Source organism: Hydra vulgaris, chromosome 06, assembly GCF_038396675.1.
Source record: "Hydra vulgaris chromosome 06, alternate assembly HydraT2T_AEP".
Taxonomy (NCBI): Eukaryota; Metazoa; Cnidaria; class Hydrozoa; order Anthoathecata; family Hydridae; genus Hydra; species Hydra vulgaris.
Window position 1 is genome coordinate 18,791,050 of NC_088925.1, and position 144,179 is coordinate 18,935,228.

Here is a 144,179-nt window from a genome sequence, read left to right on the forward strand (position 1 = left end):
AAAAAGAAGACAGCAGGGTAAAAGTACCATATTAATTAAAACTCCAGAGAAGATAATAATTAAGAGGAAAAGTTTTGAAGCTGGTAGAAGTAACACAAAAAAACAAAAAAGCAAAATTGACCTCAAAGAAATGAAAGAAACAGAAGACTCTGATACAAATTTTTTAATTCATCTGTAAAAAATGTACTTATCAACCAAGAACAACAAAATTCTTGCAAAGTATGCAAATGCAACTGGAAAAGTTTCATTGGGCCTGCTTGGATTCAGTGTTTTACTTGTCAATGGTGGATATGTGGTAATTGTAATTATAACAGCAAGAAGCGTTATTATGAATGCAAGTTATGTGAAGTTAATATTTTTTACACTTTCTTTGATATTTTAAAATTTTATTGCATGTTCTTTGCAATACAATTGCTCAACAAGCAATAATTGTTTTTTCTACTTTGTTTAAACATAAATGAAATGAATTTTTTTAAATATCTAATAAGTTGCTTTTTATTGAGTTTTTTTTTAAAGTAAATTAAATATATAATGCGGTAGATAATTAATTAAGTCAGCAGAGGGATGCTGCTTTACCTTGTTTTACTAAAAAAAAATTATCAATCTATTTTTTTAAATGAAATTTATTGAGAGTAATTTTAATTTTTTAGATAAAAATATTTTAGGTTTGTCAATATGAGGACATGGGTATGTCACCTTACAATGAAAATTTCTTATGACATTTATTTCTACCATATATATAGCTTTTTCGACTTCCCTAATGGTAGAAACTTCCTATACTGCTCCACTGGCTTGAAACTTATTTGTGTCCTCTCTTCTTTTATTAATTTTTTAGATTTGTCCCATTCAGTAATTTTTTTGTCCCATTCAATGGGTAGTTCTTAATGAATGGGACAAATGCCTTGGTCCAATAAAACTCCTATTTTTACCAATAGACCTTTGCGGAACCGATTTTATGTTTTACTATATGATAATGCAATAGTTAATTATTATCAAACAATTTTTAATGTATAAACTAGACAACTTTATCAACTTATAAAATTTATTTTACGAAAACTGTCCCATTCATTAAGGTTCTCCTCTACGCGGCCGTGAAAACTAACATTAAACGGGATTAGGGTCGTTTCCACACTTACCGTGAGTTTAACGAAAGTTATTGTAATATATTAGATTACTCAAAAAGTAGAAATGCATTAGAAATGAATTTTTGCAGCCGTCAATGTAATAAGATAAGGGTTAGTTTAAAATTATTCTCACTCTGAAATTTAAATCAATAATGTACTTACTTTGATCAATCTTTTAAAGCGCAGTTTTCCATACTTATCGTAAGTGTTTCACACTTATCGTATATATGGTCGACGCTTATCGTATATCTTAAAATCTGCTTTAGTGTCTGGTTTAAAATGCGCTCGCGGTTTCAAATGAAAATTTAATGCATTAGTAACATTTTATAAAACATTTTTAGGTATAAAATTAAAAAATAAGACTATTAAATAAATTTAATGTTTATTATCAAATAAACACAAATTATATAATAATAAAAACATTATTATGAATTAAAATTAAAGATTTTAAAGCGTTTCCATTACTTTAGCATCCTCATCCTTTAAGTTCTTAAACTGGAAAGGATAGAGTTTCATCATAACTATCTAAGTCTTATTTTATAATTATTATCAACATTAAAATGGAACTCGTTTTCTGACTCTTTTGCAACTTTCTTTTTTAGTTTTTTCATTTAATAACTTTTTCTTCATAGCCAATTGTTTCTTTCATAATCTTTCTTCCTCTACTTTTTACTTTTTATCTGCAGCTAATTGTTTCTTTTTTTGTTTTTCATCATTTATTTTTGACTTTTCTTGCACTTTTGTCTTCTGAATAAGCTACCGCGTTTCAGATGTTATAACCGATGGTAAACGTTCTACTTTGTGCATGGACAATTGGACTGGTTGTTTTGACCATATTAAAACACTTTCGATTGGATTTATTATTTCTGCTGCTATTTTTAAACTGAAACAAGCTGGTTTTTGTTCTATCACAGCTGCATTATTGCAATCAGACATTTCCATATCGGTTATACCCTTGCACATTTTTTAAATTACAAGTTGTTGATAGATTTTTATTACCCTGTTGTATTTCATCAGGTAAAATTATGGTCTTATATGTTTCGGATAAGGCTCTTTTCCAAAAATGATACAACTGGAGGTATTCAAGATTTATTTTTATAGTAAAAAAGAAACTAATTGATTATTCATTGGACATACGATATGTATGGAATGACATTTTTTTAGTTTATACTTATCGTACATTCAAAAATACTACATTGATACTATAATGATGAGTTGTTTTAATAATATTATTAATAGTTCATGTTTTATTTACCTGATTAATTCAATTTAGAAATAAAATTTTATGTCATCTTCTTAAATTTCCTTGTTTTATTTGAAACGCTTCTAACAGCTGGTACTTTAAAAAAAGTATTTTCATAGGCTAACGTAATAAACCCACTGAGTTCATTTTAGTAACTAGGTATTGCGGTTTCTATGTATTGTAATAGAAGTGCATGACAATGTTGTTGATACACAAAATATAAAAAGAAAAGTATTTAACAAGGAAGTTCACGCCTCCTTCCTTACCAATGTTGCTTATTGGGCTAGAGCCGTCTTTGAATCTCGGACCTCTAAGCCAGAACTCTAACCACTGCACCACGGCTGCAACATGAATTTGGGTTAGGGCTAGAAAATACTTTTTTATTCACAGAGAAACTTTTCTTTCTTTCACATTGTCAATTACTAAATCTTCAAATTTTATATTTTGTCAGAGATTTCTTTCAATAATTGAACTAAACCTCTTACAAAATATAAATTTTGAAGATGACAATTTTTGTCATTAAACTAAAAGCATTTAAACGATCATTTAAAAATGAGAAACGGAGATTATTTTTAACTCTCGCGATTTCTCTGTACTATAATTAGTTATGGAAAGGGTTAAAAAATCCGATTTGCAAGCAGCAATAAAAAAAAATGATTTTAACTTATTCCTACAAAATGTTTGTAAACATCCTAGTGCTAAATTCTTATTCTGATTTAACATGAACTTGGAAAACTTGACAATTGTATCATAGAACTATGTACCTAAGTCTAGAGGATAAATAGTAAATAAGCAGCAGCAACAATTACAGGAACGTTAATGGCTGAAAAACCCCGACATTCCTAAATGTCGGTAGCCCATTAATTTTTTTTAATTGTAATTGTTTCATTTTGTTTTTGACTTTTTTCATCTTTATCCAGAACATTTAATTTCAGTATCTTAAGTATATAACTGTATCTTGCATATAAAATTTTAATGTAGATGACTCTCGCAGAATATTTCACTCAGACTTTTGATGGTAACTTTCCTGTCTTTTTATCCGCCACTTATAAAACCTTTACAAACTATATGCCATGTCAGTTGTCAATGAAATGTTTTAAACATTTTTTCCCCCTGATTCCCTTAATTTTTTTAAGTTTTTAGCAAGGAACAGATAAAAAAAAAAGGAACCCCATTGCCGTAGTAATTAGTAACAGTATTCAGGGCCGGCGGAAAGGCTATGCAAGTTATGCGGTCGCATAGGGCGCCGGCGTAGCTGGCAAAGCCATCGATTTTTCTTCTTATTTTTTATTAAATCATTAAACTTTTAAATTTCGATTTAAAAAAAAAATAAACGTATATACATTTTTTAGCGTCCATAACGTGTATATGCACTGAGTGGTTTACATATTAGGGGCGCCAAACTTTATATGCCAGACGAATGATTTTTTACATTTTTTCATAGCACTTCAATGAAAAAAAAAATTTGATCGAGGATAGTAGTTAACTATTTGTTTGAAAGAATAAGTTTGAGAGTTAATTGTTCACTTAAATAATGTTAAATGTTTAGTTAATTGAAGGGGCACATGAAGGGGCACCAACATTTTTATTTTAAACTATTGATTTTGTATGTATTTGCTTCTGCATTTCAATGAAAGAATAATTACAGCAAAAAGTATTTTTTAATTATTTGAAAGAATAAGATTTTGAGTCATAATGGTGGAAAAAAAAGAAAGCTTTGGTTTTTTTTTTTTATAGAAAACGTTAATTAGATATGAAGAGAGAGGATATAAAAAACAAACCAATACATTGATTAAATTTTTTCTATAGACTGGAAAAACAAGATTCAAACGATAATCAGCATAAATTGCAGATAAGATACGATATAAGAGTGAATTTATTACGATTAACTTTATTAATAGATACAAAATAATAATAAGTTAAAACGATAAAAGGTTACTTTTTGTTTAAGCCTTAATAACCATTGTTTTCTATTTTTATAATATTCTTTTCTTGATGTTTGGTGTTGGGTGTACTTTTAACCATAATTAAAATCATATAAAACAAAAACTAAAATAACTTGTACTCTAAGTGCAAAATATGTCATAAAAAATTTACAGTCTTCTTGGTGAAGCAGTTAGACTATATCTTTTTCTGTACATAAGCGTTTTAATTTACAACCAGGTACCAGTAAAAGTACATCATTTCATTTTTATTTAAGGTTTAGCATTTTCTTGAAAAAATAAAACGTATTAAAATATAGTACAAAATCTTCTTTTAAAACAAAACTTAAGTTTTAACGCCTTTCTTTGTATTGTGCAACTTCTTGGTACTCAAGAATGAGCTTTTCTTGGAACAAGTGTAACAGTTTTCAAAAAAAAAAAAGAAAACTTTTTAAAACTTTTTGAGCACATTTCAAAATTTGACACAGTTCTTTCTGAACATCTTTGTCAGGTAACTGCATAAAAAAATCATTTACATTCTTTAAGCAGAATAATTCAAAATGAGTTTGTTGGTCTTCATTCCTGTAAAGTTATTGAGTTCTTGTGTGAACTGCAGAATATTTTGTGTTATTCTATAAATCTTGACCCGTTTGGAGAGCAGGATAAACGTCATTAATCCTTTGCAATACCACATTGATGATGTTTATGACGCCGTTTAATTAAACAACTTTAAGATTGATGCTTTTGGAAAATTTACCGCTATGGGAATGGCCAAGAAAACTAGAAATTTCAAATTCCTTCGCTCTATTGTCCTAGCAAAACAATTAAGATGAAAACCGTTAATCTGTAGATTGCTTTGAAACTAATTGAAATTGTCAAGACTTTTTTGGAGAACATGAGATTGAAAAATGGGCTGTACAGTGTTAATATAGATGCCTTGGAACTGGTAGAAAAACTAGACATCAATCCAGGGCCATCCCGAAAAGATCTTAAGATACATTTGCCGACTGCCAACTATAGATCCAATTTTACCAACTACAGTGTATATACCGACTAATAAATTTCGGAAGAGGGGTAGTCACCCTCCTACTCCTTCCTTTGGGATGCCTCTGCATCGATCTCTAATGAAGTTGTAGTCAAGTCAAGAAAGATCAAAAAGCAATTCTACTATGAAGATGAATCTTCGAAGAAAACAATGTTTTTAAATTTCTTTATTGTAGTTTTAGATTCTGCAATTAGTAAAAGATTTGAAAAAAAGGAAAATCGCAGGAAAAATTTTGAATTCCTCTATAACATGAAACATAAAAAATGTGAAACAGATGCATTCAAAGAAAAGTGAATACTTGCACTTCATTTTGACAGTTGATGGCAAGAGTGAGGTCAACAAGAATGAACTGTTAGGTGTAACTATAATCTGAGCTCTAATGTTGCCAAACGATATATAGAACAATAGCTTACCCAAAACAACATTGTCATTGTCAAAATTTATAAAACTGTTTAATTGACATCATTCCTAATGTGTGCGTAGTATTGAAAGTTTTGCTTTTGCTTCGGGTATCAGTGGCCAGCGGAGAAAGGAGTATTTCTAAATTAACAATTTTTAAGAAACAATTATGTTAATATCACATATTCTATTTCTATTTAAAAACATATAAAAATATAAAGTCTCAAAATAAATATATTTTTTAATATTTTTTACAGATACACTTTTTTGTAATAGGGGGGAGCAAAACCGTGATCTTGCTTATACCAAAAAAAATCCTTGAGCCGGCCCTGGCAGTATCTTAAATTAGTTTTTGCAACTTGGATTTTTCAAACTTTTTGTCTACAACATTTTGATCAGGAATTTCTTATATAGAAATCTAAGAGCTTTGCGCTTCTTTCAAATCTCTCCACAATGCTGACCAGATATATATATATATATATATATATATATATATATATATATATATATATATATATATATATATATATATATATATATATATATATACATATATATATATATATGTATATATATATATATATATATATATATATATATATATATATATATATATATATATATATATATACATATATATAAAAAAAAAAAACGCAGTTAGCGATATATAGTAGTTATATCGATAGCTACAAAGCTGCGATATTAAGATTGCAACATGTAGTAAAAGGGAATTTTTTAAATTTAATTACTTTTGTAAATATATTAGATCCAAAACTAAAAATCGACGTTATGCTTAAAAATCCGCTACAAAGGTATTTGCTAACTAATCACTGGCTCATTTCTCACTGGGATCTTTCTGTTAATAATATATTATTTATAATCAAAATGGTTTCAAATTTAATAATATTAACTTAACACGTAGTATAAACACGCTGTTTGAAAAGTCTAAATATACAGAAGTTGTTTTTATTGATTTATCAAAAACTTTTGATACCTCCGACCATCAAGTTCATATAAAAAAACTCAAATTATATGGAATAAAAGGAGTTTTTTTCACAATTTGTAAAAAGTTGTTTAAATATTTGTGCTTAATATATACACGTTCACGCTAAATCGGCAAAAACTCTATTAAACATTACTAGTGACTTGCCACAAGGTCCTATATTCGGACCTCTTTTTTTTCTTATATATATCAAAGATCTCTATAAAATTCTTCCTGAAAACAATAATGATTGCCAACGAAACAAATTAATTTTATCGCATAACAATATTACTTCATAATTTGAAATTTTGAACTTAGAACTTAAACAAATCTGCGACTGGTATAAAGTAAATAAACTTTCAGTAAATATTGAAATGAAAAATAACTGTGCTCAATTTCACTCACTTTCAAAAAAAAATTAATATCATAGAAAATATCTTTTATATTCACCGATATTATTGAAGTAAAAAGAGTAAAAAGTGCTTCCTACGTAACCTCCTGGATCTAGGCAGAAAGAGAAGCTTTTACTTTTTCTCTTCAATTTGAAGTCAAGCCTCATTTTACTTCATGGTTCTTGTGCAGTTGCAATATAAACTCATCCTCTTGTGCAGTTGCTATATTTAATCGTAATTATTTTCTTTCATCTTTTTCAAAGAACAATTCTCTTTTGATCAAACGCCTATTTATTTATGCAAGAAATCAATGCAAAAAGGTGCTGTCTGATGCTAAGTTCCATTATATCTGTTCACTAAATCTCGTATCTTATCTTAGAAATTAGACTTTAGACTTTTGGAAACTCTTCAACTCTCTTATTCATCTCTAATTCATGGGACTAATCTTAACACCTCTCTCAAGAATAAACTATTTGCAAAGAGCTTTTCTTCTAATTCAACTCTTAAATTTTATGGCTATTTTCTACCTTCCATTCCAATTAAACAGGTTTTTTAAATTTTGAACATTCAAAGAACTTTAGCTTCCGCTTGTAAAGTCATACCTCAATTAAACTCTTCTACGGCTTGTGGTCCAGACAACGTTTCTGTCATAATCTTACAAAAGTATTTTTCAGAGCTCTCTTTAATTTTTTATAAAATGTTTAATAAATGCTTGACTGAATCTTGTTTTCTTACCTGCTCGAAAATGGTATCTGTGGTTTCCATTTTTAAAAATTCTGGAGATCATTTTGATCCCTTTAAATATCGTTCTATCAGTCTTTTATTAGCATCCTACGTTGAGTCTCATACCTTACTGTGAGAGAACCAATACGGTTTTCGAGTCTCTTTTACTACGACTGACTTGCTAACTGCTGTGACTAAAAGATTTTATAATGCATCAGATGGGGGCTTTAAGACTAGGGCTTTTGCTTTTGACCGCCTTATTAGAGTTATCCTCGAAGGCCAACATTTATCTTTATTTCCAGTAACTTCTAGGGTTCGTCAAGGTTCTCTCCTTGGTCCTATTTTATTTCTAGTCTTTATTATCAACATTCCAGACAACTTGAACTCTTCACTAACTCTATTTGCTAATGACTCAACTTTATACTCTTATCTTAACAAAATGTTTTCTCTTTTCGATCACTTAAAACCGACAGCTTATAAATTTCAAAACCGACAAAAATCAGTTATTTACTCCAAACAACTATCGAAATACTGTCGACATTCTTATATATGGTTACCCTCACACTTTGTCCTTTTCTTCACGTCATCAAGACATGAAAAAGCTTGGCATCTGCTAAGGTTGCTTCTCTTTTATTGTTCTCGCCATTATCTTACTCCTAACTCCATTCTTTAACTCTAAAAATCTCTTATTTGCCCCTGTATGGAATAATGTTGTCATATTTGGGCTGGTTTATCTAATGATGCTCTTTCTCTTATAGATATGATCCAAAAACGTATAGTAAACGTATAGTAAACGTAGTTGGATGGGAGAAAAGCTTAAGTAGTTGAATAGGAGAAAGTTGCAGCTTTTTCTCTATTCATTAAATACTATCATGGTTGCTGCTCAAAGGAACTATAATTACTAGTTCCATCAACCAAATTTCATCCTCGTTTGAATCGACATTTAGCGAAATCTTATCTTTTTACTGTATTTGTCTTTGCATGCTTTAAAAACTTTTATTTGTCAAGTGCTAAACACTTTAACCCTTTAGAACTCTTTCCCATCTAAATGATGTTGTGACTCATCCTACCTACAACTTTTCAAGTCTTCTATCAACCGCTTCCTTAATCTTTAACCTTTATCTTTACTTTTTACCTTAAATTTTGCTAAAAAACTTGCGTTTAGGCTTTTTGGATTTACTTCTAATGATGAGGAACTACTACTAGCCGAAGCACCAAGTATAACATCAGAAAGTTCACCTGTTTCTTTTAAGGTTGAATCAAACGCACTTCTCAATAAAGATAACATCACACACTTGCCTAAATCTACTGGTCAATTCAAATCGCTAAAGCAAGAAAGTTTTTGTTGTACCGATAAAGGCAAAAGAACAGAAAATCTTGAAAAAATTTACAATGCGATACTCTCTACAAAGCCCACCTCAACAGAGGCCGAACGCGTTTTTTCGAGTTGGACTAGTTTCTGCACAAAAATTAGATCACGATTATCTGATGAATCGTCAAAATCTTTAGTTTTCTTAAAACTTTTTTAAGGGAAAGAAAAATTTTTTTAAAGGAAAAGAAGTCATTGTAAGTTTTATTTCGAAATATAAACATAATGTTAGGACACTTTGTTTAAATAACTTTTTTAATAAACAATGCAAGATAAACTTACATAAGTTTTATTACATAACAAAAAAAACCGAAAACCACGATTAACCGCGGTTTTTTTTTAATTAAAACCGAAACCACGGTTTTTATAAATGCGGTTTTTTGGGAACTCTATGTATACCTGAAAACTGGTACGAGGCTATTAGCCGAGGTGTTCCTGAATTTCAGAAAGAGTTTTTTTACATTTCTGATGCAATTATTGTTAAAATGTACCATATCAAACTGTTTAATTGTTCTAGTCTCACAAACATATATATATATATATATATATATATATATATATATATATATATATATATATATATATATATATATATATATATATATATATATATATATATATATATATATATATATATATATATATATATATATATATATATATATATAGGGGCCCCGGTGTAGAAGGGGCCCCATATTAAAAACTAAAAAATAAAATTTTAAATAAATACTCATTTCTTGAGTGAATAAATACAAATTCAGAAAATATTTTTTTAAATAAAAAATTAATATTAAAAAAAAATTTTTTTTAATATTAATTTTTTATTTAAAAAAATATTTTTTGAATTTGTATTTATTCACTCAAGAAATGAGTATTTATTTAAAATTTTATTTTGAAACGAACGAGTGTAAAGTTTAATTTTAAAAACAAATACTACTAAAAATTTTAATTGTTAGAACACACTAATATAAAACTTGCATTTTCAAATCATTATGCGAAACGGGTCGAATTTCTCACCCTTTGAGCACGGCAATAATGCATTGTTTCTAAGAAAAAAGAAAATCAAACGTTTCAAACAGCCTATAGTAGTTAAGAAAAATCGTCGTAACTAACGAAAGCGTGCGTAACTATGCGCACTATTCAAAGTTAACTTTAGTATTAATATTAAGATAAATCGAGTCGTTTCGTTTGTTTACTTTGTTTACTTAACCAATAAGTTATAATTTAAATTTTAATTATAAAAAGAAAAACAGGTAAGGAAAACTATTGTTAATTGAAATTAAAAACAAAGTTTAATTATTTACTTAATTGGATTTTAGGACCATGAAACGACTATGTTTAAGCGGAGTTGAAAAGAAAAAATTACATGAAAAGACGATGAAGGAAGTTGCAAAAGGACAAATGTGATTGCTAGGATTTATTGACAAACCATCGACATCAACTTCAACATCTTCAACGTTACCAGAATTAAATTGTGGTGGTAATGATACTGATATGCAGGAGGCGACAAATGTAAATGCAATGCTAATGAACGACGGGAATTTTAATACATTGGAGGAAGAGTCTATTCTATTGAATCTAATTGTAATTTTAACTACGACACTTATAGTAATGATCCTGCCAACTGGAAATCCTCTGAGGAACTAATATCTTACTTCATCGAAAAAGAATTTATTCTACAAAATGTGGAATTTGACAATGCAGAATTTATAAATTCTACTGTGCAGGTAATCGGAAATAAACAGCGTGTTCTTTCAAAATCAATTTTTAAACGTAAAATGATAAATGGCGAAGAAGCAGATCGTACTTGGTTAATTTTTTCTCCAAAGACCAAAATGTTGTATTGTGGCGTTTGTAAATGATTTTCTCCTACATCAATTGAAATGGTAATAACGGGATTTAGTGATTGAAAAAATGCGGCATCACGATTGTTATCACATGAAAATAGTCATTTACATTTTTGTTCCTTTCAGAGTTGATGTACTCGATCAAAAAAAGCAAGGTTTAAATTTTTGTAAATTATATAAATCTCAATGTGATTATTGGAAAAAAGTTTTGCAAAGAATTATAGATGTTATTTGATTTTTGTGCGAACGAGGTCTAGCTCTAAGAGGAGAAAATGAAATTATCGGTTCTGTTATTAATGACAATTATTTAGGTTCGTTGGAGTTGTTGGCAAAGTATAATGCTTTCCTTTCAAGTCATATAGAAAGATGCTTTTCTTGCAAGTCATATAGAAAAATTTGGAAATTCTGGTGGGGGAAATGTATCGTACTTGTCATCAACAATTTGTGATGAATTTATTCAATTGGTTGGCAAACATATTACCGAAATGATTTTAAAAGAGGTCAAAAAATCAAAATATTTCGGTATAATAGTAGATTCTACTCCCGACGTTCAACATGTAGATCAACTTACCTTTATAATACGCCATGTTAATCCAGCCACCTTTGAAATATTTGAACGTTTTCTAAAATTTATACCAATTAAAAGTCACAAAGGTAGTAGCTTAGCTGAAACTGTGTTTCAGCCGAATATGTTCTGTGCAGTGCACATTCCTTAAATCTTGTTCTGAAACACGCTGGTCAGCTAGACATGATGCTATAAAAGCCTTAAAACAACACTTTATACAAATTCTGAAAAGCTTACAGAATATTGTAGAAGACAGTGAACAAAACACTTATACTATTAATGAGTCAAAAAATATTACGTGCAAATTACTGGAACTTGAAACATGCATTCTGTGCTTATTTTGGAATGATATATTGAAACGAATAAATAGGGTGAATGTAATATTTCAAAAAGAAAGAGTCACATTGATTGTAGTTGTTGATCATATGAAAAGTTTGACAGAATACTTGAAAACAATTCAAGAAAATTTTACGTATTATGAAGGTGAAGCTCGCCAAATGTTAGCAAAAATTAAAGAACAATTAAATCTTGATGAATTTGAAATCAATCACAAAAGAGAACAACGGCGACTTATAAAGCGAAAGCTACTTCTGGAGGAAAGAAATACAGAATGTTCACTAACTCCACAGCAAAAATTTAACACTCAGGTGTATTTAGTAATTGTTGACAGTTTAATTGTTGAAATGGAAATACGTTCATCATGTTATCAAAATGTTCAACTAAATTTTTCAGTTTTGTTCGATTTAAACAATAAACATTTACTGGATATAAGAAATCGAGCAAGACACCTTCAACAAAAATATTCTAATGATCGAGAAATTGAGTTCGAAAATGAACTTCACTTCCATGACCACGTAAACATTCAGATTGGTCAAAACAAACCATGTGCAGAAGTAAACATTTTTGAAATTTTTAAAGATATTCTAAAAAATGTTATCAAAACGTGGCAATTGCTTTTAGGATATATTTAACAATAGCATGTGGTGTCTGCGAAGGTGAAAGATCATTTTTGAAATTGGCGCTTATTAAAAATCAAAAACGTTCTGTTATGTGCCAAGATCGATTAAATGCATTTAGCATTATATACTTTAAACATGTTTTGTAAAAGAATTAAATTATGCAGAATTGATTTCTAGATTTGCTGTGGCAAAAGCAAGATAAGTAGATATATAAAAAAACCCAAATACTTATATATAGTTTACGAATAATTTATTTTTCTGTGTGTAATTGTAAGCCTACTCTGTACCTCTGTTTGAAAATAAAGTACAAATTTACTAATTTTGTTTTCTATTTTTAAAATTTTCAAATGAGTAGTGAAAGTGGGTAGAACAAAAATAATTCTATGTATTGTTTATAAGGGGGGCCCCCAAACATCAAGTGTCCAGAGGCCCCAGACGCCTTTAATCCGGCACTGTATATATATATATATATATATATATATATATATATATATATATATATATATATATATATATATATATATATATATATATATATACACACACAAATAATGAAGTAAAATGTAGAACAAATAAAAACATAAGTATTGTTAAATGATAATATAATATAGCAAAGTAATACGAATAATGTCATGTATAAACATCATAAACATAATAGTGTCATTATAATGTTATAACTGACATAAAAAGGTTATGTATATTTCTACAATAACACCCTAGTGCGTTATTGTAAAACAAATAACATCTAGCTAAATAAAAATAATCAAAATAACGGGGTGCCAATAACTTCATTACTTAGATCAACCTTTGTTTTGGTATCATTTTAATAAAAAAGTTCTTGCTAAATTTTCTCGTACTCTACGCGTTGAGTTAGTAAAGTCTTGCAAAAAATCTTTATTTGAGTCTTACAAATAAAATGAAATAAACGCATTTTAGCACGGATGAAGCGCTAGTAAATTTTAAGAACCCCACAGCCCTGGTTTTACCAAGGTAAAAAATTTGTAACATTGACCCCCGGTTTATTCACTTTAATTCTTACATAATTATATTTTTATCACTATTTAATCAATTACTCTTTAAAATTTTTTAAATAACGTGTTGAAAAAAAAAATCTGGTAAATATATCATTGTTACTTATGTTATATTTTTTAAGTAAAATGAATGAATAATTTTTAAAATCCTTAGATTTCATATTTACAAAGCGAAACTTTTTTTTTAATTATAATTATTTTAGATAAATTAATAATGTCTAAAAAGATAAAAAAGAGATTGCTAGAATCTGAATTTAACGAAAACTGTTTATTATTAAAGTTGCTATCAGATCATATGATATTATTTGTTTTTCAACATTTGGATTCATTTTCTTTGTCTAATGCAGCTCGTGTATGTCGTCGTTGGTACCATTTAACCCAAGACAAGACACTTACAAAACATTTTGATTCACGTATGAAACCACTTGGTTTAAAACAACTATGGAATGTACTTCGTAAAAAACTCACTATATCAACTTCATCTGTTCATTTATGTGGTGCTAAGTCACCAAATAAAATCGAAATGTTATCACTTGCATTTTTAAAGGATCTTCAAAAACAATGTCCTTATATAACTGCACTTAGTTTAGAACTGTTTGATTTTCACTCTATAAATATAGAGGCACTTCCAATAAATTTACATAGTTTGTCCTTAAAAGGATCAATTTTGTCATTAGGTTGGTTTGATCCATTAAAATCTGGTCGCTGTTTTACAAAATTAAAGTATTTAAATTTAACTGATTGCACAAAGTTGTGCAATAATGATTTAGAGGCTATTTCTTATATTAGTTCACTTGAGAAATTGTATTTACAAAATTGCTATAGAATATCAGCACGTGGTATTCCATCAATCACTATAAGCATGAAGTTTTTAACTACTATTGATTTATCTAAAGTTCCTGCAGTTAATAATGTTGTCATGCATTATTTGTCTCAGTTACAACAACTTCTTGAGCTTTGTTTAAGGTTTTGTCATTTAATTACTGATGATGGTATCAGGAAGTTATTTCATGGAAGTGTTGGAGAAACATTAAGAATGTTAGATATATTTAAATGTCATGAGCTCACCAATAATACTCTTGATGTTATTATAAAACAATCAAAATCATTAAGACTTCTTGACATTGGAGGAAATAATAAGTATACAGATAGTAAAGTTAGAGAGGTTTGTGGATTACTTTGTTTTTGTGATGTTAAATGGCAAGCGAATGACACTGTTTCAGAATGTTTTTTAAACAACTATGATTATAATCAATGTCTTGATGTTAAACGCCAAAGCAACCTATAAAGTTTGTGCTGTCCTTTTGAAGTTGAAAATTTAATTTTAAATTAACATTCTTATGCATTTACATATAATGATCAATAAAATTTTAATAATTTTTATATTTATAAATGCTAACAAAATAATACTTAATTGGAAATTTTAAAAATCTTTTGTTTTAAATTTGTATTTATTACTAATTGAATAAATAGTTGTAATCTGAATCTTAAATAGTTTAAATAAATATTTATTTATAGAAAAGTTATATATATATATATATATATATATATATATATATATATATATATATATATATATATATATATATATATATATATATATATATATATATATATATATAATATATATATATATATATATATATATATATATATATATATATATATATATATGTATATATATATATATATATATATATATATATATATATATATATATATATATATATATATAAAAACAGTCCTCTGACTTAAGGTCAGCATGCAGCAATGCCAATCCAAAAGTTTCAGAGGAGTTTTTGCAGACCTCGATTACATATTGTTTTAGTGAAACCTTTGTATTTAAAATTTTGTGTCGACTAACAATAGTTCAAGATGAGCAATAAATTACTGACCTTATTTTTCTAATTCTGAGGTCTGTATATACGCATAAACATACATGCAAACATGCATATACATACAAACAAACATGCATATACATACAACAATACATACATACAAACATGCATATTTATGTTTAGATAGGCACTGTGACATCATACTGAAATAGCCTACTGCTCTAGGGGTTAGTACATATATTAGCTATTTCATAGCTGCTATATTGATTGAATGTTTGACATGGGCCAGTAATCTTTTCTTTTATTATTTATAGTTTTTTTCTTCTTTTTCTAAAAAAGCTTTAAAGACTAGCAAAACTTCTAAGCACATACGCTAATTTAAACTTGAGTATATATATATATATATATATATATATATATATATATATATATATATATATATATATATATATATATATGTATATATATATATATATGTATATATATATATATATATATATATATATACATATATATATATATATATATATATATATATATATATATATATATATATATATATATACATATATATATATATATATATATATATATATATATATATATATATATATATATATGTATATATATATATATATATATATATATATATATATATTTCCTTGGTGGGAAGTGAGACCTTTAGCTCTTGCTCTTGATCACACACCTTTAAAATGATTAAAAGAGCGATTTACGGCTCTTGCAAAAGTTAAATTTTTCTCTCAAAAGTATAATTATTGATGTCATTTTTATATGTGCCTAATAAACTGCAATGCTTTTTAAAAGGCATGGTTGTTGCAAAGAAAAAAAAAAAATTTAAAGAGTGCCATGCAAATGTTTTTGATTAAATTGGACTAACTGATAAATATAAAGCTATTACACTCTAAATTGTATTGATGAAATATAAAATTATTCAACTGATAAAAAATAAAATTACTACACTTTAAAATTTTGCATAACAATTTTTATTTCATACAATGATTTATGTATTTTGTACTACTTTAATATATTATTCAATTATATTGTGAAATTTTCAATTTTTGTAATAATTCTTATAATGCCTGGATTCTATTACAATAAGAAAGAATAAAACATTTTTTATAAGCAGTAAAAACTTTTGTAGCTCTTTGTCAAATTTTTTATCAAAAAAATAATATTAATAAATGAATGGATAGCTAGTGCAAAAACCCAAAGACAATGCTCTTCTAAAGAATTTTTTGACGGCACAATAAATGATTCTTGTTATGAATATATTGTTGTAACATTAACGTTACAAACATATGCTTGTAATGGTAATGTTACAAGAATGTTTGTTCTCCGTTCTCATACCGAGGGCTGTATATGTTTATATATGTATATATATATGTATATATATATATATATATATATATATATATATATATATATATATATATATATATATATATATATATATATATATATCAACCCTCAGAATTATGGTCAGCATTTGGCAAAGTTGACCTAAATGCCGACCTAAAAGTGTTTGAGCTTGAACAAAAAAATGGCAGACCTTGTTTTTATGTTTTATAATAACCCCTTTGTATCAAATTGTCTGTCAAAAACTGAGGTTCTAATTATGTTTAGTCTTTTAATTAGAATTTTAATTAAATATTTTTTATTTTAAATATATGTTTTATTTTAAATGTATGTTATATTTTAAATATATGTTTTATTTTTAGCTTTTTTTTGATTATATTTTATTAGGCACTTTTTAAGCAATTTTATTAATTTTCAATGATAAGTAGTTTAAATCAATAGAACCTTAACCGGAGCTTTTATTTGTATTTTTTTTATTTATTTACTAACTTGTTGAAATAAGTTGTATTGTGAAAATTTTGATTTTGGATTTAAAAGAATTTTTTTATTTTTTAATAAAAATTTATTTATTACTAGATAAAAAAGTTTACTTAAAAAAAAAAAGCTGCATTATACAATATTTATTTAATTTAATGATAAAAATGTATATTTGCTTTAATAGCATAATTAAACAAAAACTAGAAAATTAAATTGTTAAGAATGTATTAACAAAATTTGTTTGATCATCTTGAAATAATTAAATGCGATTGCATGCCAAATTTCCTTACAATAATTGCGGTGATTGTTATGATTATTCAATTTCCAAAATTATTAATAATAATTCAACTTAATACTTTAGGAGTTGTAAAAAGAAAAAATATATACTTATAAATTTTCCTTTAATAACAATACAATTAATTTTCATGTTTTTTCATGTTTAACTTTTTTTAGTCTGATGAGTTCCCATGGCAAAAATCGAGTGGTACTTCTTGTTGACATGGATTGCTTCTATGTTCAAGTAGTACAAAGGAAAAATCCTGAACTTATTGGAAAACCTTGTGCTGTTGTGCAATATAATGCATGGAAAGGTGGAGGGTAAAATAATAAATAATTATTTGAAATTTGTTGTCTTTGAAATCTGTTGTCTTGTGTAACTGTAATACTTCCTTTAAAAAAAATATTGTACAGGTAGAATTAATCTAATGTTAATAATACAATCTTTAAATAAGATAATTATCATATGAAGAACTGACAAATGATGATGGTAAAATGATGGAAAATAGTATAATAGTAATATAAGAAGTTGTTAAAAAAAAAAAAAAATATTATTTTAATGGTTGGATTTGTTTATAAAATCAAAATCATAAAAATGAATCATCATCTTTATTAGATCATCAAAGTTAAATCTTTTTCGTAACCTTCAGCAAACCTTGTAAAATGACCTTATATAGTTTTGACCCCCCCTAGCTTTACTTTTCTGATATCTGATACTAGTTATACATTATTTTGATAACTACTTGAGTATATATTCAAAGTGTTAGATCATTATAATTTTCAACCCAGAATTTCAATCCTTCTAAACAAATTCCCCTACCACACTTTCATGGTTTAGAAGCATGTTAGTGTAAAGGTAACAATGATCCACATATAATACTAATTCCACCCTCTAGTAATCTTTTTTGATTTTTGATAAAAAGATATAAAGAAGCAAGCATGATTATTTGAATTATGTCACCAAATGATTATTTGAATAATGTCACTTATCACACCAAAAAGAACAATCTTTATAATGTTGCAAAAAAAATTGTGCTTATTTATCTGATTATATTAAAGAAAAACAGCATTTAGCAGAACCAAATTAATAGGTTATAATAATTACCCTGAAAATTTTATAAAAAAGTATTACTTATTATGTAATTGCAAGGAGTAGGACAATAAAAAAAACCTTTTTTGTTGTCCTGCTCAAAAAAGAGATTTTTCTTTTGGTCATTAAATTTTATAGCTATATACAGTGGGTTGCATAAATATAGAGTCACTACTTTGTTTGTGTGAAATTTTTGTTTTTTTTTCACAATTATCTTTGAAACCAGTTAATTAATACGACTAAAAGCTATTAAATGTCTCAATTAATTGGTTCTCTATCGAATGATATATAAATGGAACTCGTTAGGTTAACCAGTCTTGAGTAATAATTAATTTAATTAGAACATACCTGTATTTCTAATGTAGCAAAAATATAGAGTCAATATTTAACGACTTAAGTTGAAATATCTTAATGAAATGTTATCCAAGCGATCTAAAATTTGGTGGTTGATTTCTTTTGAACTATATAAACATTCTTGCGAAAATAAAATTATCATTTTTATATCTTGAGTTATTCGCATTGGTAATTATTTGGTAAAGTATAAAGACAAAAATGGGCAGAAAAGCTGTTTCAGACAAGGTACGATGGCAAATTGTAGGTCTGCTAAAAAATAAAACAAAAAGCCAACGAGATATAGCTCAAATGTGCAATGTTTTGCTTAAATGTGTACAAACAACGTTGAAAAACCACTAGCTACATAATGATGTCAAAGATTTACCAAGGCTTAGTAGGCCTTTAAAGCTAACTTCAAGAGACCAAAGTTATCTCTATTAAAAGGTTAGATAAGACCCTAAAATTTCTTACCGCGAACTTGCTAAAGGGTTCACAAATACGCCTGGTAATGTTAGTGTTAGTAGATGGACTGTACAAAGATGCCTAAATAAGGAAGGCTTAGACTGCTATGTCGCTGCTCGAAAACCACTTTTGGGTGTCTCATATCACCTAAAAAGATTAAAGTGGTATAGAGAAAGACTTCACTGGTCTGTAGAAGACTGGGCCTAAGTCATTTTTAGCCACGAATCCAATTTTGAGGTGATAAATCGCAAGTCAAGATTAATCATCAAGAGGCTGGCTGGTGAAAAATTCAAAGAGCAATTTTGTGTACCAAGGCTGAGGAGGATTAGTTGGAATATAGGGATGCTTCTCCAATAAAGGAACAGGATCATACAACATTTATAACGGCAGAATTAACCAGTGCAACTACAAAGAGTCCCTCAAAAGTAAACTTTTGCCAACAGCAAGAGTGAGTTGATTAGAAAAACATTACGATCATGCCTCGTAATGTTTTTCTAATCAAGCCTTTTCTAATCTTAAATTTTTTTTTTTGAAAAACTTTTTTTCTTATTTTGTTTATAAAACCACTCTTAATAAAATTTAAAACAATTTAAATTATTAACTTTTTTGTTTGCTTTAAATGAAAAAAAACATAAAAATAATCATATTAAAAATCAACTGATTCTATATTTATGCAACCCACTGTATATCTAAACTGCAACTTCAACTAGCCTATCCACTAATATGAGAACAAAATAAGTGTTCTCCAGCATCCATTTAGTAGTAGTAATAATACTAGCAGTAAGCAACCCTTAATATGAGTTTGTAATAATTAAATAACAATTTTACTTGATATATTATCTGAAAAATATAAAATACAAATTTATCTATATATAGGGCTGCCATTGTCCCGGTTTTTCTGCTGAAGAATGCTATGAAAATTTTAATTAATTTAACGTTGTGCTCTCCTCCGTAAAAATCAGGAAATGGCAGCCTTATCTATATAATATAATCTTTTTGGTTTTGCTCGCTTTTATTGGTCTTGGCATTTAGTAAAGACCACCTAACCTATAATATTATGTTCTTTTTAATAACAACAAGCACCAGAGAAGGAAAGCCAAGTACAACTTACCAATACCAAAAAAAAAAAAAGATCATCTTAAACTACAAAAGCATTATTTTACAGATTTATTATTGTATTTTAGAATAAGTTTATTATTAAAGGGGAGCATTAATTTCTTTATTTAATATTGTGAATTAGTGACTCGTGAAACATTTCTTAAACATGGTCATAATTAATTATGGTACCAAAAAATACCTAAGAGCTTAGTAATAACAGAGTGTTCCTATAGTGATCTCCTTTATTAATAAACTTTGGTTAAACAGTGAGGAGACAGACTGTGTTTTAAAGGCACTGTGTTAAAAAAAAGTTACAATAAGTTTTTATATTCATAACTTAAGTTGTTGTTTTTAATGACATCGGCAAGTTATTGTAATAATCTTTAACTTATCAGTCGCGATATCGAAGAATATCTAAAAGTAATGATAAACAAAAAGTTGAGTATAATAAAAAGTAGATATAGATAAGGTTGAATTTCAGTTAAAATATAAATATTAGCACTTATCTGATGGGTCCAAGAAATTATATTTGATAACTTTAAAAAAAAAAAAAGAAGATACATAGCTTAACAAATTCTAGTAATTATATTTTGATACTGATTATAGTAAGATTTATATTTAGTCTTAGTTCTAAAGTGTCTTTAGTAAAAAATAATTAACAGAAATTAAGACCACCTGGCACTATATTGGGTTTTTACCACACACCACTATATTGGGTTGCAGACAAAAAGTAATAAAAAGATTTGGTTTACCAGATCTTTTTTATTACTTTAACTTTTTAATTTTTAATTATAAGCATAGCATTTTCATAGTTTTTTTAAGACTTACTATGTGAATAGAGAACTATAATGCACCCTGGTCTATCATTATGGTTGTTACCAAGGTTGCTTACATCTTCATGTAAGGCATCAAGTTTGCTTTGGTTATTTCTATGAAAGACACTGCTCTTCAATTTTAACATATGCATCAGCATCATATTGCTGAAATAGTTTCTTGCCATGATTTAACATGATTTCTAACCAATGTTTTATGTTCAGGGTTGTGAACCAATTATGTCATTTCTTGGAAAAAAAGTGAATAAGCCATAGAATCTAAGTAAGCTGACATACTCAATATAACTTCTAAATGACCTTTAGGGTAAATAACTTCCCTGGAAGCAAGTAAAACACCATCTTCTCCAATGAGTACAACTGCAACCTCACTAACTATAGTTTGCAAAAAAAACATTAAATTATGTTCGCATTAAATTATGTAAGCAAAGTTGATTGCGATGTTATTGCTTTATAAAGTTTACTGCTGCAAGTGCGTCAAAGATAATCAGTCAATAATGTTGAGGAAATATCTTGATCTGGTCTAAGATTATCTACACAATGAAAAACTTGACCACATGTTTTAAAACATGGCAGCCTATGATTCATAGATTAAACCACATTATCAGTAAATAAAGCAAAATAAAGACAGGCATATTAAATTCTAATATATTTAAAAAAATTGATATTGGAATTATGATATATGTAACTTCCTGTAGGTCTTGTAAAGATTGCGGAAATAGTGAAAATGGAAACTACCTTTCTAATATAGCAACATAAAAAATGTGCTAGTGGAAATGAAAACTACCTTTCTAATATAGCAACATAAAAAATGTGCTTCATCAAGATATTTTTTTGCACATCAATGCTGACAGATCTGGTTCATTTCTCCATTAGGTCTATCTCTTTCATTTATGTAATAATTGCTTTCAACTCATCTAACCATGATGTTCTAATTTAGGTATAAATTAATTTCTTCTTACTGAAGAGCATTTCTTACATTTTGATGAAAATTAATTTCAGCTTGCCTAATCATTTAACTAAATTATCAATTACTTTTAAGTTGATAGTGTTTCTTCTAATAATTTAATTAAGCCTAATATCATCCATTTCAATTTTACTATTATCAATAAACATATTAACAGCGGTGTTACTACTGTAGTAACCAATAAAAACAAAAGAATTTCAAAAGAGTTATGTTCTTTTCTATAAAATTATTTACTACTATTTTAAGTGAACATAAGAGTAAAATAAACAACTTTGATGTATCGCTATTATTTAAAAATTGAAAAATTAAAAAAAAAAAAGAAAAGAAATTAAAAATATCAAAATATTAATAATCTAAAGTTGTAAACATATCTACAAGAGATAATAATGTTCAAGTAAAAATCAACAAAAACCTACAATTCTAATAACAAAGATATTACCTAATAATATAAACAAAAACATGTTGAATCTTACTTGGTTTCTTATCTATAAAACAAATTTATTTAACTATTTAAAAGAAAAAAAAACCAAAAAATCAAAATGCCTTATGTAATGTAAAGCAATATATTAAAAAAAAAATCAAATGCAATTACTTTACAATATATGATATACAATTTAACTCATAAGTTTAACCACTGGTTTACCATTGAGGTCGAAAATTAATAAACAAAAATTAAAATAATTTATTATTATTATTTAAAATAACAATTTTAAAAATAAAAACCTATAACAATTTAATTTAGGATTTATCCATATTTTTTCGACAATGTTAGTCAGTATATTATTATTTAAAAGTAATTAAAAAAAAACCCATTTAAGAACAAATTTAAAAATCTAAATATATAATTAGATACCTTAAAAAGAAGCATAACACAACATTCTTTTGACAACTTCCAGCAGAGTTTATTTTACTTTTTTCTATACCTTATTTTTTTATCTAAGAGAAAATATACATGTAGATAAAGAGAAATTAAAAATTTACTGAAATATACGCAAATTTATATAAATACACTTACATGTCCACAAATAACAGTCTTATTTTATTTAAAGAAAAGTACTACTACTATTAAATTAGCGTAGTAGTAATATTTAGATAACAAGCACCATGTTTACCGAAGTATACTAAATTTCATTCTGTAGCATCTAATAAAATAATAGGACTGTTTAAATTTAAAGATACTTACTGCAAAATTTGTTGCGTTGGGGTGTAAGGAAGTATATTTACTTTATTACAATAATTTGTTACTTTTTAAAGTGCTTTTTTTAAATCTATCATCCACTAATATTTGTGGTCTTTGAAGTAACTTTTATTCTGTTGAGTCTTATTTCTTGCAAGTTCACCAGACCTACTTGCTCTTTGTAAGACTAATTTGAGTTCAGCTGTCTTATCTTGTGATCTTAGTGTTGATGGTTATCTTCCTTTAATTCGTAAAAACTCCAATAGTCACATGCTTGGCCTGGGCATTTGCATTCGTAAAAATTCACCCATTTGTCGGGAAACTAAGTTTGAATCCACAGACTATTCTTTTATGTGCTTTCGTTTAGCACCACTTCACTCTATTTTCTTTCTCTTTGTTCTATATCACTCTCCTTCATCTCAAGGCTGCACTCTTTTTGATGTTATTTCTGAACCTATTGACCAAGCCCTCTCTTTTTATCCATCAGCCAATATTGTTGTTGTCGGTGACTTTAATGCTCATCACACTGAATGGCTTGGCTCTAGTGTCAGTGACTCTGCAGGCATTAAAGCCCACAACTTTTGCCTTTCTCAATCTCTAACTCAAATAGTCAACTTTCCAACTCACTTTCCAGACAACTCGAATCATTTACCTTCTCTACTCGACTTATGTCTTGTTTCTGATCCTAGTCAGTGCTCAGTTTCTCCACATTCACCCTTAGGTGCTTTTGATCACAGTTTGATCTCTCTAAAACTAATATCTCATTCTTCTTCATCATCTGAATCCCCCTATCATTATACCTCTTAAAACTACCTTAAAGCTGACTGTTACTCTTTCTGTAATTCTCTTCGTTATGACCCTTGAGTAGAAATTATTGGTCTTCCTGTTGACAAATGTGCTTCTTACATATTTTTGTGGATTCAGGTTGGCATGGAATCTTATAATTCCTCTTGACAATTCCAGGTCAAGCCTCACTCTTCTCCATGGTTTTCTTTACATTGTACTGCTACAATTTCCAATCTAAATCGTTCTTTCCATATCTATCAGCAAAAGAATTCTCTAGAAAACAGACGTCTGTTTATTATTGCTAGAAACCATTGTAAAAAGGTTTTGTCTAACTCCAAAGCCCACTATTCTCAGGTAATGAAATCTCGTATTTCATTACAAAAATAAAATCTCGTGACTTCTGGAAAATCTTAAACAGTATCAATAATAAGGGGAAATCTGTAGTTCCACCTCTCTTGTATGGTTCAGACTTTGTCACCTCACCTAAAGGCAAAGCTGAATTGTTTGCTAAGAATTTTTTATCAATATCATCTCTTGATTCCACTAGTTTCATTCTACCTGAAATAGTCGTCAAACAGGTTGATCCATTGCTTGACATCTGTATCACTCCAGCTTCTGTATCTAAAGTGATTTTCTGCTTAGACTCTTCTGCAGCTTATGATCTGCACAACATACCTGTTATAGTCTTGCAGAAGGGTTCTCTAGAGCTGTCGTCTATACTTTCAAAACTATTCAACAAGTGCTTATCAGAGTCTTTTTTTTCTAGCCTGCTGGAAAGCGGCTATCCCTATTTTCAAAAACTCTAGAGAGCAATCTGACTCGTCTAACTACCGTCCCATTAGTCTACTTCCTCTCATAAACAAGTTTTTGAATCTTTAATTAACAAACAATTAGTCTCTCATCTTGAATCTAATAACTTACTTTCTGATCATCAATATGGATTTCGATCTTCTGGTTCTAGAGCTGATTTGCTAACAGTAATAACCGATAGGTTTTATCATGCATTAGATTAAGGAGAAGAGGTAAAGGCTATCGCTCTTGACATTTCTAAAGCTTTCAAATAAAGTTTGGCATGCTGGTCTTCTCCATAAGCTTTCTTCTAATGGAGTATCTGGTAACTTTTTTAAAATTATTGTATTCTTTCTTTCCAATTGTGGTATAAAAGTTGTCCTTGATGGACAGCATTCCTCTTCATATCCTGTAATTTCAGGGGTTCCTCAAGGTTTAATTGTTGTCCCTAAACTCTTTTTAATTTACATTAACAATTTCCCACATATTCTCACACCCAAAGTAGCATTGTTCGCTGATGATACTACCATTTATTCTCGTCTTGATAAGAAGCCAACACTCTCTGATTGCTTGTAGGGGGCATTTGAGCTTGTAAAGGATCTCACTTATATTACAGCATAAGGCTCTCAGTGGCTGATAAACTTTAATTCAGATAAAATCAATTTTTTTCAGCTAATCGTTATCGCAATAATCTACATCTTTCTATATTTATGAACGGTAAGGTACCCGATGAGTCATCCACCCTTCATCTTCTAGGATTAACTTTTACCTCTTATCTTTCTTGGAAACCATATATTTTATAGCAGATGCAACTTCAGCAGATTAACATCTGCTAAGGTTGCATCTCTTTATCATGCTAGCCACTTTCTTACTCTGGATTCTATTCTTTATCTCTATATATCTCAAATCAGTCCTTGTATAGAATACTGTTGCCATATCTGGGACAGATCTTCTAATGATGCCCTTTCTCTTTTAGACAAGGTGTAAAAACGCATTGTATTTTTGTTTAAAACAAATGTTTTGAAGCAAATTTTTATGACAAAACACGGGTTTCTTGCTCCAAACACAGTAAGAAAATATTTTTTTCCCAAAAATTATTCTTTTTTTTTTTCATAAATACAGCTTTTCTTTAATATACATTTTCACAAAATTTTTTATTATACAATAATCTGCAAATATTAAGATTAATGCTGAAACTTATCTGTTGTAATAAACATATTTACATAGATGTACTGAATATATGTAAAGTTTTATTATAAGATGATTTAAAATCATCTCTTGTATGTTAATGATTGATGTATTCATTTTGTAACACACTAAAGTTCTTAGCTAATTAAAAAGTACTTTCAACAGACTGAAATTTTTTTACTTTTACTTAAGTATTTTGGTCGGTACTTTTTGTTTTTATTTTATTACTTTGACAGCTATTACTTTTACTTTTTACTTTTATTTTTTAAATATTTTTATAATGTTACGACCCCCTGAAAGTTTTATCAATAAGTAGTAAAAGTTTTTGTAACATGTCAAATGTCATTTTTTTAATAAAGTGATTATCATGTTATGGTCAACCTACAAATACTACAATCAAACAATTTAAGCAATTAAATGGCCATGTTCCCAAATGTTCTCAAATGTTGAACTGGCAAATCTACTGACAGATTTGAGAACTATTTAAATGATTGTTTTATGAACTTAAAACAGTTAAGTTTTAAGTTCATGAAACCATTCTTCTAGCTTTTTATTTTGCTGGAAAATGAAAATGAAAAAAATTTATTGTCTAATGAAAATTGTTTCCACAAAAATAATCATGTGACCTTTCATTTTTACAACAAAGTGTCTTAAGTTTAAAACCACTAAAAATTTTTTTTTTTTTCATAAAAACATTTTTTTTTTTGTTTATGCACAAATTTATTTGGCTTAAAGAAAAAATAACTTATATTAACCTTCTCAAAAATATTTATTTTTTGTGCTTTCATCTCTGGGGCTACTGTGCATACATGTTATGGTTGTAAAAGTACTGCTGTATTTTTTTTCTTGATTTACACATATAGTTTTGAAGATCAGAAATCTGAATATTTATAATTTATTTTCCATAAAAACAAAAGGAAATAAAAAAATAGAGGTTGTATTTTACCCATAGTTAATCTGTAGTCTTCCATTAGTATAAGGGTGTAGTCATTGTGCTTGATTTATAAGGGGAAAGTAACAAGTTCGATTCCCATCACATCTTTTTTTTTTTAACATCATTGCTTCCAACAAGGCTGCAAGCAACTACTATTAGAGTTAGAAGATCTTTTTACTCTTTCCCAGAATAAAGCAGAGTTATTTACAAAGAAATCTTACTCTAATTTGACTCTTGAATCTAATGGCTATACTCTTCCTGCTAGTTAAACAGATTAACCCATTGTTAAACCTCCAAATCCCTCTAGCTTCAAATGCTAAAGTTAATTCTCAATTAAACACTACAGTTTTTCTTAAAAAAGTGTTCTCCAGAATTTTCTTTATTTTTTGCCCATCTTCATGTTTTCCTTTTGTGTCCAGTTAACTGTTTCCTTGTATTTTAACTTATTCTCTATTTTAAAGTAACTCATAACTTTATTGTGGTTGATTGCAATCTTGTTGAAAGTAAATTAGAGTTTAAAAATATTTAAATATGTCCAGGTATTGAATAAATAGTAAATATAAATGTAAAATTGTAGTATATAAAGTATTATAAATTTTTTTCTAACCCCGGTTATATACCTGCTAAATCTTGTAAGTTTGCCAGGGCCGGGTTTGCAAAAAGTCTCATTTTTAGCCGGGGCTAGGGCCCCACTTCCTATATCATTATTGATGTTCAGGCAAGCTATTATCACTTGTTCCATCAACCAAAAAAATCTTATGTGACTTGTAATTCAGCAAAATTGCATTCTTTTACCGTGATTGTTACTTCACGCTAAAAGAAACTTTTATTTATTTAGTTATTTCCCTCAATTATCTCAAATAGCTTTTGAATTTTCGCCTGCCTTTATGTTTTCCTAACTTGCACAATTTGTAGTTTTTTAAGTCTTCTGTCAATCGCTTTCTTGCCCTTTAGCTCTCTTATTTGCTATCTATTAACTGCAAACTTAAATTATTGTTACTTGCAAGTTTTTTGGAATTTGACAACGAGTTTTATGTTGTTGGTTTTTCAGGCTTTTAAAAAATGTTTTACTTGTGATTAAAAATTAGGTTATAATACATATCTGTAATATATTAAATACTTTTTTTAATATTAAAATAATTTTTTTCCATATTTTTATTAGTCTTGTAATTATGAATCAGTTATTTTTTTAAAAATTGTGCCAAAATTAAAAAAGATCACAACAAGACAACTTTAGTTTTTATTCAAATCCACATTAATTATACTCATGTAACACACTATAATTATACTCATGTAATCAATTATAATTATACAATTATATATATATTTATACAACTCATGTAATTCACATAATTATTCTCATGTATGATTGTGTCAAAATTTTTTGACATTAGTAATTACAATTTTTTTTTATAAAAAAACAAAGGATTAGCTTTAGCTTCAAGGTTTCTTAACATTGAAGTTGAAGCTGGTTGTTGTAATGAATAATGTATTAATCATTTCAATTTCATTTCAAGCGGTAGACACTGTAAATAGCTTCTGTAAAAAGACACTGTAAATAGCTTCTGTAAAAAGACACTGTAAATAGCTTCTGTATAAAGACACTGTAAATAGCTTCTGGTTTTTTTTAGGTTTATTACTTAATGATAAAAATCTGTTGTTATGTTTCCGGAAATTATTATGGATAAGATTTCAATGTTTTCTAAAATAGTGATTTCCAAATGTAATTTTTTATTCAAATCTATTTGATTATTCAATATTATTTGATTTTGACACTTAAATTGTTTTAACAAAACATTTTTAAAAAACTTATTATAATAAAAGAAAATACTACCAAAATTACCAGGTTTCCTATTATGATTTATTACATTTTATATACATTATATGCAAAATACAATCATCATAATGATTTAATTTCAATTTTTTAATGAAAGATAAATATATTTTGATTTTTCATTTTTGAAACTATACAAGTTGAGATTTCAGTGTATAACAATAGTAAAGCAGACTTAATGAATTTTAATGATCTGAACTATATGTTCTTTGAAATTTAAAGGCTTAACCATTAATTGATGTTAGTTTAGGATAATAGCTGTTGGTTATGAAGCCAGAAAGTTTGGTGTCACTCGACAAATGAGGGGTGATGAAGCAAAAGAAAAATGCCCAGATATTCATTTAGTTCCTGTTCCTGAAAACCGTGGAAAAGCAGATTTAACACAATTTCGTGAAGCTGGCGCAGAAGTTATTGAAATCCTTTCAGGTTTCGCTGACTGTCTGGAAAGGGCAAGTGTAGATGAAGCATATATGGATTTAACTGAGTTAATAAACAGGTTTAAACTTTTATTTGCTATTAATTTTTTCATATCTTTTTCTATTTCAGCCATCAAGACAAATTATTTATTGCAAATTTTTAACATTTTTTAAATTATTATTGTTAATACTACATGATTTTAGAAAATGTTTATTAAGAATTAAAATACAATTTATAACAAAGTAAATATAATTTTCAATAAAATGTTGAAGGGCATAGAATGCACAATAAAACATAATTAATTAAAAATAAAAAATAAAATAAAAACTTAAAAATTATATCATAAAAAATTATATCATCTTGCTTAAAGCATATATACTTTAAAAGGAATTAAAGCTATACTTTAAAAGACCTGAAAAGACATACAGCAGACCATGTTTTAAATAAAAATGGCTTAGCGCATTAGGTCATCATGATTTTGACATCATCAAAAAATCTTTACAACATGTTTACAAGAAATTTAAATAACATTTTTAATCAGAGTTATTTCGAAGTTATAAGTAAGTTTTCACTTTTTCGATATCGCACAATCTGTTAATTATATAAAGCTGATGTAACTGTTATACAATATTATTTTTCTAAACTATTATTTTTCGTAAAATAAAACTTATAAATATAAAGGAAGACATTGCAATAGCTATATTGCTTTAAGCGTAAATACTTGTAATAGTTAATTAAATAAGCTTTAACTAATTATTACAAGTATTTACGCTTTAAAAAAAACTTCTATAGAAAACTCTTTTATTAATTTTTCAATACAATATATTGAAGTATTCTTTCAATTCAATATATTGAAGTATATTTATTCATGAAAACCAGGATTTAGATTCCCTTAAAATATTATTTTGAAAAATTAATAATAGATTAATTCACAGAAGAAGTTTTTTTTAGTTATAAAAAAGTTAGCTCTTTATAAGGTTTCATTTAAAGTTTGTAAAAGTTAATGCTTTTTCATTTTTTTTGATAAAATCAATCATTAAAACAAAACAAAAAAAACTTATTACAATACAAAAAAAAAAAGACTTTTTGCAAAACGAATTATTAAATATTGTATTGTTATCAAGCAAGAGTATGTATGTAAAATTTGAAAAAAATCTATCATCATGATGTGACTCAAAAATTGATTGCAAGATTTGATATTAACAGACCAACAGACAGAGACAAGAGGTTAATAAAAGCAAATGTAAGTAAAATTGTATTTCCGCTTATGTGACATAGTGCAACAGTTGACAGTTGCTCAAGCTTAGCAAATAGAATAGATCTTGTTGCGGTAGTGATGTAGTGGTAAAGTGCTCGCTTCATAAGCGAGAGGTTCCGAGTTCGATCCCCTCCACGTCCCTGGTAGTACCGCACTCAACTTGTTTCTCTGCACAGCGGCCTTGTTTGTCAAGGTTCTTATTTCAGAGTTATAGAGTTGAGAGAGGGTTATAACCACTACTAAGTAGCCACCTCATCTGTAGTGGCTCTCTTGGCCTTTAGGAGGTGAATAACAAAATAAAAAAAAAAAAAAAAAGATCTTACTATATTTACAATGTCTTATTGAATCTTGTCTAGAAGGGAAATAGCAGAATTAGCCCGAACATGACAACAGTATTCTATAAAGGGGCAAATAAGAGATTTGTAGAGCAAATGTTACGAGATTTTGGTGCGTAACAAAAGTGCTTAATGCATTTTAAAGTAACTCAACTTAGCTTACATATTTAAATTGTTAAAAGTTAAATTGCGCCACTAGAGTAATTTTAAGTGCCGCATTGTTATTTTCAAACCACGTTAAAAATCATTAAAACCTTTTCTTTCAATTATTTAACTTTTACAGTTTTACTAAAGCAAAAGTTACAAATAAAATCTTAACTCATATTTGAAATTATTATTTTTCTTAAAACATTTTAAAAATCTATTATTTGCTTTATTACAATTTAGTTTTGGTTATTTTATGTTCTTATTGCTCCTTTGGTATTGGCCAAGATGTTATCTTGATAAAGTGCAGATTTATTACATAAGATTTTTACAACATACATAATACCATTCTCTTCAGCTGTTTCTGTAAAAAAATTCTGAGAGATTCCATTTTTTAAAAGTTTTCAAAGTGACTCTGTTTTTATTCAAAATGTTATCCATTTGAAAAGTAATGATAGTTTGATAAATTTAAAAAAAGTATAGAAAGATTGAATATTTGGTTTGTTGAAAGCCATAGTAAACATAAAACTCTTTATAAAGAAAATGTCATTAGCAAATAACAAATAACTATCATAAGCTAGAAGTTTATTCTGCTTTATTACGTTTGCGTTATCTTTTTTTTTCTTTAATTTGTTTCTAGTCTAGAAACAAATTTAAGGCGTATTAAATGATAGCCAACCTTGCTAAGTGAAATAATTATTTTACTTTAAATTATAATTATTGTAGCCCTTTTATTTTTTTTCCAAATGAGGCCTGTATAAAATTTTTTTATGCGATAGTTATTAACTAAGTAACATTTTAGTTGTGAGCAATGTAACAGTTCCTGTTGCCAAAAAAAGATCCATAAAATCATTGTGATTACAGGGAAAACATTTTTAGAAACAAGAAAAAATTAATTATGCTAAATAGTATTGTTTTTTTCTTAAGTATCTGTTACAAATATTATATTTTTGTTTAAATTTTTATAAATATCATTGAGGAGGTAATTTGAGTTTAAATACTTGAGTAACCAAATCTGATGAATCATTTGCAATCTGACCCGGATATAAATTTTCAGCAATATACGCCATTTTGGATTGAAATTAAAAGTAATAAAAAGATCTGTTTTTATTTTGTTTCTTTCTAATAGTTGTTACAAGTTTCATTTATTTATAAATACAATTTCATACTACTTTACAGTTTTAAACAGTGCTTAAGCAAAGCAAAAAAACTATCAACAATTTTTTTTAAAGAACTTGACTTTGGTAAAATAATTCTCTACTACTCCTAAACTTGTTCAACATTTCTAATCAACATTCTTTCTATGATCAATCTAAAAAATAATTAATAATGGAAAAACTTCAAAAAAGCAACACTTTGACACTAAAAAGTCATTTGTTTCATAATTTGTAAAGTCAAATGTTGACTCTTCTCGTTTCTTAAGGAGAATAGGGTTGGGGGAAGGGCAACAACCCCCTTCTCACACTACCCATGAATTCAGCCCTGGGTCTTGCCAATCCATGATAAGGCAATACTTTTATCAAAAAAGTACTTATGATTAACTAACTTAGGTACTTTTTTTTAAGTATTTTTTTAATTAAATATGATGAAAAGTTTAAACTTAAAACGCTTTTTTTCTTGAATTTATTATTATTAATTTAAAAAAAATTACTAAACAAACTTTTTTTTCAAACTAAAAATCAATTAGTTCACAATTGCGGTAAAATGCTTTTATTTACGACCAAATATCTTCTAAATAAAATGTCACATAAATGACATCAAAAGATAATTTAATTATTTCAAAAGATATCAGTTTTCGCATAACGTAAAACTGCTGAACGTGTAAGCAAATTGCTTTTTTGCATGTAAAATGCGAGCAGAGTAACGTTTCTTAACAAGGCCTGGCAGGGTTGCAAAAAAACCGGTTTTTTTGAAAAAAACCAAAAACCTTAGGTTTTTTTAAAAAAAACCAAAAAAAGCCATGGTTTTTTTGGTTTGAATTAGGTTTTTATTAAAAAATCCCATTAAAAAATTTAGTTATCCTTTTCAATTAAAAAAAAGTATAACGCATTTTATTTGAGTAAACTATATTCTTTATCAATATTACTGTTATATTTCATCAAAATTATTCAATACATCATTATTTAATGTTCTATATATAAATACAAGCTTTGCTGCTTTTTCTACCCCCAATTGGTTTCTTAACTTAGAATAAACAAGGCCAAAAGTTGAAAAAATTCTTTTGATTCCAGCACTAGATGCTGGTGCATTTAATAAACCTTCAATATCCACTATGTTACAATCCACAATTTTTAGAGATTTCCACCATTCTATTGGTGATACATTTTTTTAAACAGATTCACTATACAAATGGCTTTTATTGAATGGAGCAGATTTGGCTTTTAATTTAAATATTATTGGTAACAAATTCTTGAACTCTTTATCTGCGAAATTAACGACAGCTTCATTTTCATTTTCAGAAAGATTAGATCCAAAATATCTAGGATCTAGTGTGTTTGCCAGTAAATGAGCATCACTGACAGTCTGAAGGTATCTAGATTCAATTTTTTTTTTTTTTTCGTTTGATAAAAATGATAAACTGTTCATCAAATCTTTAAAAATTTCAACAGTGTCACTTATTTTTGTTTGATCACTTTGCAACTTATCTAGAGCTACTGCAATTGGTTTTAATATTTTTAATATATCCTCTGTGTTTCGCTTTATCTGTATATCACTTACTTTTTTACCAATCATGGGATCCAAGTCTTTATTTTTTTCAAACATTGTGAAAATGATGCTCCAGTTGTTGACATATTTTTCAAGTGAATCACATACAGAATTCCAGCGAGTTTCAGTAGGAAGTGGCAATTTTGTTCCTCCGCTTAATTTATAAATTGCTCCAGCTTGATGATTATTTCTTATATATTTTATTATATTTGTAAAATGCTTGCTTAAATTTTCAATGTTAAGATCATTTGCTAAAAGATTCAGTATATGAGCAGCACACCCATAAGTTATGATAATATCTTTTTCAGATGACAGTTCTTGTCTCATTGATTTCATATTAGCTGCATTGTCAGTCACAAAGCTTTTTACTGTGCATCCAAGTTTACGTCTTACAGAATCTATTGCTTCTCTTGCTAATTGTGTAAGATATTCACCAGTATGTGAATGACCAGAAGTGTTGATTGTTTCTACTAATATGTTAATTTGATCTGTAATTACAGACATACAAACTATAGGTTCATTATGTACATTACTCCAGCCATCTAAAGACATGGCTACAATTTTCCCATTCAATACATTACATTTTTCAATTTCTTCTGTGTAAACCCTATCTAATATTTCTCTCCCAATTTGAGTTCTATTAGGTAGAGTGTATCCTGGATGAAACACATTGATAATTTTTCTAAATTCTTTGTGTTCAACTGTTCTGAAGCGTTTGTACTGTATCTACCAAGTTGCAGATCAAATAAATCTTTCTCTTTGAAGCTTGTTCATGTAAAAAACTTATCAATTTTCAAATATTTATCAGCTGATGTTGAATTGGGGTGAAACCTTTTCATTTGTTGTTGTGATGTTGATGGTGAGTTACCTTTAAAATGAAATTGCAGTTTATTGAATTATTCTAAATATATATGTTTGCAATTTAGGGAAAGTTTAAATTTTAAAATGTTAATGCATTCATTTAATTACCTTCAAGAAGTTGTTGATCTTCAATTGAATCCATAATTTCATGGGGTTGTGATTGGTTGCACTTTTTTATATGTTCATGCATCCTTTGAATTTGACCTTCCATTTCTTTTCTACACGCATTACAAACTGCTCTACACCCCTTTCTTTCTGGAACAGTCACTCGTGTATATTTTAACCAAATCATATCACATTTGTGCCCAGAAATGACTTTACCAGCGGAAACCTTATGGATTTGGATGTCTAATAATAGGTTAACCTGTTTTATTAGATTTGAAAATAGTTCTGCCTTATCTTATGTAGAAGTAATAAGATCAGACCCATGTATTAGAGGTGGAATGTTAGCCTTAGTTCTACTCATTAATTTAAAGTCATAACAAAAAAATTCTTTATGTGGTCTTGACAATGCCCACCAAAAGCACTAACATGGACACTATGTGCAACATGGCGCTTTTAATACTCTGTTATTTTTTAACTGTTAATGGAATTACTCTCTCTGAAAGATATCAAAGAGTTTTGAAGCCTTGCTACCCGCTGAAAACCATTTTAAGCAGAAGCTCAGAATCATTAAACTGAGTATTGCACTCTCATCAGGAGATAACATGAAAAGTTGCATAGCCACTAACAAGGAGGCACAAGCAAAAACCTATGAAAAGAGTCAAGAAGATTTAGTGTTCTCCATACTAGGCAGGAGGCAATGTAGTATAGATTTACATTTACACCAGCCTAATAGATAAAGAAGGGGTGCAAGGCTGCTTACCCTTAAAGTCTTTGCTTAGAAAGCCTTTTACAAAACAGTAGCTGTCCAACCAACAGCAGTTAACATCTGCCCAAAATGAGTATTTTTTTTGAGACTTAACTAAGAGCCCTTAGGCATAGGTATATTAAGTAAAAGTTAACTTATCTTGTCTTTGTCTAAAAATCAAATTCTAAAAGAATCCTACAAGACAGCAGGACCTTGTGCTAGTTGTACTGGATTACATGTTGCTAGTAGCAGAGTGATCATGATAATCTTGAATCTAACTCCTTGCAACTTTTCAGAAAAACACACAACTGATTGTGTATTGGCTTCATTTCCCTGGTATTAATTTAAAGCCATGTAAACTCTTGTCTTAAATGTCTTCATAGGCTTTTTTTAAATTTGTAATGTTTGTTATTGAAACTTGATATGATTATTTTATTTGAAAGTTGCATAGCACAAAATAAGCTAAGAACGAAGCTTTAAACATGTTTAACTCATTTAAAAATAGTTTCAATATGTTTTTTAGACATCTTAAATATGTCTTGTGTTTATTGGGTACTTGCAAATTTATTCAGGGATAGACAAAATGAGTGGACATATTGACTAATTTACTTTATATAATTGTTTAGAGAATTTTGTAATTATGACATTGAAGAAGTAGCCTTGAACACATTTCAAAATACAAATATAGTTGGTATAGACAATATGGCAACAGGCCTCACTAATACTCAAGATATTTTAAAGTGTGATCTTTATAAGCAGTGGCATAAAGTATTGCAGTGTAGCGAAGAAAACCTGAAGTTAGCAATTGGTGCAATTATTGCCGACAAAATGAGAAAAGAAGTTAAAGAAAAACTTGGGTTTACTTGTTCTGCAGGTATAGGACACAATAAGGTAATGCTTATTTTATATTTTAATATTATTATATATCAAATAGTAATATTGTTTAGTTATTATTTTTTTGAATGTGTGTTTTCAAAATCGCAGTTAATACTGTTACACTAAATTTTGATTAGTTGCTAAACTATGAAAACCTAATATTGAAAATTTTAAATGAATTTAACTCATTTGTTAATAATTTATATTTATCTATTATATTTAGTTGTTATTTACTACATACAGTTGTTATTTATTACATTTAATTAATATTGCATTGTTATTTATTATATTTAATTGTGATTTATTGTTGTTAATTGTTTAGTTTTTATTATTTGAGTTTTTTATTGAATTTTAATACAAGTTTTTTAAAAATATCCGTAAGTTGGTACTTGATACAGACATTACAAGCATTACATATGTAGATAATGATTAAAATCTTTCTTTAAATATTTTTCATTTTTTTAACAGATCTATATATTATACAGTTTACAGAAGTATAAAAATGTGTGTGAAAGTTGAAGTAAAAAATTTTGGTAAAAAAAAAAAAAAAAATCTAAAAACCACTTTGTATTATTTATAGCATCAGATTTTGCAAAAAGTGTTCAGAGCATTTATCAGCAGCAAATCTTTTCATTAATAGTGTATATACTATATAGTTAAGCATATGATTGACCATACCCTGCACTGCTTGATTCTAGGGGTTTTAGGTTGAATTTCAAAAGACATGAGGCTTTTCTTCAGATTCTATTAATATGTATATGTACGAGTTGGAATGTGTTGAAAATAAAATCAAAAGCATTCCTTCTTAGCCCAAAATTGATATTTTCTGAAATCCAGAAATTAGCGTTTAAAAAACAATATTAATTTTATTATTTAAGCTTACTTTTATTACAAAAATCATAGAAAGCCGCATGACGTTTCATTTTTTTTGTTTTCAAAATGTGGTTGAAACCTGTAATAGTTTCACTAATAAAGCTCTGAAAGCGGTTGATGACTTGTTTAGAAATATTGTAAAAAGTTTTACAACTTTTTTTATTTTATTTTAACTACTTTTTATAACATTTTTAATTAATAAACATTTATTTTAAATAACAATAAGGGTAGATAAATATCAAATAGCATATCTTTTACGTAAAAAAAATCAAAATGAGTCCAGAAATTCAGTTTTTTTTTGTTACTGTAACAAAGCAGACAACCACTCTCTTTGCAGTATGCCATCATTGGTGACACCAGTTCGAGACTATGTACACGAAGGATTCAGTTTTGATATAAATGCAATTCCCACTGGACTTTGTTGCCGTTGAAAAAATGTTCTCTATGCCAAAAAGGTTATTATATTTTATAAATATTTTATTATATTTATTAAATTTTTTCTAGATAGAATGATAGAAGAGGTTTGGAAAAGTGGAAGAGAGTTACTTATAAAGGTAGGAAGGATTGCTCCAACTGAGGATCAATGCTTATGTCCAATATGTTGAATAGTATCAGACAAGCGCAGCCCCAAGATTTTTAACTTAATAGATTGTATCATTGAGTCAAATGAAAATCTCTGCATTGAAAGATTAAACTCATTATGCACAGATTGTTTACAACTAGTTGGAAAGGGCATTAGGCACCCATGCACAAGAACATCAAAATGCTAAGAATCTTATTCTTTCCAAGGATAAAAATTTGTCAGAGCAAATAACTTCAACTGTTTTGAAGTTTCTAGTTAAGAATGAAAATTCCTTACAATTATCCACTGGTAGATTTTTATTTACTTTCCTATTTATTTATAATGACTTTCTGCAATATTTTATTCTAATTTTAGGAGGATCACTCCTACCTGTAGTACTAAAACCAAAGCTCCAAAAAAATAAAGTAGTCTCTACTGATACAATATTTGATATCAAGAAAAATCATGATCGGCCTAAAAATATTGTTTGTGATATTCTTAGAGATTTACGATAAGATCTTGGTCCTTTAGGTGTCTAAATATTTTATAGCATAATTTAAACGGCAGTACATTAATTTTATTTTTCAAAAAATCTATAATCTTTAATATATATCACATTGTTTACAGTATGGTATTTAACAATTAGGCGTTGAAAAGAATTCAATTGCTATGGTTATGAAGCGGTCCCATGCTCTAGATAAGTTTTACAGTTACAAAAAAATTGTTTTTTTATATGGTAAGGAAGAAGAACTTAAAAACTCAGTGTTGAAAGATGTTGTATACATTGAAGATCTCACCAGACTTGTTCAAAAAATCTGCTCTCTACGTGGATTAGATCCTATAAAAGCCATTGTTAGAGTTGGAATTGACGGAGGACAGGGTTCACTGAAGGTTCAGTAACTTAATCTACTTTATATTACTCAAATAAAAGAAATAAAATTATAATTACTATTCTTCTAATTTTCAGATTATAATGAATATTTTCGATGAAACAAAGTTAGAGGAGCAAAAAAGAAACGAGAAAGGCTCAGGAGTGAACAAGGTGATAATTCTGGCTTTGGCATGTAACGTCTAGGAGAATAACCATAATCTTGGAATGCTTACTAAATTAATTAATTTAAATCAGCTCAAATTTTTTGTGGCTTCTGATCTAAAGCTCATAAACGTACTTCTTGGCATATCAGTAAGAGATTTTGCTTAATTTTATTAATTTTTACAAGTAGCTGTTAAAACATTAAATCTCAGAATAATAAAATAATTTATTATAGAGTTATAGTGGTTGTTGGTTATAGTGGTTATGGTTGTTGTTACTGTACTGGTACAATAAGCTCATCAGGTGACTTAAGAACTTTTGCCTCCTTAAGTTCAGATTAGTATCTGTACCAAGATGCAGGATATCCTTATAAGACTATGCAATTATTCAATAGTGTTATTAGTCCATGTTTGCTTGAGGAAGATCCTAGAAAATTAATTCTTGATACCATCCCTTCTCCGGAACTTCACATGTATGAGCATGTTGTGACAAAAGTTGTTGAAATTCTTTTAGTTAATGAGGGCCTGAAATCCTTTTTGGACAATAATACTGTAATGTGGCATGGTTATAATGGTGGCGGATTGGATGGACCCAACTGTGGTAAAGTTCTCAAATTATTAGATGAAATGATGCTGGTAACACCAATTCAGTTATACCCCTGCGTTGAAACCCGGCAGAAGTTTAGAAAAGGTCACATTTGCAAAAAGTTGTTTTGGCATGATGTTAAAACCTTCATACAGTAAAGATATCTTGCAGTTAATTAAATCTACTAAATATTTAGAATACTATTGTAAAGATGTGTTCGACAAAAAATTGTCACTTGGTAGGAAGTTCCATATTATTAAATACCACCTTGTAGATTTTCTCAATAGGAGTCAGAAAGCTCTTGGACTTTTTTCAGAGCAATCATCTGAAGATTTACATAAAAATTTAACAAAAATATTGAGGCGTTATGCTGTCGCAGAGACTAACAAAAACCATGAATTCAAGCTTAAAAAAGTTGCTTCCACCAACAGCTCTATGAGAATTTAAATTAATTAAATTCAAATTTTTTAACGCATTTATATAATATATATGATCTTATTGCTTAATTTTATTTTGCTTTGAAACCTGTAATTTTTTTACGGACCCAAAAATACTAATTCTAGTTGCACGTAAGTTGTTAAGTCATCAAATCATTAAAGGTATTATTATATATTAAATTAACCACATTTTGAAGACAAAGATAATGGATGGTCATGAGGGTTTCTATGATTTTTTTTAATGAGAGATTTTGAGGCACTATTTTCTGGATTTTAGAAAATATCAATTTTGGACTAAGGTCCAAAATTGATATTTTCTAAAATCCAGGCTTTTTATTCTATTTTTAACACATTTCCGCTCGTTCATATACATACTAATAGAACCTGAAGAAAAACCTCATGTCTTTTTCAACCTAAAACCCTTATAATTAAGCATTGCCTGCTTGACAACAATCAACAAGAATTTGTTCCTTAAAGATTTTACATGACAAATCTGATTGAGGGCTTTGATATTATTTCTGGTGTGCATCAATCTTGTCTAAAATTTGTCATGATGCTTTCAATGATATCAGATACTCACTTTTTATTAAAAAAATATTTTATTAAAATATTTATCAGCTTATTTGTGATACATTCTGCAGCCACTAGATGTTGGTTTTTATTAAAGGCGTGATCATTAACCCAACTAGAACATAACTTGATTTATGAAAATTAATTTGCATAACAATCACAATTTTATGGCATATATATATATATATATATATATATATATATATATATATATATATATATATATATATATATATTGCATTTTATGGCATATATATATATATATATATATATATATATATATATATATATATATATATATATATATATATATTACATATATATATATATATATATGAAATATATTTGGTTTAAATATTGAAAAAAGTTACTGTGATCCTTGCCTGTTAATTTGCTTACCAGACATTTGTCACACATGGTGCAACCACTAGATGTTGGTGTTTAATGTCAAAAGAGTTTAGTAAATTACTACAACAGTTTTATGCAGAGACAATTTTTAGCAATTTATCTGAAAAAAAAAAAACAAAGTTAATTTTTCAGAATTTATCAAAAGAATGTCAACTGCGAGCAAAATTTTTCAGCTCTGATGAAGCTTTTACACGCACACAAATAGTAACTTGGTTGGCTAGTTTATTTTTACCCAAAAAACTAGCCAACCAAGTTTTATTTGCTAACATATTTAAACAATGCTTGCTTTAATTTACTAATATATTTGAAGCAACCTTAAAGGTAAAATAAACTACTGATATTATACGAAAGTAAATTATTTAAAGGATTACAATGATAATTTATGCAATATTTATTTTGAAAAATTAAATAATCAAAGATTCAGAAATATATATAAACGAAGTTTAATAATTAATACAATAAAAGATAATCCTTGAAGCAAGCTAATATATTTGAAGCAAATCTCAACCTAAATATTCTGCATCTTTAGTGCCAGAATCTATGCTTGTACCACCAGCACCAGTAAGTACATTATTTCGGCCAGTGCCTTCTGAATCTACACTAACAATATCTAGTATCAGAATGTGTAGTATACTGATAGTTTTGTCAACTTGTCTGCAACCACCCTTCAATCAAAAAGAAGAATAAAAACAATTTTATTAGTCCAATCACTTGCAAGACAGAAAAAAAAAAGTGTCAAATAAAGTTTCAAATACCCAAAAAGGTGAAAAATGCTGACAGCAAAAAAGCAGCAAAGGAAGCTAGAAAATAATGTAAGTTTACTTTGATGATGAGCAGCAAATAAATCAAGTAACACCAGCAACTTCAACAGCAATAACAGCGTAAAGTCAAATGTAAAAAAAGTTATAAAGTTTTGGCTGAAGCTTTAACAACTCAAAATAACGAATGATATTGTTGTGAAAATTAAAAATGTAAGGTTTGTTTTAGATGTTAAACATGCATACCAAAGTGAAAAGTGTGTTAATCTATATATCAAGTTTTACTCTATATACAGAATCATGAAAAAATTAATTTGATATCTATTTTAGTTAGAGTATTGTTCAAGATAAAATCAAGTTTAATTCTTATAGTTTCAATTTTGTTTAAAGTTTAGTGAATAGCTGTATTATTTGTTTAAACTGGTCTGCATTTTATTGGAATCATGGACTAGTGTTATTTATTATTAAATATTGAAAACATAAGTTGTAATTTTTTTTAAATTTCAGATGCTTGCAAAAATTGTTGCTGGATTTCATAAGCCTGATCAGCAGACTCTAGTTCTTCCTGATAATGTTGCTGAAATGTTCCAATCTACTAAAATGAGAAAAATGTATGTTAAAACATTTCTATAAATTTATAAAAATAATAAGTGCCTAATTTAAAAAGAATTGTTTCACTGCAATCTCCATTAATAAATTTGTAACTATTTTATATACTAATGTTTTATTGTTGTAGCATGCTAGTAAATTTGTCTTACTCTAAGACAAAGTTAAATATTAGGGTAAGTAAGTTAATTTGTCTCCATTTTTATTAAATCTTGTCACCATTAATAATGTCTTTTTGTAGCAATTCTATTTCCATGATGAAAGAAATTGTTGAAATTAATGAAAGTTAATTACAGTGAATAAAATGGTATTGATATCTTAAAGTATCTTACATTTGCACACCATTTATCTTGTTTTATCTGCACAAATATTATACAACTTTAGTATTAAAGGGAAATAACAGTAAATAAACAAAACACACTTAATATAATGCTGCAGTAAATTCTTTAGTGAAACCATTTCTATAAAGCCTTATTTTCAAAACTGACGATAACTTACTATTAAATTATTTTAAAATAATATTATAAAATTTTAAACTTAAAAAAAATCAGGGAATATGTTAAATTTTTTAAAAGTCATGGAGTAGTCAGTGAATTCAACTATGTTATTGATGTATCTATTTTACTTAAATAAAAAATATGTATAAAACGTTATTTAGTTATAATCAGGTGTAGTACAATGGGGTTTATTCAATTTGATTTTGCATCACTACTCGAATTTTGTACTCAGTCTTATTCTTATAAATAAATTATCACCAAAAAATGTATTTAAAAAGTATATTAAAAAAAAAGTTCAAATAATAAAAAAATGTTTTTTAAGTGTAAATTATCACAAGCATAGTTTTAGCAGTTACACTCTCATAGTTAAAATTATTCTATTATTAGCCAGGACTTTTATTAGCCAGGACTTTTACTACCCAGGGCTACAGAGGCAAAAGGATCTAGAAGCCTCCTCTTCTAGTTGTTTCTTTACTATTGGTTATCATTAAGCAATAACCACTGCAAAAAAAATCATTTAACATATTTCCTTTTAACTTTAATCAAAGGCTACATGAGCTATTTGTTATAAGAAACTGTTATGCTTGTTAGAAAGTTGTTCCTTATTTTCAGAGAAATGGAAAACTGATTATAAGGAAAATTATTTAAGTATTACCTTATTAAGCATTTGAAAAAATAAAAAAGATTTAAAATTAATAATTAATAACTAGTTAAACTAATCATTATTAACTTACAAAGTTATACATAAGGTTATGATATGAACTTATAAAGTTATACATAAGGTTATAATATAAACTTATAAAGTTATATGTACATAAGGTTATGATATGAGTTTGTGAGTTTCCAAGATAATAAGAAATTTATCTTGTTTATATGTCTTATTACAGTTAAATAAAAGTGCTTTAAATTTTTTATTTAAGTAAACTCTTAGTTCAAATTTAAGAACTATATATCTCTATTATAGAAAGCCAAAAAATAGTAAATCAATATTTGTCAATTTGATTCTCTTTAAAAAGTGTTTTAAATTATTTCTAAATATAAAAGGTAAAAACTATTAGTTAAAAGAACTCAATTTATTGTAATAATGAGTATTCTAATAACTTCATTGTATTTGTCGTGATTTCAACACCATCATCATAAACAGCAGTTAGCAGCAGAATCAGTTTTCTCTCACTTAGTTCAGTTATACTGATTTGAAACTTAAAAGTTTTATAAATGAGTAGCATTAAGTTTCACAACTAACTGTAAAGTTACACTTTATGAAGTTCAGTATACTTTCTAGCATTAGTCAGAATTACCACTAGATACATAAACCATTCAATGGCAACTCCTGCTTCACTAATCAACTTAAATTATAGATATGGTTAGTTGTATGTCATTCATTAATTCTTTACTCAGCAGCTTAGCGAAGTAATCCTGCATCTTTTGTTTCTGACAGACTTCAATGTTACACTGACCATTTTTATACTATTTTAGAAAAGTTTTTTATTATTTAGTTCAAAACAATATATTATTAATGAATAATAACAAAGAAGTTATGTAGTTATGTTATGTACTGCCCATATTCCAAGTTCCTACTTTTTATTTTAGCCACCTAATGATTCTCATTTTGCCATATCACATGGCAACACAAAATATTCAAAATTGAATTTATATTTTGATCAAACTTTCTCATTGCTATAAAAACACAATACTTACATAAAACAAATTTGAAAAAAAAAGATACTTAGTAACCATTTTATGGCTTCATAAGGTATTACTAAAACATCACCCAGCCAACTTTGATACAGGACCGATTGAGTTGTTAACAGGGACCTTTATGAGATTCTCCGGGATCCTGCCTAATTTTGACAGTGATTTCCATCTGTGGCTCATATAGGTTAGCCACTGGGTATTCTGTATGGATCCCAATAAAATACCATACTATAAAACTGTAAAGATCCCATATAAATTTGCAACTAAAATCTATGAGAAATCATCCTGAAACCTGCTGGATTTTTGCTGTGGTTATCATGTGGAACCATAATGTTTAACCCATATGTAGGGTTGCCAGATGTCCGATTTTTACGAAGGAGAACACAAAAAAAATTTATTTTTACAAGTTTGGTGCTGTATTCTCCTTCATAAAAATAGGACATCTGGCAACCCTACCCATATAAAAACCAATGCAAATATTGCAAAACTACTTTTGTATTTTAACATATAAAAGAGAAATTATATAATTTTATTTGCTTATTTCAAATAAATTAACCAATAAAATTTCATTTTTATTGGAAAACTTATTAAAGAACTTTTAATTATTTATTGTCTGTATTCATGGTTGTCTCGCAAATTAAAAGTATTTAAATTGTTGATAAAACAACTTCATTAAGCACCTCTCGATTGTTATAGTATTTCGTTTCAATATGAGCTGTAAAAAACTGTTAGTGTTGAATTTTAAAGGCATCATATTGTTTTTATTTTAATATATTATAAAATTTTAATTAGTCAACACTCATCAGATAAAAAAATGCATTTTCTCACAATATTCTAATTGTGTGTAATAATTGGAAGGAATATCCAATTATTACACACCAACCACAAACTTATCATTATTATTATAATTATATTTACTAATGTTTCATTATATCTATTAAAACTGCAGACATTATGTCAGCATTGCTTTATTGTTGAAGTTTTGAAATTCATCAGTATCCAAATGACAGTCAGTGTACAACTATTGCAAATTATCACACATATTCAAAAAATATGCTACAAAATAATATCAAAAACAAAAAATATCATAATTATGATACATATCATATAAGAATATTGTTTTGACCTACTAACTTCGAGCTTAACTTAAGATAATTATTAAATCTTTTGGACTAGAGAATTTGTTATTTAATAATTTTGTTATTTGAATATTACATATTATTAAATTTATTGATTATTTTAAATAATTTTTTGCAACTGGATGTCTCAAGGCTTTTATTAGTACTGGTAGGTTGGTTGTGATGTTTTTGCATTTTTATAATATCTTGTGTAATTAGAGATAACGAGAAATTCCTGAAACATATTTGCGTCTTTTCTTCTTTTTATTTTCTCTCGTACTCTTTCTTCTTTTTTAACAGATTTTTTGTCTGCAACACTGCAAATCATTTTTGTCTAACACTGCAAATCATTTTTGTCTAACAATGCAAATCATTTTTGTCTAACACTGCAAATCATTTTTGTCTAACAGTGCAAATCATTTTTGTCTAACACTGCAAAAAAAGCGGAGAAACATCTTTAATTAATTTTCTGGTTGAACCTTTAACTTTAAGAAACTGTCGAACCATTGACAGTAGGCTGTTTCATCTTGTATTGCAGTCAAGATTAAGTGAAACCTCATTTTTGTGCTGTTTTTTGATTTCTACTTGGAGGATGTCATTTTTGACTAGAGATTTTCAAAATAACTTTATGATTTTTCTGACTTTAGTGATGAAAGATTGCAAGTACTTTCACTTTTGGAATAGGATTTTTTCAAACATGGAGTCACCAAAAAAACTGACCTTATGTCAGATTCGCCACTGCTGACTTCATCTTCATCGCTTGTTACTTACAATTTACTGTTATTTACTTTTCAAAAAGGCTTCTTGTACAGAACTTTTTGAACTGCAAGGTACATTCCATAGATGTAATGTGTTGTAATCAGTTGGAACCAGTTTTCCAAACTTAGACATCATGGAAGCTCCATCTGTAGCTGAACAGACAACGCTGTTGCCAATGTTCAACCCACATTCAAACACTTTTGTAACAACTGCTGCAGCTTTTTCAGCCAGCAGAGATCCAGAAATTTGAATCAAGCCCAGATTTCAGTATGTGTGTTTTTTATAAACATTCATGTACCTTTAATTTTTCAAAGAATCCATCCAGTGCGATTAAAAAGTGTTAACGAATGCTCACTAATAAGTTTAAGTGTTTTTACGGTCATTTCTCATACTAGCTGCAAACTTTTAATTGACTGAATTGAAATTTGTGGCCAATGCCATGCACATGTGAGTCCCTTTATATAAGCTAGGTGGACAAAAATATTTTGTTCTGCAATTTGATTCCAAAGAATGTAATTAATAATATTTTGATTAGTTATGCATTTTTTTATTATTTTTATGTTTTACATGTAAGTATTTTTTTATAAATTTAAGAATTTTTAAATTTTAGTAATGAAAACAGTTAATTAGGTAATAAATACTTTATTTCAACACATAAACTATGTTATAAAATTTTGCCAAAAATAAAAATATATATATATATATATATATATATATACTATAATTCAGCTAATAACATAACATAAAATAAAACTTTTCTAAACAACTATCGTGGGATGAATCATTGTTATTTGTACTATCTGAAAAATCGGACCCTAAATAATCTTCATCGCCACACATAATTGTATTTCCAACCAGCTGTGGTGGTTATACAGGTGTGATAATTAATTTCAAAACTTCTAACGGTAATTTAATCGTTTTCTTACTTGACAATTCTCCGTATTTTAATTTATGACAGGATCTGATTTTACCAAAAGCATATTGTGCAAATCTATATTTGTAGAAATATTTGAGTTTTTTCTTGTATGGTGCTCGCAGAATCAACAAAAATCTTTAATGGGGGCTTCTTGAGACTCTTCCAATAGCTGTCCAATTAGAAGAAGACGTGTTTTTATAACTTCTGTGCTATGTACAAGTATTTTGTGCACAGTAACAAGCATATAGTACAACAGGTATAGGTTAAGATAAAGAGTTTTGGTATTAGTACAAAGTTTTTCAAATTCATAATAATTACTATCATAGCCTGAGGAAAGTGTTCTTAATAAAATACTTAATCTTTTAATGAGATTGACGTCTAAACCGGAAATCTCATCACTTAACTCTGGCTTCATTAAAAACCTGCAAGCTATGTTCCCATCATTTGCATTCCTAAAGTTAGGTTTTGGTTTGTCTACAATAAGACCCATTTAGTTTTTAAATTTTTGTTTGATATATTTTAAATGTTTTTGGACACTAGATTTATTTCATCGCTTCTAGCTTGCCACTTTTTTATATCCAAATGTGTAACATGCACTCAAAAAAGCAAATCCACGCCCGCAAAATGGACAGACCAAAACCATAATCTTCTTTTTTAACAAGTCAAACAAGCAAACAAAAGCAAACAAACAAAAAAAAATGTTTAACAGCAATTTGAGATTTGCTGAATCTTACAGATGTTGGAATAAGTTAAGATGCTTCTTTTAAAACTTGGTTAGTTTCTGTTGTAGTAAATTTTTTTTTTTTTTTTGAAAAAATAAACTTAATTAGTCAGCAAAAAAGTGTGAATGAAGGTCACGAATTTTGCCAAATAATATATTTCGCCGTCACTTAGTCTCAATGGAACAAATGAAAATACAAACAGAAACTCATCAGTAGCATCAGAGTTTGTAAATCTCTGTTTATTAGTGCTGTGACCAGAGCTCCCATCACATCCCTATTTGCTAATTAATGTGAATGGTGTAGTAAAAGTATAATTTTTAAGAACTTCACACTGGGCTTTAATTAGGCGTTCAGTAGTTTTATTAAGTATAGCTAGTAGGTTAATTTTGGCACGTGTTTCTAATGGATAACTTAACTTTTTTGACTTGTATAGATTATAATAAGATGTAAATACTATATGCCCTGCCTTTAAAAACCACTGTTTATAAAAATGACATGTACATTTAGAGTCAATTTAATAAGCTAATGTCTTGTCACGATTCAACTGCCTGCCCCCACAGCTAAAGCCTTTTGATTTTATTTTTTCTGATGATTTTAAACTTTTTCTGATTAAAGTAGCTTGGTTTCTGTGCCATGAATACAACATGCTACTTCAGCAGCAGTGGTCAACTCAGTTGCACTTTGCAATTTTACTAAGTCTTCAACCTTCCGTTTTTAGGTTTTAAAGGACAAGTCATCAAAGTTTTTTTTGGGCTATCCTTGAAATCCTCTGGATGATGAAAAGGGACATCGCTGATATACACTAATTTCAAATTCTACATCTGCTCCCTCTAACCAATATTTATTTTTGTTTAAAAAATGATCCACCATCATATGTGCTACAGGCTATTTTGTTGCGAATTTTGATGCCAAACATGAAATTTTTAACTGCAAAGATCTCTCTGAATTTTCAGTTACATTAGTTACATCAGTAACACAAAATCTTTGTAAAATAAAATCCAATAAACAAGAATTTCTTTCTTCTTGATTATGTTTCTGCCATACTTCAAAAACTCCATTTTTTAAAAAGAGTGCACCTGATCTGAAAATAATAAAGTTTCTAAAAAATTTGGATTGATGTGGTGAAAAATTTTACATAGTTATACACCTTAGGACTTTAGCTACACACTGTTAAAAATTAGCTTGGATACATGTGGATACAAAAAGTTGTACAAGTTAAAAAATAAAAAATAAAAAGATTTTACAATTTTAATGCAGTTTTTCAAACCACATTCTAATACAAATTGATTCTCTTTTGAATAGAATATTTAATGTAATTAAATAGTACTTAACCACTAAGTAAAATCCATCACTGCAATGAAATAATTTCTTTCTTAAAATTTTGTTAAATGGTTTCACAAACGCTTTAAATTTGTGACTAAATTTTTTAAAATATGAAATTACATTTTAACATCTTTTTAATTGCTTATTACTATTACTAATTGCTCTGGAATGTTTTTTATAATTAAGACTGCAAATTATTACCAATAGGGAACTGTGAAAGTATTATAAATTAGTCGATTTCTTGAACTGACTTTTGTCCACCTAGCTTGTATAAAACAAAACACTTTGTGATGGATAAGAAAAGGTCGATACTGATGTTGATACAGATGGATTAATTAATTATTAAAATTTTTGAAAATATAAAACCATACAATTTTAAATTGTGTTAGTTTTTCCATAGAATCGGAATTTTACTGGTAAACAAATACTTAAACCCAAATTAGAGCTAAACCTTTATTTTAAAAGATATTAGTAAAAACTCAGTTAAAATAATATGCATTTTTTAGTTTTTTTAACTATGAAAAGAAAACTTTCAAAAAATAAATACAATCTTAGAGTAACACTTTTTATTTCAATTTAAAAAAAAAATGGTATTAATATAAGCAGTTTACTTCAAACTTCAAACTCTTTATAAAAAACAAATAAATAAAAACTTTATAACATGAAATATATACATTTTCTCGAAATAAAATAAGAGACTTCAAAATCAATTACCAAGAAAATAATAACTTGAGGATTCTAAAAAAAGCACCAAAAGCAACAGTAACAATGTTTAGTATTTAAAATTGTGTATACAAATATTGTTATGTAAAAAGATAAGCATTTCTCCTGTTTCCAGAGTTAACCTATTTGGTTATTAGGAATAAATTTTCCTTAACAACTGAACAATCATTCACTTTCAACAGAACATGGAGGGCATGACAAAATAAAACAGCATGATATAAAATAATTCTAAAAATAACGCGGTAATAAAAGTATAAGTACATTCATCTGTTAAGTTAAAGCTTACGAGCATTATCTTTAGAATAAACAAATTTGCCAGTAATCAAAATCAATATAAGCAATTACTTGGGAAAAATTGTAAGTTATTTATAAAGTTTACTTGATTTAATTATTATCATTATGTAGGATAAAAATATTAAAATGCCGTCAGTTGGAAAATCTGCAAATTAGTATAAAATAGCCAATGCCGATACAGATTCTGATTGTGCAAAAAATGTTCAATTAAGCTGATCAATTTTCACGAAAAATACTATAGTTCCGACCAAGAAAGAGCTTATATTTAAGAAAAATTGCTAATAAACGATCATATAGAACAAATCATATTGTTAAACTATAATGTTCATTTCACCTAAAAAACGTATTTATTTAAAATCTTATCAACATTTGGACAAGCGATTGTGATTTTAAGAAGATTTTTTTTTTTTAATAATTTATCATTTTAATTTTTTTTGTCTTTTCATATTTCACAGACCTGATCATTAAATGGAAATATGTCAGTCAACAAAAAATCATGACACTATGATATTTTAAAATTGCCTTAACTACACTGAGCAATGAGACTAGATTGTTACAAACTTGTTAACATCTTAAAATACCTATTTATTAGGTTATGTGAATGTAATTCACATTTTTATATTTTTAAAACAAAAAATATTTATATTTATTCATATATAATACAAGAAAACTTAGAGGTTAGCAAATTTTGGATTCAGTTGTGAATGGCATGAACTTAGTTGCAATTAATATTTTGTCTAATTTTATAAAGGATCTTTGACAAAAGTGGTTTATATGCAAAAAGTCTAAAATTCAACTTGAAGAGAATAACAATATCTTCAAAATGAACCTATATCAGCTTGTAATTGGTAATAAGAATATCACACAAATTGCTTCAATTGATAAAGATAACTCTGCTCTTGTCCAACTGCAGTACCTGGCAGACCCCAGATAAATTTTGATGCTTCAAGTAGTAGAACAAAGAAAAGAAGATTGGTGCCATTAGTTACACCTTTTTCAACTTCAGATCTATTGTTTGCATTTTAGTTTGTGCTAAGATGGTAAAGAAAAAGTTGCTAAAGCTGTTTTACAATTATCAGAATATGAGTTTTGGTTTGAAAAATAATTTTAAACCAAAATTTTTATAATATTATATACACAAAAAGGTATAAGCTTTAGGTACTTTTTTATTTCGATTATGTAGTAGTTTCATGAAATATAAAACTGCATAAAAACACCTATAATTAGTAACTGGGTATGTGTTTAATTATTATTATTGTATTAAATTGTTTAATCATTGTATTAAATGCATAAGATAATTTTTAATCAGATTGCCACATTAATATAATTCTAGTCTATAACTTTGATGTTTAAAGAAACTTAATCTAGTAACTAAATGAACCATTGCCAGGCGTTTCAGGTATCAATCAAATAAAAAATCCATTGTACCACTACATTTGTAATATAAAAGTACTCAATGTGGTTATGGAAGTATATGGGAGTAATCTGATAAAATTATTACTTTTGTCCAGTTTATATTTATCATGTTTAATAAAATATATGATTGCTAAGCAATTTAAGTATCCATAGCAACCCAAAATTAAGAATAATGTTACCATTGAAACCACAATCCTCAGATTAGTAAACTGTGCAAAAATTCTAAGAAATTTCATCAGTAATTTTTGCTACAGTTATTGTTTAGAAATGCAATGTAAAATATGCTAACAACGCAACTTGATTTTTAACAATATAAAAGTTCTTTAAATTCACGTAAATAAAATTCTATAGTTATATAAAAAATATAAGTAAGCAACGTTGATAAAGTTTACACTTTAATTATAGTTTTAAAATAAAATGCATGACAAACAAAAATGACAATTTTTTTTATGTGTTTATTTGCTTTTATTTAATAATGTTGGACTTTATTAATATTTAAATTTATAACTTATGGAATTTTTATTTGGGCGCATTAGTTTGGGCGCCCATACCAGTCAAATAGTAAGGAAATACGTCTGGATATGGCGCTGTATATATATATATATATATATATATATATATATATATATATATATATATGTATGTATATATATGTATACATATATATATGTATATATATATACAGCTTTGGCCAAAAGTTTGGAACACCCTTGCATTTTATATAACTATATTGCAACATATATTTTATATAACTACCATAACAATACAAAATTAATCTACAGTCAGTAGGTCATTAAAAATTCACAGTTAGTATTTTGTATACTGTCCTTGACTCTTCAGAACAGCTTCTATGCGCCTGGGCATCGAGGTCACCAAATTCTCACAATACTGCTGACTCACTTCTGTCACCCATACACGCTTTATAACCTCTATTAGATCCTTTTCTGACGGCGGTGCTTTCTCAGAAATCTTTAGTTTAATTAAGGTCCACACATTTTCAATGGGATTGAGGTCTGGGCTTGATCCAGGCCATGGACCTAAGACCTCAATCCCAGAATCCCGAAGCCAACTACTCACTGCCCTTGTTTGATGGCAGAGAGCACCATCATGCTGAAATGTGGTGCAATTGAGTATCTCCATATGATAAGAAATTTCTCTTGTAGGATACTAAGGTAGACCTGACCATTGATCGTTGTATTTCGTGGCATGAACCAGATACCTCCCCTGCCTGCAGCGCTAAAGCTTGCCCAAACCATGACCATAGGTGACTTTTTTACTGTTGGTGTTACATATCTGGCATTGAAACGTTGATTTGATGGTCTCCTAACACGACATGACTTTGATTGAAACTGAGTGAAGGTAGCTTTGTCCGAAAACATCACGTTCCTCCAGTTTTCTGTCACCCAGTACCAGCACGTTTCGCGACGGACAACTCCTTTCCACGTGCCATTAGAAGATTGTGGGTCGGAATATCTGCAAACACACCCAGAACAAAATCGTGAATTGCTAATATTTACTAATATTTAATTAACTACTAAGTAAAATAAGGTAAATTGAACATAAAAATCAACCTTTACTCCTTCTAAAATATAATTTATAATTTCTATCTGTTTGAAATGATTCCAAAATATGGATGTAAAATAAAGTTGTATTTAGAGTCCAAAAATAGAAATTTCTAACCTGTAAAGCGTGTTAGCAGACGTCTATACATGCACCTGAATCAATCTAAGAACGTAAACAAGTCAGACACTGCATAAGAAATTGAAAGCTTTACACATGATTGGTTGTGTGTCTCTCATAATGAACAACGGCTGATACTGAAATCAATGGTACATTGATTGTATAAGCTATAAATATCTTTGTATTCAAGTGTATAATAGGAAACAACGCTCATTCTGTAGCTTGTCTTCTATATTTCAACAACTGACACTAATTAGTGCAAATTAGTCATAGCGGCATAGTCTATTACCGCCTAAAATGGCTAAAACGCCCAAAATGCAAGGGTGTTCCAACCTTTTGGCCAAAGCTGTATATATATATATATATATATATATATATATATACATATATATATATATATATATATACATATATATATATATATATATATACATATATATATATATATATATATATATATATATATACATATATATATATATATATATATATATATATATATATATATATATATATATATATATATATATATATATAAATATATATGCAATATATGATTTTTAAAACATTATAAATGGTAGTATATACTCTATTAATCTTTATTAAAGATATACTTACTTATACATTTTATTTTAATGTTATAGTTTTATGCTGATAAATAAAAAATCTTAACATAAAATGTATAAAATCTATTAAACACAGAAAAAAGAGTTCATTTTTTATAGTATGCTGTTGAATAGCTGGTTCTTGTTTTTGTTTGGTAACAAAAACAATTACCCATAGCCTCTATTTCTTAATTGCTTCAAAGGTTCCTAATGCTACTGACTGAAGTTTTTCTAATGCTAAAAGATATATCTGTTACTGGTGATAGCAAAATAACAGTTGTGGACTTTTCAACCTCCATCCTTCCCTCTACCCCATCACTACCTTCACCGAAAAAAAATCTGTACTTCACAGTTTTTTTGCATTTTACATATATTTAAAACAGTTCAAATAGTAAAGCAGAGCATAGACATTTCTAGAGATTTCTTAGTTTTCATCCAGTTTACATGATTACATTATTAAGTAGAATTAAGTTAAAATTAAGTTATTTAAAATTGGTTAATTTATTTTGATATCCTGTGGCATTTAACCAACAAAATGATCAATCATAGTTTCCATGCTTATTTCTTTTAGAAAAACAGTTTTAATTTGAAGAAAGACTAAAGCATATATGCAATTCTGTGCACTATTAAATCAGTTAAAGTTCTTCACTCTTTTTAAAGTTGAAAGAGATTTTTTTTCCAGTATAATTTTAAACAGCAGCAGAGAGAAATATCCCTAGAGTTACATTGATATTAAAGAATATGCTTTCAACAGCTTTTAATTCAGGAATATTGATTTCAATAGCTTCAAACACTTTGTTCACTTTGACCATCTAGTTTGTGGGGTTGAGACTTTTTGGAGCCTTGACACTTCTAATTTTGATTTCAAGACTTACCAGCAATCTGTTAAGGCAGTTATATAGCTGTTTAAGATAAGCTGTTTAACTCAATGAAAAATGCAAATGTCACTGTAACTGTAGGAGAGGAATTCACCAATGCAAAGAAAAGTTATTTTAAACTTGTCAAGTGCTTTTTTTAAAGTACTTTCAAAGGATATCAAATAAAGATATAAAGCAATATTTAACTACCAATTATTTGTAAAAGTTATTTGCCTAGTACTGGCTGAACTCTTCTCAAATGCTAGCTGATAGGTAGGAGGTATTACCTTTACCATAATTTATGCCAGTGCTTATATGTTTAGCTAAAAACGGTCGTATTCAGCTGGTGACTCTAAAAAGCCAGGAAAATTTTAATTTTAACATGAACCGAGTTTCTGAGTGTAAAAAATAAAACTCATTAGGTTTTTGTTCTTAGGCCTACATAAATATATATATTAATAGATCAATAGGCCAAAAAAATAAATAATATTAAAATAATTAGATATTAAAATAAATATAATTAAACTTTGCCTGGAAGAAAGGAATTTGATAACAGATATCATCAAATGATAAAACACACTTCTCCAATAATTCTTTTGTTCTGAAGCTGAATAATGAAACTGAAATCAATCCCTGAGCTGCATTAACGAAGTTAAAAATGGCATTGTTATGTTCAGCAGATTGCTCATGCTCACTGGTCACATCAGTTCAACTTTTCAGTTGCAAAATTCATTTTTGCTTGCTAGAGGAGTTTTAATTTTCCTAAAAGAAGCAAGGTAAGTAGTAAATACTACTACTCTTTGCAAATTATACCTGCAATCGCGTCCTTTCTTTTCTCAATTTACAAGTTTTGGAATAAATAGCTTTTGAGGCGCTTTGCAAAGTTTTAGCATAGTCACAGGTTGATGGTGCTGGAACTTTGCAAATAACACTAATAGAGCCTAAAGTTGCTGTATATTTATTAGGTTCTATATCACTTATCAACTTATCCAAAGGATAGCTGCTTCATGATCAGAAATTTATCACCTCTTATAAGAGTTCATCAGATTTTTTGCAAAAAATGTTGTCAACATTGGTAAGGACGCAACAACATTTTGGTTTGCAATTTGTTTTAAATTTGCCTCTTTTCTTCTTTTACCTCTAGACTTTCTCTTGCCTTGCTCTTCATGTTTAATGTCACAGTGAAAGAGCTCGTTTTTTTTTGTATTACGCAGTCTGGTTTTTATCTTTGCTTTTTAAAGGATAAATCATTTTTAACTTATGGTTATTGTAATGCTGATATAAACCTTTTATAATGGCAATTTTTGAAGAGGCAATGTAACAAGTCTTAAAATCAAAACTAGAAATAGGTTTAAAGGTTCCAAAAAGTCTCAGTCCTTCAAACTAGATAGTCAAAGTGTGTAAACAATACAGTAGAGGAATTTTGTTGAATTTTTGATCATTATTCAATGCATTTAGAAGGTACTGATTTCATAGCAAATCTCATATGCAGGCACAATATTAACAGTATCTTTAATAAACCTTCTAAAATGATAAGTTGGGTGAAGAAATTGTGAGCATAGTTCCACCAACTGAATATTATTAAAAGACAAATATGTGTTTGTACTATTATTGTTAAGAAGTTAATTTTTGGTTTGTCTTTTGTTTAATTTAGTCTCTAAATGACTTTGAGAAAAAAACCTGACACATGCCAAAACATAATATAGATTTGTTTAGTCTATGCCACACTTGAAACCATACGTAGTTAATACATTTAAAATAAAGATCTTAAGCTTCACATAATAAAGTTCTATCTTAGAAAAGCATTGACACACAAAAACTCCACTAGGTGCTGCGTCAAAACAGTAATCTGAAAGTGCATAAAAATTTAGTTAAGAATTTGAAATGGATTTTTTTTCTAACAAAATACTAATTTTGAATACTTTTAACGATATTGTAAGAATAGTTTATAGTTTCTAAGGTATATTTGTATTGAATGAATGCATTATTTTATCCTGTAACATACTACACTAGTGGCCATAGGAATGGACACCCCTTCAAAATATATGAAAACTTCATTTTGGTGTGTTTTTTAAAAGAAAATAGCCATATTTATGCAGTTTTCTATATTGATTATTATTTTTTAATGTGTTAAGATTAAAAAAAACTAAATTTTTGATTAAAACTCACAATTTTAATATAAAAATATAACAATTTAATGACTAAGTGGCAAATTATGATAAATTTACGTTTTACAGCTTACAATACATGTTATTAAAAAAATGGCTTATAAAAAAAAAAACTTAATATTTTGTTAGATATCCATTATTTTTTATTACTGCAGCAATACTACAAGGCATTGAGTCCACTAAATTGCCCAAATCTTCAGTGCTAATCACGTGAAACCAGGACTTGATTATGGCCTCTATTAATTGTCACTTTTTCGCAGGTTTTTCTCTCCTTACAAGTTTTTTCAGTCGAGACCACAGGTTTTCTATCGGATTCAGGTCCAGACTGTTTCCAGGCCACTTCAAAAACGTTTATCTTTTTGGCTTTAAACCATTTATTTTTGTCGTGATAAGAAACCAACACCCTCTGATTGCTTGGAGGGGGCATTTGAGCTTGAAAAGGATCTCTCTTCTGCTACAGCATGGGGCTCACAGTGGCTGGTGAACTTTAATTCAGATAAAACTCAATTTTTTTCAGCCAATCGTTATCGCAATAATTTAGATCTTCCTATATTTATGAATGGTGATGTACTCGATGAGTCACCTACTCTTCATCTTCTAGGATTAACTCTTACTTCCAATCTTTCTTGGAAACCATATATCAAATCAGTTGCAAAATTAGCATCTGCTAAGGTTGCATCTCTTTATCGAACTCGTCACTTTCTTACTTCGAATTCTATTCTCTATCTCTATAAATCTTAAATACTGTATGGAATACTGTTGCCATATCTGGGGCGAATCTTCTAATGATGCCCTTTCTCTTTTAGACAAGGTGCAAAAACGCATTGTAAACATAGTTGGACATGCAATTGCAGCCAACCTCCAACCATTATCACATCGTCGTAATGTTGCTTCTCTTTCTCTTTTCTACAAATACTATAATGGGCACTGCTCTAAAGAGCTAGTGTCTCTTGTGCCATCTACTAAAATTCATTCTTGTTTTACTCGTCATTCAATAAAGTGTCATCCTTTTTCTGTGACTGTTCCTAAGTGCTCCAAAAACTCTTATTAGTCTAGTTTTTTTCCTCGAACATCAGTTCTTTGGAATTCGCTTCCTTCATTTTGCTTTCCTGATTCATATAATTTGCAATCTTTTTAGTCGTCCGTCAATCGTTATCTTGGTCTACAATCTTCATATTTTCTCTTTCAGCAACTTCCAACTTTAATTAATGGCTGCTTGCAGCCTTGTTGGAAGCAAAGATGTTAAAAAAACAAACAAAAAAAACAAAAAACAATTTTTGACAGATTTTGCGGTGTGGCATGTAACACTGTCTTGCTGGAACACACAGGTTTCTGTTTTGCCCTCAAACAAATCATCAATCGATGGGAGTAATTTGGCTTCTAATATGTTTTCTTGGCATTTTTTGGCATTTAAAATACCATCCACAATGTGGACACGACCCACAGCATCTCTGGTCATGCATCCCCATACCATTACACTTATAGGATGCTTCATCGTAACCAATGTGCACTCTGGTAAAAGATCTTCACCGGGCCTTCTTCTCACATAATTGATTCCATCACTTCCAAAAATGGAAATCTTGCTTTCATCACTCCAAATAACTCTTACCCAGTCTACCTTTGTCCACTCCTTGTGTTTTTTAGCCCAAATCAAACGATTCTTTCGTGTTTTTTTTGTTTAAATATGGTTTTTTTCTGGGACTTCTTGCTTTTAAACCATTTTCAAAAAGCCTTTGGCGAATTGTTCTTAAACTAACCGAAACTCCAGTGGCCTCATTTTTAATTTCAGCTGAAGCTGCTCTTCGGTTCTCAAGTGCAAACCTCATTATCATCCTGTCATAGTTGGCAGTTGTCTTCTTAATTTTTCCATTTTTTGGCATAATTTTGAAGGTATTGGTTGCCTTAAACCTTTCGCACACCTTCCTCACTGCAGATTTTGTTGCTCCATTTCCCAACTTTTTGGCGATTTCCATGTACGAATAACCTTCTCCACGTAATGTAACAGCTTTGCATCGCTTTGTAGGTGACCAATATCCTTTTGCCATTGTAAATAAAAGTATAATTTTAAAAAACACACTAAATCTTCAAGAGCACTGTGGACTTTAAACCAACAATTGTCGAAACTCAACTAAATGACTACAAAACAATGATCTTGTATTTATAGCTTAAAAGATTTATGGATAAAAATATTAATTAATAACATAATTAATCATCACAATAAGTAGACTAATTTTTACAAAAGTACAAAAATAATGAGACATTTATCTTTTACTAGAGAAAACCATTAGCAGAGCAATGACACATTTTTGACATCAATTAACAATAATAATCCATAATTATGTTTAAAATTGATATAAGCGATTAAAATTTGCGATTTCCTTTAAGCCAAATAATAGATGACATGGTTTAAATATAAAAATAAATGATTAAATATACCAAATGCATGATATGTCAACTTTTCTTAGAAAAATGGTAAAAATTACAGGGGTGTCCATTCCTATGGCCACTAGTGTATTATATTTAAAATTTTATATGTTGTATTTCATTTTTCTGAGTTTATTTGCCTTGATTTATAAATAGGGTTTTTTCATTGTAAATATTAATTTTGTAAATATTAATGTTAAAAGATAATATTATTCAAAACTGGTGATTGGAACATAGAAACATGTCCTCAAAAGTAGCAAACTAGTTTAGAGAAAGTAGTTGTATATCATATTATCAATTGAAAAGATATTTCCAGTATTTTACTGGTTTAGCAAAATTAGTTTGTTTTTTGGTGCTCATAATTTTTCTGTCTTTTAGTGCTCCCATGATATAATCATACACTATTTAGAGCTATCTAATTTTTTGTACATCAATCAAAGAAACTATACAAAGTGCTTTTTAGAAAGCTTTTTATTTTTATAACATGTTGATTTGGCTTTGGCTTGATTTTTATAAATTCTTTTTATTTATTTATTTGCAGACGCAGCCTTGGTGGTAAGCTCGGAAAGCAGCTTGCAGAAACATTCAATGTTGAATATATGTCAGATTTGTTAAAAATATCTTCACACGATCTTGAGAAAGTTATTGGAAAGAAATCAGGGTGTGTTTACTTTTGAATTTTTGATTAAAAAGCATATAAATATATATAACTACATATATACATATATATATATATATATGTATATATGTATATATATATATATATATATATATATATTTATATATATATATATATATATATATATATATATATATATATATATATATATATATATCTATATCTTATACTGCTGATTTAGGTGAGCAGTGTGACGTCATACTGAAATAGCCTGCTACCGGGGGCTTCAGCACATACATCGACTGACAAATAGCCTGACTTGCAGTGGAGTGCTGCTACATTGACTAAGGGTTTGGGACGGAGTAGCAATCTTTTCATTCATTATTCTTTGTTTTCTTCTTTTTCTAAAAAAGCCGTATCGATTTAGATAAGCAAAAAAAGTGAGCTAGTGCGCACATAAATATGCTATAGTAGATAGGCAACAATCCAAGGTGGCTCCCTAGTCCCCATCCACATGTCCTAACTCAGCATAATGTAATTTATAAAAGTAAAATTGTGTTTGTAGTTTTTTATTTGTAGTTTTACATTTGTTTCTTGTTGAAAATCAATAATATTTGAACAAGTTAACAAATTAAAGTTAAAAATAAATGACTTAATATGCTGAATAGTTTTTGCTAGTTGTTCATGAAAGTATTACAACTTAAAAGTAACAAGTTTAAAATATTGTTATTTAGAAGTTCTTCTTTTTCGGTTTTGCGTTTGCAAAACAATTGACAAGATCTGTATAATCTAGTTTTGCTGCCTCTTTATGTTCAATAGCTAGTACTGCAAGATTCCATAACCTGCTTTGGCCAATAGAATTTCTTTTGTAATCCTTTATAATTTTCAATTTGCTAAAAAACCGTTCAATTGTGGCTACTTTAACTGGAAGTGTAAAGAACAACATGAAAGCAGTAAAGATTTCAGAAAATTCACTTTCTAAGCAGTTGTATTTTGTGAGATGCAATTCTGAAAAAGTTTTAATAGACATTTTTTTATTTAAATCTTTTTTTATTTGAGAAATTGGGTGTAAAAACTGAGCTTGAAACTCAGAGGATATCATGTCTGGGTATTTGTTTTCGAGTTTGGTGTAAAACTTTAAAAGCTCTACTTCTGGTAAACTAGCAATGTTTTTGGGTTCAAGAAATCCAAAACAGTTTGTAATTGTTTGGATTCCTATAAAACACTGCTTAATCTGAGCATTTATTTTGTCCAAAACAAAATAAAATACTTTAACTTTGAATAATTGTTCCTTGTCATCAACGCAATAACCTGAGGCCAACACATCAAAATGTTTTTTTTGTGTGGTTATCTTTTTGCCTGAAAATTAGTGTCAATTCCCCGCTTTTTGGCTTGTTCTTCAGCTTCAAATATCAGTTGTTCATACAATTGTCTAAAGTCTTGAATATTTTCACTGACATAGTTTAATACAAGAACAGCTTCATCTAAGTCAATGTCTTTCTTCTGAAGTGTTTTGGATGCATAAATAGTTTCGCACATCACCTTATAAAAATATACTGATAAAAGCAAACTAAATGTTGTCCTCTTTTTTTGTATTTGGATAGCCTCATCTCTCTTATCCTTTTTGTTAGATTTCAGATTAATTTCAGTCAAAGCTTTCAATATATCAATATAGCAAACTTTAACAGCTATTAAAGACTGTTATCTATCGGACCAGCGAGTCAGGTTCAGCTTTTTTAAGGTAATCTCTGACTCGCCAGTGAATAAAAATAGAAGATCCCACATTGGTAGTTCATTATTGTTCCGAATAATGTGGACATGTCGTATAGTAATACTTAACTGATCCACTTTAGTAATGTCTTGTGTTGTGTCCAGCATCAGAGTATAAAATGGTGTTGCATTTATCTTAGATGTCAATTCCTTTAACAGTTTTTCTTCCAAACATTCTATTAGTTCATTCTGAGTTGTTGAACTTAAATATCTAATTGAACCGGATGGCATGTCTAGTATCTGTTTCATAACATCATCATAATTGGTAAGTAATTGAACTTGTGATTTTTTCCAATCTCTTATACCTGAACGCCATTGGCTATTGATATTTGAGAACAGCCAGTCAGGTTCACAATATGCAGCATCCAAATAAGTGGAATAGCAAAGCCACATGCGTGGTATTAGACCATATTTTGCCATAGAATAATAATAAGTTTCACTAAAACATCTATTTTGTTGGGCAGGATCTTTAGGAAATGGTCCTTTTGGTCTACTGGGTGAACAATTTATTATTGATTTCTTTTTTTCATCAGAAATATTTTGATTTCGATATTGCCCAAGATCAGTTGCAATAATTACATTATCTCTTTCTGTTTGAATAATATTGACACTTTGCACTTCTGTTAATACTTTCCTATTTGTCTCTTGACTCTCTTCTAAAGCATATGCTAATTCCATTTCATCTCATGTCCCCGCTCGACCATTCCATTACTGTTATCTGCCGTTGACATAGTTGCAACACTGTCTTCTTTTTCTGTGCAAAAGAAATCAAGTATCTTATCCTGCTACTAGTAACATGTAACCCAGTACAATCTGCTTCATGTCCTGCTGCCTTGTAGGATATGCCTTTTTAGGCAAAGGCTAGGAGATACCAACTCCAACTTAAAACACCCCCTACCTTGGGGCTCTTGGTTGAGTAACAGCTAGAGATGGTGTCTCGATAAAAATACTGATCTTGGGTAGATGTTAAATGCATCTGGCTACTGTCTTGTAGAAGTCCTCCTCGGCAAAGACTTAAGGGGTAAACAGATTCTATCTGTTGACCAGCCTCAAACCCCTTCTTCATCTATTAGGTTTGTGCAGATGTATTTTTAATACATTGTTTCCAGTTTAGGATGTTGAATGCTAGATCTTCTCGGCTCAATGCATGAGTTTTGCTTGTTTCTCTTTTTTTATGACTAGGCAACTCATTCTGTTATCTCCTAATGAGGGTACAGTTCTTAAACTCAGTTTTATGGTTCTGAGGCTGGCCAGTAGTCAGGTTTCCCGAACTCTGTGTTAGCTCCCAGACAAGCTGATTCCATCAACAGCTGAAAAATATCAAAGTATTGATAGTGCTTTGTTTCACATGGGTGGTGTCCCTGTTTGTACTTTTGGTGTGCATTGCCAAGGCCACATTTGGAACCCTTTGTTACGCCTTAGGGTTTATTAATAGTAATGAGGCAATTGCTTGGGCTATTAAACAATTTACTAAATACTATCTATGCTTTGGATCAAGTTCTTTAACAAATTTAAAAATGAATGAAGTACCAAAAACTATAAAACACAATAAACTATCGTCATCACCGAGTTCTCTAAACCTATTATTCACTAAAAATTTGTGGTCTTTGAAGTAACTTTTCTTCTGTTGAGTCTTATTTCTTGCAAGTTCACCAGACCTACTTGCTCTTTGTGAGACTAATTTGAGTTCAGCTGTCTTATCTTGTGATCTTAGTGTTGATGGTTATCTTCCTTTAATTCGTAAAGATTCCAATAGTCACATGCTTGGCCTGGGCATTTGCATTCATAAGAATTCACCCATTTGTCGGGAAACTAAGTTTGAATCCACAGACTATTCTTTTATGTGCTTTCGTTTAGCACCACTTCACTCTATTGTCTTTCTCTTTGTTCTATATTGCTCTCCTTCATCTCAAGGCTGCACTCTTTTTGATGTTATTTCTGATCATATTAACCAAGCCCTCTCTCTTTATCTATCAGACAATATTGTTGTTGTCGGTGACTTTAATGCTCATCACAATGAATGGCTTGGCTCTAGTGTCACTGACTCTGCAAACATTAAAGCTCACGACTTTTGTCTTTCTCAATCCCTAACTCAAATAGTCAACTTTCCAACTCACTTTCCAGACAACTCGAATCATTTACCTTCTCTACTCGACTTATGTCTTGTTTCTGATCCTAGTCAGTGCTCAGTTTCTCCACATTCACCCTTAGGTGCTTTTGATCACAGTTTGATCTCTCTAAAACTAATATCTCATTCTTCTTCATTATCTGAATCCCCCTATCATCGTACCTCTTAAAGGTATCATCGTACTACCTTAAAGCTGAATGGGATTCTTTTCATGATTTTCTTCAAAACGAAAGACTTCTACCCTTGGATAGAAATCTTTCGTCTTCCTGTTGACAAATGCGATAGTGGTGTAGTGGTAAAGCGCTCGCTTCATAAGCAAGAGGTTCCAAGTTCGATCCCCACCACGTCCCTGGTAGTACCGCGCTCAACTTGTTTCTCCGGGCAGCGGCCTCGTTCGTCAAGGTTTGTGTTTCGGAGTTATAGAGTTGAGAGAGGGTTATAACCACTATTAAGTAGCCTCCTTGTCTGTAGTGGCTTTATCGGCCTTGGGGAGGTGAATAACAAAAAAAAAAAAAAAAAAAAAAAATGTGCTTCTTGCATAACTTCGTGGATTCAGGCTGGCATGGAATCTTTTAATTCCTCTTGACAATTCCAGGTCAAGCCTCACTCTTCTCCATGGTTTTCCTCACATTGTACTGCTGCAATTTCCGATCTAAACTGTTACTTCCATATCTATCAGCAAAACAATTTTCTAGAAAACAGACATCTGTTTATTATTGCTAAAAACCATTGCAAAAAGGTTTTGTCTAACGCCAAAGCCCACTATTCTCAGGTCATGAAATCTCATATTTAATCACAAAAATTAGGCTCTCGTATTTAATCACAAAAATTAGGCTCTCGTATTTCATCACAAAAATTAGGCTCTCGTGACTTCTGGAGAATCTTTAACAGTATCAATAGTAAGGGCAAATCTGTAATTCCACCTCTCTTGTATGGTTCAGACTTTGTCACCTCACCTAAAGACAAAGCTGAATTGCTTGTTAAGAACTTTTCATCAATATCATCTCTTGATTCCAATAGTCGTCAAACAGGTTGATCCATTGCTTGACATCTGTATCACTGCAGCTTCTTTATCTAAAGTGATTTTCTGTTTAGACTCTTCTACAGCTTATGGTCTGCACAACATTCCTGTTATAGTCTTGCAGAAGTGTTCTCTGGTGCTGTTGTCTATACTTTAAAAACTATTCAACAAGTGCTTATCAGAGTCTTTTTTTTCTCGCCTGCTGGAAAGCAGTATCTGTTATCCCTATTTTTAAAAACTCTAGAGAGGAATCTGACTCGTCTAACTACCGTCCCATTAGTCTTCTTCCTCTCATAAGCAAGGTTTTTGAATCTTTAATTAACAATCAATTAGTCTTTCATCTTGAATCTAATAACTTACTTTCTGATCATCAATATGGATTTCGATCTTCTGGTTCTAGCGCTGATTTGCTAACAGTAATAACTGATAGGTTTTATTACGCATCAGACAGATGTGGAGAGTTTAAGGTTATCACTCTTGACATTTCAAAAGCTTTTGAAAAAGTTAGTCTGGCATGCTGGTCTTCTCCATAGGCTTTTTTCTTAAGGTGTATCTGGTAACATCTTTAAGATTATTGTATCCTTCCTTTCCGATCGTAATATAAAAGATGTCCTCGATGGACAGCACTCTTCTTCTAATTCTGTAACTTCAAGGGTTCCTCAAGGTTCAATCGTTGGCCCTAAACTCTTTAATTTACACTAAAGATCTTCCAGATATTCTCACATCTAAGGTAGCATTGCTCGGTGATGATACTACCATTTATTCTTGTCTTAATAAGAAGCCAACACTCTCCGATTGCTTGGAGAGGACATTTGAGCTTGAAAAGGATCTCACTTCTGCTACAGCTTGGGGTTCACAATGGCTGGGGAACTTTATTTCCATAGTTTAGATCTCCCTATATTTATGAACGGTAATGTACTCGATGAGTCATCTACCCTTCATCTTCTAGGATTAACTCTTACTTTCAATCTATTTTTGAAACCATTTATCAAATCCGTTGCAAAATTAGCATCTGCTAAGGTTGCATCTCTTTATCGTGCTCGACACTCTCTTACTCCCAATTCTATTCTCTATTTCTATAAATCTCAAATCTGGTCTTGTATGGAATACTGTTGCCTTATCTGGGGCAGATCTTCTAATGATTCCCTTTCTCTTTTAGACAAGGTGCAAAAATGCATTGTAAACATAGTTGAACCTGCTCTTGCAGCCAACCTCCAACCATTATCACGTCGTCATAATGTTGCTTCTCTTTTTCTTTCCTACAAATACTATAATGGGCACTGCTCTAAAGAGCTAGCATCTCTTGTGCCATCTACTAAAATTCATTATCGTGTTACTCATCATTCAATTAGGTCTCATGCTTTTTCTATGACTGTTTCCTAAGTGCTCCAAAAACTCTTATTCCTCTAGTTTTTTTCCTTGAACATCAGTTCTTTGGAATTCGCTTCCTTCATCTTGCTTTCCTGATTCATCTAATTTGCAATCTTTTAAGTCGTCTGTCAATCGTTATCTTGCTCTACAATCTTCATCTTTTGTCTTCCAGTATCTTCCAACTCTAATAAGTGGTTGCTTGCAGCCTTGTTGGAAGCAATGATGTTAAAAAAAAAAAAAAAAAGTTTTGGTAATTTTTTTAATTCTTCTTTTTGTTTTTTAATTTTTCTTTTATATGCTCCACTCATCATTTTTTAATTTTTTTAAACCATCCATATTATATAGAGGTTAGATACAATTACTTTTTTATAATTTAAAAAATCTGTCTACAAATAATCAAACAGGATACGCAAAAACTATAAAAATTTAAGTGCAAAAATTTTGATTAAAATTTATTAACAAGACACAGTGGCAATGGTTATGGATGTCAATAATTTGTAATCTAATTTTTGCAAGATTGTTACTACTACTAAGACAGTGGCTACAGTTACGGACATTGATCACTTAAATCCAATTTTGACATAATTTTCGAAAAAAATTAAAGTAACTTAGAGAAAAAGGCCCCTGGCAAATCTCCCTTGTCTGTGTGGGCCCCTAGGTATTGCCTACTCTTGCTATATTTTAGCTACATTATTGATATATACATATATTTATAAAATCTTATCAAAATTTAAACATATATTATAAAAACTTATCAAAAGATTTCATGGATATAAGAGCTGTTGCATTAATATCAAAATGATAAGTCATTTGTATATATAAAATGAGTGTAAGTAATTTACTAATAAACATTTGTGCAAATTTGCAGTTTCTACAAATTTGTGTAGTTATTAATAAAGAATTTATATAATTTTTTTATTATAATTTAAAATATTCTTAATAACATTAGAGCTCATGTTGAGTTGTTGGAAAAAAACTGTCAACATATGATGAAAATAAAAAAAATTTTAACACGCGAAGCTATACATGCTAAAGTGACATAACTAAATTAGCATTGAGCGCAGAATTAGATACTTTTTATTGACCAATTATTAAATTTATTATATATTGGTAAAAAGCTTTTGTTGACACTTATCAATTGCCAAAAAATGAAAAAATGGGACAGAGAGCATTTAAATTTGCCTATTTTGACGTTGTTACCAGAAAAAACAAAAGTTTTGTTTGTTGCAAAAATAATGAGAAGTGTTTGATGTAACACATACACAGGTGTATTTAAAAATATGTTAGTTTTGTTGGCATGGAGATGCATATTAGGCTCAGGCAATGATTGTTATAAAATATCTGAAAAAAAGATTGTTTAAGAATGGATGTTGTGACAATTCAGAAAATGTCATTATTCTTTATTCTAGGGTAATCAAAACTTTTTAGCATGATAGTACTCTATATATCATACTACACATTTACATAACATACAGCACAATTGCTGGCTATTTTACTAAAAGCAATATTTGGCTTCTGTCTTATGCAGGGTGATCAACCCAATCGAAGATTTATGAAATGGGATGGATCAACTAGTTAGTAAGCTAATTACTAGTCATAAAGTGCTTAAAAAGATATCTTTGTTAAATAAGTATGAAGGTGGTAACAACCATGTATATTAAAAATGAGTGTCATATCCCATATTAGTACATTTTAATTTGATAAAATTTGAAGCTGCGTTTATTTATATTTGTCCATTTAGTTTCATAAAAAGTTGTTGTTTTTTTGTCAAAATTGTAATTAATTTTATTTAATAGTTCACTAAAAGAAAAAGAAAAAAATTGTAATCTAATTTTTTTTTTTAAGTGACCTTGTTTATGGACTTTGTCGTGGTATTGACTATGAACCTGTCAGGCCGAGACAGTTGCCAAAATCAGTTGGTTGCAGTAAGAATTTTAATGGCAAATTGACTTTATCAACAACAGCTGATGTAAGATTTTTAGTTTTGCAAAATATATGATTTTTTTATTTTCAATTCCTTATATTTTCCTGTTTTTCCTTATAAATTCATTTTTTATTTTATTTCTTAATCATATTTACTTTATAATAATCTTGTTATTGAAATTATTGTTTTGTTAATAAAAGGGGTTCTTTTCTATTTTATCATTTTAAATGTAAAATAAATGTTTCAATGTATTTCAGAATAATTTCATCAGTGGAGTTTTCTATGCAACTAATAATTTAAATTTATGTATATATGTATATATATATATATACATATATATATATATATACATATATATATATATACATATATATATATATATATATATATACATATATATATATATATACATATATATATACATATATATATATATACATATATATATACATATATATATACATATATATATACATATATATATACATATATATATACATATATATATACATATATATATACATATATATATATATATATATATATATATATATATATATATATATATATATATATATATATATATATATATATATATATATATATATATAACGTCTGTTCACAAAAAATCCGGACTGATTTCAAATGTACACAAATTGTTCTAAATTTCGAATATTCGATTCGAAAATTTTAAATTTAATCGGTCAACAACAACAGTTTCATTTTGTGGCAAAATAGAGTTTAAATAATTAATTCAAATAAACATGGAGCATCTAAAAGAGAACGATGTTAGAAATGTGATTGGAAATTTTTATAAACAAAACATAAACAGTGGAAAGAAATTTACAGTGGATCATTTTAAGAAAATGGGAATCGCTAAATCTACAATTTATGACATAATTAAAAGGTCTGAAAATAATTTTCCAATGAATAGAAAAATCGGTTGCGGCAGAAAACCTTTTAAAATTACACCAGAAAAGAGAGAGTCCATGATTGCAAGAGCAGAAGAGAGAATCGGGATTTCGCAAAGAAAATTGGCACTAAAATATAAGATAAGAGTTTCATACGTAAATAGATTATTAAGTATGCATGGGCTAAAGTATACCAAAAGAAAAAATGCACCAAAAACAACAGAAAAGCAAGAAATTAAACAAAAGAAAAACTTATTAAAACTTTCAAAAACTTTTTTCAAGCCATCAAATGAGTTTGAAATCATCATGGACAATGAATCTTATTTCTGTGTAAATGGTGCAAATTGTTCACAAAACTCTGGCTACTATACAAAGGATAGTTCTCAAACTGATCCTAACATTAAATTCAACTTCAAAAAAAAGTTTGACGAGAAAGTTCTCGTTTGGATTGCAATCAGTTGTTTTGGTCATTCATCGCCTTATTTTGCTGTAAAAAACTGTGCACTGGATGCAAAAACTTATTCTAAAGAATGTATTACAAAAAGACTTCTTCCATTTATAAATTCCAAGCATCAAAACATGAAAATTTTATTTTGGCCTGACGGAGCGAGATGTCATTATGCAAAACACACATTAGAAACTTACAACACTTTAGGTATTAACTTTGTCGACGCTAAAGATAACCCCCCAAATGTACCGCAGTTAAGGCCAATTGAAAATTTTTGGGCACATTTAAAAGCAAAAGTTTATGGAAATGGATTTACTGCGAAAAATCTTGACCACCTTAAGAATAGAATTCGATTAAAGATGAAAGAGTTTGATCCAGACTACTTTTTCAACCTAATGGATTCAGTCAAAACTAAAGTTCGAAAAGCCGCTGATTTAGGACCACTTTCGGTTATAAAATAGTTAACAATGTCCAGTCACTCATTTTAGTTAAAATTTTTGTCAAAAATCGATTAATTTTGTATTCAATTAAGAACAATTTTTCATTCCGGATTTTTTGTGAACAGACGTTGGTAACCATGGCAACTAATAAATTTATTTTGGATTATTTAAAATCTTGTTATATATTTGTTTCTCAGGATATACTTGGTTTTTTGTTAAAAAGATTTTTTTAATAAATAATTTTTTGAGGGGTCTTATACCTTATGGCGGTATATATATATACAGAAACATACACATTATTATAATAAAGTTTTCTCTTCTTTTTTTTCTGAAAAATTAAACCGCACATTTTAAGAGTTAAAGCGCAAAAAATATTTAGAAATTACGTCCTTAGGTATGAATTGTTCCTGTGTATATATATATATATATATATATATATATATATATATATATATATATATATATATATATATATATATATATATATATATATATATATATTAAGGACTACTATACGGAAGCACGGGCAAAGTCGATTTCCTGACTCCGCTAGCGAAGGCCATTCAATATTTCTCACTAAACTCTTATTTAACTAAATTTGGCCAAAATAACGTTTTATAAAATCAAATTACTGAAATATTATTAAAATAATTTTGCGTTATTGTTAATAAAAAATTAATAATAAATTAAAAACTTTTTAAAAAAGCATAAAAGATCAATATAAAAAAATTCCTCTATGAAAAAACGTAAACATTATATCCTCTAGAGACTTTTTAACAAAGTGAAAACTTTAAAAAAAACAACATGAATTTAATATAATAAACTTCTTAAAAAAAGAAACAACAAAATATTATATATATATCATAATGACATTATTCAGCTAGGCGTGCCTTCTTAATTGATGTCTGATAAAGACATGCATTTTTTGTTTGGTCTTTATCCAAATTCTGCATTCCATGCAGGAGAACATTTGCCAAACGCCTAAAAAGACTTTTTGAAGATAAACCTAAATCTTAGTATGTGTCCATTACAGAAAGAATGTTTAAAAGCATGTTGTAGAAAAAGAAAGTCTTTTTCTACAACATGCTCTGTGTTTTTTTTCTTTTACAAAGCATAAACCATATTTAACTAGCTGATAGGTTCACTCATGTGGGACTGTCAAATATCCCCTTGAAACTTCCTCAATAAAGTCTTTAGTTTCATTTGTTAGTTTAGGTTCATCATCTGGATAAACTAGTTCACTTTCACATTTTTTCTCAAGCCACCCTGCCACATAGGCAGCAGAGTTCTCTTCAGTTTCAGAAAAACTCACATCATAAATGCATGTTTCAATTGAGGTTGCATCTTCAATACTAATTGGACCCTCGCATATGTGACCTTTTCTATTGGGTTGCCCTACTTCCACTGATTCTAAAAATGATGCAGCAAATCAAGTTAAACGCTTTTTAAAAGCAGAGAAAACATCACCAGCTGCCATAAGAGCATTTGCCCCTGTTGATTGTCTATAAACAGAAAATTCTCCTTCTATTCTGTCACTTTGTAGCTCACGAAGCAAAACATAATCAAAACCAAGTGTAAACAAATACTTGCAGATAGCTATCAACCCTTCAGTGGTTTGCACAAGGGCTTTTTGGTATCATGGGTAACACTGAACTCGTTTAGGTCCATGTCCTGATTTCATACATTTAAATATGTCTAAAAACAATTGAAGATTATTTGAATCTTTATTTTGCACAGATCGGTGGGACCTCAACAACAATGAACTGATACAATGATGTTAGTTTGTGAATAGGAGTAACAGAAATCATTAAACTAGGTCCGCCATGTAAGCATTTCATCATAACACATAGCATAGAGGTCGCTTTGGATTCTGGATCATTTTTTGCCATCCCTTTTAAAACTCCACATGAATAAGCAACTGTTGGTCTAATCTTTACCTCGTCAACTATCAAAATAACATTTTTCTGGTAATTATTCTTTACTTTTTCAAATGTTTTTTGTAAAACCTGATCAATGTTAGTGACAGAAATTATAGACTGCAGCTTTCTTTTACTTGGAAGGACTAAAAAATCACGAAGTTGAACGGTAGTTGCAGTTATAAAAAGACTCGATTGCAAAGCAATAATCAGCTATAGAGAAACTTTTGTTACGCAAGAGTCTAAGTTGTCTTGTAATGAAATTCAATTTCTTTTGCTTAATATCATCATCTAATTCAAATTCATTTTCTGAAAGAGTATTTGACACCTTTTCAATAACATCATTACCATAGAGTTTATAATTATGAACTAAATTAATTGCTTCGAAAAATTGTGAGTAGAAGATTAAGCCATTGTTTGGATTCAATATATTACCTAATGAAACACTAATTCCATGTTTAAAGCAGAAAAAGTGAATACAAGGTAAATATACCAATAAGAGTGTTAGGCATGGAACGTCTGCTATGGTTTGGGGATGTTTCTCAGCACTAGGAACTGGTTCTATTCATAAAATTAATAGGATTAGGGACCGTTTTGTTTACAAAGATATAATGGAAGATGTAATGTTACCACATGCTGAATAGGAAATGCCCCTAAAATGGATTTTTTTTAACAGGACAATGATCCAAACATACGTCAAAAATTGTAAAACAATGGTTCAGGGACAAGAGCATCACCATAATGGAGTGGCCTGCACAAAGCCCTGACTTAAATCCCATAGAAAATTTCTAGGAAATATTTGACAATAAGATTGAGCGTGCAAATGTGAAGACCAGTGAAGAATTATTTGAACAAATTGAGAAGGCCTGGCAAGAGATTGATATGAGAATTGTTGACTCATTAATTGAGTTTATGCCTCAAAGAATGAAAGCAGTAATTAAAAGTAAAGGTAGTCATACCAAATATTAAATTAATTTTTGAAGTTTTTTGGAAAATAAAAACTTAATTTTTGAAATTTTTTGAATTTTCAATCGATTTTTTGAATGTCCACCTTGTTTTGTCCAAAGAAAAATGTAGTTTGTTAGGGAAAATGTTTTATAAAACTTTTTTGTGAATTTTAATTTTGTGGATGGTTCAAAAGTTTTAAAATTTGTTAACAACATAATAAACTACATAAAAAATAATATGTTCAATTGTTTTACTAGTTTTTTTTAGTTTTTGATCAGCTTTTGTTCTAAATTTGAGTTTGTCCACCATGTTTTGTCCGATACTATATATATATATATATATATATATATATATATATATATATATATATATATATATATATATATATATATATATATATATATATATATATATATATATATATATATATATATATATATATTTATATTCTTATAGTATATATATTCTTATAGTATATATATATATTCTTATAGTATATATATTCTTATAATACAAATATTCTTAAAGTATATATATTCTTATAGTATGTATATTCTTATATATATATATATATATTCTTATAGTACAAATATTCTTATAGTATATATATTCTTATAGTAAAGGATTTAAATATACCGTTTGTTGGACAAAATGGCTTTAATGACTCTTTTTCTTTAAAAATGACAAAATCAAATACACTTTATGTAATAACCATTAAATTTAATTGATTTAATTCTGTTTTTGAGATCTTCAAATATATATGTGTGCCTAAGAAATTTATAATTTTTTTAAATTTTTATTAACTATAAAAATATTTTATTTTTATCAACTATAAAAGTTGCATTTATAGAAATTTTTCTGACATTTTTTTTTTTCAATAAGCTTTTTATAATAGATTTATCATTTTTGAAATTTTCATACAGTTTCTTTTTATTTGAGAGTTCATTATATTTTTTTCATAATTTACACTACCACATATCTATCAAATTCAATGTCATTTTTAGGATCTTCTGGAAAATCATTAGTTCTTAGAAAAGTTTTCAGACATTTTGATGTCTCTCAAAACTAAATTGCAACTTGAATTTATCTGTTTTTGTTGCGTTTTTTTCTGTTTTTTTTAATCGTTTTTGGTTTTCTGACTTACTTAACTTTCTGCTTATTAGTTTTGCATTTATTTTGATGGACGCATAAAGATTTTCTCACCGGAGTATCTGTTTTTCTTTTTCCATATTTAGAAATCAGTTATATAATAGCAGGAGTAATGTTTGATGAAATATTATATAACTCATTTGTGATTTGCAAATTCAATTTTGCTGCAACTGTTTTGGTCATTAGTTTCTTGGTCCACTGAAACACTTGACAATTTGTAAATGCTCAACTGCCTCATTGAAGCTTGTCCATCAGTAAAGATTGATTGGGTTTTCTTCAAGTTTTGCCAATAGGTGACTTTTCAGGAAGTACAGCTACCGGTAAAACTAACAAGTTTAATATGTTTTTTACTATTTATTTTTAAAGAACATTTAGCTCTTTTTTTGTAAAAGTTTTTTCAGATTATAATAACATAATTTACACGCAGATACACACATACATATGTGTGTTTGTGTTAATGAGCATCAAGTTATTTTACCAAACCTCTTACTTTTGACATTCAATTTTGCCATAGACATAATTGAATTCTTGTACTGCACAAGAGAATTTACAAAATTAACTTAAGTATTATTATGTCAGGATGATTTGAGCGAATAATATTTTGTACGTGCATTTTGCATTGACCTGGCAAACATTGTACATGCATCTTGCATCGAGCTAGAAAATACACTATTACATTGACCTGGCAAACATTTAGTCTTAAGTGTACAATGTGTATTATTATTTAATGAATCTGCAAAATTATATCAATTTAGGTTTCATTTATATAGCACAACAAACTCATTATCAATTGGAAGATTACATTACACATTGAAACATGTATATTCCAGAAGAATTGCACGAAAATAGAGTATAATTAGTTTTTTTCCAATAAAGTATATAAATAAACCTTGTTAAATTTTGGTAATAATGTTTTTATGGCCAAACTAGCACCAAACAACTGATAGTATTAACACCATACTAACACCACACAATAGATACTAATAACAAACAATGTATATTTTTAACACCAAATAAAGAAAACGCCAAAGAACAGGTATTTTAACACTAAACTAACACCAAGCAACAGAAGTATTACTAACACCAAATTATGACCGAAGAACCGAAATATGATTAAGTGTGTTAAAACTTTAAAAAAATCAGAAATAAAAATTAAAAAGTTTACAATAGTATACTGATAAACAAAAGTTATAAGACAAAAATATATATATGTAAATTACAAACAAAAATATATATTGTAACTGATTGCTAAAAAATGTAGATCTTATTGTAAAATTATAGTAAAATACAATATCTAAATCTGTTTTGTATACACACACACACCTAGGTTTATAAATGGTTGCGATCTTTATCTGAAGAAGTATATGAAAGACTGGAAAAAGAAAAAGTTTTGGTAACTCATTTTAAAAAAAATTTTTTTTTTCCATTTAGAAAAATGAAATGCTTTTTAGTCAAATTTTTGTTGTCAAAACATGGTTGAAGTTTATGTAACTTTTTAGAATCAGCGCTTTGCATCTTTAATAACTGTGGGTTGCGTGAACATTTTCAAAATTAGCCAATCACGACGCTGTTCTCAAGTTAAAAATACAATAAATGATATTACAGATGAGTCATTTCGTGCTCTTTCCGAATTTAATCAAAGTACTAATGAAACTGACTGGTATACGTAATATTTATATACTGTAACATATGATGCCAAAATTTTTAGACAATATTCTTTTTAGTATACTTTACTGTACCTGACGTTGCTAGTTCGCATTTTGCAAATGATTTCATTAACCTCCTGGATTCGCAAAACATCAATTATGTTTTGTATTTGCTCCAAATTGCTTATTTATTCAAACCAAACTGACAAACAAAACATTTGTCTGAAATTTTAGGCATATTTTATTTGTTATTTTTTGTTATGTTTTTTGTTGCTTTTTTCCTTACATATACTATTGTTTTATTATTTAAAGGTATCCTCCTATAATTAATTTGCATTTGACTGCTACAAAATTTCAGACGATGGTGTCTGCAAATAAATCCATTGATACTTACATGACGCATGCTTTTACTGGGGCTGTTGATGACCTTATTAAAATAAACTTGCCTACAGTTAAACCGAAAAATAAATTAAAAAGCAATATATCGAACTTTTTTTCTGTTGCCGATAGAAGTGAGTCCAATAAACCATCAAGCGATGAAAAGCAATTTCTAATAAATAATATGAAAACCCCCTCTGTGAAGTTAAAAGATACAAAGCAATCCGAATATTGGAATAAATTTTTAACATCAAGGAAATCAAATGAAATGATATTAGATAAATGTTCTGAGGAACATATTTACAGTTTAAATAATGGTAAACAAAATGGTTTAACGGAATTAAATCATGATTCAACAAACACAATACACGGTTTAACTGAACAAAAACGTGGTTTATCAGAACCAAAGCTTAAATCAGCAGAAGCGATCCTCAGTTCAGAAAAATCAAAACATGGTTCAACGCAGTTAAAATATGAGTTGAAACATTCTGCAAAAAAAAGTTTTTTTGAAAGTGCACCAAATTCTTTCAATTTAAAAAATAATTTAAACGATTCTTTTAATGCCTCTGATTTAGTAAACGTTGATTCCATTACTCCAGCTAAAATTGTTAACGGGAGAAGTACCGCAAATAGCTTTACGGATCATTTATTTCGAGAACAAAAATCTGATTTTTCTAACGATGTAAAAAGCAATCTTTTGCACTCCGATTCTATAACTAAATCGTTGTCGTTTTTTTCTAAATTTTGTCAATCTGCCACTGATGTTCAATCTGAAGCAACACATGGTCAAAAAGAAATTTCCTCTCAAAAAAACGATTTATCTAAAAATAATATTTATTCCGATTCTGAAACATATAAAAATGAAAGAAAGAAAACGTTTGACACAAGTTTTCAGGCTAATAAATCTCTCCAAGTTGCGAAGGCTGAATCTGGAATAACCGAAGAAAACAATAGTGTATCCGTTGATGATATTATGGTTTGCGAAAAATGTGAAAAACAGGTTATTGCATGGAATCTTCCTGAACATATGGATTTTCATTATGCTAAAGAAATTCAAGATTCTTTTAGAAATAATTTTTTAAATTTGTACAAGCGCAAGGAATTTAACGAACCTCCTAAAAAAAAGTTGAAACAAGATATTCAAAACTTTTTTTCGTGTAAGAAGTAACTATTGAAGAAAGAGTTGGTTCCGTTAAGTTCGTTATTTACTATTCCCAATATAAAATTTCTCTAAATCAAATAAATAGTTATGTATTTTTTATTTATAAATTTTATGAATTTAAAGATTATCTGTGTGCTTTTAACTCTGTTTTGGGCCTAAAGTAGATCCAACTGGCGGTATAAACTATATATATATATATATATATATATGTATATATGTATATATGTATATATGTATATATATATATATATATATTTATTTATTTATATATATATATATATATATATATATATATATATATATATATATATATATATATAAATATATATATATTTCGACATTTTGACCATAAATAGTATTTTTTCAAGTAAATAATAACATTAAAAATAAACAAAGATTAAAAATTTACTGATCTTTTTGAATAATTTATAATCAGATAAGTAATTGAGGATCTTAAACTTAAGGCCAAAAATTGAGGCTTTTGCCTTGGTCTTGGCTTTGAAAATTTTGGCCATGGTTTTGATTGTTTTGGCCTTGGCCTTATAAAATAATACATATTTTCTTATTGATTTCGTTAAATTCTGCGCAAAACCGTGTTCTTTTTTTACAAATTGTAGTTTTATTGTCACAGCACTTTCTACTTACAGTTTTGTTAATAGTTGGCCTAAACTTAAGGCGAAAATTGAAGTCTTTGGTCATGAAAATGTTTGCGTAGGCCTTGGCCTTGAAACTCTTAATCTTGAAGTGTTGGCATAGGCCTTGATCTTAAAACTCTTGGCCTTGTAACTTTTTGCCTTGGTCTTAGCTTTTACCTTATAAAGTGTGGCCTTGGCCTCGGTCCTAGCTTGCTATTTTTCGCCTTGTTAACAAGTCTGCAAATATCGAAAAAAAAAATTCTTTAAGCTATCAATATACAGTATTGGACAAAACATTTGCAACCAACATCGAACAATGCTAAAAAGTGTTCCTAATTTTACATGTCTTAAAAACGAAACGAATTATACTACCACAGCAAACAGTTCAGGAGTCTGGAGTCATAGCATACCATGACATGAGCAATCAGCTGACAGGTGAAACCACACAGGTAGAATTTCGTTGACAAGTGCCATTTTGCAAGGACAAAACAAGTGCAACGTTTTTGGTTTGTTTCATTTTCTTAAGTCTGGTCCTTGTCAACGTCACGGAAGTTTTTTAATAATTAAAGGAAGTATCCAAAAGCATGCAGAAGCTTCCAAAAGTTTCCAGAAGAAGCATCTGGAAGCATCCAGAAGTATCCAGAAACATTCAGAAGCTTCCAGAAGCATCTAGAATCTTCCAGAACAGGTTCACATAGGTTCATTGTACTATATAAGAGACATGTAATTCAGTCAGTATATGGAAGTCAATCAGTCAGTATTATCAAGACAGTTTATCGAAGTGAGTTTTATCAAAGTGTTTTATCGAAGAACATCAATACAAGAAGTGAAATATATCAATACAGTCCACATCCAACCAAGACGTTGTGTTCCACAGAGCATTATTGTATCATCACAAGGTAAATGTAACACGGTAAGCCTTGAGAAGCGTGATTATTTATTTTTATTATTTTTATGACCTCAAGTGCAAAAATGGCTCCCGACAATCTTGGATTGGAACTAAGAAAGAAAATTATTGGCGATTACGTAAGTGGAATGTCACAAAAAAAGTATTTGTGATAAATATCGCGTGAAAAAAAGGACCGTATCAAGACTATGTTCCAAATATCGTTCTACGGGGAAGTTGGTAGCAGATAACAAAGGTGGAAGACCGCGTTCCACCACTTCTAGAGAGGATTCTATGATCGTCAGATCCGTCAAGAAGGATCCCTGGATATCATCAGTCGAGATACAAAAGCAATTAGAGCTGCCTGTATCGGACCGAACAAATAGACAACGTGCTGTTGAAGCCGGATTGTTTTCTCAACGCCCTGCAAAGAAACCACTGATTTCACTGAAAAAACCAGAAGACTCCTGTTTGCTACATCTCATATTGACTGGAATGTGCAAAAATGGCGAACTGTCCTGTTCAGTGATGAATCAAAGTTCAACATCATTAGGAGCGATGACATTTGCCGTGTACGTCGACTGGCCGGAAAACGCCTCTATTAACGTTACTGCCATAAGACCGTGAAGCATGGTGGAGGTAATGTAATGGTCTGGGAGTGTTTTTCTGCTAACGGTCTGGGTCCAATACATCGAAACGATGGAATAATGGACCGTTTTATGTATAAAAATATCCTGAAAATGTTATGTTACCTCATGCTGAATGGAATATGCCAATAAAATGGGTTTTTCAGCAAGACAACGATCCGAAACACACTGCAAAAGTAGTCAAGCAGTGATTTCAAGACAACTACCTATCGGTGATGGATTGGCCGCCTCAGTCTCCGGATCTCAACCCTATCGAGAACCTGTGGGAGATTTTCAAACGCAGAATTAATCGTGAAGGTGTTGGTAATAAGGATCAACTGTTTGAACAAATCCAAAAGGCCTGGACAGCGATTCCACAAAGTTTCATCGATCACCTGATTGAATCTATGCCTCGAAAATGCAAGGCTGTGATCGACAACAAAGGATTTGCCACGAAATATTAATAGCGAAATACAGCTTGGTCAACATTTTGTCGAGTTGCACTTGTTTTGTCCAGAAGGAAATCAACTTTTTTTAATACTTTTGATTATTTTATTAATTTTCGTGTTTAAATAATGAACTTTGTGATGAATAAAACTTAAAGAACTTTGTCTCTAAACAGTTACATAGTTATTTCTCTAAATTGAAAATATGCAGCACTTTTACATAAAGAAACTAAATTAGCATTATTTGGTTGCACTCGTTTTGTCCGATACTGTATATTACGGGTATGACTAAAAAAAAAATTTAGGTCTTAACATAAAATATTACCACTTTTTCCAAATCGAGTCCAAAAAAATCTTCCCTATCGATGCAAATGAAAGTTTTCTCCGAGCAATTCAAAATTACAAATTCCAAAGTTTTGCATTTATGGAGGAGGCAGGGTCCCTTACAAACATTTAAAAAATACACTGAGAGTTATTTTTGTTATTGTTGCTTGGTTAATATAATTTTAGATAACGTTTTGTTTTTTAATAAAAATGATTGGATTGACCAATTATAAAGCATGTGATCGTTAAATACGAAACGATGAATTTGGTTTTAAAACTTGTCACGAGGGAAAAGTGATCTAAAACGGGCCCCTAAGGTGAGATGGTCCCCTATCAAACCTCTTGTTCGGGCAATAATTATTACAAATTTAACTTAATATTAGGCAGCTGACTTGAATATTTAAAAAAATCATCCGAAAAATAGTTTCTTCTATAGTTATTTTTTCAGCAAAAAGAATATTTGAAAGTACTACTTTTAAAATTTTATTGAGCTTAATATCTTTTAGTTTGACTATAATTGAAGTAAATGTCAATTTTTCTTTACTCAGAGTTTCAATTTTTAATGTGAATAATAGACCGAAGATTATATATAATCTATAAATCAGTTATAGTCAATTTTTGATTAATAGTTAGGTTCTATTAAGAAATTAAATTAGGGGTTCATTTTTGGCTACTTCCACGATAAAATAGGCTTCAAGCATTTTTATTTTTCAACAGTTGTTCCTTAACGTAAGGCATAGTTACACCTTTAATTTTCTGATGTTAAATTGTAGAATATAGATTAAATTTCCTGAAAAAAACTTTGTTAGTAATTTTCTTTAGCTGATTAAGTAGGGTCATTTCGGATAAAGCGAGCCAATAAAACTAAAATCAGTGTGTATTAATAACTATGTGAGATATCTTAATACTTCTTGTACTAGAAAACTCTATAACAGATACCTAAACTATGATATAATGTAAAGTGAGCCACACTAATATAAAGTGAGCCAAGTAAACTATATATGATACATAGGAAAGGCTCGCTTTATATTAACAAATTTATAAAGTGAGCCACCATTATTGGTAAAGCGAGCCAATAGCTTATATGATTATTCTAAAGTGAGCCATTTAGCTTTTATTTCAGACAAAAATTTACAAAATTGGAAGTATTATTACAAATAATATTTACTATATTGATATTAACTTTATTACCTACGATATAGTAAACTGATATTAAAAGTTTGCAAACATTAACCTCAAATGCATACAATGCAAAAAATTTAAAGAACAAAAGCAATATAAAAATGTCAGCGACTAGTCTAATAAAAATAATACTGCTAAAGCTGCAGATAAATGAGTAGTATGGCTTGGTAATGCAAATACATGAATATTGTTTGCTTTCATTAGGTTTAAAAATTCAAGGTTAAACACATGTGAATAGTGATTGTCCATAATTAAAAGATGAGGTCGACCGTTTAATAGTCCTAATCGTTGTAAATTGTTGACAAATAACTGTCCAAATTCCACAAACAAGTCTTTATTTATCCAGCCACTATCACTTGCTTTTACAATAGCACCAAAAGGAGCACCATCTTTCCAGCCTTTGCCAACAGTTTTTCCTTTATGAATGATCATAGGTGGTATAATATCGCCAAATGCATTTAATGCTGCTAAGACAGTAGATGTCTCCCCTCTTTCTAATGCAGTAAGATTATAAGCAGGTTCACCAACAATTGCCACAGCTTCTTCTGCCTTTGAATATTCATCACACCTGTCTCGTCCACATTCCAAATGTGCCTAGGACTGTCTTTTATATCCAGTCTTTGCACTAAGTCTTCATACAAATCAAACCATTTCATAACCTGAGTTTTGTTCATACCCATTGCTCTTGCTGCAGAACGATTCTCTGCCTTTTTTGTGCTTATATCAGGAAATCTGTTCAAAAATCCCTGAAACCAGTAATAACCGGCAATTTTTTTTGATTCTGAAAATCCTTTTATTCCTTTAGCATCAGAATAAGCATATGCAATTTCTCGAATATCTTTGCGCGACAAAGGAAACCCTGCTCGTGCCATTTTTCTTACAGTCTCTGCTAATTCTTCTTCACTTTGTTGTGAAAGATTTGTGGGTCTCCCAGAAGCACTTTCCACTTTGCTCACTTTTCCTGACAATCTCCTCCTCAAAGTTTCATATGGCACATTCCACGCTCTCGCTATCAGCCGTATTGACAACCGTTCAGTTTAAGGTTTTTCTTCTTGTTTTCTGTATTCTTCCATAGCACCAGCCATATTTCCTTTTTGCCATAAATTTAGTTTTGTGCCTGCATGACTTTGAGGCCTCGGCAGTTTTTTTGGACTTCGATGTTGTCCTCGAATTGCCGGTACCTGCTCGGACAATTTTTGTTTTCCTTGAGATTTTTGGCTTCTTCGGGCCGTGATCGGTTGATAACGTACCATTCTGTAAAAATATCATAAAATATTCCAATAAATTAACAATTCATGTGGGTCAAAAAGAAAAAAAATTTATAATATTTTTTACATTTATTTATTATTGCAATTTTTGGAAAAGTGAGCCAATGGCTTGGTTTACCTGAATGCCCTCGGCTCGGTTTATCTAACAGTTATGCAAAACCGAGCCAGGTTGAAAATTCAATTAAAAAACTTTATCATTGCTCAAATACATATCAACACTGTATTTTTTGAAATAGTTTCTCATATTACTAATATTACAATCATATTTACTATAAATAGTGTCAAATATGAAATACTCACTTTTCTTAATTGAAGCTAAACAAAATATAAGGTCTTAAAGCGAAAAAACGTTTTGTTACTACTCGAATGATTATAATTATACCACCGCGAAAATAATTGTTTAGCAACTGTTTTTAAAATATTCAATAGACTTTAAAATGAATAACTAATATTAAGTAAATTGTTATAAATCGAAAGCATAATTTGATTTCGTAAAATTGCAATATTTAGGCGACCGGCTCGCTTTATCCGATGGCTCGCTTTATCCGAAATGACCCTAATGATATGATTTATATGGTCATAAAGCAATACAATAGCTCCCTATTTATCGAACGAGCCGAAGGATCTGGAAGAAATAGTGGATTTAAGGATAAGAAAGCAGCAATTAGTAATCGACGATCACTCACGCAAAATCCCAGCTTATCGAACAGAGAACGAACTAAAAGTTATAAAGTTTCAGAGTTTTTTGTTAGGAAAGTTAAGAAATTTAACAATTTCAAGTCTTATCGAGCTATTAAATATCCAAACCGATTAGAGAAGCAATCACTGACTGCTAAAACTCGAGCTCGTAAACTTTATGGCAAAGTGCTTACAAAATTTAATGGCTGCATAATTATGGATGCCAAAACGTACATCAAATGTGACTTTAAACAGCTCCGAGGTCCAAAATTTTACTCTTCAATTGTTCGTGGACGTGTCAGCAACAAGTTCAAGTATAAATCATTAAGTTAATGGTAATGCTAAGAAACTTTTCTTGTTGCAAGCAATATGCAGCTGCGGTTTGAAATCTCGAGCTTTCGTCACATCGTCAAATTTAAACTCGGATGTTTATATCAAGGAATGCTTACAAGCTAAGCTTGCTATTTTATTGATTTTAAAGTTAAAATTTTAAACAAATCAAAGAAAAACTAGCATTTGGGGCCAAAAATTTTTAGATTTTAATTTTTTTTAATTTTTTTTAACTGTCAATGAATTTTTAGAATTTAGTTTTTCTATCATATAACTAATTAGATTTGCTGTTGGAGATAATATAAGTGCTAATTTATGTAATAGATTTACAGATAAATATTTATCAGCAAGGCACATAGCCATAAATCTTTCATTTAAATACCAAGTGTGTATTTTGTGTTTTTAAAATGACTTTAACACAGCTTCGGGTGGTTAATGTATAAATTTGGAATAATGTATCATTTCATTAACAGCTTTCCTTTAACAAGGTATAAATAATGTGCTATTGCGTAGATTGGAGCTTTAATAAACCACTAAATATAAAATAGTGATGCAAATGAGGGTATTTCATAAATTGGTTTATTTCTATGATATTATATTAAGATACTTGATTGTTTCTGCCTTCGAATTTGCCTAACCATCAATGTTTCCCGAACTTTAATTTATAAGAAAAGCAAGTTTCACTCAGTGCAGTGGAACTTATTCTGATTCAGTAGAAGCGAAATAATCTCAAATATATCTTACATATGATATATATATAAATCTTATATATATGATAAATAGCAGAGGACCAAGTATTGAGCCTTGGAGACACCATAACTCATAATTTCTAACTGTGTACTAGTTAGTCATATGTAACACATTGCTTACGATTCTGAAGATAAGTCTTAAGCTATTTTGAATTCGAATTCAAAATTACGTAGTTTTGCAATTTATTGCAATTTGCAATTTGAAAAAGATTTGATGATCGACGGTGTCGAATGCATTTGGTAAATCTACAGTAGTAGATTTACCAAATGCATTCGACACTTCCAGTGTATATAGTTTTTGTCATCAAATTCTTTCAAAATACTGTTAGTAAAATTAAATAATATATGCTCAGTGCAATCATTTTTTCTAAATTTATATTACTTATGATATACAATAGAATTTGTTTCAAGGTATATTCTATTGTACATTACACGCTCAAGAAGTTTTGATAAACAGAAAAGTATTGATTCTGTAGTTAGTTTCTATTGAATCATCGCCGTTTTTTTGAAAATAGGAATTATTTACGCAAACTTTTATTGTTCAGGCAAAACTCTATTTTTAAGGAAAGATTAAAAATAATGAAAAGTGGTGACTCTGTAATATCATAAACTGCTTTTACAACACTTGCACTAAATTCATCAAGACCTGCGCTTTTATTCGTTTAAAGCATGTTGAAAGCTAAATGAAGCTTTCGTTTATTATAGTCCAACTATTTTAGGGTTTCCTAACACAAATAGAATTTCCTTTTGGTTGCTTTTTTATTTTTTTGAAATAATTCTTGTAATTTTTATCATGTTAATAAATTTTGGTTTTAGATTTAAAAAAAGTTTAAAAACAATCAAAATTTTGTAGAGCTTTTGTTTTTTCTTTGATGATTTTAAAAGTCCTTTCGTCATCGTTTATGCACATTTTTAGATTTTATGGTTGTTTTTTAAATTTGGGGAAAACTTTCTTATATTGTTTAGTAAATACGGGGGTAAAAAAACATAAGCTTTACATTTTATTACAATTGTTCGACAGTTATCAATTTGTTTCCTGTAAAAGAACTTGTCTTGTTTATACTGTTAAAGGATTTTTATACAGCTTTCAGCATTTATATTATACAGCATTTATATTATACAACATTTATATTATACAGCTTTTATATCATTCAGCATTTATATTATACAGCTTTCAGCATTTGTTGATAAAAAGTAAAACAGTTATTAATATCCAGGCCCGTAATAACCAAACTTTTTTTTAAGAGGGTGACAAACTTTAAATTGCAGCCCACTATTTTTATAATCAAAATTTAAACGTCACTTTATAAAAATATTATAATTAAACACGAAATTTCCCACAACTTTTAACATAATGTAACCAAAGAAAAAAAATAAACAACAAACATTTAGTCTCAATGATAAGTATTCAATTAATTACAACAAATTTTAATCGTCTAAAAGAAAAGGGGACAAATTCTAATTTTCTCGGATGTAATTTTGCAAAAATTAAATCCGAGAAAATTAGAATTTAAAAAAACAACAACATCTAAATCAAAGTTATAATTATAGTGGATGTGCATTAAAGCCAACTCAGAAAGTCGTTCATTTCCTTGTGTTGCTATTGTGTGCGAATAAAGGCGTCGAAATACGCTTCCCATTCTTTTAAATTCTGCGATAGTTACTGGAGCAACACACCACGGGAAAGAACAATGTAAATATTTGAAAACTTATCTGGTTTAAATTCTTTCAGAGAGCTAGCAGCGCTTGATGGTTGATTGATTGCTTGATAACTAATCCATATTTTTTGCTGCAACTATTTTTTCATCAAGGAAATTAGAGTTAAGAAGATCACTTTCGTAATGTATCGTAGGTTTTAGTATTAATTCAGATAGCTCCACTGAAGTTTTTACCCAGATAATAGAAGATACAAAACTTAACAATAGCTCAATCCTATCTGATGATTTAAATTTATTTTCATTTACTTTCAATTCAACTAATACACTATTTATAAATGGAATAATAAGTGACCTTTTGAATAATTCTTCAAACGTTTCAAATGGCGGATTCACTCGATGAGACTGTTGGCATATGTGTACTCGTGGCTTCACTGGCTTAAAAAGTCGTCTTAAAACGTCCTAAACAGAGCGTTAATCTATTTTGTAAACACTTAAAACTTCATTGCGTTATTTTTCATCCATTTTGCAACAATAACATATTTCTTATTTCAAGTATTTTTCAAGACTGTCTAATAATAAAACTCAGTTTATGATACGCGCAATGGGTGTATATTTCTTTTGATTGAATGCTCATAAATTGGGCTTGTAAAAACACTTCTAAAGTAGCTTTCAATATGCAGATAGCTTTGTATCTTTGAAATCTTTGAACGCATATCCGCCGCACGTTCTCAATTTATTTGGGATTTTATTATTTTCTAACTCAGGTTTTAGGGTGGTTGATTGTGTAACTTTAAAAAACCCTGTCCTCCATCTACACCTAATTTGATATCAACATCATTTGTTTCTTGATGTCTGTGATGGAGCACCATTGCTACAAGCTCTTCAACGTCATTGCAATATACCATAGGAGTATCTTTTTCTATCAACTATTTATGAATAAAATTTCAAAATTAATGATACAGATTGCATTTTAGTTATTTTTAAAAATCTTAAATAATAGATTACTTACATCTTTGTTTTCATTTACTCCTAATAATAATGGGAATTTATCACCATCGAATAATTTTCCAATCAGCTGGTTGCTCTCAGTAAGTTTAATATGGAAACCAGATTCCACACTTTTCCATCCTCCTTCACTTATTAGAAAGTGTGCAACTTAAATCATGTCGCGATTACTTAGAATTTATAACAAAATTATTAAAAAATTGGCTTTAAATTCGTAAGTAAATTATTAAATCTTTTTAGCATCAAAATTTTAGCTGGTATGTAGTTTTAGTTGAAGTTTGTTCAATTTATCCAATGAAACGAAAGGTTTTTTAAACTCGGTCTTTCCGACAAAGTCAACAAGTTGCTTTGAAGCAAAAGTTTTCAAAGCTAAATTGTTTCCTGATTGATTTTTGGTCAAGCCTTTAATAGAACTGGACAAAAATTTTTATTGCGCTGTAGGGGATGTTGATCTTACAATGGCCGTCAAATTCTTTTGTCTTTCTAACTTTTTACAGTGACACTTAAACATAAAACTTAAACATAACAAATAAGTCTTTTTGCAGGTTTATTTGAAAAGTCTTCGGCACCTTTATAAACAGGTTTTTCCAAAACATATTCAACTTTAAGGGCCAATATTTTTTCCATTTTTGATTTGCACCCATTTTCACATATAAAACATTCACACTTTCTGCCTCTGATAACACTGGTATTCAGGTCAAATACTCATAGCGTATGTCTAGTAACTATTGTTCCCATAATAATGCAACTAAATTTTAACTAAAGTACATTATATATAAATATGTATATTTTACCTTCATAACACGATTGCATAGTGAAGTAAGGTTCAGTCCCAGCAAGCTTTTTTCTACATTTTGAGCAAAGCATGGTAGGAAGATCAATGTTATTAGCTGAATAATATTTCCAGAATACTGTTTTGATAAGTTTGAATAGCCTTTTTTATTTTTATTTAGATTCACATATTTTTTTTTTGTCATTATTTATAGGTCTTAAACCCTTGCGTTTCCTGAAGCAGCAAATGCAAACATTTTAACAAAATCAACGTGTTCTTTCGCATGGTTAGGCATTTTAAATGAATGCTTCAAATAAAAACTTCTAATGTGCATATATAACATTGGCATGATATTGGCCCAATTAATTAAACTTCAGTTTAATGACCAAGAGCATGTTTTCAGTTCAAAATTCAACGCGTGTAAGGAATTATTATTTTATTTATTAACAATTAGCGACGGCTGGCTGTTGCTAATTGTTAATGTTTGAAATAATAATTGTAATAACTAAATTCTAATAATAGTAAAAACTGAAATAGCAATAGTAGTAAGTAATTAATAAAGTTAATAATTCAGTTTGCAATTTCACTTTTAAAACTCGAAACAAATGCTCGCGGGCATGCTTTTTTATGCAATATTGTGGTGTTGGAGAAGATTTCTAATCCCAAACCACCCCTACCCCCATCCCGAGGGTATGGTTCCTAAAACAAATTTTTTAAAACTTTTTATGTATTTTATTAAACTAAATTAAAATTTATAAACAGATTTCAAATTTCAATAAAAAAATATTCCTAGTTTAAAATTTACGACCACTCAAAGTTATTTCAGAAGGAAATAACTTTAGTTTAGAAAAGAAATTTGTGAAATTTTAAATTTTTTATGGCCATAAATCTTAAATGAAACGATATTTTTTGATGAAACTTGAAATCTGTCGATAAATTTTGATTTAGATTATGATAGAACTTAAAATTTTTTTTTATTATTTTAGGAGACGTAGTTCTAGGAAGGGGGCAATTAAGGGTCGGGACGGGGTTGGGTTAGCTCCAATTACCTAAACCTTTTGCAAGTCATTCTCATTTGATACCAGTATTAACATACTAAAAATTTGAGTATGCCACATAGCTCTTAGTTATTGAACAACAAAATTACTAGACACTCGCCTAATATACATGATTTCTTTCTAGGCCCCCGGCGAAAAAAGTTGTTTTTTACGTTTTTGAAATAAAGAAGAGTCTTCTGACAACAATAAGAAAAAAACTTTTAGGGATGTGTTGAATGGTCTCAGAGTATGTTCCTAAGCACCGTGACATGTCTACCAAATAAAACTTTATAAAACAAAATTTAGATAAATAAATAAGGTCAAAATTTTCATTAGAGTGTTAATAATAATGAATATAGAGTTTCATCAGAGTGTTAATAATAATAATAATAATAATAATAATAATAATAATAATAATAATAATAATAATAATAATAATAATAATAATAATAATAATAATAATAATAATAATAATAATAATAATAATAGTAATAATAATAATAATAATAATAATAATAATAATAATAAAAAACAACTTGAAAATATATTAAAATGTTTTCAATCGAGATAATGATTTTTTCTAATTTTTTGAAACCTTTGAGCGCTTGATAAAATCCAAATTTCTTTCAGAAAAATTCAATAAAATAAAAAAATCGGAAAAAAATTTAGAAAAAACAAATGAGAAACAACAAATAACTTTATTTTTTTCTAAGTTATATAAAATCAAAAGCAGTTTAACTCCACTAAAGCCATCATAAAATTTATCCTTGACATTGGCTTATGTTCATTTTTATTGAGCTTATACAATAAGTAGCTATAATATTGCCCTACCAAATAGAGAAAAGACAGACTTTGTTTTCCACTTTAATGTGTTTTTTTATCGTTGGGTGTAGTTTTTATCTTTGTTATGTGTGGCATACCATCTTGGTATGCCACACTCTACAAAGGATCTTTTTAATATTAGCAATTCTGCTTGTTTTTTAATTTTGTTTTAATGCAGATTTCTGTTGGGCCTTTTCTGTTGAATCTGACTATGCCAGTTGAAGTGGTCTGATCATATGGATCCAGTTGGGGAGAAGTATAAAAATTGTCAATACTTATGTGATAATCTCTATAGAGGAATTTAGTTTGACGCAAAAGATGAAAACTAAATTATAAATCATATTAAAGGCAATGGCTGCATCTGGGTTTTTCCTCCCTTCTAAATTTCAAATTGACATAAATAACCATAGGTGCGGTCTGAAACACATTATAGTTTAATCCCAAACTAAAAACGGTGTTTGTTTTGCATATATTGGCGCAGATGTCTTTTTTTTGTAGTCAAGCATACTCTCATCCATAGAAATAACTTTTTAATGAAAATTAAATAAATAAACTAGATAAATATTTAATGAAAAAGAATAATATTAATATAAAAATTGTTGCTAAAAAGCCATCTTAAATGTTCAATTTAAAACTGAATTTTATAAATCTTATTGAATTTTTAGTAATTTGGCACATGGATGTCTGTAAAATGAAGAAACTTAAGCAAGAGTTGGAACTGTTCACTATTTTTGAGGGTAAAAAATCAGAAAGTTGATGTACAAGGATTTTATATCCAGTTCAGTTTAAGAATAGTTTTTTAAATCAGAATTTTCATGACCTATTGATTTTAGAATAAACCTCTAATACACTGGTCCTAATACACTAGTAAAGTGAACAACATCAGGGCCATAGTGTTCTCTTCCATAGTTCTTGCCATCAAAACCGAAGTCTTCATAAAAATTAAAATAAAATACTCGAAATTATCATACTAGGTTAATTATTCATTTTAATATTGTATACAATTATTAAATTTAAAGTTATCGTATCTTCATCAAATAAGCTGTCATCGCTGGTATTTGAAATTTTTTCGCTGTTACAACTTTCGTTTTCTATGAAGCTATCTTCTAATATGTATAAACATGGGTTTGAATTTAAATTTAAAAATTCAATGCTATCATTTTTAATTTTAAATTCAAACCCACAACGGCTATTCGCTCGACGGTAAAGCCACGATCGCACGCTAGGGGTAAAAAATTTTGTTTCTTCAGAAAAGTAAAAAAGTTTTAAAACTATTTTGTCCTATAAAAATGCTCCTCTAAATGAAATACAAAAGTTTACCAAAGTTAGTTTTGAAAACAGAGTAAAGAATTATACAGCATAAGGCAAATGCACAGCGTATAAATACGACAGCCGTGGCGTAGGGGTTAGAGTTCTCGTTCAGAACACAGAGGTCCAAGATTTGAAGGCTCTAACCTAATAAGCGACATTGTTAAAGAAGGAGGCATGAACTTCCTGTTAAATTCTCATCAACGGTGCTCTGTGACAATACATTAAGGACTTCTAGGAGCACCCTAATAACTGTAGAAATAAAATAATCAGAACTTAAATTGTATTTATTGTTGACTTTTAAAGAATACATATCGTAAAAAGATACATAATATATATATATATATATATTATATATATATATATATATATATATATATATATATATATATATATATATATATATATATATATATATATATATATAAATATATATATATATAAATATATATATATATGTATATATATATATATATATATATATATATATATATATATATATATATATATATATATATATATATATATATATATATATATATATATATATACATTAAGAATATTCACTGCATTTAAAGAATTTTCATTTCAAATTGGTTAGCGCAATTTGATTTTTTTGCATTAATAATATTGTAATGAACAAATTCGAGGGTAATTATTTGTTGTTTTTTAAAAAAAACTAGGCAGTGCCTTAACCATACAAATGTTCAATTTAATTAAACGCTATAAAAAAATCTTATGCATTTAAGTTTGTTTTTAGGCCATATGTGCATTGGATGGTTTGTGTTGCAAGTTTCGGATGACAGTGGTAGAAAAATTTTCAGTAAAATTTTTAATGAAGTTAACTTGATAAAAATTTTGTCTTTGTCAACATTAAAGTCCTCTTATAAAGTTGCACAGTTTCTTCAACTGTAAAGATTAACAAACACAAATTGCAATTGTGTTTCTTAATCTTTACAGTTGAAGAAAGTTTTTTCAAAACTCTACATAGTTTGCAATGCCTAAGTGACTCAAATAATTTTTGAAAATTTCTTTTAAATTCCAATTATTCACAATTTTGTGACATGCGGATATTAAAAAATATTTTAATTTTATTTAATCCCGGTGTAGCAGCTTAAAATAACTCCCTGTAAATAAATACTCCCGGAGTACTTATTTCCTAGTGAAAAAGTACTCCCCCAGTCATTTTAGGCTAGTAAATAAATACTCCCTTTAGTAAATAAGTACTCCCAATGAGAGTACTTATTACCATTTAAATTAAATTCGAAAAGCAATCTTTTAATAACAATTAATTTTACATTTGTAAATACTGTTTTGTGGTAAAATGAGCAGTATTAAGTTATAGTTAAGTTCTTAAACTTATTAAAAACCAAGTGAACTTAGTATATCAAGGCTGAAAAAGGATTTTAAGACATCGCGATGCATCGCTTGTCGTAAAATTGTTCCTTCAATATCGAAAGTAAATTTCCACATTCTTAAAATAAAAAATGGCTTGACATGTAGCAATTAAAAAATGTCTTAAAGAAAAAGTTTATCCTCAAAAAATTAAAGCTGATAAAGTAAAGAAATTTAATTTTCGAAAAGCTTGCAAGAATTTTAGGATTTTATCTGGACAATTAGTCATTGCTTGTAAAGATCAACAGCAAAAGATAATATCTGACATTCATTTTGGTCTTAGTGAAAACCAAAAGCAATGGCCTCGCACCGTGGGAGAGATACAAATCATCACATAATCTTTAGCAGGTTTTACTGGCACAATAATAAATTCGACGTAGAAAAGTTTATTCAAAATTGTGATCAATGTCAAAAACATGGTAGAATAATAAGTTCTTCAACAGAACTGCATTCCATTCCAATTGTAAGTAAAGCAATGGAACAAGTTGGAATTGATGTTTGTAACTTGCCAGAGGTTGATGGTTTTAAACATTTAGTTGTCTGTTTTGACTATTTTACAAAATGGTCAGAAGCTAAACCTCTTAAAAACAAAACTGCTGATTCAATTGCACTCTTTTTATATGAAGTAACCTGTCGACACAGGTGCATTAAAATACAAATTAATGATCAAGGAAGAAAGTTTGTACATGAAGTCAGCGAAAAATTGCATGCAATGGAACAGGAACTGAGCAAAGGGTAACTTCTGCTTACCATCCCCAATCTAATGGTTTATGTGAGCGTCAGAATAGAACTATAAAAGAAGCATTAGTTAAAGTTCTTGATGAAAAAGCTGTGGAATGGCCCTACATTATTGAAGGAATATTATTTGCACATCGTGTTAGCAAGCACACTTCAACAAAATATTCACCATTTTTTCTATTATATAATCAAGAACCTACTTTACCTGTAGATGTTAAATACGCAATGGTTGATATTAAAAAGCATGACATTAAAAGTTTTGACAGAGAAACTTTTGATGCAGTTCTTACTTCTTTTATTTCTTTGCGAGAAAAAGTTTACCATACCGCATTCAAAAATATTCAAACTGCTCAAAATAAACAGCAAAAAGATTATAATAAACGCCATCAAGCACCTCATTTGATTGGAATTAGTGATAAGGTTCTTTTAAAAAATCAAAAAAGGATAGATAGAAAAGGAGGAAAATTTTCATTTAAATGGCTAGGTCCATATACAGTACATTTAACTTCTAAAAACAACTTGTGCACTTTGGTTAACCAAAAAAATACTACTCTAAAGAAAAAATACAATGTTACTTTGCTTAAGCCATACATTGATAAAAACAAAAAGTCATTATATAATGATATGTTGAGTTCTTGTGTTGCATGTTACCTGAAATGATATTGATTAGTGTTGTTGAAATGATATTGATTAGTGTAGTGAAAACATCTATTATTGTTACGGAAACATATCAATCGTTGTATCATACCTGTAAGAGATCTAAAAACATTTTGCTACAAAAAATAAAGGTTTCTTCTTCCGCGTATTTTCCTTAAATTCCAAGATCACGAACTCTCAAGTTTAATGCAACGGAACAATAAAATAAAAGTAAGTATATAAAAGTTATTAAAAATATTTTTAGTGAAGTTGCAGCTTGCTTGAACAATATTGTCAATTATGAAAAATGGAAATCTACATAGATTATCATTTGTGCAGAAAAACATTTATGGTTTACAGTTGAACAAACATTTTGGAAATCACATCAAGTAATCAATTCAGTTGACTCAAAAATGGCTTTAAAACCTCAGAAACTATGGTTAAATTTTCCAAATCTTTATCATCTTAAAAATGAAGATAAACAGATTTTGTTGTCTCATAATTCGTGGCTAAATGACAACATCATGGATGCTGCCCAAATGCTTATTTGTAAACAGCAAGGACCAAATGCAGAATTCCAATCTGTACTAAATGCTTAAAAATCTTCAAATAATCCATACCAACCAGTCAATACTTAAATATTCAACTTAAGCATAATGCTTCATGCCATTGGTTACTTACATTTTGCTCTAATGAGTCAATATTTGCGAATCCTGTTTCTTTAAAATGTGTTCAGTCTTTTTATAAAAACAATATTAATAGAAATGAAGACTTACTCATAACTTTTCTGCCAGTACAAAAACAAACAGATGATTATAGTTGCGGAATGTTTGCTGTTGCCTTTGCAGCCGAATTATTAGCAGGTAATTCACCTATGGAAACGAACTTTGATGTATTGAAAATGCGGGGACACTTATAATCATGTTTAAAGTCTCAGCATATTTTACCTTTTCCTCAAAAGAATTTTTTTTGTGTATAAATATTGTATTCAAACACAATAATTACAACTTTATAAACTGTAAATGTTTACTTTTATCTATTAATTATTTTTTTGTACCAAAACCGCAGGCCAAAAATGATTCTGGGTTCCAGTATTAGCATTTTTTTAGAAAAGAAAAATTAGAAAGAAATTTTTAATAAGGGATTTTCTCATAATAATCCCAAGGAATCATAAAGATTCTAAATACTACAAGATATAAGTGTTTAAAATAAAAATAAAAAATTAACCATGGGAAACCCAATAAAATGCCGATTAAAGCCGATTACCAAAAAAAGCGGTACAAGTAGAAAGAAAAAATATTCTCTTGATAAAATTTGGAGGTGCCACGGAGATTTTATAATAAATTTTTAAAAACTTAGATGCAACCTCTTTTCAATGTAAAAATACTGTAAAAACCATCTGTTTTTTAACCAATGTTACGCTTAAAATTATTTAATCAGTACGCATTAGAAAGATGCGACGCGCCACCTTAAATTCAGATTTATATTTATATATTTCAAGTTCAACTTTAGGGGAGTACTTATATCCTGAGGGAGTATTTATATCCTAGGAAATAATTACTCCCGTGCGTAATTATTTCCTAGAATATAAATACTCTCGGAGTACATACTTCCTAGGAAATAAAAACTCCGGGAGAATTTATTGACGGGATTAATTTTAGACTGCTATACCGGTAATTCTCAACTATTGTGCCACTTATATATAATAAATAATATATGTTTCTGGTAATGTCATTAAATAATACGATTTAAAAAGAAAAAAATATTTTCTATAATTTTTTATTTATATTCTATTTTTAGTTATTGCATTGCTCCAAAAAGTCCTTAAGAAGTCCTTAAGCTCCAAAAAGTAAAATGAATTTATAAAAAGTGTTTTTGTTAAATTTATTTTAGTTCATTTGTACTAAACGTACTAATTGCCATTTGTCAGCACACCCTATATTTAAATGCTTTAACTAACCCTGGTATTATTAAAACAGATTTAACTGATCACTTTCCAGTTTTTCTGATAATAAATTCTGCAACCCTTGAGAATAAAATAAAAACAAAAACGGTATACGTAAGGAAAATAAATAATGAATCAATCGCCACGTTTTGTGATCTCTTACATGAAGTAAACTGGGAACTATTAACTGATTGCAATGACGTTAATGATGGCTACAATTTTTTTATTCGCATGTTTACAAGACAATACGAAAAGGCCTTTCCAAAAATAAAAAAGATTGTTAATTCTAAAAATTTGTTAAGTCCGTGGATGACGAGAGGACTCATTAAGTCGTCAAAAAGGAAACAAAAACTTTACCAAAAATTAAAAAAAAAAAAGAATTACAAAAATGAAATCAAATACAAAAAACATAAAAATTCTTTTGAAAAATTAAAAAAGCAATCCAAGAAAAATTACTACTCTTCGTTACTTAATAAAACATTTGGAAATGCAAGGAAAACATGGAATGTATTTAAAGAAATAACAGGAGTGGGAATTGTGAAAAGTGATAATCTTCCAAAAAGATTGCAAAGAGATGATAATAGAGGAGATGCTTTTGTTAATAAAGAAATTGCTGAAACATTTAATAGCTTTTTTATAAATATAGGAAAAAAGTTTGCCGGTGCAATTCCTGAGGGAAAAAAATCATTTAAATTTTTATTGAAAAAATCTGATTCCTTCATGGAGGAGTCGGAGCTTTTAATTGATGAACTTTGACTAGCAATTAGTATGCTGAAAACAAATAAAAGTGCGGGTCTGGATGAAGTTAACCCTGATGTTGTAAAAGCGGTCTCAGATATTATAAAGAGACCTCTTTTTAAAATTTTTAATCTTTCCCTAGAAAACGGCATTTTTCCTGACCAACTAAAATTAGCAAAAATAATTCCGATATACAAAGGCGGTGATGACTCAATAAAATCTAACTACAGACCAATTTCCATATTTTCTTGTTTTTCCAAAATAATAGAGCGTATTATGCACAACAGACTATACAATTATCTTGAAAAAAACAATATTCTTTATCATAAGCAGTTTGGATTTCGCAACAACCATTCCACGGAACATGCAGTAATTGATCTTGCCAACCAAATTTTAAATGGTTTTGATAACGACAGTTACACACTCGGAATTTTTCTAGATCTATCAAAAGCATTTGATACTGTCAACCACAAGATTCTAATTTATAAACTACACAACTATGGAGTAGTTCACTCCAATTTAAAGTGGCTGCAATGTTATTTACAAAATCGTAAACAAGGAGTACCATATGACTTAACATGTTCCCCATTTGAATCAATAAATTGCGGAGTTCCCCAAGGATCAATATTTGGACCCCTGCTGTTTTTAATTTATATTAATGATGTTTATTTATTTTCAAAAATACTTAATTATATTATTTTTGCTGATGACACAAATGTTTTCTTTTCTGACTCAAATTTAAAAAATATTTTTTATATTGTAAACACAGAATTAATATATCTTAATGAGTGGTTTGAAGCAAATAAACTTTCATTAAATATCGAAAAAACGAAATATATTTTGTTTGCTAAGTCATCTAAATCCGAGAACCTTTCACTCAAATTACCTGAACTAACAATTAACAATATTAAAATAAAAATAGTTTTTTCAATGAAAATACTAGGAATAATTTTCGATGAGAATTTAAATTGGAAAAGCCAAATAAAGCTAGTCGAGAACAAAGTTTCAAAGACCCTGGGGATTATGTACAAGACAAAACATCTTTTAAATAATTTATGTTTAAAAAATTTATACTTTTCATTTATACATAGTCATATTAACTATTGTAATATTGCCTGGGCAAACAATCATTTATCTTTCCTAAAAATTATTTATACAAAACAAAAGCAAGCAAGTAGATTAGTTTTGGGCGCAAGTACATACGAAAGTGCCGAGCCGTTATTCAAGGAAATAAATGCTCTAAATGTATACAAACTAAATATATACCATAACTTGTTATTTATGTTTAAACTTCAAAATGAAATGATTCCAAAATATTTTTTTAAAAGTTTCACTCGAATTAATCATAAATATGAAACAAGACATTCAACGAGTAATTACTACATCCCACTAACATCACTCAAAAAATCTGACTTCTCGACTATATGCCGGGGACCACGCTTGTGGAATTCGGTTCTTGACGAAAATATGAAAAAAATAAAATCTATTGCTACATTTAAAAGAACTATAAAAAAACACTTACTAAATTTAAACATTACGTACATTCTCTCATTTTTTTTTAAAAAAATCGAAACAATTTTGTATTTTTAATTTTTTATGTACTTTATTTAATTTTAATATTGTATTGAATATGTATATGCATATGAAGCGAATTAAATTTTTTTTTTGTTTTTTTTTGTTTATTGTCTTTAATATGTATACGAATATGTACAGATTTGTAATTTTTTATTTGTTATTTTATATTTTAAATTTATCTTAAATTTCTTCTTTTTTTAACTTTAAGTTCTTTTTTAACCTTCTAAAATTTCTAACCAATTTTTTTTTTTTTTTTTTTAAACTTATTTATTTCACTCTTTTATGTAATATTGGAAGATGTAAAATTTAATTGTATTTTTTTTTTGTATTTCACAAAGGGGCTTGATGATAAGTCTGTAAATTTTGACTTCTACTTGCCCCAGTCAGCTTGTAATTATATATTTTTGTTTAAATTTATAGATAACATTGTAAAATGTGTAAATTGACGAAATAAATAGAAATTCTAACTCATTTATAAATCTTTTTGTGTATATATGAAATCATTTGCTTTATCATCTTTGTTAATAATATTTTCTTTATCACCTACTGTAAATATTTTTACAAGGTGAAAATAAAAAACAAAAAAAAATATATTTAATTTTTGAAAAAAGAAAAAGATATCATTTTTATAATAGATAGATTTTTATAAAGATAACTTTTTCTTCATTTTTTATGTTCCACTATTCCATTGAAGATTCCAAAATTTTTAACATTCTTTAAGTTTTCAAAACTTATTTCAATAATAAGGGACATCTGCTGGGTATTATCTACAAAAGAGTGGTTTACCGTAAGACTGTTCAGTTGAGTTAAAGTTATAAAAAAATTTAATTTTACACTCAAACTGTTTATGAAACTTTATCGAAATCAATTTAATACTATAAAAAATTCTTCTAAAACTTAAAAACACTTCTTGGAAAATCCACAGCTCTAGACTGCATTTGTTTATAAAATACTGAATCTGTTTATAAAATGGGGTACAATGTAAACATTGATAAACCCACAAGATTCTTTATAAATCAATTAATTTAATGTTCTGAAATTGTTTGCTATATTCCAACAGATTATAATCTTAAAATGGAAAGTATCGCAAAAGATAAACTTTTGAATGCAAAGTCTCTACAACAAATAAATCTTTCCATTATTGTCGCAGGTTTGTATATCGATGTTTATTATTCTAAGTGCAAGTCCAGATGAAATTTTTTTTAAATTTATTTATTCAACCAAAAATTGAAAAATTATAAGTTTTTAAAAATTTTACACAATTAGGTTAAGTGTCATTCATATAGTTGAAAACTAGTCATTGGAGTGACACCTAAATAAAATAAACAAAGAAATTAAAAAAATAAAAAAATAAATAAAAGCATGTGTAAATTAAATTAATTTAGAAGTAAAAATAATAACGATAAAGCTATAATAAATTAAATAGTAAGACAAAAAATTTGAAAGCACTAAATTAATAACAACAGCAAACAAAAATAAAAACAATTTGCAAAACAGCACAAATAAAAACAAACTTTACGGATACGAAAAGGCAAAAGACTTTTTTTTTATTTCCTTTTTTTTCAACCGTTAAAAAAACACGACCGCCATCTGCGATGACCTTGCAAACAACGTATTTGAAAAATGAAAAATGGAATTGAAAAAGGAAATTGTCATGGAATGGGATTTTTTTTAAATGAAGTTCTTTATAAGTATTGTAACAGCTTAGAGTTGTGGAAAGATGATCAAAATTATCCGCTTAATAAAGATGGTCTAATTAAAACTAATCACCAGTATTACTATCAAATACAACAACAAACAATGGTAACAAAAACAAAATATTGTCTATTGGAGTAATGGAAACTTGACAAATGATAAACTCTGTATCTGAGAAATTCTATTATAAGTTTAAAGATAAACTTAAAACAGTTTTTGAAGAAGTTACATTGACAAAAGTTGTAACAAGAAAATTGAATTCAAATCAACTACAGTTATTCTGCACATTTAAATGTTCAAAATCTTTCTTCTTTTGGCTGAGTTTATTAATTTTTATTGTCCAGTCAAATGATATCATTACAAATGTGCTAATACTATAATAGGGGAGATTGGGGAGAAATAAACTGTGGGGAGAATCGGACACCCCCTGCTATTTTTAAAACTAGTGAACCATATAGTTTTAAACCAGAATAAAAAAACTTCAGTAACATGAGATGTTTTTAAAAAACCATTTCCTTTTCCTTAATTCTTATACACCTTTTTTATTTGCATATGGAAATTTTTCAGTCACAAAACAAGTATTTTCTTAACCAATTTGCACGTCTATATTTCATTGGATCTACATCAGAATTCAAGGTAAGTTTGTATTATTGTAAAACCAACATTTCGTTATAATAATTTATAACTTTTGTCTTATAAATTCAATAAATAAAAATTTTATAGTGTTTTAACTAATTCAGGTACCAGTGGGGAGAAATAGTCTACAAGAGGTCCGTTTCTCAACATTCATTTGATTCATGATTGGCAGTAGATTTCTATAGGGATGATATGCTTATAATTAGCATTTTGAATCTATATAGATGTATGTCTTATCTTTACTGTAAAAAATCTTTTAATTATTAATGCTGGTTCAATTTTAAGTAGATCTAGCTCTAGATCTAATCTAGATTTTGAAAAGTCAAAACATAGTTTATGACAAATACTTTTTTTTTCTTTTTCCAGGTAATAATGCCTCGAGTAAACCTAAGGAAAACTGATAAAGGCAAAGTGCCAGAGTCAGTTATGATAGATGCTGTAACTTCTGTTGAGAAGGGCATGACATTTCGACAAGCAGCAAAAGAATTCAACCTTGCCCGATCAACACTGATTAACAACATTAAAAAGGCAAAAAGTAAACAAACTAGCCTGTGTCTTAACTATTTGCACAGCCTGATATTTACTGCAGAGCAAGAAAACTGTTTAGCAACATACCTGGCCAGGTGCTCAAATATGTTTTATGACCTGACAACAAAAATGTTCGCGCTCTTGCCCTTGAAATGGCTACAGTGAATAACATAAAATGCCCTGCGTCATGGATCACCAATTCAATGGCCGGAAGAGAGTGGCTTTTTGGATTTATGAGACACCTTCCAGAACTTTCACTCAGACAGCCAGAAGCCACATCACACATCACTTTTTTCAAAGTCAGTCCATTTCTCCCCACAGGTAGTCTATTTCTCCCCATATTGGGGTGGTGTTTTTCATTTTTTATTTTTTCTTAAGTATGACAATTTTTCTTTTTTTTATAGACTATATTTTGAAATAAATGGTTACTCTATTGAGAAATATAACAAACATCACTGAGTTGTTGTTATTTATGTTTTATGTAACTTTTAGTAAAAAAGTAAAAATGGTGGACCATTTCTCCCCACTCTCCCCTACCTTAGTCTTCAAATAAAAAGTAATTTTGCTCTACATGCATTTTGCAACGTATATACAATATAATAAGCTTTTGTGTAACATTACTAAATAAAATTTAACTTCTTTTTAAATTAGAAAAAACATATTTTATGATTTGTTGACAAAACTTTTGTCATAAAACATTTTATAAACGTTATAAATAGTCACATTTTTTATAATATTGCTGATTGTTTTTTCTAATCCATAAAAAAATATAAATTTTAGTTAAATTACATTTAAATTATTTTTAAAACTTTCATTTGAAACAGACTTTTAAGTCTGTTCCAAATGAAAGTTAAAAAGCTTAAAAGTTTAACATTATGCATAATGTAGGACTTTAAATTTAGAGACTCGCAACAAATATGCATGTAATTGTATTTTATTAAATGTAGTTATATATATATATATATATATATATATATATATATATATATATATATATATATATATATATATATACGTATACATATATACGTATACATATATTTGTATACATATATATATATATATATATATATATATATATATATATATATATATATATATATATATATATATATATATATATATATATATGTACAATATACGGATTACAAAAACGTGCACTCTACCCAAAACTTCAAAAATTAACGATGATTTTTCCTCTGATTTAACTGTGATATGTGATGAATTAAACAAATATTTTGTATCAGTTGGCCCGAATTTAGCTAAAAATATTCCTTTTGTGATTAACAAAATAGATGTTTATGATTATCGTCAACCTTAACATCTTATGAACTTTCCTTTAAGGAATTCGAAAAATCTTTTAAAATGCTAAAAATAAATAAATCCGTTGGTCACGATGGAATTATTAGTAATGCTGTCATCGACTCGTATGAACCCTTAAAAGATGTACTATTTAAAGTTTTTCATTGTTCAATAAAACAGGGAATATATCCAGATATTTAAAAATAGCAAAAGGCACTCCAATTTTTAAGATAGATGATCCAACCAATGTTACAAATTATTGCCCAATTTCTGTTTTTTCTTAAGTTTTAGAAAGAATTTTATATAACGTTGTTTATAATTACTTTTCGTTAAATAATGTACTATATATCAATCAATACGGGCTCAAAAAAATAACTCGACAAAACTACTCCAAATTACTCGCAATCTTTTGAGAAGTCTCAATATATGTTGGGAATTTTCATAGATTTATCAAAGGCGTTTGAAACTATTAATCATCGAATTCTCCTTAAAAAAATAGAATACTTTTAATGAGGGAATGTTTTAATGATACTTAAAAGTTATTTAAACAACCGTAAACAGCTTGTTTATAGTAATGACACTGGTACAACTAATTTGTTAAATATAACCTGTGGAGTTCCCCTGGGCTCTAAACTAGGATCATTTCTTTTTTTGATCTTCTTAAAGCGTCAAATTTAATGGCTGTCATGTTTGCTGCTGACACTAATATCTTTTTATCGCATAAAAGTATTTTAACATTATTTCAAACTATGAACATTAAATTAGCGTGTGGTTCAAAATGAATAAATTGTCATTAAATGTGTATAAAATAAAATGGTCACTCTTTTATCCGACTTCTAAAAAGAAACTACTGTCTCCTAACTTGCCCTTACTTTTTATAGACAAAATCCAAATAAAAAGAGAAATAAGTACTAACTTTTTAGGTGTTCATGTTGATGAAAGCCTAATTTTTTGTACAACAAAATTGCTAAAAGTATTGGAGTAATGTATAAGGTTAGAAATGGTTTAAATAAACAAAGTTTAACACAATTATATTTTTCTTTTATCCATTGTCATTTGAACTACGCAAATATAGCTTGGTGTAGTGTCAATAATAGTAAACTGGAAACTCTTTATCGTCAGCAGAAGCATGTTCCTCGTCTTATCAATTTTAAAGACAAGTTTATTCATGCCATGCCTCTTGTATCTGAAATAAAACTTTTTAATATATATCAGCTCAATGTTTTTAATACTCTTTGTTTTATGTACAAAGGTAACATAAGCTCCGGACAAGTTTCTTTGCATAGTTTATATACCTTGAAAGACAAAAATAAACGCAATTTGTGAAATGTCAATTTACACTCTCAAAAATAATGTAGACAAATTTATCTACAAATTATGTAGACACGGATAAACCTACAGTTTTGTAGCATTAGTATTGTGACGCGTTCAGTAAAGTCTTATAATATGCTTTAAAAATCAAATCTAAATGCTACAAAATGGAAAATATATCCGCGTCTACATTAGGGATCGCTAGTTTACGGTATTCTAAAAATTTAGTTTACAGTTTACCGTATAGTATACCCTAAAGTATACCGTAAACTATACCGTAAACAAAACTTTTTTTTGGCGAAACTGTATAACAAGTTTATAAAAAAGATTACATTAAAAAAATGCGTTTGTTTTTTTATTAAATGTCTTTGTTTTTATTAATGCGTATTAGTATAATATATAATATAAGTTACATTATATTTAATATAAGAAACTTATACAATAAACGCTTTTTGAATGACAATTGGTATGGTTGTCTTCATCGAAAAGTCATTCGCATTTGTATGCCGGTGACCCTGGTTATTTTCTGATATGTGATGACAACGGAAGCGGACACAATATGACAATGTCAAAAAATCTTTGTATATAAATGCAACGATATTTCCCTGTTGTTGTATACTTAAAACAATACTTACTTTTTATACAGGCCATAAATTACTTTAAAATAATTTTACACATTCGTAGTTTCAGCAGATTTAATACATTTTTGATCATTTTTATTAGTATATCAAGGGTAGAATGTTTCTCTTTAAAGTCAGTTTTCGTACAATTTTACTTTAGCTTTTGGCCAAAATCAACTCGACAGCGGTTTTAGAAACCGACTGCTTGTTTGCATTAAATAAAAAATTTGTTGTAAAATGTTAATGCTTATTTAACTGTGGTACATCGACTCATTGCAAACTAATTAAAAAATAGATTTTGGCATCACTCTAAATTAAAAGAAGAGTTTTATCTCTGGATTAAAATAGCCGACGAACCCAGCAAAATAATCAAACTAGCACAGGGTTTGAAAAACTTTTTTTTTTTTCGTTGTATTTCATATTTATCTGTTTTAAAAGTTAAAATAAAAACAAGTCGAAGTTTCAAAGTTTTTGAAACTTCGACAAACTTTTTATATATACCAATATAAAATATTCACATCCTGTTCTTTTACCCCCCCCCCTCCCCCATAAAGTTGCTTTTTCATTTGAAGTTTGATAATTGCAAATTTTTGATGAGCCGGATAATCCCATGAAGTTGATAATTATAAAATTTTGCTCCACATTCTCACTAAATAAATGAAAAAAATGAAATAAAAAAGTTTGATCGAAACCACTTGACGATGGAGTCTTATCTTGCTTCTTCATTTTAAAAGTAAACATGTTTGTTTTTTGCATAATTTAAATTTTAAAAATAAATTCTAGTGTTTTCAAATAATTTTAAATAAAAATAGTAAAATAAACACACTCAAATTGAAACAAAAGTGAAAAAAATACTAAAGCTAACAGAAACATTTGTATTAATCTTTTTCAAAAAATTACAAGAATGTTTTTCTATAATGTAGTTTAAAATTTTTTTTAAAATTAATATAAGTAATTAAAAATAGTTTTTAATTAATCAACTGAAATGATATCATTTGTATCAACTGAAGTCTATAGATTAAAATCAACAGCAATATCATCTTCGTCAATCTCATCATGATCACTAGTATTACCAAGCATTATATCAGCAATATTTGCTTCTTTTTCACGGAGTGTGGCATTTGCATACATAAGAACTAAGCCGATTGCTTTATCTTTTGCAAGTCGGTTTCTACGCTTTGAATGTATAAAATCATACAAACTCCATATTCGTTCACTTGCAGCTTGAGAAGTTGGAATGGTAAAGAGTCTTCGTGCAACTTTAGCTAAATTTGGAAATTTACTTGCACCCGCAACACCCATTAATTTAACTTGAGCTGCAAAATCTGGAGTTGGATTTGCGCATAGTCTCTGAAAAGATCTTATTTCATTTTTTGAAGTTTGATAATTGCAAAATCCTTTTGTTTCAACTATGTACTTTGGAAGTAACTCAAGGACTATAAGAAATTCCCATCGGTGTAAAACAAGAGCTTTCAATACTGAGTCTTTACTGGATGGAGGAGGCTCAGTATACATATTTCTACCACCATGATTTCGTGGATCAAGAAAGTACGCGAACCCCATGGACGGTGTATGCACAAATTGCCATTGGTGTAAAACAAGAGCTTTCAATACTGAGTCTTCACTCCATATTTGCATTAAATTAACAAATCCTAAATAAACTTAAGAAAGTAAACAAGTGATGTCAGATCAGGTTATCCTGATGTCAGATCAGGTTAGCATGATGTCAGATCAGGTTCAGGTTATCATAATGTCTGATCAGGTTATCCTGCTACTGGTAACATGTAACCCAGTACAATCTGCTTCATGTCCTGCTGCCTTGTAGGATACGCCTTTTTAGGCAAAGGGTAGGAGATGCCAAATCCGATTTAAAACACCCCCTGCCTTGGGGCTCTTGGTTGAGTAAAGACTAGCGATGGTGTCTCGATAAAAATACTCATCTTGGGCAGATGTTAAATGCATCCAGCTACTGTCTTGTAGAAGGCCTCCTAGGCAAAGACTTAAGGGGTAAACAGATTCTATCTGTTGACCAGCCTCAAACCCCTTCTTCATCTATTAGGCTGGCGCAGATGTATTTTAATACATTGTTTCCAGTTTAGGATGTTGAATGCTGGATCTTCTTGACTCAATGCATGTGTTTTGCTTGTGTCTTTGTTTTTATGACTAGGCAACTCATTCTATTATCTCCTAATGAGGGTACAGCTCTAAAACTCAGTTTTATGGTTCTGAGGCCGGCTTCTGAGTCAGGTTTCCCGAACTCTGTGGTAGCTCTCAGAGAGGCTGATTCCATCAACAGCTGAAAAATATCAAAGTATTTAACAGTGCCATGTTGCGCATGGATGGTGTCCCTGTTTGTACTTTTGGTGTGCATTGCGGAGGCCACATTTGGAGCCCATTGTTACTGCTTAGGGTTTAAAAGTAGTAATGAGGCAATTGCTTGGGCTATTAAACAGTGTTCTGAGTACTATCTATGCTTTGAGTCAAGTTCTTCAATCTAATTTAAAAATGAATAAAGTACCAAAAACTGTAAAACACAAAAAACCATCATCATCACCAAGTTCTCTAAACCTATCATTCACTAATATTCGTGGTCTTCGAAGTAACTTTTCTTCTGTTGAGTCTTATCTCTTGCAAAGTTCACCAGACCTACTTGCTCTTTGTGAGACTAATTTGAGTTCGGCTGTCTCATCTTGTGATCTTAGTGTTGATGGTTATCTTCCTCTAATTCGTAAAGACTCCAATAGTCACATGCTTGGCCTGGGCATTTACATTCGTAAGAATTCACCCATTTGTCGTGAAACTAGGTTTGAATCCACAGACAATTCTTTTATATGCTTTCGTTTAGCACCACTTCACTCTATTTTCTTTCTCTTTGTTCTATATCGCTCTCCTTCTTCTCAAGACTGCACACTTTTTGACGTTATTTCTGATCATATTGACCGAGCCCTCTCTCTTTATCCATCAGCTAGTATAGATGTTGTCGGTGACTTTAATGCTCACCACTCTGAATGGCTTGGCTCTAGTGTCAGTGATTCGGCAGGCATTAAAGCCCACAACTTTTGCCTTTCTCAATCCCTAACTCAAATAGTCAACTTTCCAACTCGCTTTCCAGACAACCCTAGTCATTTACCATCTCTACTCGACTTATGTCTTGTTTCTGATCCTAGTCAGTGCTCAGTTTTTCCACATTCACCCTTAGGTTCTTCTGATCACAGTTTGATCTCTCTAAAACTAATATCTCATTCTTCTTCATCACCTGAATCCCCCTATTATCGAACCTCTTGCAACTGCAGTAAAGCTGACTGGGATTCTTTCCGTGATTTTCTTCGAGATGGCCCTTGGGTAGAAACCTTTTGTCTTCCTGTCGACAAATGTGTTTCTTACATAACTTCGTGGATTCAGGCTGGCATGGAATCTTTTATTCCCTCTCGACGGTTCCAGGTCAAGCCTCACTCTCCTCCATGGTTTTCCTCACACTATGCTGCTGCGATTGCCAATCGAAACCGTTACTTCCATATTTATCAGCAAAACAATTCTCCAGAAAACAGACGTCTGTTTATTACTGCTAGAAACAAATGTAAAAAGGTTTTGTTTAACGCCAAAACCCGCTATTCTCAGTTCATGAAATCTCGTATCTCATCTCTTAAGTTAGGCTCTCGTGACTTCTGGAGAATCTTTAATAATATCAATAATAAGGGCAAATCTATAATTCCATCTCTCTTGTATGGTTCAGACTTTGTCACCTCACCTAAAGACAAAGCCGAATTGTTTGCTAAAAATTTTTCATCAATATCATCTCTTGATTTCACTAGTTGCGTTCTACCTGATATTGCCAACAAACAGGTTGATCAATTGCTTGACATTCATATCACTCCAGCATCTGTATCTAAAGTGATTTCCTGCCTAGACTCTTCTACAGCTTGTGGCCCGGACAACATACCTGTTATTGTCTTGCTGAAGTGTTCTCCGGAGCTGCCATCTATACTCTCAAAACTATTCAACAAGTGCTTATCAGAGTCTTGCTTTCTAGCCTGCTGGAAAGCGGCATCTGTTATCCCTATCTTCAAAAAATCTGGAGAGCGATTCGATTCGTCTAACTACCGTCCTATAAGTCTTCTTCCTATCATAAGCAAGGTTTTTGAATCTTTAATTAACAAACACTTAATTTCTCATCTTGAATCTAATAACTTACTTTCTGACCATCAATATGGATTTCGATCATCTCGTTCTACAGCTGATTTGCTAACAGTAATAACTGACAGGTTTTATCGTGCATTAGATAAAGGTGGAGATGTTAAAGCCATCGCTGTTGATATTTCAAAAGCTTTTGATAAAGTTTGGCAAGCTGGTCTTCTCCATAAGCTTTCTTCTTATGGTGTATCCGGCAACATCTTGAAGATGATTGAATCCTTTCTTTTCAATCGTAGTATAAAAGTTGTCCTCGATGGACAACACTCTTCTTCTTATTCTGTAACTTCAGGGGTTCCTCAAGGTTCTATCCTTGGCCCTAAACTTTTTTTAATTTACATTAACAATCTTCCAGATATTCTCACATCTAAGGTGGCATTGTTTGCTGATGATACTACCATTTATTCTCTCCGTGATAAGAAACCAACACCCTCTGATTGCTTGGAGGGGGCATTTGAGCTTGAAAAGGATCTCACTTCTGCTACAGCATGGGCTCACAGTGGCTGGTGAACTTTAATTCAGATAAAACTCAATTTTTTTCAGCCAATCGTTATCGCAATAATTTAGATCATCCTATATTTATGAACGGTGATGTACTTGATGAGTCACCTACTCTTCATCTTCTAGGATTAACTCTTACTTCCAATCTTTCTTGGAAACCATATATCAAATCAGTTGCAAAATTAGCATCTGCAAAGGTTGCATCTCTTTATCGAGCTCTTCACTTTCTTACTTCGGATTCTATTCTCTATCTCTATAAATCTCAAATCCGGCCTTGTATGGAATACTGTTGCCATATCTGGGGCGGATCTTCTAATGACGCCCTTTCCCTTTTAGACAAGAAGCAAAAACGCATTGTAAACATTGTTGGACCTGCTCTTGCAGCCAACCTCCAACCATTATCACATCGTCGTAATGTTGCTTCTCTTTCTCTTTTCTACAAATACTATAATGGGCACTGCTCTAAAGAGCTAGTGTCTCTTGTGCTATCTACTAAAATTCATTCTTGTGTTACTCGTCATTCAATAAAGTGTCATCCTTTTTCTGTGACTGTTCCTAAGTGCTCCAAAAACTCTTATTAGTCTAGTTTTTTTCCTCGAACATCAGTTCTTTGGAATTCGCTTCCTTCATTTTGCTTTCCTGATTCATATAATCTGCAATCTTTTAAGTCGTCCGTCAATCGTTATCTTGCTCTACAATCTTTATCTTTTCTCTTTCAGTAACTTCCAACTTTAATTAGTGGCTGCTTGCAGCCTTGTTGGAAGCGAAGTTGTTTGAATAAAAAAAAAAAAAAAAAAAAAAAAAAAGTATCAGTTTACCTATTAGTTTCGATAATGGTTTCATAACATTAATAAAACGTTGACATCCTTCCCAAAAAAAATTGTCTTGTATAATATTTATATACTCTAACTTTTTTGTGGATAAAGATATGCGCGTAAAGGCACCTGAGTTGACTAAATTCAAATGGATTAACTTGTTTTCAATATTACGAGCAACTGATGTATGATGGCTGAAAGAATTATCGACATATTCTTTTATTGAACGTTTTTCATCATTTAATGCATCCTTATAAAGACGCCCACTAATGCATTTACTAGATGGAGGCTTATATGCAGGCCTAAGATTTGCATGATGTTGCTTCAAAGCAGAAGAATCAGCTAATGCAAAAGGTACTCCTGTATGGAAAAACACCCTTGCATATGATTTATCAATATTTTCAATGTCATCTTTGTTTATAGTGTCAAAGTATGAATTTAGCATAGTTCTTTTAGAAGATTGCCTAGAAACTGAATCTTCAGAGATTTGTGAGGCCATATTTTCATTGCTTCTTGTTTCAACTAAAACACTTTGAAGTTCTCTTTTTATTTTTTGAAGCACAATTTAACATTGTGATGCTTTTTCACATCCCCTTATATGCTGCATCCATCTGGAAGTTGAAAAAAAAAAAGCAAAAATATTTTTAAAAAAAGGTAAAAAACAACACAAACAGCGTGGTATAAAAATTTATTGGTTTTAAACTATAACAGTTTAACAAATTAAAACAAAAAATAATAAAAAATCAAATTAAAAATCACTTTAATTATTTATTCAATAATATATTAAATAAAGTATAGCAATTAAATACATTAAGAAAATAAGTATAATCATTAAATCATCAAATCATTCCGGAAATATTTCATAAATAAAAGCATATAGGTATACTAAATGGTATACTAACATTCAGAATACCAAATATACGGTAAAGTTTACCGTAAAGTTAGTATACCGTATACTGTAACCGGCGATCCCTAGTCTACATAAATTGTAGATAATTTTGGCTACATTATTTGCGTTGACCGCCATTACTTCGGTAAAGATATAGCAGTCAAGTAATGGCACATAGCTGATGTCACCCTTAAACCTCAGGGGTTTGAATTTGTTATACCTTCTTAAGTAATTTGTTAAAACAAAGTTGCTACTTTTTAAATAAAATATCATTGGTCATAATGTTATTACGTACTTAGGTACATCATGTATATTTGCTTCGTATGTAGATTGGTAATAAACGATATAGATCAATTTATTAAGCATATAAAAGGACATGAAATTACTGGTTCATTGAAACTCCTGTTTCGTTGTATGCAAATGCAATGCAGTAGCACGTTTTCAACACTATATAATTTATGCAGACATTTGAAATCATATCACTTTAATACTTTTGAAAGCACTGTAAGTTGTCTTGTTGAAAGATTTACAGAAAGTACTCGTACTTTTGAAAGCAATGGAAGTTGTTGTGGTGAAAACTGTAAAAAAGGTAATTATAACTTTGATTTGGAGAATACAATTAGCGATGAAAACAATTTGGATAAAACTATTGATAATGAAAATAATTTTGATAATACTAATAAAAGTATCGATAAATTGTACACTCAGCAAGCAAGTAATGAAGAAAACTATGCAGTTGCTGTTGTAATGGTTGCAGAACTCAGAGCTAATAGTAGCATACCATTCTGTGTTGAGCCTGATATTATTTCTTCATTTGTCATGACAAACTGTTCTCTTTCAGATTTATCAAATAAAATAGTTCAGGAAATAAAAGGCATTTCAGAAACAAGCAAACAAGCACTTCTCAATAATTTGATGCCAATATTAGATAGTGCTAGGTCTCCCTTAGAGTTCATTAAAACAAGATATCAGCAAGATTCTTTTTTTGAAAAACATCAACTTTACGTAAAACCTGAATCTGTTTTATTTGGGCAAAGGTTTGAGTGCCATAATGGTAAAGATAGGTTGGTGTATGATTCCTTTCAATATGTTTCTATTGAAGCAACCTTACGATCATTGTTGTTAGATAATGATTTTTGTTCACTCCTTTTTAAAGCTCATACACAAAATTTTTATAATTTACACAGAGTTTTATGACGCTAATTTGTATGCATCCCATTCATTATTTGCTGATAAGAATAAAAAGTCTGTTATGATTCAGTTATTTTATGATGGCATGGGAACAACAAATCCATTACATGGACAATCTACTTTATGTAATATAGGAGTGTTCTATTACACTTTTAAAAACTTCCCAAATAATTTAAATTCATGTTTTTCTAATGTTCATTTGCTGGCTTTGTGCTATTCTGAAGATTTAAAACATTTTGGATTTGATCCTGTTTTAAATAAATTTAAAGCTGAGATAATTCAAAATATTGGTTTCAATTGCGTATTTCCATTATTAGGAAGGCAAACTGTGTATGTTTATATTATTCTATTTTTCTCACATAAATACAACACTTAATTGAGATAAATATATATATATATATATATATATATATATATATATATATATATATATATATATATATATATATATATATATATATATATATTATTTGTTATTGCTCTGTTCTTTTAAGAACATTGAGCTCTCTATTTTATAGAATACATTTTTTTGTAGTGTAACTTTTTTGTATAGTTTTACATTAGGTCTTTACTATATTATTCTTATAATATTTTAGGTGAGCAAACAATTTATGTTGGTTTATGTCAAGTTGCCTGTGATAATTTGGCTTTAAATGGTATTTTTGGGTTAATTGAATGTTTTTCAGCAAATTATTTTTGCTCTATGTGCTATGCAAAACAAAGTGACATTCAGAATTTCTTTACTGAAGATAAATTTACTTTAAGAACTGTTGAGTCACATCAACAGGATGTTCAAATTTTAATGCAAATGGAAAATGCTGTAGTTAACCATGTAAGAGGAGTTAAGAAAGATTCTGTTTTAAATAAAATTCCAGAGTTTCATATTACTAATAACTTTGCAATTGATCCTATGCATACAATTCTAGAAGGACTAATTCCTATTCACCTTGCAGCCATTCTTACAAAAATTTGTAAAGAAAAAAAGATTTTTACTATTGACATATTAAATAAGAGAATGTCATATATCTTTAGTATGATAAGTACTGACAGACGAAATAAACCTCCTGCAATATTCAAAATTGAAGAAAATAAAATACATCCTTCAATAAAAGCAATGCAAATGTGGACATTTTTTCGGTTTTTGCCACTAGCTGTTGGCGATTTGATAAACGAAGATGACAAACAATGGATTTTTTTCATTCAACTTTGCAATTTAGTTGATATTTTATTAGCTTCTAAGTTTACATATGGTATGATAACTTTGGTTTGTGATTTCATTGAAGAACATTTACAATATTTCAAGGAACTTTTTCCAGATTTAAACATGCGACTAAAGCAACATTTTTTGGTTCATTATCCAACCATTATTTTTCAAAGTGGCCCTTTGATAGGAATGAGTTGCTTACGTTATGAACTTAAAAATTCATATTTCAAACCATTGGCTCATATTGTTTGTAATTTTACAAACATTTACTATACACTTGCTTACAGGCATCAATATAATTCTTTACTTTCTAAATTGAAAAACCAACACAATAGAGGAATACCTTTAGTATCAAAGTCTAATCGTATTTGTGTTAATTCGTATTTGGAAAAGTCGAGGCTTTTGTTAATGTAGAAAATTCACTTATATGGCTTGTTATTGTTTCTTCAATGGAGACTGTAGGATTTGTTGACCATATTTTTTCTTATGAAGTTAAATCTTAAAGTGATGAGCTTTTTGAAATCTTAAGTTTCAATACTTTGCTTGACGAACATCCACTTCCTGGATATGTTGTTAGATGCACAAGTTCAAACGAAATTTTAAATAAAACATTTATTTGTATGCTTTATAAATTGTTTTAGACCTATTTATTAAATTGCTATGTGCATCAATAGATTTTTATCAAATATTTTCTGTTGTCTTTTTTTTGTTCAAAAAATGTGTTTTAATTTAATTAGCTTTAACCATTTAAAAAATAACATAACAGTTTTATCACATACTAATTAATGTTTGATTTCATAGAAGCTAAAAAATTAATTCATAGAAGCTATGTGAAGTACTAAAAATAGACAGATTGCCACAAGAATTAGTAACCAAACTATTAGGTATTTATATATAAATTTTATTGTTTATTAAAAAAAGTTTACTTATCTTAATAAAAATGTAAAAAATTAAAACAAATATCAATTGACTTCTGTCTTTAAGGAGGCAGCTTTATTCCACGCCACTTCTTCAATGTTGATTTTAATTTTAGTTTTTAAAATTTTTTCTTAAATTATTTTAATAACAAATCTTATAATTCTAAAATTATGGTTGCAATAATGTGAATTATAATACTTTGATATGTTTTTATAATTTTATTTTTTGTAATCAATTTAAAGAAATGTAATATTTATATTCTAAAATTTATTTTAGAAGAAGCAATAAATCTCAATTCCTTTGTATTAGTAAATGAAAATGCTTTGGTTGAATTAGGTTTTAAAATGGGACAGAAAAAAACTTATAATACAGTGGTTGCAGTCATGTGCAGTTGTACCTATAATTGGTTTCTTACAGCCTCAAGCAACATGAAAAATTACATGAATTATCACCAGTGCTAAACTTAATAGCTGCACCAATTCAGAGAAATATCCTATTGACACCCTCTAATAATGTATAAACTTTTTTATTTAAAATATTTGTTAAAGAGAGAATCATTAGTATAGGATCTATCATATGTTTTTAAATTAAATAGTTATATCCTGTGAAAGAAGTACTCTTTAAGAATGACAACAGTTCCACAAGTGTTCACGGCCCAACACTCATGACAAAGTTATTAAGAGGTGAAATATATTCAACAGTGTAAGTATATTTGTATCAATATTTTATCTTTTTTGTATTTGTTAATATGTTAATTATACTAGTTTCATATTAAATGTTACTTTGTTTAGAAAGGATATGCCCTCAAAGGAGGAAAAATTAGCTATGGCTGTTTCGATAATGGCAGGTTTCCCTTGTCTAAAAAGTAAACTTATGGAATCTGGTCATGTAAGTGTTTTAGAATTTATTATGTTGTTTCATTAAAATGTGAATTATTCTATGCATTTACAAACTTTTGGATTTTCTATAAAATAAATTGTGTTTTATACATTAAAGAGCATTTTTATTGTGGAAAATCTCACACTGGCCATATTGAGATTTATGTAAGACAACGGCGCTCAAGATCTAAACAAATAATCACAAAATGGAATCATAGGAAAGGAATATAGATTTTTAATAAATTTAGTGTGTACGTAGTATTTAATACATTTTTAGCATGAGTGATTGTGTCAATTTTTTTGATTCATTACTATTATTAGACTACATTGTCGAGAACTTGTCTGTGAAGAAAATTGCGAAGTTGAACGTATGCTCCGAGAACGTCGTCCAACAGCTCTTAACCAAGAAGAGCTGCTGCACATGATGGCTGAGTCACGAATCTTTCGAAGAGATTGGATCTTAAACACAAAACCAAATGCTACTCTTATCCTGAAAAGATATCCGAGGTTTTTGGATATGAATGAAACTGCAAGTTTTTTACTAAAATTCTTATAAATCTTATAAATTGGTTTCAAATTTAAATTTATCTATTTAAATCTATGCTGCGCTTATCTATTTAAATCTATGCTGCGCTTATATTTGAATGTGCTTTTTGAAGTTATATCCAAGGTGTGTTTTAATTTGTATTATGTTCTTGTTTAGATACGGCAAGAGTTTTCTTTTTTAGTTGGAGAATTTAAAGATATTCGAAATCAATGGTCATTATGTAGAGATACAATTTTACAACTTGCAGTTACTGCTTCGGAAAAAGATGAAGATTTGAAAAAAGAGTTATTTTGTATTAGTGCTGTTGAAAATAAATTTGATGAAGGTATTAATTAAATTATTAATTGAAGCTTTTTTTAGAAATTGAAATTTTTTTATATTAAAGGTAATGGAATGTATACATGTTATAAAAAGTTTTTCTTTATTAGCAAAAAAAACAATTGTATCTTTTAAAGCACTACCGTATTTATTGCCAAGAGAGGAAAAAAGGAACCAAGAAAGTCTGGTAAAGCAACTTCGATGCGTTTTATTGTTGAACTTGAGGTTAGTATTTAGTTTTTTGTTTCTTTTCTACAGCTTTTATTTCTGATGATTTCTTATATTTTTTCATTACTGGATTTAAAAATAATAATAATTTTTTTTTTTTTTTTTTTTTTTAAAACATCTTCGCTTCGAACAAGGCTGCAAGCAGCCACTAATTAAAGCTGGAAGTTACTGAAAGAGAAAAGATGAGATTGTGGAGCAAGGTAACGATTGACGGACGACTTAAAAGATTGCAAATTATATGAATCAGGAAAGCAAGATGAAGGAAGCGAATTCCAAAGAACTGATGTTCGAGGAAAAAAACTAGACGAATAAGCGTTTTTGGAGCACTTAGAAACAGTCACAGAAAAAGGATAAGACTTAATTGAATGATGAGTAACAAAAGAATGAATTTTAGTAGATGGCACAAGAGACGCTAGCTCTTTAGAGCAGTGCCCATTATAGTATTTGTAGAAAAGAGAAAGAGAAGCAACATTACGACGATGTGATAATGGTTGGAGGTTGGCTGCAAGAGCAGGTCCAACTATGTTTACAATGCGTTTTTGCACCTTGTCTAAAAGGGAAAGGGCATCATTAGAAGATCCGCCCCAGATATGGCAACAGTATTCCATACAAGGCCGGATTTGAGATTTATAGAGATAGAGAATAGAATCCAAAGTAAGAAAGTGACGAGCTTGATAAAGAGATGCAACCTTAGCAGATGCTAATTTTGCAACTGATTTGATATATGGTTTCCAAGAAAGATTGGAAGTAAGAGTTAATCCTAGAAGATGAGTACATCAACGTTCATAAATATAGGAAGATCTAAATTATTGCGATAACGATTGGCTGAAAAAAATTGAGTTTTATCTGAATTAAAGTTCACCAGCCACTGTGAGCCCCATGCTGTAGCAGAGGTGAGATCTTTTTCAAGCTCAAATGCCCCCTCCAAGCAATCAGAGGGTGTTGGTTTCTTATCACGACAAGAATAAATGGTAGTATCATCAGCAAACAATGCCACCTTAGATGTGAGAATATCTGGAAGATTGTTAATGTAAATTAAAAAGAGTATAGGGCCAAGGATAGAACCTTGAGGAACCCCTGAAGTTACAGAATAAGAAGAAGAGTGTTGTTCATCGAGGACAACTTTTATGCTACGATTGGAAAGAAAGGATTCAATATTTTCATCAAGTTCTTTGAAATCAGGAGCAAATGCAGACATATTTTCCTAAAAATAATAAATTATCCAACCTAATAATAATTTATCCAACCTAGCCAAGTTTTGCAAAAAAACCTGTTAAATAGTGTTATTTTTCCAAAAACTAAACGAAAATTTGGAAACCTTGTGGAACTTTTAACATAATTCATATATGAATTAAGTTAAAAGTTCCACAAGATTTCCAAATTTTCGTTTAGTTTTTGGGAAAATGTCACTATTTTACAGGTTTTACCACTCTAAAACCGCTTAAAAATTTTTTACAAGTTATATATAATTTGTAAAAGTTAGTGATTCTCTTTTTTATCGGATTTTATTGCGGTTTTATTAAACACCCTTTCAAATATTTTTATTATAACTTTGTACTAACACTCTTATGCCGCATCTAATCTGATATAACTTAGTTTTGAATTTGACAGAATTGCTGTATAAGACCAAACATTAGTGCAGTAGCTTCATTCGGTTCCACGTAATTACCTAAATTAATGTAGAAATTCAAATAGATTAGACACAACAATAGAGGGAATGTATTAAGTTATCCTAAACGCTAGGGTTTAAATCAAGCCGAATATCACTTTTTTCTAGAATATGACAGTTGATGCTACTGTTGAAGTCTTAAATCTAGATGGGTGCAAGCAGCCATTAATTTTTATACTAGGATCAGCAATGTATATCAAAGTTGATTTGAATGCTATATTGGTTGAAGATGCCGATTCTTTTCCCGAGATGGTATTACTTCTTTTGGCAACGTTTTACGTTTTTGACCTGAAGTATCCGGATGAGTTGCGAGTGCTATTTTCGTTACTTGAAAAGATTTGTGGCATTCCAGCAGCAATACATAGTTCAATTGCAGATGAATCTTGAGTAAACTTATATTTAACCAATATAATATTTGTTAAGCTTTTTGACAACAATATTAATTTTCTATGGTATTTTCTATGTTTATTTGACATTGGCGTTTTTTAATTCCGGATAAATTTTCTATAGTTTGGTTATAAAAAAATTAAAATTATAGATTTTATTGAAAAGTATAAGTAGTTTTATAGAGTTTTTTTAGTTTAACTAGCATGCAAGTTCCTAATAGGAACTTGCATGCTACTATATATATATATATGTGCTAATATATATATTAAAGTGTTTATGATAAAATTAATATTAAATCTAAATGAATCGGCAAAAACTCCAAAAAGCTACAATAAATGTAGATTTATTATAAGACACTACAGGAAATGTAGCGTTTTTCTACATAATATACGCGAGTGAAACATCAACATTCAATGTAGATAAATAAAAAACTACAAAATTGTAGATAAAAAGGCAACACTATTTGTAGTTATAATGCTACATTAATGTAGATTTTTCCGCGTCTACAATTAATGTAGACTTTTTATCTACATAAATGTACGTGAGTGAAACATCTACATTTAGTGTACGCAAAATTGCTACATTTTGTAGATAAAAAGACTACACTATTTTTGAGAGTGTAGATCGGCAACCTTTTTATCAAACTAATTTTGGAAAAACAAACATTGCATTTCGCGGAGCTTCTTATTGGAATAAAATAGTTTTAAAACATTTCGATTTTTTCTTTGGAATAGAGTTACCTCTTATTTGTAAATAACTTAAAGAATTTATTTTGTCTCTGGATAATATATTTTTGAACGTTTAATAATTTCATGTATTATTTGATGTATTTATGCTCTCAAATTTTTATAGAGATATACAACTATATTTGATTATAATTTATTGAGACTGTAAATTACAAGCGGTTCTCGATGACTAGACCTGACGGTCTTCTGCGAGTCTCCGCGTACTTTTTATAAAAATTAAATACCTGTGTAACAATATTATCTTTTACTTAGTTCTTGTTGTATGATTTGATCATTTAAATGTTAACGATTTCATTGTACAACGATTTTGAAAGCGTTTAAGAAAACAACAACAAAAAAAAAATTATATACATAAATATTTGTATATATATAAATAAATGTATATATATGTATATATATAAATATATGTATATATATATATATATAAATATATATATATATATATATATATATATATATATATATATATATATATATATATATATATATATTATATATATATATATATATATATATATATATATATATATATATATATATATATATATATTTGAAAGATGACATCTTGTATGAGAGTATATTATATATTATTTTAAAACATCAAGAAATACAGTTTCTCTCAATACAAATAATATTATTTTATAAGAAATTTTCGCTGGGTTATAGATACCAGCATCATCAGCTTGTAAAATGTTATATTTTACATTGTAACATTTTACAAGCTGATGATGCTGGTATCTATAACCCAGCGAAAATTTCTTATAAAATAATATTATTTGTATTGAGAGAAACTGTATTTCTTGATGTTTTAAAATAATATATATATATATATATATATATATATATATATATATATATATATATATATATATATATATATATATATATATATATATATATATATATATATATATATATATATATAAGTGATTTTCTACTTTATTTCTACTTTTCTGATTTTATATATATATATATATATATATATATATATATATATATATATATATATATATATATATATATATATATATATATATATATATATATATATATATGTATATACAGTCTTGGCCATAAGTTTGGAACCGATTAGGTTTTTTGATATAATTACACTTTTTATACCCAAAATATCAACAAAAACTTTTGAAATCATTTTTATTTTAAATATTATATACAAGTAAATATTCTGTCATGTAAAAAATGGTATCAGTATTTTGAATAATGTCCTTTGGCACCCAGTACTGCTGCTATTCTCGCTGGCATTGAATCGGACAATTTCGCGCAGTATTCTGGGGTTATGGCAGTTGTCCATACACGCTTGATGGCATCAATCAGAGACTTCTCTGACGTTGGATTTGTCGCAGCAACCTTCTGCTTAATCATTGTCCACATGTTTTCTATTGGGTTTAGGTCAGGACTTGAGCCAGGCCATGGACCCAAGACTTCGATATGTTTCTGTCTTAGCCAGTTGGTTACAACTGCTGCTCTGTGGCAGGGTGCACCATCATGCTGAAATACCTTACATTTCAGAATGTTCATGTGAGTGTTCAACTTTTCCTTTAATATCCCAAGGTAAACTTGAGCATTGATGGTTGTATTCTTTGGCATGAACCATATGCCACCTCGACCTGATGCCGAGAAACTTGCCCACACCATAACGGTAGGCGCCTGCTTCACAGAGGGAACAACATACCTGATGTTGTATCTTTGTTTTGCAGGTCTCCTGACATGTCTGATATATGAGGCAAACTGAGAAAAAGTTGACTCATCTGAAAACATAGTTTTTTTCCAGTCTTGTGCAGTCCAGTCTTTGTACTTGCGACAGAATGTCAAGCGGTCACGGATATTCTTTTTACTTAACATGGCTTTCTTTGCTGGACGACATGATGGCAGCTTGAATTCCTTCAAAAGGCGTCTTCTGATTGTTCTTGTACTGGCAGGAAGTGATGAATTTACTGCTATCTGGAGAGATGACCATGTTGGATTTGCAGCAGCAAGCCGATGTATCACCCGATCCGTTGTGGCAGAAGTTATGCGAGGTCGTCCAGACCTCTTTCTGGATTCCAGAGTGCCCAACTGCTTTGCTCTTGCAATGCCTTTGGTGACAGCAGACTTAGATATGTGCAGTATACCAGCTATTTTACTGTGAGAATAATTCTGCTGGTGTAGGATCATCATCTGTGCCCTTTTCTCCTTCGACAATTCAATACTTCTAGTCATTTTACGCACTGTACATGTTAATGTAGAATACTTACTGCTAATAATATAAATAATTATAAATTAATAGATCTATTTTTATAAATAGTATATATTATTGAATGATAATTTGCAAACATTTATACAAATAAAGCGATTTATTTGCATATTTTTACTTCTTATATAACAATAAAAGGATAAATTAATTAATTTTATACTTATAAGAAGTTAAGCCTTACCTTTCGCACTGATATGCAGTTAATATATATGTAAATCAGCTAATTAATTGATTAAAATATAATGTATAGTTTGTTAATATAAGTAAGTATATTTCAACATTAGTTCAACCGAATATTAGTTCAGAAAAACATTAGTTCAAGGGAACGATAGTTTAGGCATTGAACAGTGTATAATGCAGCTTAATGAGGGTCATATTGTTCACGATGCTCTGCTGCGGTGTAAAGTTACACGATTCACGTTTTGCAACGATTAAGAAGTCGCGAAGGCATTTAACTATGCAACTGATGCTGCATAAACACGATGCTGCAGTAGTTAAATGCCGTACGCGTCATAGAAACGTTCCTATGAGAAAAAAATTCATCGGTTCCAAACTTATGGCCAAGACTGTATATATATATATATATATATATATATATATATATATATATATATATATATATATATATATATATATATATATATATATATATATATATATATTAGTAGAAAATCACTTGAAAATTATTTTCCTTTTACACTGTGTTTCATGAAACAGTGTAAAATGAAAAAAATTATTGTTAAGTGATTTTCTAATAATAATATATAATTGCTCTATTCTTTTAAGAACATTGATCACTCTATTGTGCAGAATACATTTTAAAGTTGTTTAAATATATATATATATATATATATATATATATATATATATATATATATATATATATATATATACATATATATATATATATATATACATATATATATATATATATATATATATATATACATATATATATATATATATACATATATATATATATATATATATATATATATATATATATATATATATATATATATATATATATATATATATATATATATATATATATATATATATATATATATATTATAAATACTCATTGTAAGCCTACTCTGTACCTCTGTTTGAAAATAAAGTCCAATATTTTCCAGTTTTCTTTCTTTTTTTTTTAAATTTTTAAATAAGTAGTGATAGTGGGTAGAACAAAAATAATGGCATGTATTGTATATAAGGGGGGCCAAAAACATAAAGTACCTGGAGGCCTTAGAAGCCTCCACTTAACAATACCAAATTGTATTTAGCAACTTTAAATATAGTTGGCTAATTTTGATACTTTAAAGATGTTTTAAAGTGTAAAAATTTTAGGCTTTTTAATTTTGTCGTTTATGGCACTTTACCTCCTCCTCCCCCCATCACTCATTTAAAAAAAATTAGCTCTTCGTGCCGTCCACGAACCCAGATTTGGCCACACTGTTGCAAATTCCTGGATCCACGCCTGATATATATATATATATATATATATATATATATATATATATATATATATATATATATATATATATATATATATATATAAAATGCGGACCTAAAAATTATATAAAATGCGGACCTAAAAATGGAGATATTCATACCTCCATTTTTAGGTCCGCATTTGTTAAACTGAATAATATATATATATATATATATATATATATATATATATATATATATATATATATATATATATATATATATATATATATATATATATATAAATATATATATATATATATATATATATATATATATATATATATATATATATATATATATATATATATATATATATATATATAAATATATATATATTAAATGCTTATCACTAGAAAACAGACGCCAACGGGGAAATCTAATTCAAAAATACAAACAAGCGAATTTTAAAAATAAAGTAGTCTGGCACAAAGTTTCTATGAAGGTCTCTCCACGAGCTGACTAACGTTTACAATACCGCAGAGAAATCATAAAGAACAGCGCTCAACGGTATCATTTCTTTAACAATAGAGTTGCTTTGATTTGGAATACACTACCAGATGATGTTTTCATGCAGCAAAGTACAAACTCTCTAAAAAATAGCTTCGACAAATATATTGAACAAAATTTAAACTTAATAATCTAACGAAACTGCAAAATGAAAATGCAGTCCCGAAGTTACTATAGCTTTCTCATTCTTTGGCGTTTAACGTTGTTGCCTGTAACAGATGAGATGCTTTACACAAATAATGACAATAAAACTTTTTTGTGTGTAACTTAAGTTACTAATACTAATATTTATGTATATTTATATATATATATATATATATATATATATATATATATATATATATATATATATATATTCAGGAACATTGAGTACTTTATTTGTAGAATTCACTAACAATACAGTATGCGACAAAAGTGTTTAGATGTTTTTGAAAAATATTCTTTTTTAAAATAAATGATTGAAATACATGTTTATATATCAATATAGGTAATTCATATAGGTAATATCAATATAGGTAATAAAAAAAATAAATCAATATAGGTAATATAGGTTATATATCAATAAAGGTAATTCATTGTAGTTTCATGTTTTAAGCCTGAATTTAAATGAATGAGAAGTGTTTATAGCAAATTATTTATTGAAACAAAATGTCAGATGTAAACAGTTTTGTCGCGATTAATGCTATTATTAATTTTAATGCGAAATTAATACTTTGTGGCTATATTTTTAATTTGTTTAAATAAAACATATCTCAATTAGTAATAAACGGTTTATTTAAACTTAAAATTCGTAATGTAAACAACAGAAAAATTATAATTGAAAGAATGAAGAAAGTGTCGAAAGAAATTGAAAATTTAGCTGTTCAGAAGCTTAAATCAGGATTGTCTCTTCGTGAGATTGGACGAGAACTTAATATATCTTATTGTTTAGTCTATAAAATTAAGAAGCGAAACGATATAGAGGAGAAATGCAACAAAAATGGACACAAGAAAATTTTCACTACTCGAGATCAGAGAACAATTTTTAGATTAATCATGACAAATAAAGCAAAATCAGCACCCGATGTAAAGAAACAATTAAATAATGTCAAGGTACAGTGGTAAGTACTCGAATAGTGCAGAGAGAACTCAAGAGAATTGGATTCAAGGCAAAAAGAAGATCAAGAAACCACTACTAACACCGAAACATCGTAAACAACGATTGGAATTTGCAAAGAAGTATGAAAACTGGACTTTTGCTTTGTGGAGTAAGGTGATTTGGACAAACGAAAGCAAGATTAACTTGATTGGCTCTGATGGCATTCGATATGTATGGAAAAAAGCTGGAGAAGGAATTTCTGATCGTGACTTTATTCCAACAGTAAAATATGGCGGCGGAAAGTTGTTGTTTAAGGGATGTTTCTCTTTGTCTGGTGTTGGTAAAATCGTAAAAATTGATGGAATAATGGACGCGAAACATTATATTGACATTTTAAACAATGGCTATTTGCCTAGTTTACGAGGATGGCGAAAGCAAATTCGTTCGATACTTTTTATGCAAGACAATGATCCAAAGCACAAGGCAAAAATCACATTAGAATTCCTAAATTCGAAGAAATTTAAGATTCTAGAGTGGCCTGCGCAAAGTCCCGATCTTAACCCGATCGAGAATCTTTGGTCTATTGTGAAGAATCGAGTTTATAATTATGAAACAAGAGCAGCCAGTCGACAAGAATTATGGGAACAAGTTGAGTATGTTTGGAGTTCGATAACTGTTGAAGAATGCAAGAAGTTGATTGGTAGCATGCCTGCGAGAATTGCAGCAGTCATTAGAAGTAATGGAGGCTACACAAAGTATTAATTTCGCATTAAAATTAATAATAGCATAAATCGCGACAAAACTGTTTACATCTGACATTTTGTTTCAATAAATAATTTGCTATAAACACTTCTCATTCATTTAAATTCAGGCTTAAAACATGAAACTACAATGAATTACCTTCATTTTGGTATATATATTGATATATAAACATGTATTTCAATCATTTATTTTAAAAAAGAATATTTTTCAAAAACATGTAAACACTTTTGTCGCATACTGTATATATATATATATATATATATATATATATATATATATATATATATATATATATATATATACATATATATATATATATATATATATATATATATATATATATATATATATATATATAGTGCCGTAACTAGGCAGGTGCAACAGGTGCACTTGCACAGGGCCCGTAGATGGAACATTAAACTGACGAAAAATTATTTGTTTATTTACAATTTTTCCAAAAAAAAGTTAGGCTTAGGGGGCCGAAAAATGAAATTTTGCACAGGGCACTAGAAAAGCTAGTTACGGCGCTGTATATATATATATATATATATATATATATATATATATATATATATATATATATATATATAAATATATATATATATATGTATATATAATCTTAGTGATTTCTACAAATAAAGTGCTCAATGTTCTTAAAGAACAAAGAAATAATAAATTAGTAAAAACACTTCTCACACACACACACACACACACACACACACATATATATATATATATATATATATATATATATATATATATATATATATATATATATATATATATATATATATATATACATGTATATATACATGTATATATGCATATATATATATAAACATATATATATATATATATATATATATATTTATATATATATATATATATATATATTTATACTTATATATACACATATACATATATATTTATATATCTATATATATATCTATATATATATATATATATATATATATATATATATATATATATATATATATATATATATATATATATATATATATATATATATATATCAGGGACGTGGTAGCCTAGTACGAGGGTACGAAGACTTGTAATGCGCCCTTATTCTGGCTCAGGAAACTGGGCTCCCAATCCTCAAACAGAAAAAATTTATTTTAGTTCTATAAGTTTCTATTAGGGCATTTTTTACAACATTTTATTTAATTTGCTTTCACATCGGCGGTCAGCAGTAGTAATAAAAGAAATACAGTAAACTTTAGGTTAACGTAAATAAAAGAAATCGTTAAGAAAAGTAATTTAAACAAAAAAAAAACAACAAACTTTGTTAAGCGTAAATAAATAAAATCGCTGATAAATAATAATAACAAAAAACGTTGTTGACCAGAAGTTGATAGATTTTATACTGTAAAAAAGTAAGTAACGTTTTAATACTTTATTTATAAATTAAAAGTAATAATTATAGGTTTTAAAGTAAATAAGTAAAAAAAAAAAAATATCTTATCAACGTAGAAATATAAAGAAAAAGCCAAATAAAAAAAAACAAACTGGAAACTGAAAATGATCGATTAGCTTGTCTTCCTTGAGAAAGAGAACGGAAATTTTAAAGCTAGAGCAAATGAATCAGCTGAAAAACGAGCATGTAGGCTAAAAAAACGAAGAGAACGATATGTTAATGCAATGGCGGCTGAAACAGAATAAGGTAAACGAAAACAGTAAAGCTGAGACAGAAGTATTGCTAAACGAAAAGAATACCGAAAACAAGCATTGTAGTGACGAACGAATAAACAATGTCTCCTCTTTATCTGTTTGATAAATAATGTTGTGAGTTTAATGAATTTTTGTTATTACTTTCATTTACTACAACTCAATATGCTCCAGTCCTTTCCCTATTGGTCCATGGAGTTTATAAATAGTACAACTATGTATAAATTCCATGGACCGATAGTAGTTATAACTCAAACGAAAGAAACCAATGCCCTGGTTTCTATCATAGGAATAGTTTTAATTTTAAATTCATTTATGTTTTAGGTGAAATCAAGGAACAAAAAAAGAAAGAATCAACATGGAAATACAAATCTGGTGCTGGAGAATATGCCCAAAAACGACAACATGAAAAGCAGCTGGTTATGAGCAAAAAAAATTAAAGTTAACAGAAGGTCTCGCGTCAGTGCAAGTGCCACAAATACAGAGAAAAGCTGGAACATCATTTATAGCAACATAAAATTTAGAATTAACATCAACACCCATTGTGAATATCATAAGCATTATCGAAACAGAGCCAATAACAGAGATTAGTGACCAATCATCTGTACAATAAACAGACAATAATCAAGATGTCATAACTGCAGCAGATAAAGGAGCAGAACTACAATATTCAGAAACATTTAGAAACCGAAACATTACTGAAACTGAGAGAGTGACTGTAGAAATGGGTAATTATGAAGTGCCTGTAACTGCAGCAATGGATCTAACTCTAGCAAACAAGATTATTTAGAAGCAACTAGACAACGTTGTACATATCAATGAAAATGATCCCGCTAAATTTCAAGGGCTGACAAATGCAAAGATGACTGATAAAAAGTAGTTTAATGTATTAGGACCAAATCAGCAAGCAAAACATTCAAGGTTATCTAAGTATTACACTGAATCAGTTAAAGTTAATGACATTGAAGTTGCGCATAAAGGTTCATGGCTTACTAACTCTCTATTTTTGTTTGTTTATGCTTTGGATCAAGAGAGGACACAAATTCTTTACGCTATGGGTTTGATAACTGGTAAACTTAAGTCACATCATAACAAAGCATTGCATGCTGCTGAAGCTATGGTTTATGCAATATCAGACTCCACAATTGATAAAACATTAAATATTGAAACCATGAGACATCTGAACAAAAAACGTAAAGAAGCGGGGAAACTAAATCAATACCTAATACGAGTTATTGATGCTATTTGGTATTTGATCGCAGAGAGTATTTTTTACGTGGAAATGAGGAACTTTTACGATTACTCTGGAAAAGTGAAGTCTTTTAATGTGGCGCGGGTAAGTTTCTAAATTTGTTAAATTTAATCAGTCAGTATGATGAGGTGCTGAATGAAAAACTATCAAATGTTTGCAGTACTTAAAACAATCTGCTAGAAGGGGTGCTAGAATTACGCTTCTTTCTAATTATACACAAAACAAGCTAATTCATACTATGACACAGATAGTCAAGAAGAATATTTCAGAAGAGGTGAATAACTTAGTATTCTTTTCACCATCAGCCGATGGCACCAATGACATACCTCTATGAGCAAAGTTCTATTGTATTACGTTTTGTTACGCTTGCTGCAGAAGAGGCCGTTGTAAAAGAACATCTGATTTCAATGGTTGAAACTGGAACAACTACTGCTGAAGGAATAAGTGAAAAAATCAAAGATAAAACAAATCAGTTAACGTAGATATTTAAAAGTGTGTAGGTATGTCTTTTGATGGTGTGAGCAATATGCAAGGAATAAACAAAGGAGTTGCAACACATTTGAAGCAGTGTTCTCCCATGGCAAAAAATATTTATTGTGGATCTCACGGAACAAACCTGGTTATGAAAGCTTAAGCATAATCTTCTGTCGTTTCTGTTTACTTTTTTGGAACAGAAAACATGCCTGGTGATGTGCAGAAATTAAAGACTTTTCTATACGAAAACTCAAGGAAACAAAATGATATTTTTTAGAAGTGCAAATCTCTTCTTGAGGATGTGAATCAGTCTATTAAACTGGCTAACCCAAAGTGTTCGTTTAAGTGCCTTAAAAAATGCTACAAACCAACTGCTTCAAGTATCAATAGACAGTGCTTGCCAAAATGCTATTTTATCTGCTGTCAAAATTGCAACTGAAGTTAAGCTTAAACAGCAAAAATTTGTTGAGAATAGGACTCGCAGAAAGAAACAACTAGACTTCGATGAAACATAAGATGACAAACTTACTCAGGCAAAAGATCAGTGGCTGGCTGAAGTGTTTTATCCTGTAGCGGATTTAACAACTGCAGTCATTGTTGACAAACTTTCTTCACACTTTTATTGAAGAATATGAGTGAAGATATTAGTCGTAATTTTCATAACTTTAATTCACAAGAAAAAATTCAATCAGTGCTTGAAAAATTCAAAACTGGTATCAGTTTGAATGAATTCACTACTGAAATGGTTGATTTTGCGGAGTTCTACAAAAAGGCTACTGAGAAGGATAACAAAACTTTGCCTTCTTTCCTCACCATTTACAATTTTATGCTGAAGACTATGTTAGATGTTGTATTCCACTCAGTTGCAGTTCTATACAAGATATTTAGTACAATTCCAACAAATTCAGCAGAGTGTGAGAGAGTTTTCAGCAAATTGAAACTTGTCAAAACTCGTCTAGCAAATCGGTTAACATCAGAGCATGTTGGGTATCGTGTTCTCTTGTCAGTGGAACATGAAAAAATGTGGAATTTGACCCATCAGACAATAAAAATTGCTGATACAAATGAGTTACGTAATATTTTGTATCCATGAAAAACTTATTTTAGTATAAATATAATTTTCCTTGATTGCTTATTTGTCTCTCGTTAAAAGTACTTCCCTGGGCCCCTCTTCTGGAAATTCGTATGTATGTATGTATGTATGTATGTATGTATGTATGTATGTATGTATGTATGTATGTATGTATGTATGTATGTATGTATGTATGTATGTATGTATGTATGTATGTATGTATGTATGTATGTATGTATGTATGTATGTATGTATGTATGTATGTATGTATGTATGTATGTATGTATGTATGTATGTATGTATGTCTGTATGTATGTATGTATGTATGTATGTATGTATGTATGTATGTATGTATGTATGTATGTATGTATGTATGTATGTATGTATGTATGTATGTATGTATGTATGTATGTATGTATGTATGTATGTATGTCTGTCTGTCTGTCTGTATGTCTGTCTGTCTGTATGTATGTATGTATGTATGTATGTATGTATGTATGTATGTATGTATGTATGTATGTATGTATGTATGTATGTATGTATGTATGTATGTATGTATGTATGTATGTATGTATGTATGTATGTATGTATGTATGTATGTATGTATGTATGTATGTATGTATGTATGTATGTATGTATGTATGTATGTATGTATGTATGTATGTATGTATGTATGTATGTATGTATGTATGTATGTATGTATGTATGTATGTATGTATGTATGTATGTATGTATGTATGTATGTATGTATGTATGTATGTATGTATGTATGTATGTATGTATGTATGTATGTATGTATGTATGTATGTATGTATGTATGTATGTATGTATGTATGTATGTATGTATGTATGTATGTATGTATGTATGTATGTATGTATGTATGTATGTATGTATGTATGTATGTATGTATGTATGTATGTATGTATGTATGTATGTATGTATGTATGTATGTATGTATGTATGTATGTATGTATGTATGTATGTATGTATGTATGTATGTATGTATGTATGTATGTATGTATGTATGTATGTATGTATGTATGTATATAGAGAAAATAACTGCACTGTTTTGGAAATACGCAAGATTTTGAACATGCTGTGCATGTCGTTTTTTGCGTTTGCGCCTAAAAATGTAAACAAAGCAACCCGTCTATACAATGCAGCACGTTTGGCTATATGTTTTATATATTCAAGAACCTTGGTGTAATTAATAATGAAGTAAGAACTTGATCATTAATCTCTGTAAGTAATGTAGGAAAATGGTTCACCAATATATATCAACAGGTGTTATTAATCCTGGTGCTAAGGGTGGTTTTTGACAGTCAGATTGTACTAAGAAAGTAAGAGCTGCATGAGTTAATTAGAGATTACCGAAAACTAGTTATACAATAGATGACGTAGAGAAATGTAGAACTGGAAATCAAATGTCTCTACAATACAGTTCTGTTTAAAAAAATTGAACCGACCACAAAACCAACATCTATTGCCATCAAGAGGCCGTAACATAATCATTACGTCAGCCTAAAATTGTTCAAACATAGTCGACAGTTAACCAATAATTGGTGTAGGAGTGACAGCAGATATCTTCAAAGGATTCTTAAACACACTTAAAGGCATTTTGGGGAAGAAGAGATTATTTTGGTGATGGACATCCTTAACTTTCATTATTCACTATCAGATTTCTATGATAGCTATCCCTATGATTTAAGCTTTTTTACCGCAGTTTTTCACCTTTTCTTAATCTTTGTGAATTCTCAACGCGACACTCATCTTTTCTAAATCCTTTTGGATTCTCAAGGCAATACTTACCTTTTCTAAATTATTGTGGGCTTTCAACGCAATCCTAATCTTTTCTAAATCATTGTGGATTCTCAAGAGGCATTCTTAAAAATAAAGTATACTACTAGAAGAAATGTAGATCCCATTAAAAATAACAATTTATTACAAAAAATCAGGAACGGTTGTGACCATATTGCTAAAGGTGATCTTTCGAACTACGTGAGACATTGCAAATCTTTTTTTACAAAATTCATCTTCTCACAAACCCCATTAAGGCACTACCACAATAAGGGGTCGTCCATAAAGTACGTACGCTCATATGGGGGAGGGGGGAGGTCTTCAAAAAGCGTACGAAAGCGTATGGGGGAGGGGGGGGGGAAGGGTTCAATTTAAAAGTACGTACTTCGATTTTCTAATTTATCACAATTAACCAGCTAATCAGTTGAAAAGTTACATCTGACTAAAGTTTCTAGTTTGCCAACATAAAAAGATGTATGGTATATGGAGTAGAGGATATAGTTTCCCTCTATGTACACACATGTATGGGCGCCCTCAGAATTTTTTGATGTTTCAGATAGGACACTTTCACACATCGTGCAAACTCCTAACTTAAGTTTGTTTACACCTATGCCAAATGAGAAGGCCTTGCAAAATATCGGGATGGTGGAGGCCTGTGAACAAATAGCCCTAAAACGCTTGCCCTCTCCTGCCCATACGTGAGGGCACTAAAAAAGGTCATAACTTTTGTAATTTACAATATTTTTCTACAAAAATTAAAATCTGTCGATAAATTTAAATTAAGTTTTATATCCTAAAGTTGAAAATTTTGCTACATATTTCCCTCACATTTGGGCAGGGAAGGGGGGACGCAAACGTTTTAGGGCTTTTTGTTCCTAGGCCTCCGCCATTCTAAATTTTTGCAAGATCACCTCATTTGGCATATAAACAAACTTAAATTTGGAGTTTGCACGATGTGTGAAGGTGTTCTATCTGGAACATCAAAAAATCCTGCGGGGGCCCTTGCACACATGCCACCCTTTATATACTGGCCCTGAGTAAGGCCTATTTTGTAAGTCGACAAAAAACAGGTTTTGCCAGGGCCGTGGTTGATGGGTCGGAATCCCCCCACAAAAACGTGTCATTAGGTCATAAAAGTAAGCTTGGCAACAGGGGGGGGGGTCAAATTCCAAAATATATGGCGTACGTACTTTATGGACGACCCCTAATGGTGTTGGTTTAGAAAATGTGCAAAGTGGACTTGTTTACACTTTTAAGAGACATTACAATTAATAATTTTAATATTATTGTTAAAAAACAAATTTTATAAAAAAAAAAAAATAATTGAAAAACAAAGGAAATTATTTTTAAGGATAAAAAAGATTAGTTAAAAATAAAATAAGAAAAATATTTAAAACAATTTGTTTCAGTTTAAACAACTTGTTTTAGCCTTTATTTTATTTAAGCTTATGAGAAATTTTTTGTTTTGAATAATTATATATTTAGGTATTTTAGAATTACATACTTAACTATGACTATATAGCACTGATTTTTTTACAACTTTGCATTAACAATTCAGTTCAACGATTTTTGAAGAAATTAAAGTTTTAATATTCTCAAATTCAAAAATATATTATTTATTATTGTATATATTGTATATATTGTATATATAATATTTATTATTGTATATTTTTATTTTTATTTATAAAATAAAGAACTTTTCTATAAAAATATTGCCTTAATAAACTGTTCATTCTCTACTGACGCACTGATGATAAATTTTGAACTACGTAAATTAAAGAATGTTATAGAAATACCGCGTTTCACATAATCAGTTGGTATTGATCTAAGTTATTTAAATCAATACCAATTAATATAATTAAATTACTAAAGAAACAAGGTCTAAGAATTTATGCAAAAAAAGTTGAAATATTTAACTTTTATTATTAATTTGCCTTGAAAAAATTTATTTCATTCAAAACGTACATGAGAGCAGCAAAAAAAATCTATGAATACATTTTTTTTACTCGCGACTAAATTAGCCAAGTTCTGTTTTTGGAGTTTGTGCGGCGCAGGGCTTCCTGCGATAACCGCAGCAGGGAGTGCGCCAATGCTGCGTCTGGATCTGGGGTGTGGGGTGGGTGACCCTCTTTTAGAGGAGAAGAAAACCAAAGAGTTTTTTTCATTCCCTATTTTTAATGAGTTGAGTGATTTATAAAAGGTAGTTCGTTAAAAGTGTGTTGACTAGGAGGACAATTTAATGATCATTCTAAAGTATTTGTTTTTTTGACGTTTAAACTATTTCAAGAAATAAATTTTTCTTCTAAATAAAAAGCATAAAAAAATTACATAAATAAATCACACTTCTCCTATAATAGAAATAATTGAACCTAAGGAACTAATAGTATTTCAAGTAAGCAATCTGGAAAATCTGCATATCTTCTAGGCATTCCTGCTAATCCTAAGAAATGTATTATAATCTTTGATTATCAAAAACTAGTTTATATTAATTAAAACACAAAAAATAAAAAAAATACATGTAACTAGGATATAAGAATAAATGGAATTCAAATAAATTTTACTTGATTTGTTTGAGATTATACCTATGATCTTATTAAAATAAAACGGCCCTAAGCTTTCCAGAATTTGGTTATCTATAAATTTATAAGTAATTTTGAATCCTAAAGGACTTATTTTTTTTAGAAAAAATATAATTAATTAACATATCAAAATATCAATTATTAATAAAATGTATTTATAAAAATAGATGTATATATAAAAATAGTTGTATTATATTTTGTATTATATTTTTATAATAATTGATAAAAACAATGTTTCAAGTTTTATTTAAATTACTAAATATTATTATAGCTATAACAACGCCTGATATACTAAGAAAAAAAGGTAACAATTTACTAGTATTGTAAACCTGTTAGGTAAACTGTCTTTTATAATTATAAATTGAAACATGTATTCAGAAAAAATAGAGAATAATGTTAATAAACCTAGTGAAATAATAGTTTTATAATCACTTTCGTGAATATTAGTAAAATTATTTTTATCCTGGTGCGGGTAATTAATAAAACTATAATAAATTAGTCCTAAAGAATAAAAGGCTGTGATAAATACAGCACTAATACTAATTCAAACAGAAAAAGATTTGAAAATAATGCTACTTCAACAATTAAATCTTTAGAATAAAATCCTGATAAAAATGGTAATCCTAATAATGCTATAGATCCTATAGTTTTAAAAATAAATATTAAAGGTAGAAAGTTTTTTAAAGGACCATATTTTCCCATGTCTTGTTTATGATTTATAGCATGAATAATAGATCCTGCACTAAGGAATAATGATGCCTTAAAAAAATCCATGATTTATTAAGTGAAATAAGCTTATTTCGTAAAAAGAAAACCCACAAGTCATAATCATATAACCTAGTTGGCTACAAGTGTAATATATATATTAATTTTTTAAATCATTTTGAACCATTTCTATGGTTGCTGAAAAAAAAAAAGTTAAACTTTCTATAATAAGTATTAAAATTAATATAGTAGATGAAAGTTCAAATACAGATGACATTCTAATAATTAAAAATACTCCAGGTGTAACCATTGTAGCTGCATGAGTTAAAGCCGAAACTGGAATAGGTCCTTCCATTGCATCAGGTAATCACATATGAAAACTAATTGAGCAGATTTTCCTACTACACCTATTAGAATGAAAAATAATGGAATATAAAGAATAGAGATATCATTAGTAATAGAAACTATAAATATGCCATTAAATTCAAATGATCCAGTAAAATTTCATAAATATATTATCCCAATTAATAATCCAATATCTCCTAACTTATTTATAATCATTGCTTTTATTGCCGATTTATTAGCTTGTAATCTAGTATATCAAAAATTGATTAATAAATATGAACATAATCCCACATAGAAATCCCAAAAATAATATAATCCCACATAGAATTTGGAGATTTTCCAATTTCTATGTGGGATTATATTACTTTTTTGATTCGAACCATTATTTTGTACTTTTATTATTCAATTATATGAGCGTTATGGGTAATATACACAATAATAAATATATGGGTTATAATGAGGGTTCGTGACGGACCTGTTAAATCAAATTTCTAAAAACTTTAAAAATTGGCACTTACGCATCCGACACGAACCCACAAAATAAAAAAACAAAAATTTTCAGCTTTTTTCCAAAGAATGAAAGAAAAATAAATAAAAAAAAATAAAAAAATGTTATTAATAAATATGAAAGGATAAAAAATGAGGTTATTTATTATTTAATTTTATCTTAACTATTCAAATTTACTTTAATTATTAAAAAGTTCATTTTTATTTGCAATTTTTATAAAGTCATGTTTTACCAAAACCATCTTCATTTAATTTAGTGATGAACACGTGTTTGTTTCAGAAAAGTTGGATCCTCTCGCATCAAAGCTTTTTGAATACCAGAGAAATGTGCGTTCGCATAATAATGACAATCCTTTCTCATGTAATTATAGATAGATAATGCGACATCTGGACCTAAAGTCCTATTTAAATAAAAAAAAAATGTTAAAAAGTATTGCATAACTTGTTCTTACATTCTATTACTACATTAAAAAAAAAAGATTCTAAACAAAAAAATATAACGTTAGAAACAAAAAATGAAAAAACTATTAACAAAAAACAACAAAAACTGTTGTGAAAGTGAATATTGAATTTTAAACTTTTTACTACTATTAAGTTAAAGAAACGCGCAAAATTTAAATGTATTAAAAACTCAATAAACATTAAGCCCCATCTTAACTACGCCAATGTGTAATCGATAAGTTTTAGAGAGTAAACAAATGAAAACACTAAGTAGCTTATTTCTTTCGTATCAATAGAACTTAAATAATTTAAATAGGTAGAATAAACTGACCCTAAAATTCGGTACCGTCGAAAGAGAGCTAAAGAAACACTTTAAAGCTTTTTATACGGGGATCAGGACATCTCAGCAGACATTTCACAATAACAAATGAACAAATAAATTTCAAACATTTGAAGCGGACAAACATGAAAATGTTTCAAATAACATAAAACACAAACATGCTTGCAAAACCAAAACTTTTAAAAATACGTAATTTAACTTTGCCTAAAAAAAAATATCAGTAAGTTATGTTTAAAATAAGAAAACAATGTAAAATATAATGTCTTTTTAAATTAATTGTCTTTTTAAATATAATGCATGATAATAAATTATATTTAAAAAGACTATTAATTTAAAATATATGACAGATATATTTTTTTTAATATATCTGTCATATTTTCAAAATATTTCTATAGTAAGTAAAGCTTATGCAACATATTTTATATATGTATTTAGATGTGTATTTATTTATAAAACCATATTAATATATTTATAAAACTTATTAATATGGCTTTATAAACAAATACATCCGTGTTTTTTTTTATGTTTTACATTACAAAATATTTTTTAAGTTATACAAATTTTGTATTTTGTCGCATGTGTTTAAAAAGTAGTATATGAAGACATATGATAGATACAGCTGTTATAGCTGTTTTAAAAAGTACGGGCGTATACAACTTACTTTTTGTGTGTGTGTGTTTTTTACTACAGCATTAAGATAAAGATACAAATATATAAAAGTTTGTTACAATGTTACAACCAAAGATATGGTTAAAAAATAAAGAACGCGAATACTCTTATTAGGTCTTGTCACAGTGAATCGCTGTTGAAGAAAATATATATATTTCAAAACTTTTATTTTGTTATTTTTAGTTTTGAGAACCTTTTTTTCTATTCGGTTCTTTTATGGATTCGTCTCCCTCAATTTATTTCTAGAATCTTTTCTGAATCAAACATCAATGAGTCTCCTGAACCGGTGACTCATGCAAACAATAATGTCTGTAATTTTCTAAATAAATAACAAATTATATTTATCGAAAATAATCATAGAATTTTTTTTGTAGAATATATTCACTGAAATCAAAGTTGTTGAATATAGATACTGAATCTTATTTGTCAAACATAACAAAAATACGTTTGTACTGAGGTTCCACTGATTTCTATAACAACTGGAAAGTGCATCTCTTAAGAAGTTTGCAAAACTTAAAAGTTAAAATTGCCATGTTAGAAAGCCCCAGAATTAATAATACGCGCAGTAATCACTTTTAAGTACGACCAAGTATATGTATACACATAAATTTGTACACAACATCAGACTTCATTTGAAAAATAAAAGATACGAAGTTTTGATAATTCGCGAGGTTAGAATTTTTTTGTTCAATCTCCATGTTTTTCCGAACCTATTTTACACTAGTGAACAAGTGGATAATCAGTTTGGAAAAATAAAATTAATAAATACGCTATATTATCTAAAATTCAATTCAACAGAGAAAGTATGTAATATATTATCTAAAGAATGTGCCGAGATCGTCGCAACGAAATAAAACTTTAATTATAAATTTGAATAGCATAACATCTAAAAAACATTGCACAATAAAAACATATATAAAAGAATACCTAGTTAAGCAGCACCTCTGGTTAATCCTTTAAAAACATAACATTTCAGTAAGAAGCCCATTTAACATAACATATAAAACATTTTATGCGTTATGTTGTTAAATATTTTGACTATAAAATAAATTATTTTAAAATACACTTATAAAATGCAATATTGACAGCAGGCATATACATGAGCATACTTTGAAGGACATTGGCTTCATTATTTAAAATTTGAGCACACTGATTCAAGGCAGAAGCCATTAGTACAACTTCTATGTCAAAGTTTGTAGATTGTTAAAGGGTTAATTCATGCTTTTGAACAAACATTAGAAAACGACTTTCTGTAGTATACATGATCTGAATGCTAAATGCTTTATCTGGATATTGGGAACATTCTTAAAATTCAAATAGCCGGCAAATGAAAAATGTTTGAAATCCAATTTTAGACAGAAATAAATTTGTTTTTTGAAGTGCAACAATTGCTTTTAGGTGCATGTTTTACTTTAAAACAATGTATAATAATGATAGTTGTTACCTTTTTTTGATAATCATTTGTACTTTTTCTTGGTGATTATGCTTCATATAAGCACCTTTGATTCCCTTTTTACTAAGTATATTTTCGAACTTTCATTAAACTCAAAATCGGAGAAACACCAATAATTTTATTATTGCACATCTTGTGTACATACTCATGTTGAAAACTATCAGATGCATGACCTTCTCTTCACAAGTTTAAAGTGAAGGTAAAAAAGGGTTAACATTGGAACACAATAGATTTTGCATTGCCTGTTGGTTGGTAAACGAAACTATCTACATCGTTCCTGAGAGCTATTAAAGCTTTTATTTTTGGTCATCCTTCAAAGATTTAATACAAAATAAGTCACAAACTATTTTAAAAGCATACTCTAAATTATTATTTTCGTTTGTCATATTGCTTCTGAATAGCGCTGATGATTTAATTAACTAAATTTTGGCGCATCTCAGTAATAAAACTCCCCAGAACTTTACGAGTTTCATTCAAATCAAAAAAGCCGCAGAAACATACTTGTTCCAATAGATGATAAATTATATTAGCGCAATAACCAAAGTTTTTTTGTCTGACTTCCCAAAGTTCACGGAAATAAAATTCAGAACTTTTGTCTAGCGTGATGATAACATTTTAGCAACGTAAAAAGTTGAATAGTCTTTTTATTATTAAATAATAAAACTTCTGTCAATAGTCATTTTCTGAAAGCTCTAAGTTAGCCCAAAAAGACGGTACCCAAGAAGTATTCAGTAACTTCTGGGGTACCGTAAGGTTCTATCTTTGGTCCTGCATTGTTTCTTATAAACAATATTGATCCTGATAATCTTACACCTAAAGTGGTTTTATTTATTTGAAACTCAACTTTTTGTTTCCATCATAACAAAAAATTTCTGTTTTTGATTGCTTAGAACAGGCAACCAGTTTTGAATTTGATCTTTCTTCTGTTAAAGCTTGTAGCTTACAGTGGCTTATGAATTTTAACACCAACAAAACCCAGTTTTTTTTATTGCAAAAAGCTACTGAAATAATGTTGACATTCCTATATTAATGAATGGCAACCCTCTCACTGAAAACACCTCTGCATGTATACTAAACCATATATATATAATAAATAGCAAAGTTAAGCTAACTTTACTTTGCTTTATCGTTTTATTTATTCTTTTTATCGCCATAATCTTCTTCCTGATTCCATTTTCTGCCTCTACAAATCTCTTATTCGTCCCTGTATCAAATACTGTTGTTATATTTGGGCCTCTTCTTTTAATGATGTTCTTTCTAAACATAGTTCAAAAATACATCGTAAATGTAGTTGGACCTGTATAATCTGCTAAGCTAAACCTCTCTCATCATCTTAAGTTTGCATCTCTTCCTCCTTCTTCAAATCATATACGTTGCTCAATGGAGCTATTATCTCTATTTCCATCAACCAAAACTATACTTTTACTATTAACTCGTCATCCATCAAAGTTGCATCCTTTAACTCTGACCCGTTCATGTTCTAAAAATGATGATGACTCATACAACTTACAACTTTTTATGTCTTCATTCAACCGCTTCCAAGCTCTTTAACGCTATTCTTTGTTTATTACTCCCAATTTAATAGTAGTTGCTTGCATTATTGTTTGAAGTGAATTTAATTTAAGAAAATACCGTTAACACGAAAGCTATTTGATATAGGTATTATCATTTGTCGGGCATCCCCATAGTTAGAAGTTCTACTTTTTAGACAATTTTACGTCGTAACATCATAATCCAAATTTTAAAATCAAAGTGACAAGTTTTGCCCTAAAATTTTAAAACCTGTTTTGCAACTGGCTGCATATATATATATATATATATATATATATATATATATATATATATATATATATATATATATATATATATATATATATATATATATATATATATATATATATATATTTGTTGAACGTCGTAATAGCATATATATATATATATATATATATATATATTTGTTGAACGTCGTAATAGCATAAAATAAGTAATTATTTTTAAAAATAACACGATGTTTTTTATTCTTGACATGTTTCGTAAAATTTTATTTACATTTTCAAAAGATTATTTTACAATAATAAAAAACTCTGAAAAGTATATTAAAAAATAGAAGTCTTTACAGAGAAATATTAACGGACAAAAAATTATACATAATAAACCAATATACAGTGATCGAAATTTATTTAGCCGCACACAATTTTTATTCGAAATTTTAATTTTTAAGGAAAATTTATTAGGTAAAAAAGAAAATATGATTTTTATTGTATAGCTTAGTTATTAAGTATTTTATTAGTAAAGTATTTATAATAAAAATATATCACATTAAAAATAGAAAAAAAAAAAAAAATAAGGAATGCACTTTTCATATGCGAATTTTCGTTAGACGCACTTTTAAAAATTAAATAATGAAAAGGAAAAAAATATTTTTTTTAAATTTTAATATTTGGTGGGTCCTCCGTGGTTCTTAATCACTTCAAAAATTCTATTTGGCATTGAATTAATGAGCGATTGGAGTGTCATTGGTTGAATTTTTTGCCAACACCTATTGACTTCACCTCGAAGCTCTTGAATGCTGCTAAATTGTCGTCCATTTTCATAAACCCTTCGAGATAAGATTCCCCAAAGGTTCTCAATTGGATTGAGATCTGGACTATATGCAGGCCATCTCATCACTTCGATGTTTTTGGATTTAAACCATGCCATAGTTTCTCTTGATTTATGAATGGGTGCATTGTCTTGTTGGAAAATGACTTGATCTTCCAAGTTATTTTCCAAAGAATCGATTAAGACATCTTCTAATAAATCTGTATAATTAATGGATTTCATTTTTGTTGATATAAAGCATATCGATGTCTTTCCATTGATACAAAATGCTGCTCATGTCATTAATGATCCACCACCAAAATTGCGTGACAAACGAGGTGTATTGTTTTTTCGCAAATCATGCCAGTAATAGCTAAAACCATCTGGTCCATCAAGATTAAACTTCTTTTCGTCAGAAAATACGACATATTTCCACTTTTCTCCAAAATCCATATATTTTCTGGCGAATTCAAGTCGTGCTTCTTTGTGTATTTGCTTTAAACATGGTTTTTTTAGTGGTTTTCGCCATTTTGTATTATCAGATCTTGACAATATTTGTTGAACACGTCTAGGAGTGATTGTCAAACTTAATTCTGATATGATTTGACTCGCAGTTAACTTTTGTTTTGTCGCTAATTGTCGAATTTGTTCCACGTTCCTTTCGTTATCTTGTAGTTTTTACGTATTTTTTAATTGACGCCATATACTGACCCAAGTTTCAAAAAGTTTCTAATCACCTTTTCAGATCGTCCAATTTTTCGTCCAATTTCTCTATTAGATAACCCGAAATCCTTATATGCTTTAATTAAACCTTTTTCATGGTCATTTAAAAATTTCAATGTGCCATTTCACTAAAAATATGAAACATTGAATTTTAAATTTATGAAAAATATTTTTATAAGTCAATTATGAAATTACTTACAATTTAAATTGATTTTTTCAACACCAAAACTAAAAATTATATCTCAAATTTAATAAAACAGAACTGCGTCTATACAAATTTCGCACTCAAATAAATCAAATAACTAAATTTTTTTATATAAAGAAATTATAAAAACAATGAAATCAATTATCTTTTAATTATCAATTAACAAACAATGGTATAAATATATCACATACAGAAATTTCTTAATAAAACGTTTAATTAAGTCTCTATAATGAAAAATCTGATAAAAATTGTGTGCGGCTAAGAAAATTTCGTTCACTGTATTTATTACAAAATAACTCGGTAAATAACCGATTAAAATAACCAACTGTCAAAAAATATATATATATATATATAAATAAACTGACAGTAAAATTAAATAGATAAGTTTATAGTATAATGTAAAGCTTGTTTATTAAGTGAGGGACTTTCCCATTTAATGTGGAGGGCTTCTTTTATCTTTAATTTGTGTTTGTTTGGGGCATTATCCTAAATCTCAAAAGAATCACAGTTAGCCAAATTTTTTCAATTAAGAGATAAATTTAAGTGTTTAAATATATGAGATTGTTTATCACTTTTAAGGTGCTCATTTATTCTAGATGCCAAGTGTCTGGAGGTTTCTCAAATATAACTGGCATTACAGCCAGCGCAAGAAAATTTATAGATATATATATAAAATAATATAATTTATAGAAAATTTATAGCCAAATAGAAAATGTGAACCGGATGTGGAAATCCACATCCGGTTCACATTTTCTATTTGGCGGTAAATATTACGATCAAACAGATGGCGTTGCTATGGGTTCTCCTTTAGCGCCCATCTTAGCTAATATTTTCGTCGGTGATCATGAGCAAACATGGGTCAATAACTGCTCTTTTACAGCACCATTTTTTTATAAACGGTATGTGGATGACATAATTGTTATTTTTACTTCTGAATACGAAGCTCAAGAATTTTTCAAACACCTCAATAAACAAAATAAAAATCAGAAATTTACTATGGAAAAAGAACAAGATAATCAGATTTTTTAGATATACTTATTAAAAAATCCGATTCGTTTACGACTTCAGTTTATCTCAAAAAAACGTATACAGGTCTTTTACAAAAATTTTTTAGTTTTATTCCCTCTTGCTACAAATTTGGATTTCTTCGGTGTTTGATTGATCGTACATTTAAAATTAATAATTCTTGGTTTGGTTTTGATAAAGATATCAAGAATTTATCATTAGTTTTGCAAAATAATAAATTTCCACAAAAAATTATTGACTATGAAATTAAATCCTATATTGATAAGAAAATGAACCCATCTGTGTCTAACATTGTTAATAGCTTAAATATAAGATACTTTAAGCTTCCATACATTGGAATGTACTCTAATTACACTAAAAGGAAAATTTCAAAAATTGTTCATAAATATTGCAAGGATATTCTAATAAAATTAATTTTCACAACTAATAAAATACAAGATTGTTTTTGCTTAAAAGAGTCACTTCCTAAACTGCTTAAATCTCAAGTTGTCTATAAATTTTCTTGTAAATAAAATTTTACGTAACATGTCAAGAATAAAAAACATCGTGTTATTTTTAAAAATAATAACTTATATATATAATATATATATATATATATATATATATATATATATATATATATATATATATATATATATATTTAATACATATATATATATATAAAATTAATACAGTTTACTGGGAAATACTTTGAGTTATTCATTACCATATTTCCAAACTCTAGTACAAACATGTTATCATGCCTAATTTTAAATAAAACCAAATAAAAATGCAATAATCACCTGAACGGTTTTCCAGTTTGATAAGCCATTATTTGAGCTTTTGCAGCTATTTCAAAGTAATAATGTAAATCAAAAGCTAATGCTACCGTGCTTCCAACTGATGTTGTTCCATGGTTACCCATCAATAATATATCTTTGTCACCAATCATTTTACCTAATCGATCAGCTTCCTTATTCAAAAAGAACAGTTTTTGATAAAAAATAGAAGTATGTTTCTTGAAAATATAAAAACTAATAGAAGTTATAATAAGCATAAATATTTTTTCTGCTATTTTAAAACAAACTTTTATACGTCATTTTCTCCATCAGCTGCGATTGCGCCGTAATTTTTATCATACATCACATTTCCTATAAACCGACATGAATTTTGATGAATTGGTTTGATCTCCATATCCTATAAAATAATAGATATATTGTTTTTTTGTGATAATTTTATTTAACATGGATAATATAAGGCTTATACTTACATCTAATACTGATAAAGCAGCAGCGTATTCACTATGAGTATGCATTATGGCATTTACATCCGGTCTGTGACGATAAATTCCTCTGTGAATACTGTGCGCAGTCAACTCAGGTTTATCTGATCCCTCAATTAAGTTACCATTATCTTTATCGATTCCTTTAGTTAAAATAAAATGTCAAATTTTATAACCTTGAAAAGTCTTTTTTTTAAACATTTAAAAATCATGGTGATAAAGTGTCGACTACAACAAAAATAATGGCGACGATGATAATGAAAATAATGACAAATAC

The 144,179-nt window shown here is 28.7% G+C and overlaps 3 protein-coding genes and 1 long non-coding RNA gene across 6 annotated transcripts in view; 3 read left to right on the forward strand and 1 right to left on the reverse strand.

Moving 5' to 3' along the window:
• Positions 1–10,353: 10,353 nt before the first annotated feature.
• LOC136081703 (uncharacterized) lies at positions 10,354–12,889 on the forward strand. The gene is made up of 2 exons (XR_010639040.1): positions 10,354–10,452; positions 10,519–12,889. It is a non-coding gene; the product is annotated as an uncharacterized LOC136081703 (long non-coding RNA).
• Positions 12,890–13,367: 478 nt separating this feature from the next.
• On the forward strand, positions 13,368–77,491 carry LOC101236651 (DNA polymerase eta). Of its 3 annotated transcripts, none has more exons than XM_065799452.1 (10): positions 13,368–13,560; positions 17,747–17,890; positions 29,308–29,553; positions 36,255–36,519; positions 42,238–42,341; positions 60,075–60,194; positions 68,288–68,411; positions 75,506–75,571; positions 75,678–75,838; positions 76,137–77,491. In XM_065799452.1, exons 2-10 carry the CDS (start codon positions 17,751–17,753, stop codon positions 77,368–77,370), a joined length of 2,460 nt encoding a protein of 819 aa, XP_065655524.1. In that variant the 5' UTR covers positions 13,368–13,560; positions 17,747–17,750; the 3' UTR covers positions 77,371–77,491. The 3 variants fall into 3 exon arrangements, with proteins under 3 accessions (XP_065655524.1, XP_065655523.1, XP_065655525.1); XM_065799451.1 differs by having other exon boundaries at positions 13,559–13,685; XM_065799453.1 differs by lacking the exon at positions 13,368–13,560 and adding an exon at positions 13,638–13,685 and having other exon boundaries at positions 29,303–29,553.
• Positions 13,765–15,086, forward strand: LOC100202333 (F-box/LRR-repeat protein 12). Its single transcript, XM_065799454.1, has one exon. The coding sequence runs from the start codon at positions 13,816–13,818 to the stop codon at positions 14,887–14,889; it is 1,074 nt and encodes a 357-aa protein (XP_065655526.1). The 5' UTR covers positions 13,765–13,815; the 3' UTR covers positions 14,890–15,086.
• Positions 77,492–135,342: 57,851 nt separating the features above from the next.
• Positions 135,343–144,179, reverse strand: part of LOC100210658 (putative aldolase class 2 protein CC_1201) — a 13,422-nt gene continuing 4,585 nt past the window's right edge. The window contains exons 3-6 of the mRNA XM_065799455.1: positions 143,891–144,045; positions 143,716–143,817; positions 143,424–143,593; positions 135,343–135,605 (exon numbers count right to left, since the gene is read on the reverse strand). Of these exons, the coding sequence (XP_065655527.1) occupies positions 135,458–135,605; positions 143,424–143,593; positions 143,716–143,817; positions 143,891–144,045 (575 nt within the window). The 3' untranslated portion in view covers positions 135,343–135,457. The remainder of the gene's footprint in view (positions 135,606–143,423; positions 143,594–143,715; positions 143,818–143,890; positions 144,046–144,179) is intronic.

What these genes read in the sequence shown, in the direction of transcription:
- LOC100202333 (XM_065799454.1), top strand. Translation starts at nt 13,816, where the DNA reads ATGTCTAAAAAGATAAAAAAGAGATTGCTAGAATCTGAATTTAACGAA.
- LOC101236651 (XM_065799452.1), top strand. Translation starts at nt 17,751, where the DNA reads ATGAGTTCCCATGGCAAAAATCGAGTGGTACTTCTTGTTGACATGGAT. An exon ending in CAGGTATAGGACACAATAAG is followed by an intron (nt 36,520 to 42,237) that starts GTAATGCTTATT and finishes TTTAAATTTCAG; the next exon opens with ATGCTTGCAAAAATTGTTGC. An exon ending in CTTTATCAACAACAGCTGAT is followed by an intron (nt 68,412 to 75,505) that starts GTAAGATTTTTA and finishes ACACACACCTAG; the next exon opens with GTTTATAAATGGTTGCGATC.